The following is a 144179-nucleotide window of genomic DNA, read 5'->3' on the forward strand; positions in this document are numbered from 1 at the left end:
GGGTATTCAGTTAGGAAAAGAAGAAGTCAAATTGTCCCTGTTTGCAGATGACATGATTGTATATTTAGAAAACCCCATCATCTCAGCCCAAAATCTCCTGAAGCTGATAAGCAACTTCAGCAGTCTCAGGATACAAAATCAACATGCAAAAATCACAAGCATTCTTATACACCAGTAACAGACAAACAGAGAGCCAAATCATGAATGAACTCCCATTCACAATAGCTTCAAAGAGAATAAAATACCTAGGAATCCAACTTACAAGGGATGTGAAGGACCTCTTCAAGGACAACTACAAACCACTGCTCAGTGAAATAAAAGAGGACACAAACAAATGGAAGAACATACCATGCTCATGGATAGGAAGAATCAATATCGTGAAAATGGCCATACTGCCCAAGGTAATATATAGATTCAATGCCATCCCCATCAAGCTACCAATGAGTTTCTTCACAGAATTGGAAAAAACTACTTTAAAGTTCATATGGAACCGAAAAAGAGCCCACATTGCCAAGACAATCCTAAGTCAAAAGAACAAAGCTGGAGGCATCACGCTACCTGACTTCAAACTATACTACAAGGCTACAGTAACCAAAACAGCATGGTACTGGTACCAAAACAGAGATATAGACCAATGGAACAGAACAGAGTCCTCAGAAATAATACCACACATCTACAGCCATCTGATCTTTGACAAACCTGAGAAAAACAAGAAATGGGGAACAGAACTGAGATTAAATCAATCGCAAGCCAGCTACCATAGCCATAATAAAATTAAAATACACAACACATCTGATTTCTTAACCAACTCACAGTCAATTACTTTGGCATTTATTTTGAAAGACATACCTGGTTGAGGCAGATTGTCTCTTCAGAAAGCCTGGTCCAATTTTTCTGCAACAAGATACAAATAATTAGTAACCTCAGTTTTCTTTGATAGGAAGCACTGTAACACCATTGTCTTAACTTTGGTCCCTTTAGAAATAGATCCTGAGACAAGAATTTGAGTGAAATTAGCTCATAGAAAGCATCAATAGGAAAGTGGAGAAATGAGAGAGAAGGGGCTGCACACCAGGGACTTCATCAGGTTTCAACCAATGGGAGACCATGGGACACACCTCAGAGTTGGCCCACCTGGGCAGTGAGAAGGCTGAAGTATTTACAGGCCATCTCCTATCCATTATTGTTGGAAGGCTGCCCTGGGCCCTTAGCTACCCAGTACTTCCGGCCAGCCCCTTGTGTAGGCTGAGCACACAGATATACCTAGAAAAGGCCCACAGGCAAAAAGTGACAGCTATTTGTAGCCAGAAGCCATCTGTGAATAGGGAAATGATGCTTGCTGAGGGCATACAGATGGGCGGCAACAACACTGGTTTGCACATATAACTCAACTAGTGGAGCATTCATGCAAGAGCATCAATTCTTAGGCACAAGTGTCAGGCATGTGGTGAAAGCACTGGTTAATGGATTAAGTAGAAATCAGCTAAGAAAAGAATAGTAACTTGCTTTAAAAATGGAAAAACACCATAGGAATAAAGTGATTCTTTTGTTCTCTTTTTACTTAGACTATGTACAACCTGTGGCCTAAGTTGAATGATCAAAGGAATTACTTTTCTGAGTAAGAAAGTCACTCTAGGTCTTCACATGCAGCAGGAGTCCTCCTGGTCAGCTTCAGTGGAAGAATAAGCTAACAGTGGGACACATATGGTGTCAAGGGATTATTCCAGGGGAAAAGGACACAGTAAAAATATATAGATAAAAGGCCAGCTGTGGTGGCTCATGCCTGTAATCTCAGTACTTTGGAAGGCCAAGATGGGGGGATCGCTTGAGGTCAGGAGGTCGGGATCAGCCTGGCCAACATGGTAAACCCCGTCTCTACAAATATACAAAAATCAGCCGCATATGGTGGTGCGTGCCTGTAATCCCAGCTATTCAGGAGGCTGAGGCAGGAGCATTGCTTGAACCCGGGATGGGGAGGTTGCAGTGAGCTGAGATCAAGCCACTGCACTCCAGCCTGGGCAACACTGTCTCAAAAAAATAAAAATAAAAAAAGGATACCAGTAGAATACTTAATTTCTTTTTAATTTAATGAAAGAAAAAAATACTAAGTGGAAACTAAAGAAAATGCTAAACTTTAAATAACTCTGTGTCATATTAGTTTCTAAAATATTCCTCAAAGGTTAAAAAGAGGAATTATAAAATCTAATAAGGGATTGGCATCCTCGGAGTTCATTAACTAAAGCATTCAACTTGAGATCATATAAATTATCTTTCCTCTCTGACAGATAAAGTCATTGGGTTGATGTCATTTTCCCTGCCTACCTCCTGATTTTTTTGGTCATATTTCATGCTAGCAAGATATAACAATTTACATGCTTCTTTTCGGCCACAATTTTCACAATTATGTATTCTTCACTTTATATTTAGGTGAAGATACTGCTCTTCACTAATCCTTTTGTTGCAGCCTCTCCCTTTCTGAAGTCTTTATTTTTATTCATTTTTTAGTTGGCTGAAATTCATGGTCAAGCAGATTTTTCACAAAGAAATCTTGAGTACTAGTAATGCTTAAGTTTTGTTTTGTTTTAATTTTTACCTTTATTCTTAATCGACACCTTGGCTGGGAATAATATCCTTCCCTCATACTTTCCTTACTTCAGTGCTCCTTTATAGCCATTTCTCCCTTGTATTAGAGTATTCAATGTTGCTATGAAGTAATCTGATGCCAGCATGAAAATTTACCATCCTAAATGACTTGCTCGCAGCCCAGAACTTAAAAACTTTTCTTTTATTCTGCTAGTATTGCTGCTGAGCATTTTATATCTATTTTCCTAGAATATGCTGTGGGGATTTATCTTCTTTCCTCCCTTCCTTCCTTCCCCTATTTTCTTCCTTTTTCTTAATTTCTGTAAGGGAAAGTTTTCCACTTTTTTGTTTTTGTTTTTGTTTTTGAGATGGAGTTTTGCTCTTATTGCCCAGGCTGGAGTGCAGTGGTGTGATCTCGGCTCACTGCAACCTCTACCTCACAGGTTCAAGGGATTCTCCTGCCTCATCCTCCTGAGTAGCTGAGATTACAGGCATGTGCCACCATGCCTGGCTGATTTTGTATTTTTAGTAGAGACGGGGTTTCTCTATGTTGGTCAGGCTGGTCTTGAACTCCCGGCCTCAGGTAATCCACCCGCCTCCACCTCCCAAAATGCTGGCATTACAGGCATGAGCCACTGCACCTAGCCAAAGTTACCACTTTCATCTGAGAGGAGTCCTGTCTCCTATCTCACCTATTTCTTCCCAACAGCCATTTCCACTACACTGTAACCAGAAGACAAAGGACAAAGTCCCTCACTTTGTTTTTCTCACACCTGGGTAAGGATTTTGTGCACTTACTAATATGGTTTCTGAGGAATGGAGGAAAGATTAGTAGTCTTCTCATACCATACTGTGGTCTTCTATTTCTTTCCCTCTGAAGTCTCTTGTTTCCTTCCTTAGCTACCACGTTTTAATTGAATGGCATTGAGTTTTTTCTATTGAATATTTTCACTGACTCTTTACTATTTTTGTTAAATTTCTTATGCAGAAATGTTTTATCTAAAGCAGTTGCATTCTTACATCTTAACACTGATATATCTAGAATTCATATTCTTAAAATCCCTACAATTTATACTCTTAAATTTTGTTTTCCGATGCTCACAGAGTTTGAGATTACTGATTTCATGTATTTTTGTGCTCACTTTCTCCATCTAGGTTATATTTATCTTCCCTGAGCCTCAATGTGACTTTATCTGCAAAAGGAGAGTAAGACCTGTATTAGTTCATTCTTGCACTGCTGTAAAGAACTGTCAGAGCCTGGGTAATTTATAAAGGAAAGAGGTTTAATTGACTCACGGTTCCACATTGCTGGGGAGGGCTCAGGAAACTTACAATCATGGCCGAAGGCAAAGGAGAAGCAGTCACCTTTGCCACAGGGCAGCAAGACGGAGCGAGTGCAACCAGGGGAAATGCCAGACGCTTATAAAACCTTCAGATCTCGTGAGACTCATTCACTTTGATGAGAACAGCATGGAGAAACCGCCCCCACGATCCGATTACCTCCACCTGGTCTCACCCTTGACATGTGGGGATAGTTGGGATTACAATTCAAGGTGAAATTTTGGGTGGAGACACAGCCAAACCATATTAAGATTTTCTCAGGTTACACCTTATTTTGAGGTTGTGGCAATGAAATAAATGAGGGAATGTGTACTAATATCTTTTGAAAACTTTCACACACTCAAGAAAGATATTATTACTGTAATTTCCACTTTCCTGTCTCTACATCTGTTTTGGTATTATAGGGGCTAAATTAGTTTCAGATTTTTCATATATATATATTTTTTACTGTATTTTACTACAGTGAGCTATTACAGTGGATAAATTAAAGGTTCCTCTCTTTTGTATTGTTTTATCATAGAAACCTCAAAACAGCCTTGAAAACAGCCAGTTACTCATCTCTGAATGGCATAAATTCAATGATTATTTTTAAATGATAGATTCATTTCTTTGTAACCTGAAATTCCACCATAAAGGAAACCTAAACAGCTAAAAAATAAATAAGAAATGAAGGGAACCAGTTAGTCATTTTGTATCAATTTACAATACTGTTTGCACTAAACAGATGATTACAGCAGAGCAAAGTAACATGAAAGGATTTATTTCTTTAGTTCCACCCTAGGGGCAGGCAACGGAAAAGACGAACAGCTGAACACACAGAGATGGGAAGCCTGTGTATGTAGTAAATCAGAAAGATAAAGGACACTAAGTAAATGTTCCTACTCATTTCTGAAACTAAAAGCTGTGATCTGGTTTACAATAATAATCAAGTGGAAATCCACCTTAATCCTATGTCAAATGAAGTTCTATAGGCCCCTTGTAAAATCTAGTAACTTTGTCTTCAGACTGAAAGATCTGTAAGAGTTTATAGGTCTTTAACTCATTTATTTTTATGACTGAGCTTTCTTAGAATTTTGCCAGTATGGCACCTACCTATTGAGCACAGGGGTTGCCAAACTTCCTTTTGTCCTCCCTACAACTTAGTCATATCTCTGTTCCTTGCTGTTGATTTTCCATCTCCAAGATTATGGCAGACACTCTACCTTCCAGACCCACTTACCTTGAATTCTTGAGATCAAAAGCCCACTTCTTAGCATACATCCTTTTCTCTTCAAGCCTCAGGACCCACCACCCCATGGCTGTCCTCACGCAGTCACAGTGAAGGGCCCATTAAAGAAGCACTTCCCCTGGTCATGATATCTAGGGGTTTGAAAATAGCCTTGGAAGCCTCGTGGTGCCAAATAATGGTAAGATCCACGTACAAAATGAGCCAAACAGCAGAGTCTAGAAAACTTTGCCTAAAGTATTTCAAAGCTGTATATGTTTTATTTATAAATAACATTTAGATACAGAGGTCAATAAGATGTTCCAAAAATTCCCAATTTTTTAGTACAGACACATCAGAGAGGAAAAATAGTATATTTATATGTTTCTGTCACTTGACAGCAAAAACAAAGGCTGGTCATATCCAAATATCTGAGTAGACATAGTACCGATCACTTACAAACTACAAGCATTAGATTTATTTATTTATTTTATTTGTGGCACTCCTGAATAATTTCCCTGAATACTTTCATTCTCATTATGTATGCTATGCAATTATATCACATCAGTTATATGAACTTTGGTCAACTTAAACTCACTCTTCACTTAGCATGAATTCTGCTAAAAGAAACACCTGTGAGTAAACAATCTTTAAATTGTAAGCCCTTCTGCTTCCTTCTCCATCCATGTTTCCTGTGAATTTATTCCACCTGTGCACTGTGGGGGACAGCATAACAAAACTGATAAGATATTTTTTCATTCATTGTCTATTATCCAAAGATTTATTCTAGAAACTGTAGCATATTGGAATTTTAGAAGTATATCTTAGTATCAGTCACACTTTATACCATAATACTTTGCTTTAAAAAAAATCAAACGTAGATATTGATACTCTGAAACCAGAAGGTTTTTAACCAAGGTCAAATTATTCCTCTGTCCCCAATAGCACCAATTCAATAACCTTTGTGAAGCCCAGGAAATGGGACTCTAGATACTCCAGAAACACGTGCATTATTCTCACAGAAGTGGAGCAGGGATCAATCCTGTTGCTGCACAGACACCTTTATTACACATGTACACACACATATCTCTGTCACTGCATTCAAAACACTGTCACTTTACTGTCCCTATCGTATTCTCATGTATTCCTGAGCTGTGTGATTTTCATAATCTCAAAAAAATAATTTTAATGTGTGGATGGGAAAAGTTAGTAAGGTCCTAATGCAAATGCATAGCCTGGTGGCAAAACAGCATTTGTAAGGACCCCAGAATCCCTTCCAAGGATGTTACACCCCATAGTCAGCCCCAAGTGTAAGTCTCTTAATGATAGGCAGCTGTTGAAGAAATCTACAATTCTAGCCATTCTCCACGAGGCTGCTAAGGAATTGAGTCATTGGCAACTCACATGTGTAGAATCACTTGTCTTATTTATTTAATCTTGAGATCAGACAAGAAATCCATAATATTCCCAAAATATTTCTACACAGAGTATAAACACCAATTATGAAATATTCAGAGAATTGAGACTAAAAGACTGAGTTCTTGAGAAGCTTAAACTCCTCCCTTTCTTAAAATAACATAAATATTAATAAATGCCTTGGTATGATCCCGAGGGACTCAGCCTTAGAATTTCCCTTTGCTTAATTTGATCTTAGACCTGAACCCACCTTATAAAAGCCTCAATTTCACATTTGAAGGTAACTAAAACTCCATTCCCTCACCTTTCTAGCATGTCTTTTTAATATATTAGAAAGCACTCAGTACTGTACTCAGTATTTCAGCAAAAAGACTGCTTGTTAAATTCACAGAAGGAATGCATAAAAGGCAGAAGTAAATAAACGAGACATAGAATTCTTGTTTTCAAATAAAAGAACTTTAAAAATAAATTGGCCTGCAAAATGACTTTGCAATTACAGTGTCATATATGGCCCCACTGTGTCTCAGAGGCACTGCATAAATAGGAACAGAATGGCCTAATGCACTTTTTCACAACAGTGCTTCTCAGCCAGGGGCCTGTGCGAATTCATTCCACAGCTAGGTGCCGGTGACACTTCGGTTGGCTTTATTGGCAACATTTTGGTGATGCGTCCTATGCTAAGAGGAAGGCTAGAAACCAAGCACATGTCAAGAGCAAAATCCACCATGTTACTTCTTTTCGTGCTTCTTGGTTAACTCCCCAACGCCCAGTTGGATGTGGCCCTGGTTGTCACTGATTCTCTCTTCCCTGCGCTGGCTCTCCTGGGAGACTTGCTGCACAGCTCGCAGGATTGCGTTCTGCACAATCTGTTTGCTGGCATTCTGCAGCTTCACCTCTTCAGGCTCATTTCCAGGTTTCTCACCTAGCCAAAAACATGAAAAGGAGGGAAGAAGGAGAGAAATTAATTTCAGGAATGTGAGAGGGAAGGGTAGGGGAGAAAGAGGAGGGAAGAGTGAGACTATAAGAACACACTGGAGTGGACCAGTTAACTATGAGAAGTTATGACTGGGGGACTGGTCTCAGGATATGCTGTGGATACCAAAGTCCTTGATATAAAATGACCTAGTGTTTGCATATAATCTACACACATCCTCCCATACACTTTAAGTCATCTGTAGTTACTTATAATACCTAATATAATGTAAATGTAATGTAAATAGTTGTTATACTATATTTTAAAAATTATATCATTTTTCACTGCTGTACTGTTATTTCCTTTACTGGGTTTTTTCCCAATATTTTTCTTCCACGGTTGTTTGAATCCTAGGATCCTCAGCTGCTAGAGAGACAGTTTTGGCCAATGGGGGCCTCTGGGAAAGTTTCTAGAAAAGAACAGACCCTTGCCCTTTTGCACCTTCCCCACTTCCTTCAGGAAATGCAGACAGAAGCCTTCAGGTGTTGCAATCATCTTCCAGTAAGCGTGAAGATGAAAGTCAGCATTCTGGGCATGGCTGGGGAGAAAGCAGCAGCCTAATTTTGAAGGCAGCACTGAGCATCTGTACCAGCCCTGGGCCACGTCCTTCTGGGCATTCATGTATGTGATGAAAATAATTCCTTTCTGTTTAATCGAATATTATTCAGGTTTCATGTTACTTGCACCCAAACGCATGCATAGCGTATATAACCTCACTGGGGCTGGAGAATAGATGATGACTGAATCCATATCAAGATCAACTTTGCTCCTATAATAGGATCACAACCAGTGAAACTATCAGAAGCTGCCCGCTGCGATCTAGAGCAGGCATTGGCAAACTTTTTCATCAGAACCTGCCCCCTGCTCCCGCCCCCTGGGATCTAGAGCAGGGATTGGCAAACTTTTCCTTTAAAGAACCAGTTAGGAGATAGTCTAAGTTCATGGGTCATACAATTTCTGGAACAACTACTCAACTCTGCTCTTGTAGCATGAAATCAGCTATCGATGAGTGCATAGGGCTTTCATTCAATAAAACTTCATTTACAAAAAAACAGGCCACAGGCCAGAAGTGGCCTGTGGACCAGTTTGTCAACCCCTAATCTGGAATGGTGGGAACCTCCTAATTAGAAGGCTAGGCAGTCTACCCAGCGCTGATTCTCTACTTTCTTTCTTAGGTAAAAACACAATTTTAATTTTATTTGAGTAGTTATGTAACTAGGTATAGCTAAATTCTTGGTGGAAGTAGAAGTTCATTTAATAAAAATCCTGGAAAAGGGATGTAGAAGAGTAAAGTCAGATAAAGGCCTTTTATCCTCTACCCATCCTATTGCCTGCAACTCTGGCCTGATAGTTATTACAAGGGGCGAGCCATTAGAACCATTAGAATAGAAACTGTTTTCAGGGATTTCAGAAGAAAAAGAAGGAGCTTGGGATACAATGACCAAGAAGCCACTATACCAGTTCTCAGATCCCCACCTCCAGGACTCTTTTTATGTTAGAATAAAATAATATACTTTGTTTAAGGCAACTGCTATTCTGTATTTGTTTCTATTGTGCAGCAGACATAATACTAATTCATACATGGTAGACTGATCATAAATCTACCATTTGGTTGAAGTGCAATCTGGAAAACGCTAAATCCCACCTATTTATATTTATAGTGGTAAACAGAATGGACATAATTTCTTATTTAAAATCATCTTTTTGGATATTTCCTCTACACAAATATGCTCACTACCAAGAAGATGTATTTAAAATTGGAGGGATGACGTTCACTGGGGTTGATTAATTAACAACAGAATTTATACACCTATGAGGAAACATCACAAAAGATAATATTGAGTAATTCTGGAAGACCAGACAGTTCTTATTCATTTAGTCATATAATCGTCATTTATGGAGCATTTTTATCCATCCATTGAGGGATTTACAATCTAGTGAACAAAGCGAGATAAATCTATTTAGAGCAAAGAACAATATTTTTAAAAACAGGATAAAACCATCAATGTACACCAAACTGAGCAGACGAGTCTAGACACACGAATTGCAATAGACTGAAGCTGCGAAGTGGCCAAGAAGAATAGAAATTTTTCTATATGAAGAGTCATGAGGGTATAGCTATCAAGAATATGTGTTTTGAATCACTTCAGAGATCTCAGGTCCTTTCTGCCACTTGCATTCATGCAATCTTGGCCAAGATACTTCACCTCTGTAAGCCTGTTTGCACATCTGTAAAATGGGCAAGTGGCATTAATTTAGGGTGGTTGTTGGAGAGTTAACCAACACAAAGCGTATTCAGCACTCAGTGTGGTCCCTAACACATAGTAAGCATCTGTAAGTGTCCACCATTGTGTGTTCATCAGGGAACAGACTAAGCTGTTGTAACCGAGAAACTCAAAAAGAGGACACCTCAAACAAGAGATATTCATTGCTCTCTCGTGTAACAGCTCAGAAGTACTCCAGTGTGTCAGTAGCTCTGCTGCATGGGTTATCTAAGGACTCTAACTTCCTTACATCTTACTGCTTTAACCTTTCTAACAATATTGCCCTCATTTACCTGAGTGAAGCTGGTTAACCAATATCCCATGTGGGACCAAAAGAAAGCAAAAACGAAAAAAAATGGAGGGCAAGCAATTTGCTTTTAAAGAATTGTCATAAAGGTTGCAAACATCACTCTACTGACATTCTACCCAGGGAAACTTAATTACATGGCCACACCTAGCTATGTGGGAGGCTAGGAAATATATTCATAGGCCAGGCAATCATATGTCTTTCTGAAATTCAAGGAGGGGCCAGGCGCAGTGACTCACAGCTGTAATCCCAGCACTTTGGGAGGCCGACGTGGGTGAATCATTTGAGCTCAGAAGTTTGAGACCAGCCTGGCCAACATGGCAAAACCCTGTCTCTACTAAAATACAAAAAAATTAGTCTGGCATGGTGGTGAGCACCTGTAGTCCCAGTTGCTTGAACCTGGGAGGCAGAGGTTGCAGTGAGCTGAGATCATGACACTGCACTCCAGCCTGGTGACAGAGTAAGACTCTGTCTAAAAAAAAAAAAAAAAGTAAAATAAAATAAAAGAAATACAAATAAAACTCAAGAAGGTTCTAATGCTAAAACAAAGAAGCCATTAAGGATTTAAAAAAATTACTTCCAAGCAAAGCCAAGGCTACATTGAAAAGGGAGAATACAGTATATACTGGCAGCAGGACAAATGTGAAACCCAGGTTGCTCTGTCTACTACCACTATACAGTGCATAAGTGTGAGGACAAACAAAAACAATTTCAAAAGATTTAGGCTTGCTCCTAGAAAGAGTATCTTAGTCAAACTAGATGCCCTCATTACCACTTCATTTCGGGTCATACATATCTACCTGCAGTGGAGGTTGTGGGACAAAGACAGCAGCGAAGGCTGGAGCAGAGAAAGAAGGATTAAGGTGGGGAGAAAAGCCACCCAGAGCACTTAACAGACAATACATGCAAAATAAAAAAGGTGCAGAAAGCACATATACTACTTGTGGGTTAGACTCTTTGGTATGCGAGGAATAATATTCTCTTCCATTACCTTAAGCTATGGTAGAGGGGAGAGGACCATGAAAATAGAGATACAAATGTCATAACCAAGTGTCCAGGAACTGTTTAGCTGAGCTTCACATTACAACTCGGAAACTGGAAAAATCCAATATAGCTCCAGTTATTGCACCACGTAGGTTATCCTCTGCCATGAGTCAGCCTCACCTCTCCATCTGCTGCGACCAGCCAAGCACCTCTTCGCTTCTTCTGGAGTCTCTCTGACTTTATGCATTCACTCACTCTTATTTCTGCACATTCACAACGTGCAGTGCTTCATGGCTGTACATGTCTCCTTCCCTCTGAGGGCATTCCAGCTAAGGTCCTGGCTCATGTTCTTGCAACTGACTGACCTTTGCCATATCTTCAGTTGAAATTCCTGTGAGAGAGAGCCCAACAGACTCTCCATATCACCATTATCCTTATAAAGCAGCACTTTTATACCAGGTAGTGGGTTTTTTTTTGGTTTTTTTTTTGTTGTTGTTGTTGTTTTCTTTTCTGATGGGGTCTCACTATGTTGACCAGCCTGGTCTCAAACTTCTGGGCTCAAGCAATCCTTCAGCCTCAGACCCAGACCTGGGACTACAGGCACACTCCACCACATCAGGCTCCAGGCCACTTCTTAAGCCAGCCATAGGTTGAATAACAAGGTTTATTCTGGCCCAATCTGCTGTGCCCAAAAATTCGGATCAAGAGGTGAGAACACAGCTACTTAGAAGGAAGGAACCACTTAACCCCATTGTCTTGGCAAAGCATCCTGGAGAGCAGGTGTTCACAGGTTAGTCTTGGTGCAGCATCACACTCATACTTCCTGGCATTCCTATGGCATTCACTTCTAAGGGCAAGGTATTTGGGAAACTCCTGATGGAGACTCTTATAATAATACAAGTACCATGTGAGGAAGTACATTACAACCAACAGAAGGCAGGGCCAGCCACCCAAACCCTCCGAGTCTCGCCAATGACTTACATGCGCTGAATTCACTTCAATGTAATGAATCACTTAGCGTCGTAGGCAGACTGTTGTCTAGTTTTAAATGATGCAAACATCTTCTAGCCTAATTAGCATTTACAACAACATTTTTGTGTTCCACAAAACAATTGAGGAGTTGATTTAATTGGCTATAAACTCTTAAATGCCCAATATAAATAAACCAAAATCAAGAATGTGGTGTAACTGAATTTGTCTTCAGTGTCTTTCCACCTCTTATTGTTACTCGCCTTTCCCCAACCCCAGGCATCCACATGGTCCTGCTTATCTGTGATCACTGAGTGCTCCCCCATGGGGGATCCAGCCTTCCACAGACCACTGCGAGCTCTACAGCTCCCCACCACACCCCTCAGAACTTTCTGCCCCATATCCCATTCATGCCTCCCCAGTGGAAGGTGTCTAAGGAACTCAACTCAATTGCAATCTCTTTAATAATTGATCTTAATTTCTTATGTATTGTCATTAAAATTGTGCTTCTAACAACCATTGGATGACCCTCCTGATAAAAACTTACATCAATTTTCCCCCTGGAACCTAAGTGTCATTTACTTCTATTACATTAGCCCTGTTATATTCCAGTGAGGCGGGTTTTGGAAAAGGTCAGTGTTCCATTTTGAGACAGAATCTGGTTAGTGATTTTTTGCACAGATAGGGCACCAGAGGTTGTATCACAAATGGCATCTCTATCTCTCATCTCTCCCCACTGACTCACTAAATATGCAAATTACAGAAGTCCTTACCAGAGCAAGACAGGACTCCAGCACCACTCCCTGCACACACTCTAAAACACAGGGCTGCTGCTGGTAACCAGGGATCAGATATTTTATCTCCCCTTCTGATTGCTTGAGACTGCAAAGACAGTATGGTCATTTATCAATGACAAGCATATGGAACACAGAGAACAAGAGCTAATTCTGGGCCCTTTAATAATAGAATGATAGTTTTTTTCCTCCCATCTCTGGAACTACAGGAATTTTCCATGAAGGACCAGATGTTAAATCTCACTCATCTACACCAACTGCAAATAAAGCAAACCCAGGAGCCCTGCTTTGCTACCAAACAAGCTAAAGTTACATGAGTTCCCAGCAATGAAAAGCCACAGCCTCTGGGTTTCCAACTTGCTGCTAGCCCAACTGAGCATGCTATTCTCCTATGCACCATAACCAAATCAGAAGCATTTTAGGTAGATTTGAGATGCAGAAAGCAAGACAGCTATCAGCAGCCATAGGACATTTCTAAGTCATATTTGAGTGATACTGCCTATTACCACCACCACCCTTATCAAATCAGATGCAGGGAATTAAGAATTACCCCTGACTCTACCTACAATGGCCAGTCACGTTATTTCAGATTGTAGCCAGCTACTCTTATATAACTTACATATTTATGGAGTTATATAAGAGTATATAAGAGTATATAACTCCATAAATAATATGGAGTTCTTTATTAAAATGTCCTAGACAACAAGATACATGAATCAGAAGGATATTTATGGAGGACCTACATGCATGGTACTATGGAGAATAACATAGGCCACTAGGCCAAAATGTTTCATTCATACATACATTCATTCATACATACATTCATTCATAAAAGAATTACAAAGCCCTTACTACATGACAAACAGTAGACTAGGTATTGGAGACTAAAATGTTGAGCAGAACAGTCATAGCCCCTGCCCTGTGTGAGCTTACAATCTAGAAGAGTCAGATGTTCACCAGCTAATCAAATAGGTTTATAATTGGGAGCTATGACATGTGCTTGAAGGGAGCATGGGGAGCATACTGAAACCATCCCCACAGGGTTGACAGGAATTGAATGCCACACTCTGAACAGAAATATAGTTATAATTAAGCATCAGCCAGGCTGCGCTCTGGCCCGCTTACTTGTTGCTGAAAGTCACTCAACACTAGATACTGCCAGTGCATCCCATTGTTCCTATAGACAGGATAGCTGACATTACAATCATGAGGTTTTTGTTTAAGGATCACTTAAGAAGTTTTTCAGAACCCAAATTCTAGCAAAACAGCGGATGCCAAACCCCACAGAAGAACAGGATCAGTATGAGAATGCAACATCTTCATCCTGCTGTCCCAGGACTTCACCCTGCACTCTTCGACCAATCAACTATCTCCACACACTTCAGCCCACTCCAAACCCTTAAAATCCATAGCCCCAATCTCCTTGGGTAGATGGATTTGAGGTTTCCTCCCATCTCCTCATCAGCTACTGCACGATTAAACCTGTTTCTCTGTTGCAACGCAGTGTCTCCACGTATTGACTTGCTGTGTGCATCAGACAATGAACCTGTTATGATTGCAATACCACAAAGGGAACTCATCTAGTTTAGGGGTCAGGGAAAGATGTCCAGAGAGGGGACTTAAGGATTAATGAACATTAACTGGTAAAAGGAAGGTGCTGGGAGCAGGAAGGGAAGAACACTCCAGGCAAAAAGATCCACCCCTGAGTGGCAAGTCCCTGATGTGTGTAACAAGAGCAAGGCCGGAGAGGAACTGAAGGCAGCCTGAGCGGCTGGTGCCCACCAGGGAGGGAGGGAGACGATGACGTTGAAGAAAGGAGGCCAGCCTGGGCCTGGGGTCCTGGGGAGGTATCAGGGCCTTTTGTTGAGAGTAAAGCAGCCATGTATCCTCATATCTGTGCCACCCAGTGTAGCTTCAGAAGTCTGAGGAGAGTTCCATAATTAAGGCAAAAATATGCAAGATTTGGAGAAGGCCTTGAAACATAGATGGACTTTGGAAAGGCCAAGGGGAAAAGGAAGCAAATTCTTTCCCTGGCCTTAAAGGGCAGGGCAGACAAGTGGCTGGCTAACAGGGTCATGGAAAGCTTTTACGTGCAGAGCTGCTGAATTATTTTAGAACATAATTTAAATGATACAATATTACTGGATTGTAATTCCTTAGGGAAGCCATAAAAATGGTGCCAATAAAACTTGAAAAGGAAAAGACAATTTTACTCTAGGAATCAAGATGCTTATTGAGTTATTTTGGCCAAGAAAAAGCAAAGTTAATTTTGAAGGAAAGAAAAACAACAAAACAAGGAATAAGAAGGACGTAATTTACCAGCTGTTAATACCAGTTACAAAGCTAAGTCAATTAAGAAAGTGTGATAATAGTACAGGGATACAAAAATTGACCAGTACATTAAAGAGTCCAGAAACAACCGCACAGATATATGGAACATCGGATTTATGGAAAACACGACACTGTTGTATGGTAGGAAAAGGACAGTATTTTCAATCTTTAGGGCTGGGCCAAGTAGTTACTCATATAGAAAAATAATGAAAGTGACTACTTCATACTATACACAAAAAAATTCCAAATGGATTTCATATCTAAATCTGAAAAGTAAAATAATTGGAGCACAGAGGATTTTTAGGACAGTGAAACGACTCTGTGTGATAGACACTATAACGACGGACACGTCATTGCACATTTGTCCAAACCCATAGAATGTACAACACCAAGAGTAAACCCTAATATGAACTGTGGAGTTTGGGTAATTATGATACGTCAGTGTAGGTTTAACTGTAACAAATGCACCACTCTGTGGGGGATGCAGAAAGGAGGAGGCTGTGCGTGTGTAGGGGAAGGGGACGTAAAAGAAATCTCTGTACCTTCTGCTTAGTTTTGCTATAAACTTAAAACTGCTTCACACCTGCAAGCCTAGCACTTTGGGAGGCTGGGACGGGAGGATCACTTGAGTCTGGGAGTTTGAGACCAGCCTAAGTAACATTGTGAGACCCCCATCTCTATGGAAAATTAAAAAAATAAATTTATAAAAAGTAAACAATCAAGCTTTTAGAAGAATATCTTTGCGACCTGGAAGTGGACAACGATTTTTTAAACAGGACACAAAAAGTAACAACCATAAAGAAAAACTTGGACAAATTGGGCTACATTAAAATAAGTGGTTTCGACCAGGGAAATACACACTTGGAAAAAAGACTTTTCACTGGAGGTAGAGGCACAGAGAAGGCTTATGAAAATACCGTCTTGGAAATCCTTTAAATATTTCCTTTTTCTGAGCACTTAGATAACAACCAAGACTGTGTTATGAGTTCAGAGAGACTTAAAAGGCTGTTCTGACCACCACATAAATGTCTGCAAAATTCAGCAGAAATGTAGGTTTTCCTCCTTTCACCCCCAAGAGACTCAGAAATCAAACTCCTCCCAAGGGTGTCTCCTTTCTTGGAGTCACTAGGAATTCTAGAAAATCTATGAAATGAGAAATAAGAATGAAATCCTAAGCGCCCCACCCAACTGAACAGACCCCTTCTTGGCCAAGGGGACCCCAGAGTAACCTGGGAAACAGTTCTGAGCCCTGACGGGATGGGAGGTGGGACACGCCTTGTTCTCTCTCCTCCCTCGCCAACCCTAAGGGTGAAACAGAAACTAGCCTTCTCAAGAGACTCCACGCTGATGTCAATCAATCACCTGAGGCTGTCCCTCCCTTTTACTTTTCAACAAAACAACCAACCAGCATTCCTCCTGTCATCCAAGCTGGAGTTCAGTGGCGCTAGCTCTACTCACTGCAGCCTCAACCTCCTGGGCTCAAGCGATTCTCCTGCCTCAGCCTCCCAACTAGCTGGGACTACAGGTGCCCACCGCCTCTCCCAGCTAATTTTTTGTATTTTTTGTAGAGATGGTGTCTTATCACACCACAGGGCTGGTTTCTGTTTAACCCTTAGGGAAGAAAGCCTAACGGGGTTGGCGAAGGAGGAGGTATAACAAGGTCTCTCCCACCTCCCATCCCATCATTGCTCCGGCTAGTCTCGAACTCCTGGGCTCAAGCGATCCGCCCACCTCAGCCTCCCAAAGTATTGAGATTACAGGAGCGAGCCACTGCACAGGCCAGCAGCCTTCCTTTGGGATAAGAGACCATCGACCATGGAGTGGCTCCCGTGAGTCTATGCAGGCTGTGCAGTGAGGGTTTTGCATCCTCTGCTTCATCTTTTGATGTCAGGGGCCTGAAAACTCCATCCTGGGCAGTATTTTGAACTCGGGACCCAGGGGGAGGTATGAACCTCAATTGCTCATGCGTAGGTTTCTCTTTTCATAACTATTCATGACTCCTCCTGTAGCTTATTGAATATGGATATCTGTTCTGCTCTGCCAGAATTCTTGTTCCCTGTGGCCCTCCGCAGAAGTGTCTGTGTTTGACCTGTGATCCGCGGCTGCACTGCCCAGCCGGTCAGAATGGCCGCCCTGCAGGCTGCAGCCCTCTATGAGAAACAAGCTCTCCTTTCCAAATGTATGAACCGCGTCATTCTTCAGCTGACAAACAGAAAGTTCAGGAAAAGCAATCCAGAACCACCAAACCACCAAGCTGGCCCGAACTCAGGACTTCCAGATGTAGGAGCCTGCTATTTATAGGGGCAGCAAAAGTAGACACTGTGATCTCATGTGCTAAAGGAAGCCACAGCACCAAGGTCCTAATAGAACAGGAGGTAAATTTTGGAAGCCAGAGGCTCGCATACTTTCTTCCCCACTGCAGGACCTTCCATAGCCTCTGCCTTGTCCTAGTGGTGGCCTCCTGGGGGACCAGGACATTGGAGGTAAGAAGATAGGGAAAATCCTTGACTCATGAGACAAGGGCTGGTTTTATTTTATCAAACATACTTAGAGTAACTAGTACATCCACAGCACTTTCGGACAACAAAAACTCTTACTGGGCCATTTATAGATTCCTCCTCCCGAGAGTTCTGAAGCAGCTGGAAATGGAGTCCAGAGGTTTCTTGTCCCCATTCAGATAAGAATTACTGGACCATATTACCAGATCTCTTAAATATTTTAAAAAAGATTCTCAGTTCCCAGGCATGGTGAGGACATGCTCTCCTTTCCTGGGAAGGAAGGAGGGAGGGAAGCAATATGAGCACTATGAGTGATTTTAAAGGAATCTTCAAAAACAAAAGTCACCCCCACCCTATGCCACTGTCCTCCCTGAAATAAACAACGCAATCTTCACAATCGCCATTTCTCTGCCAAAGAAGGAATCAAATTCCCAGATGTGACAAGTCATCAGAAAGTGCAAGTCTAGAAGTTAACTAAATAATCTCTCAAAAGTAATATTTAGTCCCTGGAGGAAGTGAGTATAGAGCAAGAATCTCAGGGGGCTAACCAGAGGAAGATTATCCTCTGCCGTAAAGTAAAATCCTTTCTACTCTCCTTGAAAGAACAGCTCCCAACCTTTTGAAGATGATTGCTTTGTAATGTCAAAATATTTCCCATATCCCTTCATGACACAATGACAAGAGGAGGCTATGAATTCAGTCATGCTTTTAGATGATTAATAGTATTAATTACAACAGCCTCCATATTCAGTACATTTGAAAAATGGCAGGAGTTCTGTGAGACAGTGTATTCCGACTGCAGAAACTCTGAGAGGCAAATAAGGCATAGCTGTGCTTTAAAGCAGCTCCATGGCCTCGGTGTCTTTCTTGCTCTCACACCAGGCTGGAGGCGTTAGAAGAAGCAATAAAAAGCAGGCAGATGTTGTAAACTAATTCCTAATGATGAATTTTCAAGGCTGTAATGGGGGTAGGGGACAGGGGATGGTGTGAAACTAGAAGCCTTCCTCCAGGTCTCCTCAATGTCTGGCCTCTCCTAAATAGTCACTCACAAACATTAATTAAATGTCCAACATCACTAGGTTTCCATAAGGCAGGCTGAGTTTTCGCCTTCAGGAACAATGTGATAACTAAGATTTTTTACAATTTTTAAGTATCATGAAATATTTTAAGATGTGAAATGATTAACCAAAATGAAGTATCACTTCTATTGTTTAAGTGGAAAACCGGAGGCTCAGGATATTCTTTGGAGTCACACACGGGATTAGATCTGTGTGCTGCACACCCTGGGCCAGAGTCCCTTCCATGACACCTTCCTGCTGCAGCTTCCGTCTGCAGGATAAGGAAGGAAAGCAAGGAGCCGGTGTCCAGACACAGAGCCCAAAGATTATTTCCTTCTCTGCATAAAATGGAAAATACATAAATGTATCCCCTCACTTCTCTGTGTGCTTCCATTTGCTCCACTGTCTCAAACAGCAGCTGGAGTAACTTTTAAAAAATGCAAATCCAATCTGTCATGCACCTGCACAGACTCTTCCTTGGCCTTCCATTGCATTTGGAAAGAAAGCTCAGCCTCTCGCCATGGGCCTCAGGGCCCTGCGTGACCAGTCCCTGTCTCTTGTGCAGCCTCATGCCCTCACCCCTCCTCTCACTTAGCGGACACAGACTTTCCTATGACTCTGTGCTCAGTTCATCAAAGATAAAATCTAGTCGTGCATGTATGCATGTCTCATTACCACTTACTTTATTTTCTTAAAAACGTTTTGACATAGAAACTTTTTTAATTATTAAAATTTTTTCAAAGATGGTGCCTCACTCTGTCATGCAGGCTGGAGTGCAGTAGCATGATAACGGCTCACTGCAGCCTTGAACTGCCACCTCAGACTCCTGAGTAGCTGGGACTACAGGTGCATGCTACTACCACCAGCTAATTTTTTTAAGTTTTAATCTTTTTGCAAAGGTGGGGTCTCATATGTTGCCCAGGCTGGTCTCAAACTCCTGGCCTCAAGTGATCCTCCTCCTTCCACTTCCCAAAGCACTGGGATTAAAGGTATGAGACACCATGCCTCGCTGTTACAACTTACTGTGGGACCTTCAACAAGTCAGCTTCCTCACCTCTAAAATGGGCACAATAATGGCACACCCTCACAAGGTTGTTGCAGCCTGCATCCCCTGGAGCATCTGCTCTCAAAGGGATGACCCCCTTTGTTCTCACTCAACATTGTCCCCGTGTGCCCAGTGCACAATCAGTAAGTATGGTTCAATGAGTGGCTGTGAAAGTCACGGTTTTCCAGTCTGTTCTTTCTTCCCCCACTTTCTCTGCTCCCATTAATGTTCTGCTCTTGGCCTGGTTTGCTATGTTTTGCTGATTCGCTGCAGTGAGAGTTAAGGCACAGGAGGAAGCAGCTGAGGAGACACTCCTTTGGTGCCAGCTCAGTCCCTCTGCATGAGAGACGCTGCAGAAAACACACTAGAGCGTGAATATTAGAAACGCTGCTCCAATTTCCAGGCCACATATGGCTAGGCCAATGAGCAGTTTCGAAACCTTATACCCAGCTCACCTCTGCCATCTCTTAGCTTCTTGTTTTCTCCCTCCTCTTCCCTTTGCATGCCTATAAACTTCTAAGGGGGTCAGTTCTCCACTCCCTCCATTTGGTTTCAAACACTACAGAACAAGGAATAAGCTCTTTTCAGTTGGGTCCAGTGATGTTCCCAGATGATTTTGTTCCTGTTGGTCAACCATTTGCCATGACAACATTCTCCTCAAGCTTATAAACTTCCTGACCCCTGCACACATTGGTATGTATGTGCAGCAGATACTTCTATGGCCCTCTTTGTGGCTTAAAAAAAGGAACCTCTGTGTTTCTCTTAATGAACAGAAGTTTATTTTAATGTAATCAATTCTATTTTTTTAAATTCGTCTCTGGTTAACAGTTTGTTGTGGTCTTGAACTCTCTATCCTGAGCTCTTGAAGTTGTTCTCTTCTATTGTCTTTTGAAAACTTTGCAATTTTGATTTTACATTTGGGACTTTAATCCAGTTGGAATTGATTTTTGTGCATGGTGTGAAGTAAGAACCTGATTTCCTGTATTTTCATATGGATAGTGAATTGCCACAGAATAATGTTTTGAGACGTTTGGCCTTTCCCTACTGACCTGCCATGGCTCCTTCATTATAAACCAAGTATCCATATATGTTGGGGGCTGTTTTTAAATTATTTACTCTTTTCCATTGAACTACTTGACTTGCACCCATTTCTCTGTCTTAAATACTACTACTATATAAGCCTTAATATCTGGAACAAAAAGTCTCCATCTTATTATTTTTATTGAATAATATCTTAGCTAATCTTGGCCCTTCAAATTCCTATGTAAATTTGGCAATCAAAATTTATTAGGTTCAAAAACTTTAAAAGTCTGTTGGGATTGTTGCTGGGACTCCATAGTTGCATGGAGTTTCACTGGCTTCACTTGGGAAAATTAGATCTTTCCATATTTTGTATTTCTGCTCCATGTCCATAGTGTACCTCTCTATTTATTTAGGTCTCCTTTAATTTAAAAAAATCATGTTTACAAAGGTATTGTACATCTTTTGTTAAATTTATTCCAAGGTACTTCACATCATAGTAAATTATATATTTTTTTAAATTGTATTTTCTAAGTGTTTATTGTTAATGTATAGAAATGAAATAAATCTTTTAGGTTAATTATTGATTTTAAATTCAGAAAACTCACCAACTTCTCTTAATTCATATATATATATATACTTTTTTTTTTTTTGAGACTGAGCCTGGTTCTGTCGCCCAGGCGGGAGTGCAGCGGCGCCATCTCGGCTCACGGCAAGCTCCGCCTCCCGGGTTCAGCCATTCTCCTGCCTCAGTCTCCCGAGTAGGTGGGACCACAGGCGCCCACCACCATGCCTGACTAATTTTTCGTAGTTTTAGTAGAGTCGGGGTTTCACCGTGTTAGCCAGGATGGTCTCGATCTCCTGACCTCGGGATCCGCCCGCCTCCGCCTCCCAAACTGCTGGGATTACAGACATGAGCCACCGAGTCCGGCCAACTTCTCTTAATTCTAATAATCTGTTGAAACTTCCATATACAATGATGGCATCTCCCAATGATGACAACTTGCTGTCTTCCTTTTAATTTCTCTAAGCTCTATTTATGTATTTATTTACTTATTCACCTTTCTATGCTGGTTGGAGCCTCTAGTAAAAGAATGAAAAAACGTGGTAATTCCTATATTGTTCTTAATCTCAAAGGAAAAGATTTTGCTATCCCAATATTACGTGTGATATTTTCTGGAGCTTTTGGTAGGTTCCATCAGTGTAAGAATTTCCCTTTTATTTCTTGCTGCCTAAGAATTATTTTTTAATTAGAAATGCCTATCAAATTTTGTCAAGTATTTCCTCACATCCACTGAGATAAATGTGTTATTTAATCTCACTGAATTTATTAATATTGCAAAGCACACCGGCAAATTTTCTAATGCTAACAAATCTTTAATTCTTTGGATCAATTCACTCAGGTGTGATGTATTACTCTTTTCATAGATTGCTGGATTTGTTTGCTAATAGCCACGTGAAAATGAAGGAAACAGTAATAAAAGATGGAGCTCTTCAAGGTTTTTGGGAAATCTGAGAGGGGAATGTACCACAGACCAAAAACAACTGATACTGTAATGGATACTGATAAAAGAAGGATTTATGTATAAAAGGGCTAACTTGAGTCTGTGTACTGTTAAAGAGATTATAAGGACTTAGGTCAAAATCAGTGAAAATAACAAATGATACAGTTGCATGGCCACATTTTCTCACCTGGCCTATTTACTAGAATCTTCTTTTAGAAAGAAAACTCCAGAAATCAGGAAGCCAGAGTTGGGAAAGGTGGATCTCACTCTTCTGGTCCCCTAGGAAAGGATTCTGAGCAAGCTAGGCATCCTGCTGCTCTGACTGCTTTCTTGGCCCATGTCCTGGAGGGTTGGATCTGCCAGAGGCGGTAAATAATACATGGAGTCATTTCAACTTCTATTCACCTTCTACTACAGGCCAGGCAAAGTGGCCTGTACTTTATCATGAAGCATTAGGGATATTGAGAAAATCCACATTTCCTTGTCCTCAAAATGTTCACCAAAGGCACAGAATATCTGGGAACTATGAGCAAATCTCAATTCCCCAGCCTAGTTTAACTCATCTTTCAATCACAATAGAAATGCCTAGGATGAATATAAGGATTAAAATATGTAGTACATATTCAAACTCTATGAAGAGTTCAATGTGATGTGTGTGTGTGTAGCTGCTGGGCTGATTTCAAATCTACCGTGAGTTACAAATGCTCATTTTGCATATTTCTCTTTATAAAAAATAAATAAATAAATAAGCAATGCCAGAAGTGTGAAGAGGAAAGGGCTCACCCAGCCCCGGGATAGGCATTGGAAAGCAGAGAACAAAGAGAAAAGTGATAAAGAGGGTGACCAGTTACAGGAAAGGTCAGGTCTAAGTGACAGCCTCAGGCAGGTCATGGAGCTTCTTGTTGGTTTGTGACTCTCAAAATCTAGTTTCCACAAGAAGCACCTAGGACTGATAGTTACAATGAAGATTCTCAGCCTCCACCCACAGAGATTCCAATTCAGTAGGTTTGGGATTCGGCTCAGGAATGTGCGTATTTAGCCATGACTGCAGGTAATTCTGGGGCAGGTTTCAGGCAGCCGCCCTGTTCTTCAATGCTAACTTCAGCCTATGCCCTCAGACTGTGAGGAAATTTGGTAGCTAAGTGACTATTTTACGGTCTATTTAATTATGGGCACAACCCAGCAGATGATTCAAGTCCCAAAGTGCAAGTTCTGCCTTTTCCATGTACTTAACCAGCTAATTGCCAAATCTGCACTGCATTTGGAGAAACGAGAGTCAAGCACTAGTCTTCAAAAAGCTTTTAAACATTAGTTTGAAAATTCTGGGTATTACATATCTATCCCCTCTCCAGGCCTCAAACCAGGATTATGAAGTTTAGTATCGTTTCCAGGGGTTTCCTCTTTAATTATATTAAATGTAACGAAGCACCCAGATTCGTGTGCAATATAAGAAATACCTTTTTGTTAAAGGGAAATGGAACTGCTATTCTGATAATTTTTGGCTTGTTGAGAGAGAGAAATAAACCAAGTGGAAAATGTTCAAATTCTACTTTATCATGAAGCCAAAAAATTTCTGGTCAGAAACACTGTCAAATTACAAACACTTATCTATGGAAACATTTCCTCCCATATATGCTTTAAATTCTTTGTATGTTAAAGTCATGTTGTCCTCTTGGCAGCCTTCAAGCAATATATTTCAATACTTAATTGGAGTTAATAGGACTGAATTGAAATGACTTCCAAGAAGTAAGAAAATCAGAAGATAAACTTCCAAGCCTTATGAAGCATTAACAGGTGAATCAATGTAGAACATTTGCAAATGACAAAAAGGAAATGCTGGCAAATAATATTATCAATATGTGTGTTCAGAAGTCTGAACAATATGACTCAATATCTTTTGAATCCATCTGGTATACTTATGTGAATCACATCATGTACTGGGCAGTTTATTTTAAAAATTGAATAATACAACTATTATGTCTTTGTAGAAAACTGGGGAAAGGGTGTAATTCTAACTATCAGATGAATAGAAATGACCATTACTCTTTTGAATATATATCATAGGTAGATATTACACCTGTATGTGGAAAATATTCTCTAACCATGTGCAAAAAATCTAGAGCAAGATGAAAAAAGTACGGTGAAAAAACCCACGTGATATTTGAATTTAAAATGCATGTAGAAATGATTTTGTATAAAATTATGTTACCCCAGGGGAATAGATAAATTGATACAAAGATGGAAAAGGAGGAAAAATAAACAGATTAGTCCCTTCACTTATTACAGAGTTCTTTTGCCTTAACAGGCCAGAATTCAGCAAAGTAGAAGAGTAAGCAATTCATTTATTGTGACTTGTGGTAAGGTTAACACAACTTAGCACCACAGGTGGATTGAAGATATATCACAATTTTGTATTTATTTTACCAATAGAATGTTTCATTCACTGAAAACTAAATTTACCTCTAGAAAAGCAAGTAAAAAATGTGTTGTAATTTCTACTCTATTATCTCTAACCAATGAATTCATCTGTTTTTTATAGGGCTAAGAATGTCAAGGTCATTTCTACAATCTAGAATGAGCCAGAAATCTGAGTCCCTCCCAGGAAGACAGATAACATCTCTGTCACACAAGCTGTCCTCAGTGTATCCCCCTATGGTCATGGGAGAAGCGGTGGTTGAAGTTGATTGAGTAGCTTAACAAAATTTTATCATGACATTTGAAAATATTTACAGTACTTGCCTTACAGGTAATGCATACTACACTAGTGTCATTCTCTATGCAAAGGCAGCTCATAACATTTATATCACCCCCACTTAATGTAAAAATAAATTGGTGCAGACAATGCATTTCTGGTGATGATGGGTAAGGAAAATTGTCACATCACTGGTCTTTTAAAATCAATATTAAAGAGTTGGGAGTACAAGCCACTAATGTGTATTCAATTATGTCTAAAGGTAACTGAATGTATAAATAACATTTTCCTCTATGATTTGAATTTACTGCTACCTTCCTAGGCCATTAAATAAATAATTTTCCATTCTATTTTATTCCCTGCTGTGTACAATTGGTGTCTCTCTTATTGTTTATGCCAATCTGCCAGGCAAGTAGGTAGTAGAACATAAAAACCAATTGAGGAAATATGGGTTGGTACAAGGGCCCATTAAAAGAGACAGATGAACCCAGACAAACATTCTATTGGAATGTTTCAACCTGTATCTTCTACTTATCAAAGGGAGATATCACTTAAGACTTTAATTAGTAGCTAATAAAAGCAGATAAAATGGTCCCTCAGCTACTGACTCTATCCCATGCTTAACTTGTAATTGGAGAGTGGCAAGGTCTGCCTGTCAAAACTCCAAAGAGGGTAGGAGGCAATGAGTAAGGTGTAAGAAAGAACAGCAACAGCAACATCTCCTCGCCACACTCATATCCTCCTTGTAATTATAATATGAACTCAAACCCATAAACTCAGTAAGAAAATGACACTCTTGTACCACACTCAGTTTTCAGAGTACAGATGGGAGCTTGCAAAGCAAATGCTCAGGATTCTAATATGATCACTTGTTCAACCTTCATGTCTGGTCCTAAAATCAGATTTAATAGAGAGCTTGACTCAAATGTCAAATATGGCCTAAAAGAATCCTTAACAGACAAGCTAAGAATAGGTACAAACTGGTGTCTCAAAATAAAAGGAACGCATGATATCAGGATAGCAGGTGTTGGCCTCATGTATCACCACTCCTCTTTCTAAGGCAAGCACTATTAATCCATCCTGTTGCTTGTTAAAAGTGAACTTGGCTCAGGATCCTTCACACAGTTCTCTAAACGGCCTTTGCCCACTGATCATAGTGAAAAGCATTTTACAGTTCCTAGTATGGTGGAACCCACACTGGGCTGAGAATAAAGTTATAGACTTGCAGCCAGCCTCAACAATAACCTACTAAGTGACTTCAGCAATTCACTTGTCATGTCTGGGTTCAAGCTTTTCTGGGAAGCAAAAATTCCTCTAATATTCAAAGTTCTAAAATGTGCTATGCATGATTGTGAAAAGCTATTATTTTCATGGCTTTCTTCCTTTTTTTTATTATACTTTAATTTCTAGGGTACGTGTGCACAACGTGCAGGTTTGTTACACATGTATACATGTGCCATGTTGGTGTGCTGCACCCATTAACTCATCATTTACCTTAGGTATATCTACCTGATGTCTGCCAAATTAATTACAATGTATCCAGAAATAATATAAGTATCTATTAGTGTGAAAGTCCTCCAAATTACATATAGAATTACCTAAAATATCATATTATCATCTATGTATAAGTATTCTTCTAATTCATTATTATATTACTAATTATTGGCAGGAATTAAGAGGTTCAAGTCACAGAGCAATGCATTTTTTTTCTGTTTTGTCACAACAAAGTGTTTGGATTTTTATTTTCTGAATTAATAAATTTGACTCTTCAGGCACTAGTGAGTTACCAACTTTTCCCCTCTCACTTTGCCTTAGGAGGCATAGAAAATGTGTTTGCTGTGCTCTCTCTCCCTTTTTAGGCACATGGACCACCATCCAGTGCTCTTTCAAAGAACAAGGCCCCATTTTGTGTCCAAAAGAAGAAAATCCAATTCTCAGAGCCACCATACTTCTATATACTTCATGAAATAAGAACCATCTCTAAAGAACATCTCATGATAAATATGCAGAAGAAAACAAAGTTTGTTGATAAAAATCCATTTCAGATATGACAGTCTGCTCAACATGCAGGAAAAGAAGGTCAGAACCTGATTTAGTTCTTGTTATTCCACCATTACTCAATAAGGCATTTGAAACTGTTTCCTTAGAAGTTGGCAGAGCATGATTTAAGGTTGCAAGAATGTTAATCACAGTAAGCATCTTGAGTAAACTCCAAACGAGAGTTCACAAAAACATGTGAGCATCTGTTTCCTTTTGAATCAGTTGTACACACTTTTTAAAACATGTTTCTGCTCCTAAAATCACATCTTCCGTAACATTTTTCACCATCTGCAAAATATTGCATATAGTTGACTTAGGTGACAGTGACTAGCAATCCACTAGCCTAACACACATTATTAAAGAATGATCTCCCTTCTCTTAGAGTAGTAAATCATACATGAAGGACATTACTCGTGATTTTTCACTCCTCATACTAAAACGTGTTAAAAATGACATGATAATTAAAGCAGTGTGATGATAGTACCAAAACAGACACAGATGGATAAATGGAACAGGTTTAAAAGCCTGATACTTGATATATGGTAAATATGGCAGTTCAAGTGAGCAGAGAAATGTAAAAGAGTCAGATAGATTTTTTAAAAAATGTTAAATCTCTAACTGCAGATAGGGAGCAGGGAATGGTGAAATGTGAAATGACCCCAATACATACACATCCCAGCCGGCAGGCCTCCTTTCATATCTCTTCCATCATACGGCCACCCTTGAACCAATCACTGGCAATGGAAATGTAACCATCATTATAACCTAGACTGTGAGCATCTGCCTGAGTCACATAGGCAAAAGGTAGATATGAAACAAAATCAGGACTCTTCTACATGAATGAAGGAGGAGTGGCTGTTGTTAAAGCAAGCATTAGTGTATGCCACATCAGTGCAGGTAACTTTGCAGAAATGCTGGGTAACATCATCCCCTCAAGAGCTTAAAACAATTGAGTTTATAACAGAGGTGATGTTTAATAGGGCAGATTCTCATGAGCCATTACCAAACAATGGTAATAATAGCTATGTAACAGTGCTTTGAGTGTTATGATATTATCCTGGCCCTATCTTAAATAGTTTATTTTTCACTAGTCTAGTCTAGTTGGTGCCAGTATAGACACCATGTTTACTTTTTCCTCTAGCCTTTTTTCATACTTTCACCCCACCTCCAGTGCTCTATGCCAATCTTTGCAGTAAAATTAGTGCTGCCCTTGCTGCTGCCGTAAGAGCTAATGTTTCTAAGCAACCTTTGTTGAACACTTCCTATGTTCCTGACACATATTAACACTCTTTCATGAATTATCTCATCTATGTCTCTAAATTGCCTTATGAAATCATGCTGTTTCCCCTACATGCAGGTGGTAGAATGAGACACGTGCATGGGCTGGCTATGGAAGAAACCAGCATTTCCTTTCCCTGCACCCAAACCCATCTGAACACTTTATTTATCACAAATCTTGATGTGAATGAATAGTCTCCAAGCAGCATTGGGTGAAGTAAAGAGAGGAGGTTAACTTGAAGGAAACCTAGTTATAGCACAGCAGAGGGAAGCAATAAAGAAGAACAGAACTACTTCATTATTTTGCCGTGGCTTGAATGGAAGCTTTCTTAATAACAAGGACAGCCAAAGTCATTACCATTGCTTGAGCACCTACACTGTCTACTACCTGTAAAGAAGTTGGATGTTATTTCCACTGTTTTGTAGAAGGGGAAAGTTGGAGCTCAGAAAAGCTAAACACCTTTCCAAAGGTCACATATCCAGTTAATTTGCATATTACAGTTCAGATCCAAAACTCATGCCCCTTCCTCCTCAGCACCACAATGTCTTTATATTTCCATACCTTATACTGTTTTAAAGTGTTGCTTTACCTTCAAACCTACTACAAATTTTTTGTAACTTTGTCTTAGTGTGAACCCTTCTTTATGGATCCTGCCACCAAATCTTGACTCACAAATGTTAACTTTGCAGATACACCAGGTAATATCATCCCTTCAAGAGCTTAAAACATTTAAGTTTATAACAGAGGTGATGTTTTACAGGGCAGACTCCCATAAACCATTACCCAACAGTGGTCATAATATAATAATAAACGGGGGCATTTGGATGACATGCATAATAAACAGGTGCTTGTCTCCTCATATAAGGCATTTCCTTAAAAAAAAAACTAACAAGCAAACAAACAAAAACAACAACAAAAAGGGATGGGGGAGCTACATAAGGGACCTAAAGGAGGTGTTTTAGTCAGGATTCACCAGGAAAGCAGAATCAATGCATAAAGAGATAAATATTTGTTTTATGGAAGTGGTTCATGTGTTTGTGAAGGATGGCAAGTCTAAAACATGCAGGGCCAGCTGGCCATCTGGATACCCAGGGAACAGTTAATGTTGCAGTCTTGAGTCTGAATTCCTCGGGGAAGCATGCTGGGAAATCAGGCAGAGAGTCTATGTTGCAGCCTTAAAAGAATCTTCTTTATTGGGAAACTTCGGTCTTTGCTCTTAAAGCCTACAACTGGCTGGATAAGACCACCCACATTATGGAGAGTCATATGCTTTACTCAAGATCTAATAATTTTAATGTTAATTATATCTTTAAAAATATCCTACTGCGGCCGGGCGCGGTGGCTCAAGCCTGTAATCCCAGCACTTTGGGAGGCCGAGACGGGCGGATCGCGAGGTCAGGAGATCGAGACCATCCTGGCTAACACGGTGAAACCCCGTCTCTACTAAAAAATACAAAATACTAGCCGGGCGAGGTGGCGGGCGCCTGTAGTCCCATCTGCTCCAGAGGCTGAGGCAGGAGAATGGCGTGAACCCGGGAGGCGGAGCTTGCAGTGAGCTGAGATCCGGCCACTGCACTCCAGCCCGGGCGACAGAGCGAGACTCCCTCTCAAAAAAAAAAAAAAAAAAAAAAAAAAAAAAAAAAAAAAATCCTACTGCAACATCTAGACAGGTGTTTGGCCAATCAACTGGATACCAGAGCCTAGTCAAGTTGACACTAAATTCACAATCACAGGAAAGTTAGGTGAAATTCACATCAAGGACAGCAAATACACCACGTGCACATGTATCCATCCTCTCTGCCTGAGACCATAACAGACATCATTCATCAGCTAAGACCCACTTCTCCAGTGAGTTCTACACAGCTCAGCTCCAAAAATCCAAGCACAACTGGAAGAGGAGTTGAAATCTACCAGTTGTCCATAGTCTGGACCACGTAGTCCAGTACCATTACCACGTATCATGTTTCACGAGGCCAGCAACTAATGTCTCCTCTGAAGTCTCTCTTAGTTTATTTGGATTTTAAAAAATACTACTGTTTTCTGGTTTACATGGATTTTAGAAAATCTAGATATACTAAAAGCAAGAAAAGCATTTTGTCCCAATTAACGTATTTCTGTGCAAAAAGATAAAACTTCATAATAATCTACATACATAATTGTCTAGGAACAAAATGATGCTTATCTCATTAAAACCTGTTTATATAAAACACCTAACATTATAGCTAATGCCTGGTATGTTGCAGTTACTCTTCACCTGCAGCCTTTCAGGCCTGTGATGGCCTAAAGTTTTAATAAATATAACCATTTGAAATTTTACCCTGGGTACAATAATACTTATCAGTAAGACTGGCGTGCCTTCTGTATTACTAATTCACACATTTGGCATATTCAAAAATATTCTGATTTTTAACAAAAATACTGCCTATCATCTGTGATGTGGCAAAATATGTGGCACTAGAAATTTTGGCAGAAATTCATTAGATCCTATCAATCACAAAATAAAGGCAAAAAGCCAACTTTGCAACAGAATACAAATATACTCCAAGTAAGAGGAAAGACTCATCCTTTTATACTCACATCTATCTTTGAATCAGGTTCCAAGGATCTCCATAGACAGGGCCTTCATTCCATGTCTTAATTCACTATTTAGGGGTCTATTTATGTGATCACTAACTCTATGCCTCCATATTCCATAATGTGACCTGTAATAAGCATTCGCAACTTTGATATCATGGCCCCAGTTCTTTCATTGGATAACTGAGCAAGGTAAACACTGGATTCCAATTTCCTTATGTTTAAATAAAGGGGCAACCCTAGAATTTTGAGTCTCTGCTAAGCAAAGACATTGTACAGTCCCCTACCACATTGTACATCTGCATTGATAACAATAGGACGCTTATATTTTATGTGTGTGTTGACTCATTTAATTCTCATGAAAACAATAGTATGCAGATTGTTTTTCAAAATGACCAAAGAAATATGTCTGTTTCTCCATCTTCTTCAGAATCTTGCCATTCTTCATCAAGAAACAAAATGTCTTTCACCTCGCCTTGAACTGTGTGGGCACTTGTGACTGCCTCAATCAATAGAATATGGTAGAAGAAAAATGACAAGGATCCGTCATAAAAAGAAATACCTGGCTTTTTCTCCCTTGGGAGGCTTACCTTAGAAGCCAGACAACAGATGCAAGGAGACCTAGACCACACGGGGATGCCACATGCAAGTGTGCCCATCAACAGAACCCAGCTAAGATCCTGGTTCATGAACAGCATCAACCACCAGTCACAGGAGTGAACAAGCCTCCAGATGACTCCAGACCACAGCATTCATGTCATCCCAGCTGATGCCAAGTGAAGCAGAACCAAGCTATCTCTGTCCAGCCCTGCCCTCCAAATTGAAGATTCATGACCCCAAAAGAATGAGGTCATGTTGTTAAGCCACAACGTTTTGTGGTGGGTTGCTATACAGTAACAGAACAAGACTGGTAGTATTTTCTCTTCATTTTACACATGAGAAAACTGAGACAAAGAAAGTCCACAGGCTGAACTCTTAAACAATATGCTATACTTCCATTTAATACGTAATTATCAAAAGAGTGATTAGACATTCTGGGCAAGGATTTCTTGAGTAATACCCAACAATCACAGACAACCAAAACAAAAATGGACAAATGGAATTACATCAAGTTAAAAAGTTTCTGCACAGCAAAGGAAACAATCAACAAAGTGAAGAGACAACCCACAGAATGGAAGAAAATGTTTGCAATCTGACAATGGATTAATACCTAATATATAAGGAGCTCAAATAACACTACTGGAAAAAAAATCTAATAATCCAATAAAAAATGGGCAACAGATCTGAATAGACAATTCTCAAAAGAAGACATACAAATTGCAAACAGGCATACGAAAAGGTACTCAATATCACTGATCATCAGAGAAATGCAAATCAAAACTACAATGAAATATCATCTCATCCAAGCTAAAATGGTTTATATCCAAAAGACAGGCAATAACAAATGCTAGGAGGATGTGGAGAGAGGGAACCTTTGTTCTCATATTTGGTGGGAATGTAAGTTAGTACAACCACTATGGAGAATAGTTTGGAGGTTCCTCAAAAAACTAAAAACACAGGTATCACATGATTTAGCAATGCCACTGCTGGTTATATACCCAAAAGAAAGAAAATCAGTATATCGAAGAGATATCTGCACTCCCATGGTTATTACAGCATGATTCACAAAAGCCAAGATTTGGAAGCAACCTAAGTGTCCATCAACAGAAGAATGGATAAACAAAATGTGGTACACATACATAATGGAGTACTTATTCAGCCACAAAAAAGAATGAGATCCTGTCATTTACAACAACATGGATGGAACTGGAGGACATTGTGTTAAGTGAAATAAGCCAGATGCAGAAAGACAAACTTCATGTATTTTCACTTATTTGGGAGAGCTAAAAATTAAAACAGTTGAACTCTTGGAGACAGAGAGTAGAATGATCATTACCAGAGGCTGGGAAGAGAGTGGGGAGTGGGGAGAAAGTGGGGATGGTTAATGGGTACAAAATTAAAACAGGATGACTGTAGTCAGCAATAATTTGTCTGTACATTTTAAAATAAGAGTATACTTAGAATTTTTTAACACAAAGGATAAATGCTTAAGGGATGGATACCCCATTTCCCATGATGTGATTATCACCCATTGTGTGCTGGTATCAAAATATCTCATGTACCCCATAAATATATGCACCTGCTATGTACTCACAAAAATTAAAAATTTTTAAAAAAATTTTAAAGAATGATTCATCTTTGATAATTAGTCATATTGATTTCTTATGACATTGCAATGTGCATCTTATCTAGTCAAATGACTTAAAATATATTTTTACATAATTTTTATGTAACTGTGTGTTTGTCTCTAAGAAATTATGTTACCAAAGGCTAAATGATTGCTAACAACATATTTTAGGGAAGAATAAAGTTCTATATCAGAAAATAACTTGTTTCTTGATCTCTGCTATTTATATTTATTAAAAATATTTTAAAAATTGAAATTTTACTGCTAGGGGAAGCAATTTCTAAGGAGCCTAACTCAATTAATTTATACCATATTTATAAAACCCCCTCTAAGGAACATTTTAAGACTTAATATTACCATTCTGCCAATGAAGAAAAGAATTATTGTGGAAGAAAATAGGTGTGGAATCCAAATCACACACTTTTTGTTTTAAAGTTTGCAGCATAATTAGATACTTTGAAGCAAGATAAATGATTTGGTTAAAAGTTCTATTTAAACATTGTTTCAGTTACAATACATGGGAAATATTTCATTTCACAGTTGGTTAAAAATTATTGAATCGTTGCAGTCCCACAAGCTGATATTGTAATGTGCAAAATAAAGAACTTAATGAATGGTACTAATTACTAATGGCCATGAAAATGCTCAGATCCTTTCTCAGGAGATAACTTGCTTTTACTGACCATCACACAGCTACATAATATATGCAGATTTCCTTGCGACTAACTGAACACAATTGCTGAAAGCTTTTTGTAGAATTAAACGAAACTTTAAAAATATCAAATCATGGGCCACTATTGGTGTTTTTGTGTGTGTGTTACATCTTATAACCTTCCAAATTCCTGTAATTTTTTTCCAAATCATTGATTCAAGAAACTGACACTTTCCCCATGTCCAAAAAGAAGAACAGCCATCAGTGACTTCAAAGCCCAACAAAGACAGCTGGCAGCTCTATCGGGAGCCAAAACAGAAATCAGGGGTTCAGTTTTGTTATATTCTAGTTGGAATAAAATAATGTGCTTTCCTTTGGAGGAAAAAACACAGTCAAGACAACTGGTGGGGTGTTGTTTTTCTTGGGTCTGTGCCTGAATCCATTCAGCACCTCAGAGGGCAGGGGTCCTCTCTGTTTAGCACTAGCCTAGGTGTGGCACATAATGGTTACCTAATGAATAATTAATATGAACCAAGCTGTTTCAGTGCTGAGAATTTGGAGATGACGTTCAAAGCATCATCTTGACCTCTAGGAGTGCAGAAGCGCAGTGGGGCTGGTGATCTCTAAACACTATTGCATTGATAGCACCCGTAGCATTAAGTGCTATGGAAGTGCTTGTCTCTGAGCCATCTTTGGCATGATCCCCCCTCGGCCATCTGCTGTGCGCGATTAGAGACCGAGAAATGGAATTTGAAGCCCCAAAAAGTGGGTGGAAGATTAACTCTGGGCTGGCTGGGCTCTTTGCTCACCCACTCCAGCACTCTTTCTAGCTTGTAACAACAAAAATCTAAGGAAGATGCTCTGAGCCCTTGCCCCAGAGCTCTCCCCTTAGATTCATTCCATACCTGCTCTTTGCTCCCTGCCCTGGGTTTCCTATGCCAGCTTTTCTCCTATGCCAGCTTTTCTTCCATGAACGTTCTTTTTTAAGACTTTCAAACTTGCAGGGAAGTTGCAGTCATGCTATGGACTTCATGTTGGAGATGACCCAGGCTGGTGATAACGATCCGGAGGACCATTGCCTAGGGAGGTCCAAGCTCTTGAGGGCTGCGTCTCCCTAAGTCCTGTGCTGTGGAAGAGCAGTGCTCACAGAATTCCCTTTCAAGGGAAACGTGCCTAAAGGACTGTGAGGACCACTTACCTCAGCTAGGAGCAGTCAAGGGCCACCTTAGAAAGCTAGGCTACCTTGTCTGGTCTTATCAGCAAATTGATGGCAAAAAGTGATAAGCAAAATTGCCCACTTGTATAAAGCACCGAATGGGCCTGACTTTGCAGAGTAAACAGCCTCTCAAAGAGCAGAAAGCCCTGTAATCCAAGAACTTTGGGAGGCTGCGGTGGGCGGATCACTTGAGGCCAGGAGTTCCAGACCAACCTGGCCAACATGGCAAAACTCTATCTGTACTAAAAATACAAAAATTAGCCGAGCATGGTGGTGTGCTCCTATTGTCCCAGCTACCTGGGAGGCTGAGGCGCGAGAATCACTTAAAGCCTGGAGGTGAAGTTTGCGGTAAACTGAGACTACGCTACTCCACTCCAGCCTGAGCAACAGAGGGAGATTGTCAAAAAAAAAAAAAAAAAAAAAAAGACAGAAAGCAATTGTCTCAGATGGAGTGACCGTGACATTTGTAGAACAGAGCAGACTCCACCACGGAAACAACTCTACTGATGAGGAGGAAACTGGCCTCATGTGCAGGCCTCAGATGCCCTCCAGAGACAGAATACTAACCTTTCCAGGGTTGTAATTGATTTGAGGGACCGTCCTGTGCGCTGTAAGAGGTTTAGCAGCATCCCTAGTCTCCTTTGACTAGATACCAATAGCCAGGGCCAGCTTCATGGGTAAGTAGCCAGTGTAGCCACATAGGGCCTCACACTCAGAGGCACTCTGTGCTTGGTTTAATGCTCTGCCATTGCTGTCTTAAAATTCTTAATGATCTTATCTTCATAAGGCCTGCATTTGGTAAGTGAAATTCAGTGGAACAATGGAACCCCACCTGTAGAGAGATGCGTACAATTTGTCATTCCTTGCTTCCCCGTTTGTATACCCATAATGCCTTAGCAATGCCCCACAAGCACAGAATTACGGTGGCTCAGGACGCACGTGAGTTCAGTGAGACTTAAAGCCTCAAAGTTAGTAGAAGGTAAGCACAGGACATCGACAACTGAGTTGTGGGTAAGTGGAAGGCCATGCTTTCTATTAGAACTATATCTTGCTTAGAACACATAAAGAGATCATGGCATCCTAGGAAACATAAACAACCAAGGGACCCTATCATGTTCTTTCTTGCTCTTGTTACTTCCCTGTATTGGCCAACAATTTACACTGAAAACAGTGACATAGAAGGCAAGGGAAAGACAGAGAAGCGCTTAGTTCCTTTTCCTTTCAGCCCTTCCTAACTCATCAGTAAGCCAAAGGTAGAGCATGTTGGTAGAACATGTGCATATCAGAAGTAAAATAAAAACAGCTCAGTACGTTTATGCAGCATTTCCACTGTTCTGGTAAGAAATACATAATCATGTACAAACTATAAAACTCAACTTGTACAATTTTATTGACTCAGCATATGAGTTTAATTTATATTTGAAACTAGCATTGCATAGTATTAAAATGAATGATAAAATTCATGCTCATAACTTTAAATTATAGAGTTTTTTTTAACTTAGTTAAACATGAAACAGCAAATTCAAAACACCATAAGAGGATACAGAGAGATTAACAGAGGTAAGAAAACCTTTACATTTTAGTGCATTTAATGACATTTTGTCCTGCTGTTTGAACAAAGGCCCCACATTTCCATTTTGCAATGGGCCCTGTAAATTATGTAGTTGGCCCTGCCAGTAGTACTCCTTAGTCATGGCATTGCCAAATGTCCCCTGGGGAAGCGAGAGAGGAACAAAATCACCTCTGGTTGAGAACCACTGCCCTAGACAGTCTTTACCAAACCGACAAATAAAGACTGGTAAATAGGTTGGGCACGGTGGCTCACGCATGTAATCCCAGAACTTCGGGAGGTCGAGGCAGGTGGACCATTTGAGGTCAGGAGTTCAAGACCAACCTGGCCAACATGGTGAAACCCCATCTCTACTAAAAATGCAAAAACTAGCCAGGTGGTAGTGGTACATGCCTGTAATTCCAGCTAATCAGAAGGCTGAGGCAGGAGAATTGCTTGAGCCTAGGAGGTGGAGATTGCAGTGAGCTGAGATCGTGACACTGCACTCCAGTCTGGGTGACAGAGTGGGACCCTGTCTCAAAAAAAAAAAAAAAAGAAAAGAAAAAAGAAAAGACTGGTAAATAAAGACCGACAGAACTTCAAATGAAAAAGTGTTATAGAAGCCAAGTATTTAAAATCCTGTAGACACTGTAGGATTCAAGTTCTATGATAAAATGCCAAAATTTAAGATTATTTCCTGAATGTTTGGTGCCTCCCAGTGTTTGGTGTTTTTCTGTTAGGACAATGTAAGATTAGAAAAGGATGATCTTTTTCTTTCACAAAAAGAGAAAAGAGCAATTATGAAAAGTAATGGCTAGATAGTAAAAACTGTATGTGTTTCTCAAGCAACTTTAAGAAAAAACATGATAATAACTAATTCTAATTCTAAGAAATTCTAATTCTAAGAAAAACTAATTCCCTTAAAATTCTACCTGCACCTATATACGGCTTGGAAAGTCTTCGTGTACTTCCAAGGGTACATATAGTTTAACTCAGACACCCACTGTGGCTTCAGCGTATGTAGGTCTCGGGATGCAATGAAATACAGCAGTTCCCAAAGGCCAGTAACCAGTGGAATCACAACCTCAGCTAGCTCAGTGGTAGCAGTGGGCTCAGTAAGAGTGCTCATTAAAACGCCTAAGGATATCATGGAATTCTCTTTCTTACAGATTTATGCAAGGTGAGCCTTCAATTAAAGTTAAAAATCTTAAATGCAAATTTTAACTCAAATTTATATGTGCTGTATCGTCTACTAAGCAGATTTTATAATGTTTCTCTTTAAATCATTATTGTAACCCTATATGATAAGAAAGAAATTATTATTACTATTCTATAATTAAGTAAACTGAGATTCAGAAAGACTAAGTAACTGTCCTTAAATCAAATAGCAGGTAAGTAGAAAAACCTTGTATTAAAATCAAGTTTCTGATTTTAAGTCAAGCAATGTTTTCCTATGCCATGATTCCTGTATACTGACCTTATTTTTTAAGAGATGAAGACATTTTACCTATGTATTTTCTATTTTCCATATATATATATACACACACATATATATACCTATATCTATAATTACCTTTTATAGAAGTTTGACAAACATTTAGGCAATTCAATCCCAGAACCCTCTAAACAAAGTAAGATACTTAACACATTAAATAACATTAAATATTTATTTTCAGACTCATGCACTATATAAATACTCTATAAATAATAAAAATGCTGTTTTTATTTTCCATATATAAATTGCTTCTAAGTTAAGTCATGTAACAAAAATAGAAGCCTTGAACCTAATTTGATAATATACTTACCTCAATAATTTCCTCTGTTTGAAATTTGCAGTGGCATGCCTTTCTGAAATGTGGCACTAAGAACACTGCCCCTATTTCTCCATTTGACCTGGATGATTGTCTGAAGGAACATCAAAAGCTGCTTAGAATGTCATTGGAGAAGACATAGTGTCAACACTGCCTGAGGTATTCCTGAGCACAAATGTTGTGGGCCCTGTCTTATTCTTTCCTGAACTGTGACTCTTTATCCATCTAAGAGTCACGTCTGCAAGCAAACAGCCAGGCAAGAAAGACTGTTCCTAAAGTCCTCAGTGCACATCCAGGTTGGTGTTGCTCTGGGTGGTTGCATGCTCCTGCTTTCTGTCCTGTGTTTTGGAGAACTGTACATCATCCCCTAGCCTAACCATGGTAGGGCTTATCTGCCTAAGGACAGACAGACCCTCCTGCTTATTGATATGCATGCTATGGTAATTGAATTATTAAGATTTCACCATGAAGAAGTGGGTCAACCCGGGTATGGATGGTGGCTGGAGCCTGTAATATTCTGGAGGCTGAAGCAGGAGGATTCCTTGAGCCCAGGAGTTCAATACCAGCTTGGGCAACATAGCAAGACCCCACCTCAAAAAAAAAAAAAAAAAAAAGGAAGTGGGACAAGATCAAGATCACTCTCAGTATCTAAAGAGTGACAATCCTGCAGAGCTGCCAATGACCGGAAATGTGTATTCTTCAAACCAGGGCTAGGCTTGAGGGGAAAGACCCCTGTGTGAGCAGCAGAGTTAGAATCATCTCTTGGTTTATACTTAATGGGAACACTATGAGATAAAAAGAAAGATGATCATTTGCTCATTCATTTATACCACATGTACAGAGCACTTGTATGTGCCAAGAGGAGATGCACAAGGAGATGGAGAATAAAGAATCAGGCAAGTCACCTGCCTGTTGTGCCTGTCCTTAAGAAGTTAGATCTGAACTTCTCAACCCAACCACACAATCAACTGCCTGGAGAGCTTTTAAAAATCCTTATGCTTAGAACACTCTCCTACAGATTTTTATTTGACCAGCCTGGGTGCTTCCCAGAGCTTCCCAGGTGCACCCAGCACTGATAATCCCTGAGCCAAAGCACAGATGGCAATGGGGTGAGCTGGAACAGGAACTAAGAAGTAAAATATATTTGCAATCAGATAAAAATCCTAACCCTTTAAAGGTATTGGTATGCCAATTTTCTTTGGGTTTTCGCTTCGTGTTTAATAAAAGTCAACCTCAGCTATGCTTAGAGACGCTAAGGAAAAAAATATGTCCAACCATGCTCAAAGCACCATCTTTTTAATAGACTAAGGGGATAAGAGTGCAATTTTGTTACATGAATATATTGATTAGTGGTGACGTTTGGGTTTGAGTGTAGCCATCACCTGAATAGTACATTGTACCCATTAAGTAATTTCTTATCCTGCACCCATTTCCTGCCTTCCCACCCTTGTGAGTCTCCAATATCTATTACGTCACTCCTTGTGTCCATGCATACACATTATTTAGCTCTGATTTGTAAGTGAGAACATGGGGTATTTGACTTTCTGTTTCTGAGTTGTTTAACTTGATAATGGCCTCTAGTTCCATTCACGTTGTCGCAAAAGACATGATTTCATTCATTTTTATGGTTGAGTATACATATGTGTATATATATGTATACCATATTTTCTTTATGCAATCATCTGTTGATGGATACTTGGGTTGATTCCATATATTTGCTATTGTGAATAGTGCTGCAATAAACATATGAATGCAGGTATCTTTTTGTTATAATGATTTATTTTCCTTTAGGTAGATACCCAGTAGTGGTATTGCTAGAACTAATGGTAGTTCTAGTTTTCGTTCTTTGAGAAACCAGGAGCCTGGCACACCTTCATCCTGTTCTGGTGGTGGCAGTGGTTATTGAAAGAAGATAATGTCAAGTAGAAGATAAACTTCATGGACTCAAGTTAGGACCCAGATCAAATACATCTGCTCCCCTTAGAAAGTCTCTTTTCAGTTCTTTAATAGGCTCTCTCCTCTCGAGGACATCTTTATTGTTTAAAGGCACTAAAGACCATTTCTTTATAAGGTACATGACAAAAGGACTCTCTTTCACCCTCAGTAGCTTCTCTATCCCCATCCCACACTCCAGCACTCACAAATGGAGCCCCATGCTTGGCCCAGTGGTGCTAAGGGACTATCGGTTGAAGAGGGTTTCTTTACTGGAGCACAGCTTTAGCCACCCTGAGTGCAGGTTTCCTAGGAGGACTCAGACCCAGAGCAAGACAATCACTTTCTTCCCAAAAGAATTGACCCATCTTCCTCTCCAACCTGCTTTGCTCTCTGCCCTTCAATCACAGCACTCTGACACTTTAGTGTCCTTATTTATATTAAAGTCCTGCCCACTACCTAGCAGAGCACATAGTTCACAGAAGATAGGCAGCGAATGCTTGTGAAATAAATGAATCAAATTATAACAAGTGTTTATCCTCCATACTGCCCACCTATTTATGGCCTTAACTGATACCTTTAGCTCCATTCCCACCAAGGCTGCTGTTTTCTCTTTTCCCAGGCCAGGTGCATGTGACTGAGAGATTCATGGGGAGAGACCTGCCCCTGTCTAAGGCAGGTACATGGAGGGGTGGTCATACTGGTTCTTTCTACTGATGGCCAACAGCTCCACTCAACTAGCACTGTCCTATAGGCACAACAAAGAATGGCAAGATAAGAGAAGCTTTACATGTTGTCCTTCTTGACGTAAGTTATTTTTAGAGTAAAATAACTATTAATTATTAACTCGTATAGCATGACCTGATCAAGTAGGTGGTGAAATAATCTACTCTGAAGCATGAGTCAGATTGCAATTAAGGCTGTAGGGAACTTTATTCTAAATTCCCTGGTTGGAGAGTGATTAAAATCTTATCTACGGTATGGCAATAAACACATAATTTCAGTTTTTATTCCCCCCAAAATGCAAAAATAAAATGGGAAGGCAGGAATAAGTGCACAAGAATGTTAGAAATAAATTCCATGGAGATAAAAATTAACAACTTCTTTCAGGCAACACAAGATGTGGTTTCCATAGAGCCCTCCTGTCTAAATGCCAAACAAACTCATCATACTTGTCCATAATAGAGATACTACATTCATAATTTCATTGTATTTCTTGAGTGCCACAGCAACACTTCTCTAAGTTTGAAAAAAAAAAAAAATACAGCCAGGTACGGTGTCTCATGCCTATAATAGCAACAATTTGGGAAGGTGAAGTGGGAGGATCCCTTAAGCCCAGGACTTCAAGACCAGTCTGGTCACTGAGTGAAACCCCATCTCTTAAAAAAAAAAAAAAAAGTAAAATTTAGCAGGCATGGTGGCACTTGGCTGTAGTCCCTGCTACTCAGGAGACTGAAGTAAGAGGACTGATTGAGACTAGGAGGTTGAGGCTGCAGTAAACTGTGATTGCACCACTGCACTCCAGCCTGGGTGACAAAGTAAGACCTCATCTCAAAAAGAAAATAAAAGAAATAAAATTTTTAAAGGAATTGAGAGAAGTCATTTTACTTTTGTCTGCTCATTGCAGCAAATCCATCAGCTGTGACTATTTGGAATATGGAACAGCATTTTAGTCACAGGTTAAAGAAAGACAGTTCTAGTTTGGCATTTACTTGTATAAAGATGTTCCTTGCTGATAAGTGCATGTGATACATGTGGCACAGAGTAGGTCTTCTACAAATGTTAGCTCCCTTGCCTTTTCTTACATTCATCTCATCTGCCCAGTAAAGGTCATTAGTGAGAGTAAGATGCTGAACCTCCAAGGATGCTAAGGATGATGATGTGGGACAAGATTTTAAAAGAGGCACAGCAGTTATATTAACTTACTCAAAGTCACATAGCAAGTCAGTGCTTTTGAAGAAAACTCCAACCCTCTCCTAATGCCTAGCTAGTGACTGCATGGTTGTTTCGTCAACAAGGTTTGTGGCTTCTTCCTAAGAACATTCAAGACCAAAGATAATGGTCAAAGAATAGTATCCAGGAATATATGTGTCTGGCTCTGACATAAGACCACAAGATGGTAATGTAGGTCTTAATACCTCACAATACAAATTGACCCTACCTAAGTAGTTAAGTATTTAAAAAAATAATGCACTATACCCTCACCAGAAAATCATCATTCAGGGCCACCAAGTGTACTTACATGTTCGTCCTCATACCTAAACGTATTCAGCTTTTAAATATAGACGAGATCAAAATTATTCAGATCAGCAAGATGGCCATCTGCTTTCAAGCATGCAGCTGCTAGCCTTTAAACAGCAACTTTCCATGATTCATAACTTATTCATCTCAGGATGCACTCAGACATCTGCTTTATCATCAGCCTGGCTTACTGTAGCATTTTGCTTTAAAGTTTTAATGTCTGCACAGGTAACATTGTGATTCAGTAAATCAGTCTTTTTCCACAGAAAGAATCAACTGTTTAGCTCCCAACCGATGGCCCAATGTTGAGATCGTCCACATGCAAATGTATGTAAAATGTACATTATTAGTCATTCCTCTTTAAAACAACAATAACATCAGTAATAGCTTCCATTTAGCCTACTGTGGGCTAGGCATTTCATCTTTATTTTCACTACTGCTCTGTAAAACATATATTATCATCTTTGTTTTTCAAATAGGCATATCAGCAAGCTTGGATAATTTACCCAATGCCACTAAATGTGAAAGTGACAGAAATTAGTTGTTTGAACCTTGACCTATCTGTCCCCAAACCCAAGCTTCTGCAACAACCAACTTTGCTTCATATTTGAATTGCTATGGAATAACTGAAATATTCTGATCAGTTTTATAGAGAAAGAGAGACTATAATTAGCCAAATTCCACTGATTTTCACCTCAAGAAAGCTCATGCATGTGGCACTTAGTTAATATAAATGCTTTCAAAACTGCAAGGCATGGTGTGAATTTATTAGGTCTTCTTAATCTTCCAGACAAGTTTTGGCAGTCCTGGCTGTCTATTCTTTTACTCTCCATCCCTGACAGCAGCACCCAGGAGTACGTGAAGAACCTAGGAACTGTGCAAGGACAGAGTCCATTTCTCTGCAGGAGAGAAAAGCATCTTATATCCTCTAACATTGAAGAAAAGGTGCTGGACATACAGAAGACTCTTTCTAAAGAGACCAGTTTTATCTAGTGCACATATTTTTTTGTCCCTAACTCTATTATGCAAATTGTTTGTTGCCTCCTATTTAATAACTGCGTTGTACACAGAATAAAAAAAGTGGCCCAACTTTCAAATCCTGGTTCTGCAACCTAAAATAGGTCAGGCATTTAGAGCTTCACTTTGATCATCTGAAAGGAAAAATATAAATAATGGCACCTTTTGCTCTATGTCTTTTTAAAAAATGATATATAAAAGACAACTGAGTGACATGAAAAAATGATAAGAGTACATTGGGTAAATAGTCACATCAAAAAATAATATGCATGTCAGGATAAAATTTTTGTTACAAAAAGAGAAAGACAAAGGATAGGAAATTATATTCAACATATCAATAATGATTAGTTGAATGATACTATGAGTGATTTTTGTCTTTTAATTTGGTTAGTTATGCTTTCTAAAATTTCTGAAACTGTAAAAACAAAAATTTTCAAATGATGAAATATAATTCAATTTTAAATGGTAATGGGAAATCAGAAAATATAGTAATTAGAGAAGAAAGACGTGTAGGCAGTCAGTAGCCAACTTAAACCACCTTTAAAACTCTATGCAGTTGATTTAAAAAGCAAGATTAAAAAAAAAAAAACCCAACGTTGAATATAATGCAAAAGGTAGTTTAAAAGTAAAAACAAAGGAAAATGCTACAATGTTTATTCCTGTTATTCACAGTAGTTATTTCCTATAAAGTTACTGCAAACACTTAATTAGATCATATGAAACCATTGCTCTTAGGAAAAATACAGGGTTAGTTTCCTGTGAGCCTCTATCACAACATGTTTTACAATTAAGCAGTAAATACACAACCTTGTTTAATGTGTGTTTCTGTTTAAAGATACCTTACTTAACATATGCTGTTGATTCATTAACATTGATTTCACAACCAATAGTACTATAACTCACGGCTGAATCAAGCTGACCTAACACATGTATTTTCTCCATAAGACACATCACAACCTTCTTGTGCTTGGAAACACTATAGAGCACTTCAGCACTACATTCAAGAGTCATTTTAAACAGTGAAATCGCTAACAAAAAGCACAAAAATATGAAACACATGGCACTAATAGAACACATAAGAACATTTGTTCATAGTATCAGAGCTGGAACGAAGAGAGAGTATTCAGCCTTAGCTGGGAATCTGTTAGGTGGCTCAATTTTTTTGCCACTCTGCACATGTCCCACAATAACAGCAAAAGTGCTGCACTGATTTGGGGGTTACAAATAAATTTTAGGGGGTAGGCAAATTTGCAAATATGATATTCACAAATAATGAGGATCCACAATATCATTCAAACACTAATCAAAAGAAAGCTGCTCCTAGTCAACATAGTACTAGAAGTCCCAGCCAGAACAGTCAGGCAAGAGAAAGAAATAAAAGACATCAAATAGGAGGAAAGTAAGTCAGACTCTCTCTGTTTGCAGACAATATGATTCTATCCCTATAAAATCCCATAGTCTCTGCCCAAATGCTTCTAGTTCTGATAAACAACTTCAGCAAAGTTCAGGATACAAAATCCATGTATGAAAACCAGCAGTATCTCTATACAGTAATAACCTCGAAGTCGAGAGCCAAATTGAGAATGCAATCCCATTCACAATAGACACAAAAAAAGAATAAAATACCTTGGAATACAGCTAGCCAGGGAGATAAAACATCTCTACAATAAGAATCATAAACACTGCTCAAAGAAATCAAAGGTGATACAACCAAATGGAAAAACATTCCATGCTCAAGAATAGGAAGAACCAATATTGTTAAAATAGCCATATTGCCCAAACCAATTTACAGATTCAATGCTACTCCTATCAAACTACCAATGACATTCTTCACAGAATTAGAAAAAACTATTTTAAAACTCATATGGAACCAAAAAATGGTCCTGAATAGCCAAGGTAATCCTCAGCAAAAAGAACAAAGCAGGAGGTATAGTTACTCAACTTCAAACTATACAAGGCTGCAGTAGTCAAAGCAGCATGATACTGGTACCAAAACAGACACATAGACCAATGGAATAGAATAGAGAGCCCGGAAATATCACTGCACACCCAGCACCACCACCTGATCTTCAACAAAGTTGACAAGAACAAGCAGTGAGAAAGTACTTCCTGTTCAATAAATGGTGCTGTGATAGTTGGCTGGCTAGTCATATGTGGAAGACTGAAACCAGACCCTTTCCTTGTGTTATATAAAAAATCAACCCAAAATGGATTAAAGACTTAAATGTAAGACTTAAAACTATAAAAACCCTGGAAAATAACCTAGGAAATACCATTCAGGACATAGGCCCTGGCAAAGATTTCATGAAAAAGATGCCAAAAGCAATTGCAAAAAAACCAAAAACTGACAAATAGGACCTAATTAAACTAAAGAGCTTCTACACAGCAAAAGAATCTATCAACATAGTAAACAGACAACCTACAAAATGGGAGAAAAATACTTACGAACTATGAAAAGGTCGAATATCCAGAATCTACAAGGAACTGAAATAAATTCACAAGCAAAAAATAAACAACCCCATTAAAAAGTGGGCAAAGGACATGAACAGACAATTTTCAGAAGACATACATGTAGCCAATAAGCATATTAAAAAATGCTCAACATCACTAATCACTAGAGAAATGAAAATTAAAACACCAATGAGATACCATGTCACAACAATCAGAGTGACTATTCTTAAAAAGACAAAAATAACAGTTGTTGGTGAGGTTTCAGAGAAAAGGGAATGCTCATACACTCCTGGTAGGTGTGTAAATTAGTTCAGCCATTGTGGAAAGTAGTTTGGTGATTTCTTAAACAACTTAAAACAGAATTACCATTCGACCCAGCAATCCTATTGATGGGTATATACCCAAAGAAATATAAATCATTCTACCATAAAGACACATGCAGGTGTATGTTTATTACAGCACTATTCACAGTAGCTAAGACATGGAATCAACCTAAATGCCCATCAACAGTAGACTGGATAAACAAAATATGGTATATATACACCATGGAATACTACACAGCCATAAAAAAGAATGTCATCATATCCTGTGCAGCAACATGGATACAGCTGGAGCTGTAGGAGCTGGAACTCTGTAGATGCATGGATGGAGCTGGAGACCATTATCATAAGCAAACTAACACAGAAACAGAAAACCAAATACTGCATGTTCTCAATTATAAGTGGGAGTTAAACATTGAGTACACATGGACACAAAGAAGGGAACCACAGACACCAGGGCCTACTTGAGGGTAGAGAGGGGGAGGAGGGAGAGTATAAAAAACTGTTTATCAAGTACTATGATTATTACCTGGATGGCAAAATAATCTGTACACCAAAGCCTCGTGAAATGCAGTTGACCTATGTAACAAACCTGAACATGTACTCCTGAACCTAAAATAAAAGTTGAAAAAAAGCACTGGATTTATTATCAGTCTAAATAACCTTCAGAATAAGGTTACTAGGAATAAAGAGGGACACTCTGTAACAATAAAATGGCCAATTCACCAAGAAGACATAACAATCTCAAGTGTACATACATCTAACGAGAGAGCTTCAAAATATATAAAGCTAAAAGTGGTAAACAAAAATGAGGAATGGAAAAATCCCAAATTTTTTCTATAAGCATTAGTACTCCTCTCCTAGTAATTAATAGGCCAAGTAGGCTGAATATCAGTAAGGATATAAAAGAAGTAAACAACACCTTCAACTAACTGTATGAAAATGGCATTTATAGAGCATTCCACCTGAAAGAGTAAAATATACATTGTTTTAAAGGGCATGTAAAACATTCACCAAGACAGACCACATTCTGGCTTATAAACATACCTTACCAAATTTAAAACAACTGAAAGAATTGCAAGTCTATTATCCGATCATAATAGAATGAAACTAGAAATCAATAACAAAAATATACCCAGAGAATTCCCAAATTATTGTAGGCTAAACAACACACTTCTAAATAATCCACAGGACAATAATGAGGTTTCAAAGGAAATTAGAAAATATTTTGGAATGAATGAAAATGAAAATACAACATCAAAATATTTAGAATACTCTAAAGCAATGCTTAGCTGGAAATTTATAGCATTAAATGTTTATTTTAGAAAACAGAATGATCTAATATAAACAATATAAGTTTTATCTTAAGTCAAGAAAAACAACAGCAAAACAAAGTCAAAGCAAGAAGAAAAAAGGAAATAATAAAGAGCAGGAAAAAACAAAATTGAAAACAGGAAAAACAATAAAGAAATCAATGAAACCAGAAGATGTATCTTTGAAATGATTTTAAAAACTAATAAAACTGTAGCCAAGCAGACAAGCAAAACCAAATAAAAGACACAAATTACTAATATCCAGAATGAAAGGGAAATGTCTTTGTCCATTTTCTGCTGCTATAATATAATATCTACAGACTTGGTAATTTACAAAGAACATAAGATTGTTTGGTTTATGGTTCTGGATGCTGGGAAGCCCAAAAGCATGGTACTGGCATTTGGTGAGGATCATCCCATGGTGGGAAGGCGAAAGGCAGAAGCAAGCATAAGAGACAGAGAGAGATGGAGCCAAACTTATTCTTTTGTCAGGAGCCCACTCCTGCAATGACTAACCCACTCCTACAATAATGGCATTAACCTATTGATGAGGACAGAAACCTCACAACTTAATTACCTGTTAAAGGTCCTGCCTCTTAATGTGGTTGTTACAATGGCAATTAAATTTAAACATGAGTTTTGGAGGGACATCCAAACTACCAGATCCCACCCCTAGCCCCTCAAAACTCATGTTCTTCTCACAATGCAAAGTATATTCATTTTATCCCAATAGTCCCAAAAGTTTTAACTTATTCCAGCATCAATTCAAAAGTTCAAAGTCCAGCGTCTCATCTAAATCAAAGACAGCTGAGATTCAAGGTGTGATTTACCCTGAGTCAAATTCCCTTTAGCTGTGAAACTGTGAAATCAAAACAAGTTACCTACTTCTAAAATACAATGGTGGGACATGCATAGGATAGGCATTCCCGTTCCAAAAGGGAGAAATAGGCCAGAAAAAAAGGGGTAACTGACCCCCATGTAAGTCCAAAACCCAACAGAAAACAACATTGAATGTCAAAGCTGAAGAATAATATTCTTTGACTCAATGTCCTGAATCCTAGTTACCCTGGGACAAGAGCTGGACCTCAAGGCTTTGGACAACCTTTCCTTCATGGCTTTGGTGGGCTCAGTTCATGCTTCAGCTCTCTTGGGTTGAAGTATTTTGCTTGCATCTTTCCCAGGCTGGCATTTTATGCTGGTAATTCTGCAGTTCTGTGGTCTCAGGGGTGGCCTCACTTCTATGGATCCACTTGGCATTGCCCTACTGAGGAATTCTATGGTAGCTCCACCCATAGGCAAGTTTCTTCGTGGGCACCAAGGCTGATTATTGTTAGGGACGAATCGCCCCAACAAAGCTTCTTGGTACTGCTGACACTTCCCCCAGACCTCTCCGTGCTGCCCACCCCTCCCCATTATGCTCTGCACCTCTTCTCTGTGCCACCTACTCTCCCCACTGAGCCCCTTTACATTTCTAAGCTCTGATGTAGGTGCCACAGTGAAGCCAGCAGACTTTACCTATCAGGGCTTGCTGCGATAAGCAAACCCTAATTACAAGCCATCAGCACTGCACAGGGGGATGTCATGGGAAGCATAAACAAACTTTACCTACAGCCTCCTGTAAATTCTACCATAAATGTTGCAAGTTGATGCATGGCAAAATTAACCAGCAAACAACCCCGGGATGTGGCCATACCCAAAAACTCCCCTAAACTCCCCTCCCCAATATAAACCCCTCATTTTATAAGCTCAGAACTGCTCCTCTACTAAGAGGGCAGCCAGCAGTTTAATAAAGGCTTGCCTGAACTTGGGTCTCCTCTCCCTCTTGTCCTTTCTCTTTCGGCTGACCTTACAATTATGACTTTCTTTGAAATCTAGGTGGAAAAAGGCATGCCTTCACAGCTTTTGTATTCTGGCACTCGCAGAATAAGCATCGTGTAGATGCCGCCAAGGCTTACAACTTGTACCTTTTAGAGCAGCAGGTAGAGCTACACCTGAGCCCATTTGAGCCATGGCTGGAGCAGCCAAGGAGAGCTATGCTGAAATGCGGGGAGCAGAGACCCAGGACAACTCTGGGTAGCAAGCCTTTGGAGGGCACCTCATCACCATCCCCCAAAACCATTCTGCCGTCTTAAAGCTGTGAGCCAGGGATAAGAGGGGCAACTTGGAAGATCTTTGAAATGCCTTCATAATCTTTCTCCCATTGTCTTTATGAACAGCACCTGGCTTCCTTCTATCCATTGTAATCTCCTTGGCAAATGATGACTTGGCCACAGCATTCTGCCCTCAGCATTCTCTAACAAACACATTTTTTCACTCTTTATATAGCCAGGCTCTTAATTTTTCAAAATTTTTCTGCTCTGCTTCCCTTTTAATTATAAATTCTATCTTTAAGTCATTCCTTTCCTCTTACGTCTAACTGCATGCCGTTAAAAGTAACCATGCCAGATACCCTAATTCATCACTCTTAAACTCTGTATTCTGTAAAGCCCTCAGGCACGGACACAATTCAGTCAATGTCCTTGCTACTTTGTAACAAGGATAGCCTTTACTCCAATTTTCAACCCCTTGTTCTTCATTTTCATCTGAAGCCTTATCCTGTCTCATCCATATTTCTACCAACATTCTGGTCACAACCACTTAAATAATTTCTCAGAAATTTCAGACTTTTCCTACAGCTCTCTTTTTTTTTTCTGAGCCCCCACAAGAATCACCTTTAATGCTCTGTTCACAGCAATAGAGACTTTTCTAGTTTGTTCCTCCAAATTCTCCAAGCTCCTACTCATTACTCAGTTTCAAGGTTGCTTCCAAATTTTCAGGTATTTGTTATAGCAACAGTCCGACTTCTCAGTATCAATTTTCTGTCTTAGTTCATTTTGTGTTGCCATAACAAAATCCAACAGACTTAGTGATTTATACAGAAAAGAAGTTTATTTGGCTCCCAATTCTGGATGCCAGGGAGTCCCATGAGTATGGTGCTTACATTTGGCAAGGGTCACCCCATGGTGGAAGGCAAAAGTAAGTATGTGAGACAGAGGGAGTAATGGGGCTGCAGTCATCCCTTTGTCATCAGCTCAATTCTGCAATAACGAATTACTCCACTCGCGGGGAGAATTCTCATGACCTAATCACTTCTTAAAGGTCCACTTCTTAATATTGTTATAATGGCAACTAAATTTCAACATGAGTTTTGGAGGAGACATTCAAATCATAGCAGGGGCTATTACTATAGAACCCATGTACATTAAATAGAAAATAAGAAAACATTACAACCAACTGTATTCATGAAAATTCAACAAATTAAATGAAACAGGCCAATTTACTAAAAAGCTACTGAAGTTCACTCAAGATAAACAAAATAGTCCCATGTCTATTAAAGAAATTGAATTCGTGGTTAATGACCTCCCTATGAACAAAACTCTATAACCAGATCGTTTTACTGGTGAAGGAAACATTTAAAGAAGAAATTATACAATCTGTCTTATACGAGCAGAAAAAATTGAAAAATTCACATCATTTTCGAATAGTAGCCCAATCTGTGCTACTATAACAAAAATACCATAGACTGGATAGCTTAAACTTTAGACATTTATTTTACATAGTTCTAGAAACTAGGAAGTCCAAGATCAAGGTGCCAGCCAATTCAGTTCCCGGTGTGTGGCTGTCTTCCTAACTTGCATATGAATGCCTTCTTCCTGTATTCCCACATGGTGGAGAAAGAGATAGTATCTCTCATGTTTCTTCCTATAAAGTTACTAGTCCCATTTATGAGAGTTCCACCCCCATGACCTCATTTACCCCTAATTATCTTCCAAAGGCCCTATTGCAATTACCATCACATTGGAGGTTAGGATTTCAATATGTAAACTGCTGATGAGGGAACATTTGAAAATATTCAACATCTATTGATGATAAAATCTCTCAGCAAACTAGGAATAGAAGGAAACTTCTCTAACCTAATAAAAAGTGTCTACAACAAACAAAACTATAGCTAATATAATGCTTAATGGTAAAAGACAAATATAGTCAATTTGCTTTCCCCTAAGATTGTAAACAAGGCAAGAATGTCTTCTTATTACTCCTATTTAATATTGTAGTAGAAGCACTAGTCTGTACAAAAAGGCATAAAATTAGAAAAGAAGAAATAAAACTTTTTTCAAAGTACCTGCCTACATTTAAAAATCCTAAGGAATCTACAACTTATCTCTTACAACTAATAAGACAGTGAAGCAAGAACATAGAAAAGGTCAACATGAGAAACTGAACCATACCTTTATACTAGCAAAGAATGTGCAGAAATCAAATTGTTTTTTTAATTACATGTACAATAGCACCCCCCAAAAGATACATTTAGGTATAATATAGCAAAATATGCAAGATCTATATGCTGAAAGCTACAAAATTCTGATGAAATAAAGAAGAGCTAAATAAATTAAGAGACATATCTGTTTATGAATTGGGGCTCAACGTAATCAAGAAGTTCATTCTCCATACACTGATCCATAGATTTCGGAAATTCCATCTAAATTTAGGCAGGATTTTATGTAGATATAGGCAACTTGCCTCCAAAATTTAGATGAAAAGGTAAAGGAACTCCAGTAGCCAAAACAATGTTGAAAAAAAAGAAAAGCTGGAGGATTTACACTATTTGGTTTTAAGACTTACTGCAGGTTGAGCATCCCTTATCCAAAATGCTCAGAGCAAGAAGTGTTTTAGATTTTGGATTTTTTTCAGATTTTGGAATCTTTCCACATACATAATGAGCTATCTTGTGAATGGGACTCATGTCTAAATACAAAATTCATTCACATTTCATATATATCTATCTTATGCCCATAGCCTATACACATATATTTCTTATACGCATATATTTCATATACATCTTAGACACATACAAGGTAACTTTAAATGATATTTTAAATAATTTTGTACATGAAACAAAATCTATGTTAAGTATGTGTAGAGTTTTCTATCTGTGGCATTATGTCAGTGCTCAAAAAGTTTCAGATTTTGGAGTATTTGGGATTTCAGATTTTTGGATTAGGCATGCTCCAAATGTGTAAAACTATAGTGACAAAGACAGCGTGGTCTTAATGAAAGGATACACATGTGGATGAGTTCAACAGACTAAAGGGTTTTTAAATGGATGCTCATAAATATAGTCAATTAGGTTTTGTTTTTGTTTGTTTTTAGAAACAGGATCTTGTTCTATCTTCCAGTCTGGAGTGCAGTGGCTCCATCGTAGCTCAAAAAGGATCCTCCCACTTCATTCTCCCTAGTAGCTGGAACTACAGGCATGTACAACCACATACAGCCAATTTTTCTTCTCTTTCTTTCTTTCTTTTTTTTTTTTTTGGTAGAGACAAGGTCTCACTATGTTCTAAATTTTCTAGGCTGGTCTCAACCCCTGGCCTCAAACAATTCTCCTGCCTTGGCCTCCCAAAGTACTGGGGTTACAGAAGGCGCTGTCTGTGAGAAAGTGGGCCTTCTCCACACACCGAATCTGCCAGAATCTTGGACTTGGACTTCCAGCCTCCGGAAGTGTGAGAAATAAATTTCTGCCATTTATAAGCCATTCTGTCTATGGTATTTTGTTGAAGCAGTCCCAGTGGTCTAAAACTTGGTATGATTTCATTTATACAACAGTCTGAGAAGGCAAATCCATGGGGAGAGAAAAGAGATCAGTGGTCACCAGAGGTAGGTGGGGTGAGGGGGAAGGGGGAATGATTTGACTACAAAGGGGTAGCACAAGAAAAAACTAGGTGCAATGAAACTGTTATGTGGTCATTACATAAATCTATACATATGTTGAAACTCATATAACTCTATGCCAAAAAAGCCAGTTTTACTGTATGTAAATTTTTAAAATAATACATAAATGGAAGTTGAAAGACTATGCTAACAGAAAAGAATTTATTGTGTTGGCAGATTGTAAGCCTCACAGTTAAGACAGTCAGAGATATAATTTATTTATTTATCAATGTGTCGGGAATTTGTTAAGAGGTTTATATAAATTAATAAAAGTTAAATATCTTGCAATAAATATTTCCTTATATGTCTTTGGAAGTTCTTTCTAGAAATATTGGTGCCAAATATTTTTCAGATGGAGCTTAGATGGCAAGAGACTGGCTGTCTTTTTGCTTACAATTACACCATTTTTACTCCTCCATGAAATCCTTGTTATCAAACCTTGCCTACTTTTTATGCAATAAAAGAAATATTTTTATGTTGGCAATTCACCTGACTTGAAGGCAATCAAAGCAAATCAAGTACATATATATTAGGCTTATTCACAAGAAAGGTAGACTAATCCCTGAATTATATACTAATCATGAAAGAAAGTGGGGAATGGCCCGGGGATAAGGTAACTTCTGCCCTCACTTTCTACCTCACCCTCTGTTTCTTATTAGCTGTTCCTCAAGGAGGAAGCAATTTAGGAAAAGAAATCTGATTTTTCAGAGTCTGGAAATCTTTGGGTGAAACCATGGCACTGAAAAGGCATTTGAATTTGTGAACATACCCTCTTTCTCTTCCTGGAATTAGGCCAAGAAAAATCCTAACATTCCCTTGTGTACTTTGTCACATTTAATACCAATGGTCAGTGGTCTTTGTTTCTTGTTCCTCTTTGACTTTGTCTACAAATTAGTAATAATTCCTTGATATTTCCCCACAAAACGAAGAGCACTGTATTAGAAGTACAGAACTCCTCCCATAAATGTTTTTCCTCCCGAATGTAAAATATTGCTATAGCCACAGCCTAAATAACCTGGATCAGTTTAGTATTATGGGACAAATATATTTCTCCATATTGGTTGTGTCATCCCCTTTCCTTTGGCCTTGGTAGTATGCTTCTTAGCTTTCTCATATTGCTCTTGAAACTTTCTACCTTCAGTTTATGGGGATGAGAGAGGGAGCAATAAAGCAATTTAGGAAAAGGAAGCAAGAGGCCTCATTTTGGTCTTTAGCCTGTCATGTAGCCTAGCTCAACTTCTATTTAGGTATATATGGTACTTACAGAGAAATTTATATGTATACTTTATACCTCATTTAACTGCTAATAATTTTGTATATTTCCTTTAGAGGGAAGCATAAATAAGTGATGGGCTTCAAGTAATTAAATCCTTAAAAAATTAGTAGTCATGCCCCTTACCTTTAAGGGGTTTGAAAACTGACATGCACAAAATTAAAACCCTCCTAAATGATAGTCTATTAATAATAAGAGAGAGAGGATAAAATAGAATTGAACTGTCTGCCCCACACAAAGTGAAAAACAACCCAAATACCCTGTTCAACTTAAGCTATACTCTTTATAATCTATAGACTAACTGAAACAAGAAAATATAACAATATTTTATGGCATATAAAACTGAACCCTAAATAGGGTTAATAAAGTCTCATTCTAGTTCTCCCTCATTCCATTGTACTTCTGGACTAGAACTTGTTCTACAAATATCTGTCACTTTTCACCTTTGCCTTTAAGGTAAAGAGCCAGGGGAATCATTCAAAGGCAGACCAGTCAGCTGAGGCAAGTTCAGAACTATACCTCAGGGCTTTTGCCCTCCTGTGCTAAAATCCAAAAAAGCTACAATGTGCTTTGAAGGGCACAGTACCCACTGGCCCAATTTTATGAATAGCTCCTTGTTAATTTATTGTTATATTCATCTTGGCTTACATAACATGCTTTTAATAATTTTGGAGTGATCTTAGCATATGACCCTGTTTCTTCCCTTTCTGAGGGTTAGGTTAGCTTGGAAAAAAGGGATGGGAGTGTATTTTCTTTAACTAGTACAAGACATCTGGATTCCCAGATTATTATAGAGATTTAGAAAAGCAATAGGCAAGAAATGAGGTTGCAGTGCTGAAAATCTGGTGGAGTTCAAAAGCAATTCATTGTTCTGCTTTTCTTTCAGAATAATACACATCACTATATGAATTAGAAAACAAATGATCCATAAATGAGAAGGTAAGTTGACATTTTTAGCACCCTGTTCTCATTGTCCCAAATGCTTATGATTTTTCAAGAGAACCCCAAAATTGAAGAAGTGATACAAAACAAACAAACAATATTTCCCCAGAGGTTTTTGTATCTCTCCTATCCAGGTCAATTTATGCCATCTCGGACAGTTATGAATAACTTCTACTTTCCACACAGAACAAAACACTAATACAAAACTTGAAAGCAAAATGGCAAAATAAAGTTCTGTCCAAATTGTGGGCTCTTTAAACCAAGCCAGTCCACTCCAGAAATTCCCCACTGTTCATTACACTAGCCATCACTCACGATCTTGCTTTTAGAAAAATGCCTAGTTAACATCATCCAACAACCCTAACTCTTGGACAACACCATGTCCTTCCCCTCCTTGGAAAGGATATGCTGAGTCTCTGGCTACAGCTGACCTTGGACCAAAAATCATCTACCCCTGGAGCCAGCGAGACATTTTGTCGGGAAGAAAGATTGTGGGAGAAAAAGACAGATTGTGAGGTCAGAAAACTCCATTTGAGACTAGCAAGATTATCTGGAACCAGCCTCCCTGGGGATGGTAGAGTAGGTAGAGTAGTATTCCTTAACTCTCAGGGTAATTAGGAGATCAAATGAGATAGCAGCATGAAACTGTTTTGTAAAGTGTTAAGTGCTGTATAAATGCAGCAAAGAGCTGTTTTCCAACTTCCTTGCTCCAGTGTTGATTGAATGTCCTTCACTATGTGGAACAATTTCCTCCCTTGAGTTATTTAGGATGGGCATGGGAAGAGCTCCTGGGCATTGCTTTAAGGCGTTCCTCTAAGAACCACTGCCTGTGGTAAAGCCAGAACCTACAGAAACTCATCCCTCCCTTCCCAGCTAGCATTCTGAGGGGGAAGGGGAGGGACTGACTTCCTCTTCTCAAGTTTTGCTAATTGAATTTTCTGAAGAAAAGACTCAATTCTTCCCTTAAAAAAATGCATTATGCCTTTTTCCCCCAGCCATCTGAAGCCATGACCACAGCAAATGCATACCAGTCTTTCAAGTTAAAGACCCTCGGAACAAAGCTAGAGTTCTAGGCCCCTCCAGTCTTCCCCACTCCCTGTTTTCTACGGCCGTCTCTAAAGAAATCAGACCCTAAAATGTGTGAGAGAGAAATACTTTGGATCTACCCCTAGAGACAGCGTCGGACGTTCACAATGACCACGCTTTTCCCCGCTTCCTCGCTTAGCCCGGCCTCACTTGCTCCAGTGGGGCGGACTCAAATGCACACGCACGCACACGCCGGCAAGCCGGTCAACCGCAGACAAATCTGACTCTTCGCCGACTATTAGCCACGGACAGCAGCAAAGGGACCAAGGTCCTTCACCGCCTGCTCCAAAAAGACACTGCAACCTCCAGCAGCGCCGCAGTAGCTGCCTCTGTGCTGCAGCCTCGGGTCGGAGTTTCAGGTCTAATTCCTTAAGGAGTATCGCTCCTCTGCCCTTCGTCCTACTCCCCTTGGCTTCGCCCACTTTGCCTCTTTCTCCTCGGGAGGCCAGGACGACCCGGGTCGCTTTGCCAATTCTGCGGAGGGGGAAGTAGCAGTGAAGGAGATTCCCACGCAAGTAGCCCGAAGCCCACTACTCTCCGCCACACCTCTCCACTCTCTCGCCCGTGTAGGTGCCGGTGCTGCTGGCGAAAGTCCCAGTTCTTAAGGCGCCTGAGCTCGGATGGGTGCGGAGGAGCTAGGTGGGAAGAGGAGCGGCGGGACTGGGGCGAGGAAAGGCTGGAGATTGTTAGAGGACAGATGGGGCGGGACTGGCGAGAGGAGCGAAGGCGACGCGCCGAGGCACTCCCCTGGCCCCTGAGCGCAGACAGTTAACTCCAACAGGCGCAGATGGGCCGCAAGGTAAAGAGGCCTTTTCTCCCTCTCCTCTCCGTCCTCTACCCCGCTTCCCTACTAGATACCTGGTGAAAAAGCAAGGTGCGGTGTACCTGGAGCGAACACCATGATTTCCTCCAGCCGCTACGCCCCTAGGTTAAGAGAGAAAGACAGGCAGACGGAGGATGGGAAGAAGGCCGGACTTGGCGGGGTCCGGCGCAGGAGAGCGCCCTGGGCGGACGGCGGGCGGGACGGTCAGCACCACGGACAGCTCCCGCCGTTAGCTCCTGGGGCCGAAGCTCCAACCGCCGCGGCGCGCTCTCCCTCCACAATGCACCGCTGCGCCCGCGGCCACCGCGGCGGCGGGAGGAGGAGAGTGAATCCCCGCTCAGTCCATCCCTCATTCCTGTGCCAGCTCGGCGGCGCACACCGCTGCTCAGAGAGCAAAGCACTTCCACCGCTTTCACGCGACGAGGAAGGACGGAAGAGGAAGAGAGGGAAAGGTAAACTTCCCGGCAGGGGGACAGCTAATTGCTTTTAATTACCTGCTGTGGCTCGCCCCCGTGGATATTGGACTGACATTTAAGACAGGTTTGTCAAAAGAAAAAAAAGAAAAAAAAAACACTTCTAAGAGCTTTCTTTACTCTTGAGGATGACGCTGAGTTCTCTGAGTTGGGCTTGAACAGAGGGGCGGCTCTGTCAAGTTAATAGGTCCTAGAGGTCCGTGAGTCCTCTCTTGCGAGTCCCAGTCCTCTGCTAACGTCAGAAGAGAGCAGGAGGGAAGGACAGAGTGACTATGGAGCGCTCGAGGAGGGCGCCACTGTCAGGTTCCGCTCCCAGGTGGCAAATCCGGCTCTGAAAATTCCTAAGCTTGAAGGTCCTCAAGGTCATCACTTTAGAAAAAGCAAGGCCTGCCAGGGCACTGGAAAGAGAACTCATACACCCTTTACAAGGATGAGCCAACAGAGCCCCCTGCAAGTGTGAGAACAGCCCTGAGATCAATCAAGAAACATCAGTTCTTCTCCTATCCTCACCCAGCTGAAAATTGTGTCTGCATCCCCCCGTCCATACACCCAGTTCTACCTTAAAGGTACTGGGACTGCCTTATGCTCACTTCATGCTCCTAATCATTGCTCATTTTAGGTACCTATTCCCCAATAATGTTTGTGCAGTGTGAACAGCCCACACTAGATATCACCCAGCTTGAAACAGATCCATGTGGGTTACAAACCCAAAGCTAAAGCCACCCAGAATCCTCCAGCCTCTCCCCCATTTTTCCAGCTAAATAAGGTTTTCCAAGAACAAAGGTAATCAAGGTCATCCCCAGTGTTTTATGTGGTTTCTTCACTTGCAACTATCCCTGGAAAATGTAACTATTCTGAAAATTAAGTATCTCTTAATAATTGGTTGATGGCTATAAGTTCTAGAGTCTTTTGGCAAATGTAAAGCATCCAAATAACCTTATTGGCACTGGTTTTGTTCAAAGCCATCTGATAGATTAAAAATGCAAATAGTTTTACAGCTTTTGAACTACAGTTTGCATGGAGGCATATGGGCAGCCTCATCATAATACAATCAGTATTGCTCTTAGCACCTGGCTCAACACAGGCTTGAACATATGGGTCCTACTCCAGCAGCAACAAGATGCAAGTCAGCTGATGGGCAGGATGAAGTGTGTGCACGACAGGATGGAGTTCTCCCATTTTGCCAAGTTTCTCCAGTGATACTTCACTCTGTCTTCTTCATCCCATGGTAAGTGTAAAACAGTATTTAAATAATTTTTGGATGAAAGGTGTTTTTCTTTTAACACATTCAAAAGTGCTCTCTTTTAGCCCTTATGTTTAAATGGGCTTTCATCTCCCAATACATAAACAGTTACCCATGATCAAGTTCAAGGAAAAGCAATATAGTATAGGAAAAACAACAACAAAAGACTTGAGAATCAGTCAGACTGAGACCCAGGTACCACATCTTCACCATTTACTAGATGCGTGACGTTAAATAAGTTACTTAACCTGTCCTATCTCATCTGCAATATAAGGATTAAGGTATCTTGAAGATTTGTTGTAAGGATTAGCTGTAAGATGGGTTAATGGATTAATTAAGAGAGAGCACAATCTCAATTAAACTCATTCCAGGAAATCACTGGCACCCTGGGAGTAGAGTACACCCCATGGGAAAGCAAACAAAATATGTTAGATCAGTGTTTCTCAAACATTAATGTGCATAAGAATCCTATGGAGATCTTTTTAAAATAAAAGATTATGATTCAGCAGTGATATGGTTTGGCTGTGTCCTCATGAAATCTCAACTTGAATTGTATCTCCCAGAATTCCCATGTGTTGTGGGAGGAATCCAGGACGAAGTAATTCAATCATGGGGGCTGATCTTTCCTGTGCTAATCTCATGATAGTAAATAAGTCTCATGAGATACGATGGTTTATCAGTATCAGGGGTTTCCGCATTTGCTTCTCTCTCATTTTCCCTTGCCGCTGCCATGTAAGAAGAACCTTTCGCCTCCAGCCATGATTCTGAGGCCTCCTCAGCCATATGGAACTGTAAGTCCAATTAAACTTTATTTTGTTTCCAGTTTCAGGTATGTCTTTATCAGCAGAGTGAAAACAAACTAATACAAACAGTTAGGTCCTGAGATTCTGAATTTCCAACAAGTTCCGTGGTAATGTCCATGCTGCTGGTCTATGGAGTAAACTTGGATAGCAAGGTATCAGAGGCATCAGTCTTTTAAAAGGAAGGAAATTACTTGTATCTTTCCAACCTCAGAGCTTATCTTTTTGAGTTTTAAACAAAGAAGGAACTCAGATGGATTCCCATAGACTACCAAGATAAACAGTAGCCAAGATGGTAGTAGAAAGAAAGAATGCCTGAAAATGGTCCTGGGGCTCCTTGGGCTATGTGATTAGTCTTCAGCAGCAATAGGAGGTAGTAAGAATTCAGCTCAAGAGGTCAAGAACAGAGAAAAAAAAAACAACTCTTCTCAGCCCCATGCTCAGCTCTTTTCTGCCCTTCTTCTTCCCATCATCCCTTCATTTTTTTCTACCCAACACCACTAGCCAGAGGACGATATATTCCCAATCCAGTTTTTGTGTGCATATATTTTAGTCAGAGCCTTTGTTTTATTTCCAATAAAACCAAGGCACTTCAATGATTTTTCTATTTTGCACTGTCATTTATTTCACCAGTAAATTTTACAGTCAACAATACTATCTCCGATGTTTACTACTACTTGGCTCATTATTCTGTTAGCTTTATTGAAACACCCCAATAATGCTAGTAGACCTTTTTTGAAACAAGCTCTTATTCTATTGCCCAAGCTGGAGTGCAGTGGTGCCATCTCAGCTCACTGCAACCTCCACCTCCCAGGCTCAAGAGATCCTCCCACCTCAGCCTCCCAAGTAGCTGAGACTACAAGTGCACACCACCATGCCCAGCTAATTTTTGCATTTTTTAGAGATGGGCTTTTGCCATGTTGCCCAGGATGGTCTTGAACTTCTGAGCTCAAGCCATCCACCTGCCTCAGCCTCCCAAAGTGCTGGGATTACAAGTGTGAGCCACTGCCCCAGGCCTTAGATTTTTTCTTATGTCTTTACATCTTAATGTAAATGATCAATTTAACAATAGAATGCCTGATAGGAAAATGAAAGCCTCCTTTTATTCTACTAGTATAAGAACCAGATTCTCTTTGATGGACCATTTATCCAGTTTTACCCCACAATGAGGTTCTCAATAATATTTTGCTCTCTGTTTAAACACCTCTACTCAGAATGACTCACTCTCTACTCAAACAGTTGATTGCATTTGAAGGCAGCCATTTGTCAGAGAGTCAGCTACCATCACCATGTACCCCATTCTGACTTTTAGCACTGTCATATCTGGTCAATTATGGGAATAGTGATAGGAAGCAAGATAGTAAACAAAAAGTTGGGGCATCCACTAGATGCTTAACAGGGCACTGAATGAATGAGAAGGCACAGGAGGAAAAAGTTTCCTGTAGAACCAATGATTTTACTTGGAAATTTGGGAAAATTTTTAATTAAAAAGTGAGCATGCATACATTATAAAATAGAATAAAAATTCATATGATATATAAACATTAAATTGGAGACCCTAAAGGAATCACCGTCGGCAGATTAGAGCTGTAACTCTCAGATTTCCCCAAGTCTGTATCCATTCACTCTAACATTCATTTATTATACTCTCTCTTTAGAGCTTAAGCAAATAAAAAATGTTGAAAACACATCCCGAAACATTCCAATTGCCCCAGTTATTTTTAGATACTTGACTCCAATCATTCCCTGATACTTTCCACTTTATGCTTATTTTAAATAGATCATTCAATCTACTAAATTTAAAAATAATTTTAGCATCCCTAAGGAAGTTGAAATAGGTTTAAAAGAGGCATTTTCATTATAAAGCATTAAACTATAATTGTTTCCAAAATGTCTTGGCTTATAGGTTTCAATGATTACAGAAATAAAATGATCGAAAATAACTATTTTCTTTTTCCAAAAGCTGCTGAAAGTTGTTGAACTGGGCCTAAGGAGAACACAGAAGTGAAGTAAAACAGAAATATAAAAAAACAAATGAGAGAATGTGGTATACAGAGAGATGGAAATAGAAAAACTGAATAAGGAAGAAGACATTGAAAAACTAATCTTTGTGCTACTCAATCTATAAAGACTTAAAGAAAGTAAGGTAAAAAATATATAGAGAGAGGGAAATGGCATGAACAGAAAATAAAAACAGAGATAGAAGGTAGGATATAGAGGAATGGGGAATAAAAATAATAACTTACCACATTAAAAATAGAAAATATTAAAGGATGTTGCAGGCTTGAAGAGTATAGGACAATGTCTCTGTAGGTTTGCATTTTATGAAGCAGTTTATGAGTCCTGCTGGATGCTTTAAAAGAGAATATAAAACAGCTATATTTTCTGAAAGTAAAACATCAGCAAAACTTTCTTATTGAAAAAAATTTCATTAGAGTAGTTAATATTTTGCATTATGTTTACACAAAATGAATATTTTCTTGAAAAAAAAATGCCTTTGAAGACCTTTTCCACTACCAAAGAGCTATGTATCCATGTTCATTTCTGTAGAAAAGTTTTTCCCAAATCACCAAATGATATTATTTATTCTATTAGACGACAGGAGATGGAAGATTAGTTGAAGACAACATTCAAAATAAAACCTATTTGGTTAGTTTATAAGGAGAAGCATAAAGCATTTAACTAACTTAGCTTTCAACTCACATTCAAAATTGTGAATATACATTATAAAACTTTATCCAATAAATTCTGAATGTATAAATCTGTTTATTTATAGCCGCCATACTAAGACAATTTAAGAAGAAACAATGGGAAAACTGAAAGAGAAAAATGGAAAGAAAAGAAGTGAAGAGAGAAATTAAAAGATGGAAAAGGAATAAGGAAAGGAGAATGAAAAGAGGCAGGAAACGGAAAAATAAGGAAGAGCATACATAAGAGAGAAATATACAAAAGACAGAAAAGATGCATATTGAGACACTCAGAAGAGATTTTTTAAAAATAGGAGAAAGAGAAAAAAGATAATTTTTTAAAATATCACAAAGAGGAGAGCCTAAATACAGTCCAAATTGAGAAACTGAACGCTCTTCTTATATCCTGCTCACTTAGGCTGTATGTTTGAGAGTAAATTTAATCACTGCCTTTGGAAACACTTATTAATTTTAAAGCAATTGTTGAAAGCTCTTCATCTTTATTCAAGGGCTCCATTCAGAATTGGTGAGAGTTATGGTACTCTACACAGGGATTTCAGTGTCGGAGAAGAATTGTTCTTTAGAATATGATAGCTAAGATAATTGCAATAGTGACTAACTGGTTACTTTTAAGCTTCTATTAAAAATCAACTGATAACATTGAAAGTCTTTGCAACCTTGGGGTAGGCAAAGATTTCCTAAATAAGACACAAATAGCATGGGTCATAAAAGAAAATAATAGATAAACTGAACCTCATCAAAATTAAAAATTTCTGCTATTTGAAAAATGCTGCTAAGAAAGTGAAAAGGCAAGCTACAGACTAGGAGGAAATATTCACAATACATATATCTGACATACATATTTATAACTCTTGCAACTCAATAAGATGACAAGCCAAATTAAAACTTGCCAAAATATTTGAACAAACACTTCACAAGAGGAATACAATATGAATGGCCTATAAGCACATGAAGACTTCTCAACATCATAAACCATCAGAGAAATATAAATTAAAGCCACAGTAAAGTATTAATTACCTTTTTTGACATCAATGATGTCAAAAGTTAAGCTTGACGAAAACAAAGAAGTAAGGCTGTAGAAGTAAGGCTGTAACCCAGTAGAATGGCAAGAGTTAAAAAGACCAACAATGTCACGTTGATGAGATATGGAGCAACTAGAAGTCTATTACGTTGCTAGTAGGAATGTAAAATGTTTACATGCACTTTGGAAAACAGTTTTATAGTTTCTTGTAACATTATATATACACTTCCCATAAGACTCATTAGTTCCAATTCTAGGTGGTTACCCAAGAGAAATGAAAACCTATGTCCACACAAAGACTTACACATGAATGGGTAACAGTAGCTCTACTCATCAGAGCCAAAAAGTGAAAACAACTTGGAAGTCCATCAATCTGTGTATGGATACTCATATTGTGGCATATACGTGCAACAACACAGATAAATATTGAAAGCATGCTGAGCAAAAGAAGCCAGACACAACAGTCCATGTTCTACAATTCAATTTATGTGAAATTCTACAAAAGGAAAAACTAACTTGTTGTTGACAGAAAGCAAATCATTGATTATTTGGGGCTTGGAAATTTGGAAAGGTATATTGGAACCGATTAAAAAGAGACATAAAGGAGCATTTTGAGATAATGGCAATGTACTATATCTTGACTGTACTAGTGGTTATATGGGAGTATAAATATATCAAAATTCATAGAACTGTACACTTATAATGGAAGCATTTTACTTTATATAATACACTGCTATAGAATTTGATCTAAACATAAGTTTATAACAGTATAATATTTTGGAAATAAAAATATGGGTGAAAATATCCAAAACATGTAATATTTTGAGAGCTAACCTTAATTCTAAAGGTATGCTAACTCGATTTTTCCTAAATAAAAAAATTTTTTTTAATCTAAAATAATTTCGCATTTTCTCTTCAACATTTTGAATTATTGTATTTAGCCAATATGAATGATTGAAAAATGAGTAAACAGATATAATATGTTGCAACTTAATGATTACCATTTTCTTCATTAATTTATTCAGTAAGCACTTATTGATCCCTACTGTATACTACAAAGAATATTAGATACTGAAGATTTGGAGGAATAAGACACAGATGTACTTTCAAGTAGCTTCAAGCCCAGTGGAAAAAACAGACAGGGGAAAAAGTGTAGGAGAGAAGAGCAGAGAGGGAAGAACACTGAGACCCAGCTGAGGCCAGCAAATATTTATCTACGGAGGTGGCAGGTGGCATGGTCACATGAAATCAGGGTACAGATGAGAATGCCACTAAACCCATGAGATCCTGATATAGTTTGGATCTGTGTCCCTTCCAAAGCTCATGTTGAGTTGTCATCCCCAGTGTTGGAGATGGGGGCTGCAGGGAGGTGTTTGGTTCAACGGGGCGGATGGATCCCTCATGGCATGATGTTGTCCTCAAGGTGGTGAGTGAGTTTTCAGGAAGTCTGGTTATTTAAACGTGTGCGGCACCTCCCCAACTCTCTTGCTCCTGCTTTTGCCATGTGAGGTGCTTCTGTTTCACCTTCTGCCATGAGTAACATCTCTCTGAGGCCTCCCCAGAAGCTCAGCAGATGCTGGCACCATGCTTGTACAGTCTGCAGAACTGTGAGCCAATTAAACCTTTTTTCTTTACAAACTACCCAGTCTCAGGTATTTCTTTATAACAATGCAAGAAAAGTGTAATAGAGATCCAGACTGGGGAGAGAAGGAAATTCAGCCAAGAGGAACGCTCTAAAAAAGGAAGAAAATAAAAGGTCATTCTGGACTAGAGGTTGTGATGTCAAAAGTTAAGCTTGATGAAAACAAAGAAGTAAGGCTGGCAGGACTTCATGCAGGATTTCTGAGTTTAAAGTTTCCAATGCATAGCACTTCTGGATGACAATAAGGTCTTGAGAGTGGCCTTGGAAGTAAAAGATCCATGAGAGTGAAGTGTTGGAGCTGTCGAGTCACCTCGAATAATGGGTGGGCACAGAGGTGGAGGAGAGAATGGTGAAACACACAGCATCCTCTTCTATGAATGGAGGTGGGGGAGGATAGTTATAAATATTAAGTTTCTGCCAGATAAATTTAAGGATAAAAATAGTTAAAAGGGTTTTGAATAAGCTAACAATGTTTATGTAGCACAATAAAGTTTGGAAATTGAAATTGATGGTTTTCATCGTCAGTAGCTCCTTTTCATACCAGTTTTCATAGCAATAGTAGACAAGTAGACTTCTAGGTTGAAATGCACTGTTTCAGGAAGAGACTGAGCTTGATTTAGAAAATAAACACTCAAATTTTTGGCTTCTGAATTTTAAAATAGGAGCTTGAAGTCGGGAGCAGAGACTAAAATCTTGAACAGCAAGCTTTTCATAATAGTCAGGGTGAGGGGTGGTGTGACCATAGGAGGAGTGGGTAAGTTTTTTTAATTCCTAACCTCAAGAGCTCAAAATATAAAGTGTCAAAGAGAAGCAGAGGTGAAGGGATAAAAGTCACAAAAGCATTGCCAGTTTTTCTACCATAGAGGAAGGAAATGTTTTGTTGCTGTTTTATTTTGCTGGAAAACTCATTCTGTACTTCAGGGCAAGAGTTATTTTTTTTCTTTTTCTTTTTTCACTTTATGCCTTTCCCCAGAGGTTATATTTAAACTCAAGGGGGTGAAGCAACCAATTTGGAGACACTTTTCTCCTCTGGCATTCACTGCAGTATGACTGTGACTTTGTCTGTTCTTTGCTTGTGGAACTTGGTTCCTTTTCTATCATTTAGATGTCCACATCTCACCCTGGTCCCTGATCCCTCAGAGCCCTTCCTACTGTGATCTCAAGACCCCTACTGGCCACAAGTCCAGGCCCTGCCAGGTTTATGAGCATTCTCTTCTTGCTCTGTTCTGGAGTTAAGAAGGACCGAGAAGGTGGCCTCCAGTTCATCTGCCCAGACATCCTACTCTGTTACTGACATTTTATCTCTCTAGCATCAACTTGACATTTTTCAAAAAGTTAGAGGCCTTTCTGAGCTGTATATATCCTTGGAAGTGAGATGAAGGTCTTGGGATTTCTCCAAATTCATCTGGGTCTCTGGTCATTTTCCCCTTAGGGTCCCACCTCTCTTGCAACTGACCAAGTTTGGGATGTAGCCACAGTCTCCTTTTCTGGAAGCCCAAACCACCTGCTAAATTTATAGTGTCATATCCATCCTTGTCTATGAGAGATCCAGACTCATAAACATGCCCTACAGATTTGATCTGGCCTCTGCCTCGTGTCTAACTTTATATCTCACCACTCCCTGCTTGCATGTCATATTCCTCTAACACTGACTGTTTCCACAGCACCTGATGTTCCTGGTCTGGTATCTTTAACCATGATCTTCCTCCTGCCTGGAATTCCCTACTCACATTTCCTCTTCACTTGGCTAATTCCTACTTATTCCTCCAGGCAAGATCCAGGCCTCCTTCTGGAAGCTTTCCATGGTCCATGCAGGGTTAACTGTCCCTCCCCTGTCTTGCAAGAATCCCTGTGTTCGTGTCTATGTGAATACTGCACTGGACTATAATGAACTGCTGCCTTCCTGATTAAACTATGAGTTCCTCAAGGAAAGGTTTGTTATGTCTTGTCTTTTCAATCCAATGCCCAGGACTTTTTATAGCACATATAAAAATTATAAATGTTTTAAAAATAAATGTTTATTGAATACATGACTGTTCTAATGAATCCATTTAAATATGGTTATTTTTAAGATAGTTTATATAAAAGAAACAGGACTTGGTGAATACATAGCATTGTCTCTGTGAAACACATGTTTTATTATCTATATATATAATGTGTGCATGCATGTGTGATATTTCAATGTATTATAGAAATTGTATATTGGAAACAATTTTATTATGGAAATTTTCAAATGTAAGCAAAAGTAAAAAATACATTATAATGAACTCCCTCCCCATTTACTACTCATACAATGGTGATATTTACTACTTTATGGCAAATCTTGTTTCATCCATACCCATACCCACACCCAATCTTGCCAACCCCCCAGATATTTTGAAGTGCACCTCTGATATTACACCACTTCACTTGAAACTATTTCAGTACATATCTCTAAAAATTAAGGATTTAAATATTTAAATATAATCACACTACTATCATGCCTCTAAAAATTATTCTTAACTGTATCTAAAGGTAATCAACATTAGCGTCTTTATTCTTCTCAACAACATGTCCTCAAAATGCTTTAACTCTGATCACACGCTTCTCAACATTTATATATTAGTATCCAATATTTTAGTTCTAGCCATTCTCCCCCAAAATTAGATGTTATTATTCTAGTTTTTATAGAATATTTGCTTATTAACCTATATACAAATAGCTAGCTCACGTTTACAATTCCTTCAGTATGATCTTTCATAATAAATCCTTAGATTGTGTTTATCTAAAGTGTCTTTATTCCATCACTGTTCTTGAAAAAAACTTTCACTGAGCAGGTTTCTAGATTGAGTTGTTATTTTTTCTTAATACATCAACCATTTCTCTGTTTCTTAGTTTTTGACATGGATGGATTACACTGGGAAAAAAACCCTGCAGATAACCTCGACAGAACGCTTCCTATCCGTGCCATCTCTAGCAGCAGAGGTAGAACGAATTCTTCTCTCCACTCCGAATGGGCTCAGGCTAAGCCCAATAGGCAGATAAAATCTTAGCTTTCTCAACAATCACTGGGATCTCATTTCTTACCTAATTTAGACATACCTGGTTAAATTAAACACTTCGAGTACCCAGGCTTTTGAAACAGAAGTGTATGTCCAGGGATACAGTGGTCAAAGAGAAAATTGTACATGCTCTCCCCTTTTTGTCCTGCATCCTAAGGAGAGTTTTCTCTCCAGAAAAGCTCAAAGCTCTGGCTGGTCCCTTGATGCAGGGAACAATGTGTATGGTGCAAGGAGCTGGCAGACCAGTCATAGGATTCTGGCCCTTTGAAGACAAGGATGGGCCTCAAGAGCTGTCTCTGGGACTCTTGGGGAGCCAGCTTGTGCAACCCTCTAATGCTTGCTTCTTTATCTCTAAAATAACCAAAAATGTCAGATTGGTCAGCAATTCACACATGTAATGTGCAGAAATAGGGGATGGTTTGAGAGTGGTCAGTTCCTAAACCTTCTGACGCTTTTACATTTGGAATGTCTTTGTTTCTCAGATTTGTATAGGAAATCCTGACTATGCACATTTCCCTGACACAAAGCATCTGGCACCTTTGCTGTGACTATTCAGCATGAAACTGTTCACTGCTTAATGCAATGCTCTAACATAGGACAAACGAAGACAGAAGTGCACAAAGAGATTGAAGTGTATGCTTAAAGCTAAGACAGTGTATGATTTCACCTGTAACTTGCCTTTAATTTCAGAAGTTTGGTTGGCATATTTATTACTGAGGACAAGTTTTCTGTGAGCTGACTGATTATTACACACATATGATTCAGAAGTATGTGAAAAACAGTTAATTCAGGTTCAAGTTTCCTATTAGCAACCATACAGTGTCTACCTTGAATAGTGTGAAGAGAATGGATTATCCATGCTATTACCCTTTTACCACCTGCTTTTGAAAGTCTTCATCTCCAACTTAGGGGTTACTCCTGTCCTGAACATTGTATCCTCGTCTCTCAATAGGACCTGCCACTTCTTGGCCCTACCTTAGTCATCAGCCACTTAGTTTCATCTGCTTTTCCCTGGTGTGTTGCTTAAGGGGCCTCGGTTCACAGTGAGGACAAGAAAGGGATGAAGGAAAAGTGCCTTGGTCCTGAATGAAGCCTCAGGACAAAGCATCTTCACTACTAGGGCTTTTTACACAACCAAGAGTGACTTCTTAGCTTAAGGCCCATGTACCAAAGGAGCCTTTGTCTCTTTTTCTTCTTGGTCTGAAAACCCCAGAGTGAGTAGTTATTAATAAAAACATGCCAATTTGAGATAAAAACAATACAAAGGTGAAAGATATCTGGAGGGTAAGCAGTACTTTTACTTTCTATTCTACAAACATTTTTCAGTGCCTATTGTGTAATATGCACTGATCTAGTATTCATCAGTGAAAGTAAAGATATCTGACTTTGTGGAACTTGCATTCTATCAAGGGAGCTTACATCTTGATATATCAATGTAAATCATGATTAAGTGGTAGGAGGAAAATACACTGGATTTGATAAGAGCTTATTACAAGACACCTGGCCTAGTTCTAGGGTAAAGAAAGATGGGACTGAAAAGTCTTACCTGAAGAATTGACATTTGTCTGAAATCTGAAGTATAAGTAAGAATTAACTACCTAGAATATTTATTCTTTTATCCCTGACTCTCCAAATGATGAGGTGCTAAAATATATAAACATATATATAATAAACACAATAAATGTTTAACAAGAGGAATTGGAATAGTAGTCATGGTAGCCAGTGGACTACAATCCTACCTGTTCTTCAGATTCCTTTTGCAGACACTCCAGACCACATTGCTGCCTGCCAACAGGGACCAGAATGTAATTGCCCTGTGAACATTGGCTCATTGGGGCACTTGATTAACTACTCCCCATGTATTAGGGTTCTCCAGAGAAAAAGAAAAATTATAACACACACACACACACACACACACACACACACATATATGTAAAGAGGTTTATTATGGGAATTTTCTCACATGCTTATGGAGGTTGAGAAGTCCTGCAATGTATTATCTGCGAGCTGGAGGCCCAGGAGAGCTGGTGGTATAATTCAGTCCAGCCCCGAAGACCTGAGAACCAGGGCAGCCAATGGTGAAGCCTTGGTCCAAGTTCCAGGGCCTGAGAACCAGAAATGCCAATGTCCAAAAGCAACAGTGGATGAATGTCCCAGCTCAAATACAGAGCACCAGTGTTCCCTTCCTCTGCCTTTTTGTTTTATTGGGAATTCAGTGGACTGGATGATGCCCATCCACACTGGTGAGGGTGGATCTGCTTTACTCAGTCCACTGATTCAAATGCTCATCTCTTTCAGAAACACCCTCACAGACACACCCAGAAACAATGTTTCATCAGCTATCCAGGCATCCCTTAACCCAGTCAAGCTGACACATGAAACTAACCATCACACCACCATTCCTTGTCTCATGCTTCCTTGTCTCATGCTTTTGGGTCTGAATCCCATCTCCTTGGCAAGATCATAAATTCCTAGAAAGTATCTGACGAACCTTCTTTCATGTTCCTCAGATGCCATGGTTCCAAGACCATTCTAGGCAATGAGGAAATACTTGTTTACTTTTGAATTAATATAATGTATAACAAAGATCAGGTTTTAATCTAAGCATTTAAATGCCAAACCAAAGTTTTTGTGTACCTTCCTAAAATATGTTTCAACTAAATTTTAATATAACATATATATTTTTATATTAATAAGTACAGTTTTTGTGCTTAAGAAAAGCAATACTTATGGTCTGAACTTTATCCTATCTTTAGGATACTATCCTTATTTCCATTTTGAATGAGCATTTGTTGATTATTTATCACATCATGAAGTCACACATTGAAAATATAATTTTAGTTTTATGACAAACTAGAAAAGGCCAATGTAGTATAGAAGAATGAGAACTTTGGAGTAAGACAGGGTTAAATATCTAGCTATGAGAATGAATGCATATTCCTGAGCCCCCATTTTCTACATGCTAAAGTTGGGAAATTAATAGCCAACACATAGAGTTTGTAAGAAAATTAAAAGATGCAATAAATGACAAAATACAGTGTTTACTCAATGAACAGCACTTAGGGGCAGCAGTACTAGTAGCATAGCAGAGATAGTAGTGGTTTTTGTTATTTAATATCAAGTTTTATGACCAGGCTTAAGTCCAAAAATCTATGCAATGTTTTTTTTCTGCTTCTTACAAAAATAAGTTGAACCTAAATGAATATGTAATCACTTTAAAATTGTATGGATAAATGATGTCTAGGATTATTCATTAAATACTCACTTGATACATCTTTACTGAATATTTATTATATACAAGGCAGAAGATTAATTGCTGTATGAGATACAAAAATAACACAGGATCACAGGATCCCTGACCTCAAGGCTACTAAAATCTAATAAAGGAGAGAGAAATACATATAAATCACTACGTTGCAGGGCAGAATAGAATTAAACGCCATATAACCATGTAAAGAAAGACCATAGAATTCAAACAATGAGGCCGGGCGCGGTGGCTCAAGCCTGTAATCCCAGCACTTTGGGAGGCCGAGACGGGCGGATCACGAGGTCAGGAGATCGAGACCTCCTGGCTAACACGGTGAAACCCCGTCTCTACTAAAAAATACAAAAAAACTAGCCGGGCGAAGTGGCGGGCGCCTGTGGTCCCAGCTACTCGGGAGGCTGAGGCAGGAGAATGGCGTAAACCCGGGAGGCGGAGCTTACAGTGCAGTGAGCTGAGATCCGGCCACTGTACTCCAGCCTGGGCGACAGAGCCAGACTCAGTCTCAAAAAAAAAAAAAAAAAAAAAGAATTCAAACAATGGACAGGTTACTTTCAATTTTATGCAAATGAGTTTTACATAAGTTAAGTTAGAGAATCACAGGCAAAAAAAAAAGTGTAGAGGTTTACTTTAATAGACAAATATCCATAGATACATGTGCCTTTGTCCATGGAAAATTTTTGATTTGACTCTGGTCCTGATATTCAAGATTTTGAATGAACAGCGGCCCAACATAGAGGAAAAGCTGAACACCACCAACTTTTTCATGTATTTGTTTTGAACAACATAATTTTATTGTCTACTGAGTCTATATTGTAACTCACAGGTCTACACATACTTATATGAGTATATGTTATATTTTTAAGACTGTCTTGCGATGCCAGGCAGAGAACAGCAATTGCTTGGAGTTCACATTTACACCACCACAACCTTCATCTTTAGCCCATCTTGGAAAGGATAGTGTCCATTCCCATAATCTTGCTGTGATGACACTGTGTTTTGATAACAGAACTTTTAAATGTCTTCTACCTCTCTGGATCCCTGGAGTTAGACTTATGTACATCATTGATTATCCACTCCCCGGCCCCCAACTGGAACTCTTGAGATAATAAATTCTCGTTACAAGCAATGTCTTATTGTAGCTACAACATATCCTAGCCCCCAATCAAGGAGATTCTCTATTTACCAAAACTACTACTGGTTGATGATCCCTAATCCAAAAATTCAAAATCCAAAATGCTCTAAAATGGAAACTTTCGGAGCACTAACATGAGGTGTTAGTCCATTTTCATGCTGCTGATAAAGACATACTTGAGACTGAGAAGAAAAAGATGTTAAATGGGACTTACAGTTCCATATGGCTGGGGAGGCCTCAGAATCATGGTGCGGGGGGCGGGGGGTGAAAGGGTCTTCTTACATGGTGGCAGCAAGAGAAAATGAGGAATACACAAAAGCAGAAACCCCTGATAAACCCATAAGATCTCATGAGACTTATTCACGATCAAGAAAATAGCACAGGAAAGACCGGCCCCCATGATTCAAGTACCTCCCCCGGCTCCCTCCCACAACATGTGGGAATTCTGTTGAGATTTGGTTGAGATATTCTTGAGATATTTGGTTGAGAATTCTGTTGAGATACAATTCAAGTTGAGATTTGGTGGGGACACAGCCAAACCATATCACATGATATCACAAGTAGAAAATTCCACATAAGTAGAATTAGCACAAACTTTGATTCATGCATGAAATTATTCAAAACATTGCATAAAAATTACCTTAATGGTGTATATATATAAGATATATATGAAATACAAATGAATTTGGTGTTTACATTGGGGTCTTATATCACCAATGATATCTCATTATGTACATGAAAATATCTCAAGATATCTCATTATGTACATGAAAATATCTCATTATGTACATGAAAAGATATTGCATTATTTTTCATGAAAATATTCCAAAATCTGAAACAGTTATGGTTCCAAGCATTCTGAACAAGGGATAATCAATCTGTATTGAGGTAAAAGAATAAGGAACAATATTAATAATAATTCTTTTCAAAGACCAACGAGATTCTGTCTTTAAAATAGGACTTCGCATCTCATCTCTTCTGCAGGCCCTCTGTCTGTGTAAACAGTCCCATGCTTCAATTTAACTAAGTCTTAAACTGCAAGCCAAGCTGTTAGGGAAATCAAAGGTCTACTGTGTTCTTGGGAATTTCCACATAGAGGCTTTGAGCCTAAGATTGAGCTATTCCTGCCCTTTACCTTCCTTTTCTCCCTCCAGCATACAATCCCCAAAATTCATTCATTTAAATATTTGTGAATATCTCTGTGCGAAATCCTGGAAATAATAATGCAAATAAGGCAGTCTCTGCACTCAAGAAGTTCACCCCATGGTGGAGGAGAGCGACTTTAAGGGAATAATGATGTCAGCATAATAAGCACAATAAAGTGGTGAAATAATTTACTATGCCCAAAGGCAGAGGCATCACAATGAGAAGGGAGGACTTACTTGTTGAGTCGTAAATTTAGGCGAGGACCTGAGCATGGATAGTTCCACTCTTTCTTTTTCTTTTTTTTTTTTTTTCCCTTCAAGAAAAAAAGGAGGAAAAAGGAAAACTCTCCAAAATGTCTTAGCTGGTGGTCTTTGAGCATAGTGTCTAGAGGCACCTCTGTGTTTTGTTTCCTTGTACCTGGATCCAGCCTGAGCGGAAGTCTCCTTCCATTACCTGATTTTCAACTTCAGTCTCACCCCTGAACACTTGGTGCTCAGCTGTCTTCCCCCTGGGACAAGTCTCTCCCCCAGCCCAATGCCCAATTCAAACCGGACCCCAGTCACTTCCTTGCAGCCTAGGCTCCTGTGGGTATGATGTTGGGAGGGAGGATGCATCTTCCCTAATCTTAATGTTTCCTTCATAGTTGGAGAAGCACCATAGCTTTCATTTACTAATTTTGTCAACCAAACAATATTAATTGAATGACTACCATATGCCAGGCACATTCTACACCCTGTCTTCATGAAACTTTCATTATACAGACATTGTCTATGGAGGATAAATAAGTAGTAGGCATATATTATGGCAGGGGGTGAAGAGTACTATGGAGGAAAATAGAGTAAAGAGATACACTGTGCTGGGTAGAGGGTTCCAGATATTTTATATAAGATAGTTAGGGAAAGCTGAGAAAAGGACATTTGAGCAAAGAACTAAAAGAATATGAAGTTCTGGAGTTCAAAGAAGTATTTCAGTCTGGAGATATAACTTTGAGGATCATCACAGACAAGGCCATGAGACTGTAGGAGAGCAAATGGGAAGAGAATAAGACAAATAAGAGTTTTAAGGATTGAATCTGAAATATTCCAGTGTTTGAAAATTAGGAAGATGAGGAGAAACCAATAAAGGAGACAGGAGAAGCAGTCAATGAAGTAGCTTAATACTACTGTCTCTTTTTTATTTCTCTGTCTCTCTGCTTCTTTCTTATTTCTGCCCTGAGAAGGAGTAACTTAATTCACTGATAAGTTTTGAGGAAAACCTGATCATGGATTGCCCCACTCCTTCTTCTCTCCTTGCCTTTAGGGAGATGGCTGCCTACAGAAAGCCTGTGTTCTGCTCTGCTTCCCTATGTGAAAGTTACCAGAGATAGCGCAACAAATCCTCTGATTTTCTGTGCTGCCTGTGACTCTGCTGGGTAAGTCTACCTCATTCTGGAATTCAGTATTATAAAGCCCATTTGTCTGCAGCTCTAAGACAAATTTGCCAATATCAGATTTACCAGTAGTAAAGACAGTGTTTTCACCTGTCTGCCTGACTCCTTTGCCTTATCTCCTGATTGGCTCAAAACTCTGGCCAGCAAGGACAACAGTTCATCAAGCTGCCTCAAAACCCAGTATATTAGAGCATGAATTCAGACACCTGTGGTCTGCAAGAATACTTTCAACTTTAAAAAGAAGTCCATGATTTACATTCCTGCCTGTCACTCAGAAGCCAAAAAAGAGACGGAATGCCATTGACTCAGAGACGTTAAAAGTGGAAGAAGAATAAGACCATCTGTTCACAGCTTTGTGAAGAGGAAACTAAGACCCAGAGAAAGAAACCTAACAAGTGGCAGAACCAGAACTATGACTGAGATCTCTTGGTTCCCATGCAGTCCAAGAAGGACTTTATCTATGAGAAGAAGGTATTCAGTCTCATCCATTCCTGAAAAAGAAACAAAACAAAGCATTAAGCTGTCTTCCAGAGTGTTTGTCTCCAAACTATCCCCTCTGTTTTCTTCACATGCATCTGTTGACCCATTATATAGCAAAAAAAAAAAAAAAAAAGAAAAAACAAAAACAAAAAGAAAAGAAAAGAAAAAGAAAAAAGAAAAAAAGAAAAAGAGAGAACTGGATATTTAGCCACTTGAGTAATGCCACTCTTAAATACCTTTTGCTCAGTGATTTTTACTTGATCAAAGAAAAAGCCTATTACTTCCTGAAATTACCTGGGTAACTGAAGAAATGTCTACTGATGATTCATAATAGCTAACCTCAAAAGAACCCTCACCATTGTTTCTTTAGTCAGCGACTTTCACGTTCTTCTAACTGCTTTGAGTTCTAGAAGCCTTCCTCACTCTCAAATGGTCTTGCCTTCTTCTCAGATAAATTGAAGACTTCAGAAAGAAATGTCCCTTCCCGGCCTGGACTAGTCCTTTTACCTTTTTTTTTTTTTTTTGAGACAGAGTCTTGCTCTGTCACCCAGGTTGGAGTGCAGTGGCGCAATCTCCGCTCACTGCAAGCACTGCCTCCCGGGTTCACACCATTCTCCTGCCTCAGTCTCCCAAGAAGCTGGGACTACAGGTGCCCACCACCACGCCCAGCTAATTTTTTTGTATTTTTAGTAGAGACAGGGTTTCACCATGTTTGCCAGGATGGTCTTGATCTCCTGACCTTGTGATCCACCCGCCTCAGCCTCCCAAAGTGCTGGGATTATAGGCGTAAGCCACCGCGCCCAGCCCCCTTTTACCATTATATAATGTCCCTCTTTGTCTATTTTAACTGTTGTAGCTTTAAAGTTTGTTTTGTCTGATAGAAGAATAACTACTCATGCTTACTGCTTTTGGTGTGCATTTGCATGGGATATGTTTTTCCAGCCCTTTATCTTAAGTTTACGTGAGTCCTTATGTGTTAGGGAAGTCTCCTGAAGACAGCAGAAACTTGGTTTGTTAATTCTTGTCTGTTCTGTCATTCTGTATCTTTTAAGTGGAGCATTTAGTCCATTTACACTCAATGTTAATATTGAGAGGTGAAGTACTATTCTATTCATCATGCTACTTGTTGCCCAAATACCTTGGGGTTTTTCCATCATGTTATTTTTATATAGGTCCTATGAGATTTCTACTTTAAGGAGTTTATATTTTGGTGTATTCCGAAGATTTGTTTCAAGATTTAGATCTCCTTTTAGCAGTTCTTGTAGTGCTGGCTCAGTGTGGTAAATTCTCTCGTCATTTCTTTGTTTGGAAAATACTGTATCTTCCCTTCATTTATGAAGCTTAGTTTCACTGGATAGAAAATTCTTCACTAATTTGTTTAAGGAGTCTAAAAATATGTACCCAATCCCCTCTAGCTTGTAGGTTTTCTGCTGAGGAATCTGCTCTTAATCTGATAGGTTTTCCTTTATAGGTTACTTGATGTTTTTGCCTCACAGCTCTTAAGATTCTTTCTTTTGTCTTGACTTTAGATAACGTGATGACTATTTGCTTAGGCAATGATCTTTTTGTGATGAATTTCCCAGGTGTTCTTTGAGCTTTTTGTATTTGGATGTGTAGATCTTCAACAAAGCTGGAGAAGTTTTCCTCAATTATTCCCTCAAATATGTTTTCCAAACTTTGAGATTTCTCTTCTTCCTTGGGAACACCAATTATTCTTAGGTTTGGATGTTTAACATAGTCTCAAACTTCTTGGAGGCTTTGTTCCTTTTTATAAATTCTTTCCTCTTTGTCTTGGATTGGGTTAATTCAAAAGGCTTGTTTTCGAGTTCTGAAGTTTTCTTCTGCTTGTTCAATTTGATTGCTGAGACTTTCCATTGCATTTTGCATTTCCCTAAGTGTGTCCTTGATTTCCAGAAGTTGTGATTGTTTTTAATGTTTCACTGTTTCACTGAGAATTATGTTTCACTGTTTCACTAAAGAATTTTCCTTTCGTATCCTGTATCATGTTTTTGATTACCCTAAGTTGGACTTCACCCTTTGGTGCCTCCTTAATTAGCTTAATAATCGACCCTCTGAATTCTTTTTCTGGCAATTAAGAGGTTTAGTCTTGGTTTGGATCCACGCTGGTGAGTTGGTATGATGTTTTGGGGGTGGTAAAAAAACAAACAACAACAACAAAAACCCTTGTTTTGTCACATTACCATAATTGTTTTTCTGGTTCCTTCTCATTTGGGCAGACTATGTTAGAGGGAAGATCTGGGCTTCAGGGCTGATTCAGATTCTTTTGTCCCATGAAGAGCTCCCTTGATGTGGTATTCTCCTGCTTCCCCTAGAAATGGACTTCCTGAGAGTCGAACTGCAGTGACTGTTTTTTTTCTCTTCTGGGTCTAGCCACCCAGCAGAGCTACCAGGCTCCAGGCTGGTACTGGGGAATGGCTGCAGAGGCCTGTGATGTGATCCAATTTCAGGTCCTGCAGCTGTGGATGCCAGCACCTGCTCTGGTAGAGGTAAGAGGGGAGTGAGGTGGACTCCATGAGGGTCTTTGGTTGTGATTTCGTTGAGTGCACTGGTTTTGTGTTGGTTGGCCTCCAGCCGGGAGGTAGTGCTTTCAGGAGTACATCAGCGTGGCCCTATAAGGAGGTTGCAAACTTGCCCTTGGGACACCTGGGTAAGTATTCTTTTTTTTTTCTAATTCTTCAGCTAACGCAGCAGAAGAGGTGATTTATTGTATGGTTGTTACACTCGGCCACAAGTGAATACAGAAGTAGTACCGAATGTCACAGTTGAGGGCAAAGGACCAAGACGGACAGTTTTGATTATGAGCAAGGTGGGTCTCAGAGGTGGTCTCAGCAATCAGATTGCAATGAAAGTTCTAGATCCATTGAGACAAGCTCTAGACAATAGCATGCAGTCCAACAACTTGTGCCAGCATCCCCAGCCTCTGGCATTCCATGTTTCTGCTGCTGTGGCCTCCATGGGTAAACAAGCTAGCAGTTTACTTGGACCTCTGCCTCACCTTTCTTCTTTTGTGTTTCAGCCTGTGCATTCACTTTTTTCTCCACTTGGCTCTCATGGTGCAGAGGTTTTCAAGGAGATGGTGCTAAGGCCAAGAGAGTAAAAATTGTTTTTGAAGTCAGATGGACCTGAATTTAATTCTGAGCTCTACCACTTAATAACTGTGACATGGACCAGGCAACTGAGGATGGCTGATCATTATAACTTGTGTATACCATATTAGTGAAAGACTTAGTAGACAATTGTTCATATATATAAACTCGTGATACACACAAAGAAACATGCCATTATGAGAGCCATCAGAAACAATAGATTTTGATTCTCAAGGATTCAGAATGATCAGATGCAGAATATAAAATAACTATCTGTGAAAAGTTTAATAAAATGAAAAAAATAAATGAGCAAGAGACATAGGATTAACAAAACAGATACTTACTTTAAAAATAAATACATAAGCTTCTAGAAATAAAAGACATAACTATTGAAATTAAGAATGCAATGTATAGGTCAAACAGCAAATTTAAAGCTACTGTAGATAATATCACCGAAATGAAAGATAGCTCAAATAATTTACCCAAAAGCAGCAGAGAGATAAGGATCTAGTAACTGTGGGAGATTAACAGAAAGACAGACTGGAATAATAAGATCTAATGTACTGCTAATATGAGCTTCAGCCAGAGAAAATAGAAAGAATGAAAGAGAAGCTACGTTTGAAGATATAACGGCTGGGATATTTTCAGAAGCAAAGTCATAAACCCACAGATACAGGAAACGCAAATGTACTAAACAAGCTAAATACAAATAAATCCTCTTCTAGACACTTTGTAGTGAAACTTAGCCCAAAGGCAAGGAAAATATATTTTTAAAGGCAAGAGGATAAAACAATTAGACTAATAGTTCAACAAGTTGATTCTAAAATGTATATGGAAGAACAAAGACCTGAGAATAGCCAAGACACTCCTGAAGAGACAAATAAGACAGAAGACTGTTCTGCTTAATTTATCATAAAGCTCTATAAATTAACACAACCTGGTACTTATAGAAATACAAGCAAATAAATAGAACAGAATAGAAACCTCAGACTCACACACACATAGAAACTTGATACATGAGAAAGATGGCATAGCAATCAATGAGTAAAGAAGAGACTATTTAGTAAGTATTCTTGGAACAAATGTTCAGTCATAAGGAAAAAATAATTGGGTGGGGCATGGTGGTTTATGCTTGTAATCCCAACACTTTGGAAGACAAAGGTGGGAGGATTACTTGAACCCAGGAATTCAAGACCAGCCGTGGCAACATAGTGAGACCCCTGTCTCCACAAATGAAAAAATTATCTGGATGTGGTGGCATGTGCTTGTAGTCCCAGCTACTTGGGAGGCTGAGGTGGCAGGATCATTTGAGCTTGAGAGGTCAAGGCTGCATTAAGCCATGGTCACACCATTGCCCTCCAGCCTAGGTGACAGAGTGAGACCCTGTCTCCAAAAATAAACAAGAAGAAAAAAAAAATTGGATCTGATCTCACAAAATGTTAATTCCAAGACTTAAAAAGGCAATATCTCAAAACTTTTAAAAAATGCAGAATTTTTTTTTTTTTTACTTTGAGGTTGGAAGAGTTTAAAGGCATTTTAAAAATGGTAAACACAAGAGAAGATAGATAAATACAACTAAATCAAAGTAATTTCTACTCATCAAAAGATATGAAAGGAAAGCCACAACCCTGGAGAACATATATTTAATCCATAAAACTGACAAAAGTTTCATGTCCAAGATATGTCCAAGAACTCTTGAAAATGGATTAGGGGCAAAAAACCTCCATGAAACAGATAAAATGCATGAACAAGCATGGCACAAAAAAGAAGTACATGAAGACATATGAAAAGCTGCTCAGCCACACTAATAATCAAGAAAGTACAAATTAAAACAACTCATTAGATATAGCTTTATTCCCACTAGATTGGCAAATTTAAGAGTTCTGAAAATACCAAGTGTTGGTAAAAGTATAAACTCCTACAACTATTTTAGACAACACTGTAGCATCGCCACATGCCCTCTAACTCAGCAATTCCACTCCTAAATATATGCCCTACAGAAATTCTTAACACGTGCACCAGGAGACATATAAAGAATAATCATATCATTGTAATAGCAAAAGGTTAAAGACAGTACAAACACCAGGAAAATAGGCACATAAACTATGGTATATTCATAGTAGTATTATATCAGTGAGAAGAAATGAACTAATTCTACATGGCATAACTTGGAGGAATGATAGAAACAATCTTGAATTAGTGAAGCAAGCTGCGGAAATCTTAAAGTCATAGTTTTATAAAGCTCAGAAATAAGCAACATTAAGCACACATATGTGTATGTGCTATATTTATATGTAAACCATACTTTTAAAAGTATGTATCTTGATCAACAGATATAAAACTATACTTAATAAAACAGACATGATAATGATTAACCCAAATCTCAGGTTAGTGGTTAACTCTGTAAAGATGGGATAAGGGAATAACAGTAAGTTCAACAATCTAGGTCTTCATATAGGTCATAGATTCAGGAGTGTTTGATTATGTTTCATTACTTAAAAACAGACATTTCATATCTATTGAAGATCTGTCATATATCTGGCAACATGTTGTTTTAAAATTTTATTTTCTAATATATACCTACAAAATAATATATGTAGCTATCATTAGTCAATGGCAGGCACATCCTGAGTGTTTTGAGCACGACTGCCTAGTCTTGTATTTGGGTTCATAAAATTCATATAAATTATAAAGGACAAAGTAAGAGTTTATTTTGGCTTTGAAACTTTAAATGGCATTTTGATACTACCTTTAGCTCGAGATAAATTCCATAAATTATACTGACTCGGTAGATGGCTTTCCTTTTTTAGAAGAGTTGAATGTAATGACATGTTCCTTTTTCCTCAGCAAAGAAAATAACATCTAGCTATAAAGGAACAAGCATATACTACATGTTCTTCAGATTGAGCCTCGGATCTGAAGCGCAGTCTTATTTAACCTCTGCATGTATCCTTTCTTCCATTTAAACATTTGTTAAAAAATTGAAAGCATTTCTATTTTCTTAAGTTTTTCTTTCATTTAATGTCTTTTTTAATTTAAAGAGTTTATTTGAGCATCTAGTGATTCATGAATCAGTCAGCACTACACCACAAGCAGTTCAGTGCTCCACTGTGGAGGCAAAAAGGGACAACTTTTCTAAGGTGTTTGCAGACACAAAACAAATAAAATATTTGGTTAAATTGGAAAGTCCCTAGTGAGAAGCTGGTTGACAGTTTCTAGTTGGTTAAGCTTAAGTTTTGTTTTCTGGATTTAATGTCTTGTTTCTATAATTATAAAATGAATACAGTCACTTCAAAAACCTAGAAATGTGTAAAGGTAAAATTTTCCACAATCCCCCATCCAAAGATAACTACTTTTTTGCGTATGACTTTGTTCTTTTTCAAAATACACGTTTTAAATAATTGATACCAAAATGCATCTTGTTTATTGGGCTTTTGAAACTGTTATAACACAATTTATAACATTGGAAATACATTATTAATATAAAGTTGTTTCCATAGTAAAATAACAAATTAATTAAGTCAGAATGAAACGTACCATATACACGTAAACGACAAATGAAAACTTCTGTCAAAGTATCCTTATCTCTAAAAAGCCACAAATTACATTCTTTGAAGTAAATGTTGGGTTTTATTTCCTAAACTGTACACATCAATGTCACCTCCTTAAGCTTCTTACCCAGTTTCATCATGGGTATTTCTGACATGCAATGATCCATGCTGTCAACCTCTGAATGCCTCGTTTGGATACAGGGAGACAAAGACTTGGAGACCCAGAAGCCTGAAAGTGGTTCTTGACAGACTTTGTCCACTCAAATTAAGGTATCATGCAGTTGGTCATCACTCACATTGCTGGTTGCACGCAGGCACACACACACCAATGCTCACAGCCAGCACCTGTAAGAGTGGCTGAGCTGGACCAAATGGTATGCGTGCCTTTCATCAATATAAACATGGACTGCATTCATCTGGACACGGGACTTTCCCACCTACCGAGCCTGCCCACCACCCGAAGTTTAAGCTCATCTTGGAAGACCTGACACTCAGCAAGCTGTCTCCCATTGTTCCACCGGCTTGCTGGCCCCAGTGTCTGTATAAGCTGCTGATTTGCCTTCGGAAAACAAACCAGCATCGATTTCAGACAAATTACTGGAAAATCTGCGCCGTGAGGCGCCTAGCTCGCAAGGGGGCACTCCGCAAATGACAGCCGCTCCCGTGCACTGGTCCAGCCATTCGGTTGGCATCCTGTCCGGGTGGAAGGCGGCCAAAATAATCCATTTGGAAGGCACGGAGGGCTTCGTTAGAAATTGCCTTCTTGTAGCTATGAGACCTTGGGCAAAACAGATAAGAACTGGGGCTATGGAAACATACGACTAGGAGGTATTTTGGGGAAGAGAGCGGGGCCTAGCGGGGAGAAAGCCAACTTCATGCACAGCGCAGGGGAACGCTTTGCCTTTAACCACCTGCGGGCCCGCCCCGCGGAGGGAGCCCTCCGGAAGTGAGCGTACGCAACCGCAAAGGCAGATTCCTACGCCGAGCGCGGCCCTCTCTCTTCCGGCTTTGCCTTCGCTCCCCAGCTTTTCTCCTTTCACTCCCGCTCGCCGACTCCAGCCCGCTGGGCTCTCGCTCTCCTGGCCACTAATCCAATCCCGGCACACCCGCCCGACGGCGCTCGAAGCTAGGCCTGGCCTTGTCCGCAGAGTCGGTCCCTCGCCGCCACCGGGATCCGCCCCCGCGCTGACAGGCACTTCCGGCAACACCGCGGCGGGGGAGCGAGGCCTGCGGTGCGGTGCGGGGCGGGATGGACGCGTTGGCTGTCATGATGCGGGACCTGCTGACCCAGAACCGTGCCCAGCGCAGGGAGAACAACGAGCTCGCGGACCGGGTCCGGCGGCTGCTGTGCGAGAAAGCCTACCTGCTGTGCCGGGGACGTTCGCCGGCCCACCTGGGGGCTTTCCCGAGACGTTTAACGGCGACTCTGCCCTGCCTCCCAACTTTTTGATGCAGGCGTTCTCTTACATGACTTTCTTCGAGGCTAGACATCCTGAAGGCGGCTTTGTTAATTGGCTGCCTCACCGGCTGGCGGAGCAGTGGGTAGTCCCGTACATCGAGAGGGAGAGCCCCCTCCTGGCTCAGTACGAGGGCTTCGGGGACGCGCTGTAGCGGGCCCTGGCCGTTATAGGTAGGAAAGAGTCGGGCTGGATCCCCAGGGTCCGGGGAGCGGCCACGGCCCGGGCCCGCGCGAGCCTCTTCACTCCCACAAGTCCAGCTCACCAGTTCCAAGCTGCTGGACTCTGACCCTCGCTGGGAAGCTTGATCGCCGCCTGTTCTCGCCAGTCTCTATGCCTTTGCACTGCCCAGCAACCCGGCCACTGCCCAGGACCTGTTAAAAATGGAATGGACCTCCCAGAATCACGCTCCTGCCACCGCCGTTTCTAGAGACGGCTTTTGACCACCTTTGAGAATCAGGGTCAAACTTGGAAGGGCTTGCATTTGGCACAGCTGGGACACTGATTTGGATAGTTTAGGCCCAGAGACAGCTTCTGGGTTAGTGTTCCAGAGAACACTGATGAAAAATTGTGACATTTTCCTTCCCCAAAACTACTACGTTTTATACATTTCACATCTCTCCTGAAATCACAGCAGTGTCAGTTTGCGCCTTTTGGTCTGAGGAACCCAGGCCCTAGCCACTACCAGGAAAAAGTACTTTTAAAACTTGAATCTGTATCTTTACCATATGCCCAATACAGTAGTCCTTGGAAGAAACAGATTAAGAGAAATATGTATGTCTTCAAGAACACTTACGTTCTGAGAAAGAATTCTGAATACAGATTCTAATGTAAAATGCTTTAGAGTGTAAAGAATGCATGTATGATTCTTACGGCATTTTAAACTTTCCACCCCACAGTTTTAAAGTATTAATATATGTTAATATATGCAATTTAGAAAGGAGACAGAAAGCCCAGCTTGAGCAGTTTTGATGTTCGCTGCCAAAGTTGGTATATTTAAAATTAAACATAACTAATGGCAAAAAATAATGGGAATGGTGCAGTCTTTGAGCTATGTCTAGTTGGCATTATTCTCTTGTACTAAAAGGAATACTATTAACTTCCTCGCTTTGGGTAAGCCACTTTACATTTTTGGGCTGCAGTTTTCTCGTAATTAGAGACATTATATTACTAAAGTTTGGTTCACAATTCTTTGAGTCTCTCATGGGAACAAAGAAGGTAAGAAGAGGATATGTGCCCTCCTCTCAAGGAGTTTCTTGAAACCCTCGAAAGAGAAAAATCTGAAACCTCCTTTCCTAAAATGTTCATGGGTTTGTCATTCTGATGATCGATATCGTCCCACTGAAATATCTTCTTGAATTCCTAGTTAGAAATCTTTATGTTAAGATAAACTGATCACTCTTCCCTTCGTGGACAGTTTATCTACCTAAAGACGATGGGGAAAAACACTTTTTCAAAGACGAAATAAAGACATGTTGTAGCAGTTATGGTACTGCCAGTTAGTATTACAAAAGTTCCTGAGGAACTCCCCATTAACTTGACCTTATATGGACAACACTTGAGTCCTGTTTTTAAATTAAGTCTTGATCCTATTTGCTGACAGTTTCAAAGCAGCGTTTTTTTTTTTCCCATAGTAAAAAACCTACAGGATACCACCACCAAAAAAAAAAAAGAAAAAAATTTCAATAAACCTCACAAGAGCATACATTTGGTAGAATACAAGGATTTTCTAATGAAAGATCTTCACCATTTTATAAGTAAGAACATGAAAGTCAGTATCTCATAGAGATGTCTTTTGTTTGTTTTGAGAAGGTACACAAGGCTTGCTTATAGATACGGAGTTACATGGAGGGACAGAAGGTCACTGGTCAGTGATTTTAGGTTTTTATACTTCTGAAAACAGGTAATTACAGATTTTGATCAGTTTATCATTTCCTTTAGTCTTTTATTTTCTGCTGAATGCTCTCAAGGGAACGGATCCATACCTGTTTATATTTTAATGTGTGGGCTTTTAATGCTTGGTATCTCTGGTCTTCCTTTTTAATTCTTAATATGTAATGCTCAGCATAATAATTTTAGCCATTATTCATTTTTGCAGTAGCCTTCACTAGCTTCCTGCTTCTCAAATCCCTTGAAAAGATGAGATTTTTTTTTTCATGGAGTTCATGTCTAGTAAGTTGATCGTGATTTTTTTTTTTTCAAAACCTTCTGGATTTCAGCTTTGGCAAGCTTCCTCTGTTTCTGAGCCACCTCCATCACCTGGGGTACAGTCCCATTCATGATTTTCCCCATCTCCAGGCATTTTTCATGGAAAGCTCCCCATGCTTTTTAATTCCAGATTATCCATTTGTGTGACTTTAACCTCCACATCCAGGTCTTTCTGGCCAAACTGCAGCATATCCACAATGGGGCCAATGGACACATGAGGGAGGTCCTATCACAGGAACACCCGGAGTTGCTTGAAATCAGATTCCACCAGCTTTGCTTCAAGCCAACTTCCTAAGGAAGGCGTGGTAGCATCACAAATGCTGTTTGTCTCAGTTGCCTGAGAAATCAATTTCTTAGAGCTGTCATTCAAGAGTGGGTCACATTTGAGATATAAAAACCTTTCTCAAGGTAGACCCTTTGGCCCCTATGTCTAGTATGTCAGCTGGGCCTCTGAAGCTCTCCTCTTTGAGGTCCTGGCAGGCTCTGGCCCCTATTGAGAAGGGGAAGCAGTCATGTGAACTCATGCGCTGGAAGAATCCACTGTACCCCTTCCCTGGCTGCTCTCAGCTTCTCTGCTGCAATTTTTGTCTTTAAACATATCTTCAGGTGATTCCAGTTTGCATACATAATTGAGAAATACAAGATTTGGTCCCCAGTAGAGAGCCAGATGAACTTAAGGAGTCCATCTAAGAAAATTGCACAATTATCTAGTTTCACTTGGGTTTGGCTTTTATGGCTTTACTTGATTTAGTAATCAAATGATTTTCTAATGATTTTGATCAGGTGACTCTTTGTAAATTAGGGAATGAACTCTAGAGCCAAATTAGCACAGTTTAAAAATAATCATTTTGTTTTAGTTCTCTATTGTGTAAATGATTGAGGTTTGACTGTCTTGGCTAAACTAAGGCTCATCTAATATCTTTATTTTTGATATCCTAATTTCTTGCCAATTAATTGAAGGTAACATACTAGCAGACCAGATAACTACTTATGCAAACCTCAGATAACTACAAATTAAAAAACAAATTTGAAAAACTACCAAAAAAAAAAGCAAAATTAACTCCTTTGCCTTCCCCAGATGCTTTGCACATGGCCTACTATCAAAAATCCTCTACAGTGATTCTCAGCATCACCTAGGGAGCTTATATAAAAACTCAAATTTCTGAGCCCTGTCCCCAGAGTTTCTTATCGAGTAAGTCTACATTGTGATCTGAGGATTTGCATCTCTAACAAAAGTTCCTAGGTGATGCTGACACTGTTGGTGTAACGGGGAGTAAAAATTAGAAACAAAACTATTTAATTCTGCCTGGAGCAAAGAAGAGAGAAAGAGACTTCTACCCTCCACATCCTTTTCTTTGGTCATTTACTTTAGGAAACTTAATTGTAAGCTTTTTCTGTGCCTCTTTGAAATGTCTGTAATCTTCCCAAAAACTAAATTAGGCTTTTGCCAATTTTACAACCTAAGAATGTGAATTCCTCAAGGACCTGGGAGCTATCTCACTGAAATTTAATCATTGAGAAAAATAGTACCCCTATCTTTCAGCTTCCTGGAAACATAAAAGCCTAACTTTAGTAGGCACCTTGCTCCATTACAAAGCTACCTTCTGTCATCAAGATACAAGAAATTTATTTTTCTCTTGGACAAAGCAACTAACTAGCAGAGGGTCACCAAAATTACCAGGTGAATTTAGGGTGAACTCTGTGTGACAAATGGTGCTGCCAATTTCTCTTGAGAACTACAGCAAGTCCATGACATGATTTTTTTACTTCATGATGGTACAAAACCATTGCTTTTCACTTTCAGTATAATATTCAGGAAATTACATAGTGAATATAAGATATTCAATATCTTATTCTTTATTATAGACTTTGTGTTATATAATTTTGCCCAACTAACTGTAGGCTAATGTAAGTGTTCTGAACAGGTTGAAGTTGGTTAGACTAAGCTCTAATGTTCAGTAGGGTAGGTGTATTAAGTGCATTTTCAACTTATGAAATTTAAGATGATATCCAAAGGATGAGTAAGAATGAGGTAAAGGAGGAGGAAAACATGCTTCAGGCAAAGGAACAGTATGTACAAAAGCCCTGGGGTTTAAGAATATGATGTTTTTAGAGAACTGCAAATAATTCAGTATGGTTGGAGCAGAGGGATGTGGAATGATTATTGATGCTGTTGAAGAGTAGACAGAGGCTGGATTGCTATGCTTGGATACAATTTCAACCACCTACAAATCCATCTAATTAATCATCATGTGGTCATGTTTCTCCATTTTATCATTGGTTATACCTTAAAGACTTGCTCACATTACTTAAAATTGAGATACATTAGGCATCTATCCAATCTCCCATGCCACTAATTCTACAGAAACAGATTAGGTTAGCTAGATAAGCATATTTACAATTAAATTTATGCTGTATCCTTCTAATCACCACTTTCTCATCAAAATGCTCACAAATCATCTGCATCAGTATCTTTTAAAAATGTATAAACCCATCTCTACTAAAAATACAAAATTAGCTGGGCATGGTGGAGCACACCTGTAATCCCAGCTATTCAGGAGGCTGAGGCAGGAGAATTGCTTGAACCCCAGAGGCAGAGGGTGCAGTCAGCCGAGATTGTGCCATTGCACTCTAGCCTGGGCAACAAGAGCAAACTCCATCTCAAAAAAAATAAATAAGTAAAAATAAAAATAAAAAGTATAAATTTGTATCAAGCATGGTGGCTTGAGGATTTAAGGAATTTCTTTTTTATTTCTGACATACTCCTGTGGAGTCTGTTTTGCTTTCATTTTTGTTGTATTGTTTGTAATTTATATTACACTATTAACAGTTTCTATTAGCACTGTGGAATTCATTCCTCTTGTGCTGAAGATAGAAATACATTATTTCTAGGAAGAAATTCTCCTTATCGTCTTCACTAATATTGGACTTAGATTCCTCCTATAAGACATGTTCTGTTTTTCATTTTGAACAGTTTCCTTGATGAAGAACTATCAAAGCAGTCAAAGCTATCAAAATAAAAAAGAATTCTGACTGAGCACAGTGGCTCACACCTGACATCCCAGTACTTTGGGAGGCCAAGGTGGGCAGATCACACGAGGCCAGGAGTTCAAGACCAGCCTGGCCAACATGGCAAAAACCCCATCTCTACTAAAAATACCAAAATTAGCCAGGCATGGTGGTACGCACCTGCAATCCCAGCTACTCGGGAGACTGAGGCAAGAGAATTGCCTGAACCCGGGAGGCAGAAGTTGCAGTGAAACAAGGAGGTGCCACTGCATTCCAGCCTGGACAATGAAGCGAGACTCTGTCTCAAAAAAAAAAAAAAAAAAAAGAATTCTGCCTCATAGCATCTGTTAGGTTATACACTGGACCTATCCTTTCCTCACTGACAGACATTTTTCAAATTTTTTGGTAAGGCCTACTTCATATAAAATGCAATCCAAGCCAAAAGTTAACAAGAATAAGGGGAGGAAAGGGGACTCCAATAGCAGAGAAAGGTATTTACCTGGGATATACACTGCAAGAAAATCAAAGCTATAAGAAATATCCATGAATAGTAGACATAAGGTATCAGAGTAATAAAATTCCTGTCCCTAGGAGGGAATATTGGAGTTTGCCAGAGAAACAGAATGAGAGAGACAGAGAGATTTATTGTAGGAATTGGCTCATATGATTATGGAGGCTGAGAAGTTCCACGATCTGCCATCTGCAAGCTGGAGAATCAGGAAAGCTGGAGGTGTAATTCAGTCAAGTCCAATGGCCAGAGAACCGAGTGTACTAATATCCAAGAGCAGGAGAAAATAGATGTCCCAGAATAAGCACAGAGACTGATTTTGTCCTTCCTCTGCCTTTGTGTTTCATATGGGGCACTGAATGGACTGATGCCCATCCACATTGGTGAGGGTAGATCTTCTTTACTCAGTCTACCAATAGAAATGTCAATCACTTCCAGAAACACCCTCACCAACACATGTGGAAATAACGTTTTACCAGGTATCTGTGCATCCCTTAGTTCACTCAAGTTGACACAACCATCACAGAAGGACACTGGCCTTACTCTGAAATTAGGAAACTAAAGAAGTGACCAGAATGGAGACTAGGCAGAGACAACTAGTTCTCTACCAAATATCTGAGGGGGATTGGTTCCAAGAACTCTCAGGGATACCAAAATCTGCAGGTGTTCAGGTCATTTATATAAACTGTTACGGTATTTGCATATAACCTTTGCACATCTTCCCATATACTTCAAATCATCTCTAGATTACTTATAATAATGAGTGTAGTGTAAATGCTATGAAAATAGTTGTTACACTATATTGTTTATTTGTATTTGTATTGAATTGTTTTGGGGTGGGGGCAGTTGTATTCTCTCTTTCTTAGTAATAGAACCCCTGGTTTTTAGCTGAGCACATGACTGCCCTCAATAAAGATTAAAGTACCCCAATTTTCCTTGAGATTGTGGCCATATGACTGAACTTTCAAGAGTGAGATACAAGCAGGTATCTTCTGTGGCAGTGTTAGGAAGCTATTCTATTAAAGATAGTAAGAACATTGCCTTTTGCCTTCTTTTTCCTCTTTCTCCATTTTTCTGCCTGGAATGCAAATGTGATGGCTAACACCCTAGCAGCCATTTTAGTTTATGAAGATGAGAGCCACTCCTCAGGGATGGTGGACCTGAAAGCGGGATTCTAGATGTGGAACGACAATACCAGCCCTGGACTACCTACCTGTGTGTGTGTGTGTGTGTGTGTGTGTGTGTGTGTGTGTGTGAGAGAGAGAGAGAGAGAGAGAGAGAGAGAGAGATACTACAAGTAACACAAAGCATGGTACTTGGACTGGGAAGGTAAACGTTTAAACATTTTAAATGTGGCATTGCTTTGTTGAAGACAGTCAAGCAGTAGGTGCTGCAGGCTTTGTTGAGGCTAGAAAGCTGTTGGTCTTTATTAGGTGATGGCAAAACAATGGATCACATTTTCATGTGCTGTGTCTTGGGAGGCAAATGATGAGAATGTAGGATTGGGGAAATAGTAAGGAAAATCCGAAATGTTCATGTTTTGTAACCCCTTCTTGCCAATCTTAAAAGAAGGACAAACTGAGGCTAGATTAAGCAAGTCTACAGGTACACTTGGAAGGAAACACAGCCGTACTAAGGAAGTACTCTGTCTGTGGCCTGCAGTCAAGTTTGACTAGGTCCTGTATTTGAGCTTTGAAAGAGTAAAGAATACAAGTGCTCATATACCCCTGAAGTAGTTACCAGCAGTGACTGCAAGGAGGTAATCTTATGGGATGAAACTATATTAACCATCATATATAGCATATATGTGTGTATGTATGTGTATATATATGTGTATATATTTATATATGTGTGTATATACACACATGTACACACACCCTACAACCCAGTGATTTCAAAAAATAAACATTTGTTTAGCTCATGAATCTGCGGGTTAGGTGAGTATTTCTACTGGTCTTGGCTGGGCCACCTGTACCCAGTCAGCTGCAGGGTCTAGCTCTTCTTATCCTGGCTGGGATCTCGCACATGTCTAGGATCAGCTGCTCTACTAATCTAGGATGGTCTTGATTGAGACAGGTGGACTACTCAGCTCTCCACTGTCTCATCCTTCAGCTGGCCAGCCCAGAAATGTTCCCATGTTTACAGCGTAAGAGCAAGCCAGAAAGAATAATATGCAACCACTTTTCCAAGCCTAAGGTGAAGGGGTGGGCAGAACCTGTGGTGTTAGGAAGCAACTCATACCAGCCCACGGGTCTACTCTTTAATTTTCAGGAATTTGGCAAGCTGATTGCTAACACAGCCATTGTTTAATATTAAATTATGTACTTGCAATCAAATAATGTACATTAAAACAAAGATAATAGGTACTCAAAACTCATGACTTTCTAGTTATTTTATTACATTTTACTATCGTCTGTCCTCTTAAGGTGTTTGTTTCTAGTGTCTCTGGTAGAAACACTACCGCATGCTTCAGTTGTGTCAAACCAGCAGCTTGAAATCAGTCACTGTTGGAGTGTTTGTACCATAGAAATTGATAGAAGCTACAAATGAAGTGTTGCTTGTTGATTTGTTAATTGTCTGGCTTAAGAAAGTGGTAGAGAAAACATTAATGCAGATTAAACTTAAAAGCATGTTGTATCTGCGGCCATTACATTGCAAATACAAAAAAAAATGAGGAAATGTTTTTTGAAAACTATGATCTAATTCTGCAAAGATGTCACCTCATTTACAAACAACTGAAGTTTCAACTACCTCTTTATTGTTTCACTTTCCTCTTACTATGAGAATATCAATGAACATTCATGTCAGAACTACACTTGCTCATGAACTACAACTGTAGATTGGCTATAGATAAGAAAATTTAGTGACAGTCAAATAAAACATTCGATAAGAATCAATTGGCTATATAGAACTTACAGTAAAGAGTATTGCATATTTTCTTACTTGTCAATGTGTGCTACACATATTTTCAATAAAATTTATAACATAATATACAAAGTAGTTTTTTAAGAAACATTTACCAGTATGCTATTGGGCAGAATGCTCCCTCAAGAGTAGGAGGAGTACACTGCAATATGTTAGGGCAAAGAGTATACTTAGAGAGAGGGGCAAAAATTTGGGTCACTAATCCAATTAAAGTGCCCTAGGCCCCTAGTCTTTCTGAAATACTTTCCATTAAGCAACTGTCAGTCAATAGAACTTAGTCCACTGACAAAGATCAGATTGTGATTTTTGTCTATTATTTTTAAATGTCTCAAGATAGCCAACACTTTTTGGAGGGATAGGGTGTTTGAGCTTGGTATAGGAAAGAATAGGCAGAACCTAGATGCCAATACTGTTGGGGTGATTGGACCCAACACCAGGTCGTAGGGGTGACGAAGTCCAGCAGAGTCAAAGGAATGAGAAAAGACAGTTTGAGAGAGAAAGTGGGTCCAGGGGGCCAACGCTAAGTATGGAGGCTGCAAAGCCTTCAAGCTCTGGAAGCCCAGACTATTGATTGGTGATCAAACAAAGAAACAGGTGGTGAGGATGTGGGGTTGAAAGGGAGCATTGCATTAAGCACATGATTTACAGCTGTGATGGTTTAGCATCTGCTCTACTACTTGAGATAATGGAGAGCAGGTTCTTTCAACTCAAGATACAATCAATCCTGGGAGATCAAGGAGCAAAGAGCCAGCAAGTCTAGACACATTCCAGAAGCCATAAGCCCTGGATTCTATCCAAGCCATGAGGAGTTTTATGCCCTGGGCTTAGATTATGGTGTGTCAGGGTAGCCTTCTACACTTTAGCAGAGCTTGGTGTTCCAAAGGCCACAAAGGGTTTTAGGCCCTGGACCCCAGACATGTTCCAAGACTTTACATTATGTCAGACATGCAAGCCCTGCCTCAGCTTCTCTCCCAACACTCAGCTTTTCTCCCAAGAAGTACATCACACTAAAATGTCTCAGGCTTAAAAATTGTCTAAACATCATGATCTCTGGCTATTAATATATGCAGAACTAACTGAAAGCAAATAGACCAGAAGATTACTAAATTTTAAGGAAATTGTTCTTCAAAAGAAATTTCAATCCTTGCCTGTGACCATCAAGCTCCTAAAACAATTTCTGGGTCCCCATATTCACCCTAGCAGGAAGAGAGCTTCTGCAATGGCAACCACCACAAATGGGCTTCTGCCCCATGGCCCCTTCTCATGCAGCCATGTAATATAATGCACGTCCTAGAAACCAGAGATAAGAACCACAAAGTACAATGGGCAAGAGCTTAACTGAGGACTACCAAATAGCTAAGCAAAGAATGCACTCCTTTACTAGAAGAGGAAGCTTGTACTTTCTGCTCAGAGGTATTTGATCATTGATATGGACCAGTGACCACTACCAGTTTCTCCTTCTCCCCTTTCTCAAATAGGAGTTTTTACTCTGGTGTCCTGTTTCCATATCCATGTATGTTTTTTAATGTATCTGCAGACAGACCACAAGAAGGTACACATGACCCCAAGGAAGGGACTGCATATGATGGAGAGATCCTGAACATGGAGCAGGAATTCAGGAAGATCTTGAAGTTTTTTTCCTTGGAGAAAGAGTAAATGTGTTCTCTGCAAACATGTTCTTGGCTTTTCTTGGATCATCAGCTCTGAGGAAAGCCAACTTCCATATAATGAGAACACACAGCACCCTATATAGGAAAAAGGTGCTGATATGTCCAGGTAGCCAAAAATATATACGTAGCCATGGCCAATATTTATTCTCCACTTCTTCCTTAGCAAGAAACCCCCTGATTTTTAGCTGGGCATATAATCACTTTTTATTAGGGTTCTCTAGAGAGACAGAAATAATAATAGAGATAGACAGATTATAGATAGATGACAGGGGATTTATTAGGGAAATTGGCTCATATGATTATGGTAGCAGAGAAGTCCCACAATAGGCTGTCTGCAAGCTGGAGACTAAGGGATGCCGACTCAGTAAAAGTCCAAAAGCCTCCAAACTAGGGAAGCCAGTGGTATAACTCTCAGTTTGAGGTCAAAGGCCTGAGGACCTGAAGTTTTGATGTCCAAGGGCAGGAGAAGAAGGGTGTCTCAGCTCCAGAAGAGAAAGCATTAATTTGTCTTTCCTCTGTCTATTTGTTCTATCTTGGCCCCCAGCCAATTTGATGGTGCCTACCCACATTGAGGACGAATCTTCCCCAGTCAGTTTATCAACTCATGCACCAATTTGCTCTGGACACATCCTCACTCGGAATTAATGCTTTCCTAGCTATCTAGTACCCATTAATCTAGTCAAATTGATACCTAAAATTAACCATCACATACCTGCAAATGAAGACAACATTCAGCGTGTTAGCTTGTACCTCTTATGCTTCCATATTACCTGTCATACATTTGCATGTAACTAAGTGCTGACTGCTGAGAGGGAGGCAATGTGTTGTACAGTAAGGTTTCTAGGAAACCTTAAACAACTGCTAGCACACACTTTTAACTTTTTTTGTATTTCTCTACTCCGCTTCCTGGGTTTCACCTTTGGCAACTAGAACCCTAGCAGATATCTTGAACCATGAGAATGAAGGTCATAAACTATAACAGTTTCACCAGACCAGCCTTGGACTGCCTACCTACAAATGTTTTCCATGCATGATAGAAATAAACCTCTACTGTGATTTAAGCTACCACTATTTTGTAGTTTGCTGCTGCTACAGCCAAAACTGATTCTGATACCAGAAAGAAATTTTAAAAATCTGTTAAATAAAGTTAATATATGCATATGTTTGGAGATGAGAAAAGGGAAGAGATTTGGAATTGGCAAGAAGGTTGAATTGGGGAATAGAGGCCAGAATTCAAAAAGAGAAGAGACATGGTGGAGATTTTAACTCTCCTGTCTTCAAAAGATGGAGTCTAATTCTCCTCACCTTATGTAGGGGCCAGACTGAATAATTTACTATTAATAAATAGACTGAGTGATGGCGTGTGGGTTCTAAGACTAGGTTATAAAAGACACTATGGCTTTCACTTTGATCTTCCTTGAATTATTAGCTTCAAATAAAGCCAGGTGCTATATAGAGTAGACATTCAAATATCCCTAGCAAGAAGTGTATGTGGTGAGAAACTGAGCCCTTCAACAGGCTGCATATACTTGCCATGTGAGGACATCATTTTGGAAGAAGATCCTCAAGCCCCAGTCAAGCCTTCAGATGACAGTGGCCCCAGGCCAACATCCTGACTAAAACCTTATGAAAGTCCCTTATGTCAGAGGCAGCTAGCTAAGCTGTTCCTGAATTACTGCTATAAAAACTGTAAAATCATACATATTTATTTATTTTTTTAATCCACAAAGCTTTGGGGCAATTATTTATGTAACAGTGGATAACTCTACATACATTATCAAGCTGATATATTATGGGTAGAGGAAAAAGTTATAATGATGTGATAAGATGAGAAGGTGCTTGTCAGTTGCAGGACATGTCATCTGGGCTCCAACTTAATACTAAGTTATTGCATATAACAGGAAAAAAGGGAGCACTTTTCAGAGTCATGTACTCTGAAATTCAGATTCAAACATCTGCTGGACTGGGGTTCAAAGTATGACTCAACTCTTCCTTCCAGGGTTCTGACTGTTGGGGCACACAGACGTGTTAAATTGCCAAATGGAAATAAGGAAGCATTCTCTCTTAAGTCCTAGGCAAATGTTTTACTGGATAGGGCTTCTAATCTACTTGGAGACTACGTAAGCCTTCATACACCCTCTTCTCTGAATTTTAGACAGCTGAGGACTGAATTACAATAATCCAAATGAGAAAGGAAAGGGTTTTGGCCTAAGGTGGAGATGACAGAGGTAGATATGGGGGTAGATTTGTGGTATATTTTGAGGATAGAAATGGCAGGCCTTACAGATAAACAGAATGTGAGAAGTGTTTCTTCTCTCTCCAGTCGGAAATATTGAGGGTACGTTTCCATTTTTCATCGCCTTTCATGGCCTTTCCTAAGGGAAGGGGAAGGGGATAAAGTGCTTGGTCAGGGCTCAACAGTCTTTGAACCCTCTTTTTGTTTTGGATGAGGTAAGGGGACGCACTTCCTGGGTGCAAGTACAGCTGTCCCTCTGGTGTTAGTTATTCACTCTGCATTGGGGTGCTGTGCTGGGTCCTCCTAATCATGTCCATTCTTACTCCCTTCTAGTCCATTGTTCATACTGGTCATGGTTATTTAAAAAAAAAAAAAATCCCCAAATAGTTCATTTGATTTACCTGAAGAGACCTGAAAGTCTAATTTTGGCCTACAGCAATGAGGATATTGGTAAGAAGCATTTCCAGTGAAGTTCTGTCTTCACTTCAATGTAAAAATGGCATCACTATTTTTACAATATATTGTGTATATCTCACACTTCTCTCACTGGACTTTGTTCAAAGTTACCCCTTCATCAGGTGACCATGAATATCTGCATCAAAAAATAAAGCCTCATAGAAGTACCAGTTATTCTAAACATGAGAAAAGGTTGATGGAGATATTATCCATCTTTGAAACACTGAAAATGAAACCAAAAACATCCATTAAAAGTTATGAAAAATGTATTGACTGACCTTTGAAGTTCAAGCAAGCCCAAATAATGCAAGATAATTAAAGATGACAAGTAAAAGGCCGGAGAAAATATATGAAGCTTGTCTAGCGAGCATGTTTAAAATAAATAATGTATCTTCATGAGTTATTGATGATCTTATAATTCTTGAGTACTGAGAAAAACATAGCAAGGAATGATTTGTAAAAGGTCATCAATAGCAAGTAGGAACACAACCAGTTCACTGCCGGTCTTGTAACTGATTAAAGTCCTAAGAAGAAAGGAGGTAAACGGGGGAAAAAAAGAGAAGGAGTAAACAGAAAAAGGTCTATGCTCAGTTGAATAATGTTCCCCTAAAACTCACGTACACAAAAATAAACATGTCTGGGTTTCTTGCTAAGAAACTCATAGTGTGATTTAGTCCATTTTGTGCCACCATTACAGAAAACTTGAGACTAAGTAATTTATAGTGAACTGAAATCTATTGGCTCACAGCTGGAAGCTGGGAAGTCTAAGATCAAGGGTCTGGCATCTGGCAGGGCCTTTTTACTGCATCACTCCATAGCAGAAGGGCAAAGACAGGATGAGATAGAACAAGAAATTAAACTCACAGCCTCAAGCCCTTTTATAATCAGCATTAATCCATTTATGGTGGTGTATCCCTCATTGCCTAATCACCTCTTTTTTATGATTTTTTAAAATTATTATACTTTAAGTTCTAAGGTACATGTGCACAACGTGCAGGTTTGTTATATATGTATACATGTGCCATGTTGGTGTGCTACATTAGGTGTATCTTCTAATGCTATCCCCACCTCCCCCCACCCTACAACAGGCCCCAGTGTCTAATGTTCCCCTTCCTGTGTCCAAGTGTTTTCTTTGTTCAATTCCCACCTATGAGGGAGAACATGCGGTGTTTGGTTTTTTATCCTTGTGATAGTTTGCTGAAAATAATGGTTTCCAGCTTCATCCATGTCCCTACAAAGGACATGAACTCATTCTTTTTTATGGCTGCATAGTATTCCATGGCGTATATGTGCCACATTTTCTTAATCTAGTCTATCATTGATGGACATTTGGGTTGGTTCCAAGTCTTTGCTATTGTGAACAGTGCTGCAATAAACATACGTGTGCATGTGTCTTTATAGTAGCATGATTTATAATCCTTTGGGTATATACCCAGTAATGATATGGCTGGGTCAAATTGTATTTCTAGTTCTAGATCCTTAAGGAATTGCCACACTATCTTCTACAATGGTTGAACTAGTATACAGTCCCACCAACAGTGTAAAAGTGTTCCTATTTCTCCACATCTTCTCCAGCACCTGTTGTTTCCTGACTTTTAATGATCGCCATTCTAACTGGTGTGAGATGGTATCTCATTGTGGTTTTGATTTGCATTTATCTATGGATAGTGATGATGAGCATTTTTTCATGTGTCTGTTGGCTGCATAAATGTCTTCTTTTGAGAAGTGTCTGTTCATATCCTTTGCCCACTTTTTGATGGGGTTGTTTGTTTTTTTCTTGTAAATTTGTTTGAGTTCTTTGTAGGTTCTGGATATTAGTCCTTTGTCAGATGAGTAGATTGCAAAAATGTTTTCCCATTCTGTAGGTTGCCTGTTCACTCTGACGGTAGTTTCTTTTGCTGTGCAGAAGCTCTTTAGTTTAATTAGATCCCATTTGTCTCTTCTCGAGTTGCTTTTCTCGAGGAGTAGCTTTGTGGCATTCTCTGTATTTTCTGAATTTGAATGTTGGCCTGCCTTGCTAGGTTGGGGAAGTTCTGCTGGATAATATGCTGCAGAGTGTTTTCCAACTTGGTTCCATTCTCCCCGTCACTTTCAGGTACACTAATCAGACATTAGATTTGGTCTTTTCACACAGTCCCATATTTCTTGGAGGCTTTGTTCATTTCTTTCTACTCTTTTTTCTCTAAACTTCTCTTCTCACTTCAGTTAATTCATCTGATCTTCAATCACTGATACCCTTTCTTCCAGTTGATCGAATTGGCTACTGAAGCTTGTGCATTTGTCACATAGTTCTTGTGCCATGGTTTTCAGCTCCATCAGGTCACTTAAGGACTTCTCTACACTGGTTATTCTAGTTAGATATTCGTCTAATCTTTTTTCAAGGTTTTTAGCTTCTTTGAGATGGGTTCAAACTTCCTCCTTTAGCTCGGAGAAGTTTGATCGTCTGAAGCCTTCTTCTCTCAACTCGTCAAAGTCATTCTCTGTCCAGCTTTTTTCCATTGCTAGCGAGGAGCTGCATTCCTTTGGAGGGGGAGAAGTGCTCTGATTCTTAAAATTTTCAGCTTTTCTGCTCTGTTTTTTCCCCATCTTTGTGGTTTTATCTACCTTTGGTCTTTGATGATGGTGATGTACAGATGGGGTTTTGGTGTGGATGTCCTTTGTGTTTGTTAGTTTTCCATCTAACAGTCAGGACCCTCAGCTGCAGGTCTGTTGGAGTTTGCTGGAGGTTCAATCCAGATGCTGTTTGCCTGGATATCAGCGGAGGAGGCTGCAGAACAGCGAATATTGCTGATGATCGTTCGTCTGAAAGTTTTGTCCCAGAGGGGTACCTGGCTGTGTGAGGTGTCAGTCTGCCCCTACTGGAGGATGCCTCATAGTTAGGCTACTCAGGTCAAGTCCCTGACCCACTTGAGGAGGCAGTCTGTCCGTTGTCAGATCTCAAACTCCGTGCTGGAAGAACCACTACTCTATTCAAAGCTATCAGACAGGGGCATTTAAGTCTGCAGAGGTTTCTGCTGCTTTTTGTTTGGTACACCCTGTCCCCAGAGGTGGAGTCTACAGAGGCAGGCAGGCCTCCTTGAGCTGCAGTGGGCTCCACCCAGTTCGAGCTTCCCAGGTGGCTTTGTTTACCTATTCAAGCTTCAGCAATGGCAGGTGCCCCCCCCCCAGCCTCGCTGCCACCTTGCAGTTTGATCTCAGACTGCTGTGCTAGCAATGAGTGAGGTTCCATGGGCGTGGGCCTAATCACCTCTTAAAGGTCCTACCATTTAATACTGTTAAAATGGCAATTAAATTTCAAAATAAATTTTGAAGGGGACATTCAAACCATAGCAGGGACTTATATAGAAATAATATCTTTGCAAATGTAGTTAAAGTGAGGTTATAACAGATTAGGGTAGGTCCTAATCCAGTATGACCGATAACCTTTTAAGCAAAGGAAAGGACAGAGAGACACACAGGGAAGAAAGACCTGTGATGGCAGAGGTAAAGATTGAGGGATGTAGCTTCAAGCCAAGGAACCACCAGAAGCTAGGAGACAGGCATGGAACAGATTCTTCCCAGAACCTCACACAGGGAGCATGACCCTACTGACACCTTGTTTTAGTGTCTGATAAAAAAACTCGTTTTCTGGCTTACAGATGATGCCTTCATGCTGTGTCCTCATGTGATAGAAGGGTTGAGGGATTTCTCCAGGGAATTAATCTCATTCTCAAGGGCTTTGCCTTGATGAGTTAATCACCTTCCAAATGTCCCACCTCCTAATACCATTATCTTGGGGGTTAGCCTTTCAATGCATAAATTTTGAGGGGACATAAACAGTCTGTCTATTGCAATATTCAACCTGACACATAATTTGAAACCTATGAGAAAAAGAGATAGTTGCCCAACTATTTATTAGAGTTAGATAATTGTGATAACAAAACAGTACACAAACAATACAAGAAACTGAAAATAGTGACCAATCTCACTCAAAGCAAATACAAAAATCATAAGTAAAATACTAACAAATAAAATTGAGCAACATTTTTAGTTTTTTAGCAACAAAAAACTAAAATACCGCTTCATAATCTGCGTGGACTTCCTTATTCCAGGAATATGAGGATAGTTCAACATTAGAAAAATCTACTGACATAATGCACCACATCAAAAAGCTAAAGAAGAAAATGTGTATAATTCTGTTGGTATTTATAGAAGAATATTTAATAACATTCTGTTCTCAAAGGGCAAGAGAAGCCTTGCTCTAAGATCAGTAGAAAAAGTTCAACAAAATTAACAGATTACGAATGGAGTAAGGTGCAAAAAATGTTACACTGATGATTAACTGGCAAAACATCACCCGATCAGTAAAATGTGACAATTTGGGGCCATGGGAGAAAGTAAGATGGCAGACTGCCTCTGAAGAAAAAAATTCCAAATCTTTTGAAATTGAGTTTAACAGAGATATGATAGCAACTACCCCAGGTTAGGGAGGGTTCTAGGGAAATGATTAAGATCAGGTATCTATCTTATTCCAATCAGAAATAGATGTGTATATTCTGTTGTTGTCAATTGCTTTCTCAGAATCCCTTACTGGGTGTTCACTGCTGTTAGGATATAGACAAAGATCTTTCATCATGGCCTTCAAGGAGAGGTAGCTTGGGGTGGGGAGGAGGGGTGAGAATGAAGAAACTGCTCCTTCTGAGTCATTCCAAGTAAGATCATCCTCCATAATGTCTTAGGTAATACATTGGCCTGATGGTTTTTAAAATTAAAAAAATAAATAAAAGTGTACCTTAGGTGACACCATTTTTGTGCCCACCTCCCTACCAACTAATGGCAAAGGCTCAATCCTGGACCCAGATTCGCCCCAGACTAACTCCCAAGACTGAGTCCCTGGCAGTGCTTTCACCTTCAAGGCCTGCATCCAAATTCCCCTGATTATGCCACTAGTCATCTGAAGTGGGAACCGTGAGACACAGGCAGTGAGAAATTAACAGTGTGTGAGGAAGACAGGATATAATCAGATTCATGTTTTAGGGAAATTATTGTATCAAACATGTCAAAAAGAAAGATAAAACTGGAAACAGTCTAGAGAATGGATTTCACAGGGTATAAACTAAAGACAGATCAGTTGACAAAACAAACTTAATAGTCCAAAGGAAAGAAGATGAAAGACTAGGGCAGGACAAAGAAATATGATACATTTGAGAGGAAATTTTGAAATGAAAATACGGACCTTTTAACAAAAATATTATAGATTCTGAATGATATTTTTTGTTTTAATCAATACCTCTGAATGCCAAACTAAAATGATATTTGAGTTACAAATAATAATAACACTTCCAAAACTATTTTGCATACAACTTAACTTCGAGTGTCTCCTTAACGATTTTGAACCCCTTGTAAACTTGAACATTCAACCTAAAAATTCTCCCAGCACTTTGGGATTTACAGGCCAAGGCAAGTGAATCACTTGAGTTCAGGAGTTTGAGACCAGCCTGGCCAATATGATGAAACCCCATCTCTACGAAAAATACAAAAAAAAAAAAAAAATAGCCAGGTATGGTGGCAGTTACCTATAATTCCAGTCAGTTGGGAGACTGAGGTGGGAGAATCGCTTGAACCCAGGAGGTGGAGGTTGCAGTGAGCTGAGATCATGCCACTGTACTCCAGCCTGGGCGACAGAGTAAGATTCTGTTCAAACAAAACAAAACAAAACAAAACCAAGGAAAGAGCTAAAACCTATTTCTATTATTCACCAATCAGAAGATTTTGTTAGATGATCCTTTATCATTAATTTCCAAACTGACAATAATATTTAGACCAATTTATTTTAATTTTAGTCACTTTTCCCCCAAAATGCTTAGGAATATAGCAATAGCAGACTCCTTCCTAATATTGTAATGGCAAATTACTGCCTTATTCTCTTTCAAGGATATGTATCAATTTCACTTTTCCAGAAATATCTTTTAGGATAAAATGGTATTAGATTAGTTTTGAACATAATTTAATGATTCCAAATGGAATTATTTATATAAAACTCTATCTCAGAGAAATATAATTTTGACAATATGTGGGAAAGAACACTAGAATAAGAGCAAAAAAATACTTAGTTCTAGATGTGTCAGTGACTATGTGAGAAATATAAACTGTCTAGGTTTGTGGTTTCCTCTTTATTGGGTAAGAGTTTAGATTGGTTTATTTCTAAAGGTTTTTCCAAAAATAACAGTATTTAGATGATGTTCAAATATAGTATATGATATTTTGCTTACATTTTGTGCTTAATTGTATAACACAGCACTTAAATATTTCACAGAAAACTTAGTTTTTTATTAAAAAATGAAACATGCTTACTATGAACAATTTTCTTATATTTTATACTTCCTATATAAAATAAAGGAAAATGAAGAGAAAAAAAATATTATCACTCCTCTCCATCTCTTAGGTGCTGAGGAACTTGCCAGTATGATTAAAGTTGTAGTTCTCTCACCTCCCCTTGCAAATTCAATAAACTAATCTGACCATCCTTAAGAACTAATTGCCAAATTCTGTCACACTTTGTTCTTTCATTTGATAAAGATTCTTTGCTTGGCCAAACTTCAGTCATGTTGCTGAACCTTCTTCTAGGTCCATCTGTGTACTTCCGTGTAACAACCCAGTTTTAGCAAGAACATTGCTCAGTCAGTTTAGCAAACATCCCCCATCCTCTTTATTTGATCACCTTCACTATCTGATTGATAAATATAGCTCTGTTACAGCAGCATAAAACAGACTAAGACAATAAATATATAATTGAGTTTCTCATTGTGTTAGTTTGTTTTGAGCTGCTATGAGAGAATACCACAGACTAATTTTTAAATAATAGAGATTTATTTCTTACTGTTCTGGAGTCTGGGAAGTCCAAGACCCAGAGGCATCTGGTGAGGGTCTTCTTGCCATGTTGTCCCATAGCAGAAAGCAGAAGGGCAAAAGAGAACAAGAGGGGGGTAAAACTCATTTTTATAACAAACCCACTCAGACGACAACTAATCTATTCCCACAATAATGATATGAATCTACTCATGAAGGCAGAGCTCTCATGACCAAATCACATCTTAAAATTCCCACCTCCCAACACTGTTGCATTGGGAGTTAAATTTCCAACACATGGGCTTTGAGAGACACATTCGAATCACAGCATTCATCTTTTACCATCTCTGAGGTGATGTTCCGTCATCCTGGCCTGTCTTCAGCAAGAATCCTGCTCGGTTGGTGTAGCCAGAATCTCCCTTGTTTCTGATGTTTCCTCTCAGTAATTTTCTCCTGCTTTCTTTCCACCAACCCTCCCTGCTCCTTGGCTATAAATTCCCACTTGCTCATGGTTTACGTGGTTGTGAGCCCAGTTTTATACTGAGGTCTCTTTCCCCGTATTGCAATAGTCTTGAATAAAAGATATTTTTAACACTTTTACTACTGTCCAGCTTTGCCTTTTCTTTGACATGTTAAGGCTTATCAGACAGAACTATCTGTATTTCTGTCTTCCTAAACTCCTAAGACTGAATACCCTAAAGAGCGCCCCCTACTGGCCTGGTTTGCCTATCTCTGACCCATGCATGAACACAGGAGATTTATATCAAGAGCCTCTTAACAGCCCAGCCACCAAGTTTCTAATTCCTTATCTCTGAGTTGGTCTTTAAGACCAGACTCATTGTTCCATTTATCTGATTACCCTGCTTATTTCCCAAATCAACCTCTCAGACTAAGTCTTCTTTCTGTTGTGAGACAATGAGTTCTGGTTAAATACATGGATAATTGACAGATTCCTTCCTGATGCTGGTGAAGAGAAGTTAGTGTTGTTGACTTTTGTCAGGACTACACTACATACATTATTTCCTTGACTACAGCAAATAAGTACTGTAGGAAAATCTGTTAACATGAACATCAATCACATGAACATCTATCAAAACTATAAAAACCTAAATTTAAAACTCATATCCTTCATTACTAATGGTTTAACTATCAATTTCATATTTAGATTATGATTTAATCTCAGTTCCTCAGGAGAAATATAACTCTCATGCTTAAAGGGACTAAATACACACACACACACACACACACACACACAAACATGCACACTTCCTTTTAACACACTTATGTGGGCCTAAAAGAATATACTTGCAAGCAATATGGTATAATAAAGGCTAATGTTAGCAGTAATAACAGCTGAGAATTGAACAGTTTGTCACTGGGACACCAAAATATGCCACCCTAAAATATGTTTCTTTGGCATATTTCAGTATGGTTATTTAAAGGGGCTGCAGACACAGGAGTAGCTCTGAAAAGCTGTCCTTTTGTGGAGGAGATTTGCATCTGTAGAGGAAATCTATATTAGTGAAGTAAACAGCAGATGCAAACAGGCTTTCTTGAGGGCCTCCTTATCTGCCTTACCCAAATCTAGGAAACATTGACTCACAGGAAAAGGAGACTAAAGTCCTGACACTTTTACAGAATTGACAGAGAAACTAGTACCATAGGCTACCACCTATTCTTTCAAGGGCTGCTACATGCTAGTCTTTATCTGTACAACAAGACAGCCTTTGTTCGACACACCTTTCTTCCCCTACACCTCCCATAGCCTGTCACCATCTCCACCAAGGAGTTCCAAGCCTCTATTCTTTTCTGTATGGTATAAAAACTTCAATCATGTGGCCCCTTTTTGGAGTGTCATATTTCATGTGGCTTCTGTGCATATATGCAGATTACTAAATTAGTCCTCCTAATCTGTCTGTTGCCAGTTTATTTCAGCAGACTTAATGACTCAAACCCTCAGAGAGGGAGGGAGAAATCCCTTGGCCCCTACATCACCATTATAATGGTTTTAATTCATAGAGAGGCAAATTCAGAACAAAGAACCCTTAAGACTACAAATCACAAATTTTACTGTGGCAACTCATTGTGCAAAAACTAAGTAGCAGCAGGATCAGACCATGTTCTGGACTCCCACAGTAATCATGTCTGCTTCTTTCATGGCAGTTATCTTTTTGCCTTGTTAAATAGTAATTTTTGTCTGAATTAGTAGTTATATACTTTTTCTCCCTTTGTATATTACTTATTGAGAGCAAAGAACAACCCAACTTTGTATCCACTGTGCCCCTGCCCTCCCAGCCTAGTTTAGAGTTCAGATTGTTAGCTTGATGGCTGAATGCTCCATTGAGCAATGGAAGGAGAGCCAGGGGATACAAGTGCAGCAGTAAATGTAAATACACGTATCTGTTACGCATGGATATGTGTTATTTTTACATTAGTTCTTACAAGTTTCTTCCTAGTTCATATGAAAGTGTTTCTTATTCAAGTATCTAAGTATTATACAACCCCTTTATAAAACTTTAAAAAAAGTCATCATCTATCCCTGATGCTAATTTCAATACTTTTTATTAGACTGTTACTCAGAACTTGGGGCAAAGCAAGATGGCAGAATAGAAGGCTCCACTGATCATCTCCACTGCAATGATGCCCTTTTAACTAGTTACACCCAAAAAAGCACCTTCATAAGAACCAAACATCAGGTGAGCACTCACAGTACCTGATTTTAACATCATTTTGCTAAAAGAGGCACTGAAGACCTAGGAAAGCCAGTCTTGAATTGCCAAAGCCATCTTCCCCCATCCTCCAGCAGCAGCGGTGTGGTATAGAGAGCATTTCTGTGCACTGGGGAGAGAGAGAGAGAGAGCAGCAGTTGTTACGCATTGAACTCAGAGCTGCCCTATTAGATCTGAAAACAAAACTGAACAAAATTTAGCTGACGCCCACCCACAGAGGGAGCATTTAAACCAGGCCTAGCCAGAGGGGAATTGCTGATCCCAATGGTCTCTAAACTTGAGTTCCTGCAAGCCTCCCCACCACAGGCTAAGGTTCTCTGGGGCCTTAAATATACTTGAAAGGCAATGTAGGCCACAAGAACTGCAACACCTATCCAAATCCTAGTGTTGAACTGAGCCCAGAAACAGTGCACTAGGAGGGCTACTGAGACACCAGGCCGGGTGGCTAAGAGAGTGCTGCTATCACCACTCCTCTAACCCAGGCCACACAGCTCACAGTCACAAAAGAGACCCCTACCCTCCACTTGAGGAGATAAGGAAGGACTTTGTCTTGCATCTTGGATACCAGCTCAGTAGAGCGGAAAAGGGAACTGATCAGAGTTCGGTTCCAGGCTCTAGCTCTGGGTGGCATTTCTAGATATACCCTGGGACAGAAGGGAACTCCTTGCCTTGAAGGGAAGGACCCAGTCCTGTCAGGATTCATCACTTGCTAACTGAAGACGACTCTTGAAGTTCCTAATTCCAGGACTTGGTTCTTGAATGGCATTTCTGGACCTGCCCTGGGTCAGATGGGAGCCCGTTACCCTGAAAGGTGAGTCCCAGGCCAGACAGCATTCACTACAAGCTGGCTGAGGAGCTCTTGGGCCTGAAGGGAACATTGATAGTAGTGTGGCAATACTCCCCATGGGCCTGTGGCAGCAGTGGCCACAGGGTGAGGCTCCTCTGCCTTTGGGAAAAGAACAGTGGGAAGGACTGTGTCTTGTGATTTGAGTGCCAGCTCAGCCACAGTAGAGTAGAACACCAGGTAGATTTCTAAGGTTTTTGACTCTAGTCTCTGGTTTCTGGACAGCACCTCTGGACCTACTCAGGGCCTGGGGACTTCTACTCTGAAGAGAAGAACACAGGCCTGGTTGGCTTTGCCACCTGCTGATTATAGAGCCCAATGGCCTGGAGTGAATATAGGCCATAGCCAGGGAGTTGTCACAGCAGGCCTTGGGTGAGACCCAGTGTGTGCCGGCTTCAAGACTGACCTACCACAGTCCTACTAGTCGTGGCTACAGGAGTGCTTGTGTCACTCCACCTCTAGCCCCAAGTGACTCAGAACAGAGAGACTCCATTTGGGAGAAGGTAAGGGAAGAGAACAAAAGTCTCTGCCTGGTACTCCAGGGAATCCTTCTATATCTTGTCCAAGACCGTCAAGGTGGGATCTCTATGTGTCTGCAGGAACCACAGCATTGCTGGGCTTGGAATGCCTCCTAAAAGAGATACAACTTAGATCACAGCACCCAAGTCCTTCTGAATACCTAGAAAGCCTTCTCAAGAAGGACAGGTACAAAAAAGTCCAGGCTGAGAATACTACAATAAATACCCAACTTTTCAATGCCCAGATACAAATGAACATCTGCAAGTATCAAGACCATTCAGGAAAACATGACCTCCCCAAATGAAGTAAAATAAGACATGAGGGGCAAGTCCTGGAGAAATATAGATATATGATCTTTCAGGCAGAGAATTCAAAATAGCTGTTTTGAGGAAACTCAAAAGAAATTCAGATAATATAGAGAAGCAATTCAGAATTCAATCATACAAACTAAACAGAGAGATTGAAATTACTGAAAAGAATCAAGCAGAAATTCTGAAGCTGAAAAGTGTAACTGCCATACTGAAGAATGCATCAGTCTTTAAATTGCAGAATTAATCAACCAGAAGAAACAATTAGTGAGTTTGAAGATAGACAATTTGAAAATATAGTCAGAGGAGACAAAAGAAACAAGAATAAAGAATTTTAAAAAAAGCATGCCTACAAGATCAAGAAAATAGCCTCAAAGAGGCAAATCTAAGGGTTGTTCACTTTAAAGAGGAGGTAGAGAAAGAGATAGGGGTAGAAAGTTTATTAAAGGGATAATAACAAAGAGCTCCCCAAACCTAGAGGAAGATATCAATATTGAAGTACCAAAAGGTTATAGAACACCAAGCAAATTTAACCCAAGGAAGACTACCTTAAGGCATTTAATAATCAAACTCCAAAAGGTGAAAGATAAAGAAAGGCTCTTAAGAGTAGCAAGAGTAAAGAAATAAATAACATACAATGGAGCTCCAATATGTCTGGCAGAAGATTTTCAGTTGAAACATTATAGGCCAGGTGGGAGTGATATGACTTTAAATATGCCATACTTTAAATATATACTATTCTAGGGTACAAAAAGTTATCCTAAAATAGTATATCTGGTGAAAATATCCTTTAAGCATGAAGGAGAAATAAAGACTTCCCAGAATACAGAGGACAAGATGACTGACTAGACGCAGACTAGTGGAACAACTTCCATGGAGGGGCTGAGACAACTGGCATGCTTTTAACAGATCTTCAGAGGGAAGACACTGAGGGTAGATGGAGGAAAGACAGAGAAGCTGGGTGAAGGGAGAGAAAGCTGGGAACCCACACACTGGGACTCTTTTCTGAACCACAATAGCTCTGGGGAAATTGGTGAGATAAACTGGCAAGGAGCAACCTGCTCTTGCCACATGTCTATGGGATCCTGGCAGGAGGGGACCCCTTCTGCCACCATGGACACTTGAGGTGTCAGAGACAGCTGCTTAGGGAAGTGGTTGGAGCAGCAAGTCGGCTGATGTGGAATCCAGAGAGTTTGGTATGGGAGTATATGTAGTGGAGCATGGCCAGGGATGGCCATCCTCTTAGGTTTGATTTGTTTCCACAAGAGACTTTAGCCCTAGGTGAACTGTCAGACCTAATCTCTGCATGGTGGTCTTGCACATCAGATGGGGCTTGCCCAACCTGAGCACTCAGTGGTCTGCTGGATTCTCCTGGGTCCCCAGCCTGGCCACACCTGCTTACAGGACAGTTTTGGGTCCCTGGGGGCCCACACCATAGCTTCTGCACCAGAGGACCATGCCTGACCAGTGCAGAGGTCCATCTAGGCAGCTACTACAGCCCTGCAACAGCCCACATGCTCCCCCCTCATACTGCAGCTTCCTTTAGACTCACAGCAACTCCCCACATCACTTTTCTGGTGCATGTCTGTACAGGCAGGTTTTGCTTTACTTGCCCTGCCAGCATATGGGAATTCAGTCTGCCTCCCTCTCCCTGCCAACGACCACTGCAGATGGATCCTTGCAGGCACAGGGCCAGTAAGCCCCACTACCACCAGCACCCTGCCTTTGCACTAACACAACACAAAGAACAGTGAATCTTCCCACACCCTAAGTGATCATTCCTGCTTACAGGGCACAGAGAAGACACCCAGACCTGTGCTGGCCAGCCCCCGACCCCTAAACCAACACTACCTCCAGTACAACTGTGCACACTGTCTCCAGCAGGACCCCCCACCAGCTGCATTGCCTCCACCACTGTGGTGAATGCCCATAGTGAGGAAGGAACCCCTGCATCCACTAGCACTCTGCTGAAGCTGCCACACCTTGGCTCTCCCAGCACAGTGGACTCCAAACCTCGAGGAGCCAGAATACAAAGTCAAGGCCTAATACAAGTCCCCCAGAGTTAGAGCATGCAGTCTGAGAGTTGGGAACTCCCAGAAATGAAACCAGTCAGCTGAATCCACTTTATACCACAAACATTCAAGGTCATCACAGAGGATAAAATAAAAAAAGACATCCAAAAGTCAGCAACCTCAAAGATTGAAGGTAGAGAAGCCCACAAAATGAGAAAGAATCAGCACAAGAACACTGAAAATTCAAAAAGCCACCGTGCCTTCTTTTCTCCAAATGACCATATCACCTCTTCAGCAAGAGTTTGGAACTAGGCTGAGATGGCCAAAATGACAGCAATAGAATGCAGAATATGGATGGGAATGAATATCATTGAGCTACAGGAGTACATTGAAACCCAATACAAGGAAGCTAACAATTAGGATAAAACAATGCAGGAGCTGACAGACAAAATAGCCAGTATAGAAAATAACTGAACTGATAGACCTAAAAAAAAAAAAAAAAAACACTAAAAGAATTTTATAATGCAAGCACAAGTATTAATAACAGAATAGACCAAGTAGGGGAAAGAATCTCAGAGCTTAAAGACTATCTTCCTGAGATAAGACAAGCAGGCAAAAATAGAGAGAAAAGAATGAAAAAGAATGAATAAACCTCCAAGAAATATGGGATTATATATAGAGACCAAATCTACAATTGATTGATTTCCCTGAAAGAGATGGGAAAAATAGAACCAAGCGGAAAACATATTTCAGGATATCATCCAGGAGAACTTCCCCAGCCTAGCTAGAAAGGCTAACATTCAAATTCAGGAAATGTAGAGAACCCCAGTGAGATACTTCACAAGAAGATCATCCCCAAGACACATAACCGTCAGATTCTCCAAGGTCAAAATGAAAGGAAAACTCTTAAAGGCAGCTCTAGAGAGAAAGGTCAGATCACCTACAAAGAGAATCCTATTACACTAACAATGGAATTCTCAGCTGAAACCCTTTTAAGCCAGAAGAGACTGGGAGCCAGTATTCAAAATTCTTTTTAAAGAAAGAAATTCCAAACCAAAATTTTATATACAGCCAAACTAAGATTCATAAGTGAAAGAAAAAGAAGATCCTTTCCACACAAGCAAATGCTGAGGGAATTTGTTAGTATCAGATGTGCCTTACAAGAGCTCCTGAAAGAAGCACTAAATATGGAAAGACCATTACCAGCCACTACAAAAACACTAAAGTACACAGACCAGTGACATTATAAAGCAACCACATAAACAAGCCTTCAGAATAACCAGCTAACATCATTATGACGGGATCAAATCCGCACATATCAGTATTAACCTTAAATGTAAATGGGTTAAATGCCCCAATTAAAAGACATAGAGTGGCCAATTGGATAAAGAACCCAGACCCATTAGTATGCTGTCTTCAAGAGACCCATCTCACATGCAATGACACGTAGGCTCAAAATAAAGGGATGAAGAAAAATTTACCAAGCAAATGGAAAATGGAAGAGCAAGGGTTGCAGTCCTGGTTCTTAACAAAACAGACTTTAAACCAACAACGATCAAAAAAGACAAAGAAAGACAGTACATAATGGTAAAGCATTCAATTCAAAAAGAAAATCGAACTAGCCTAAATATACATCCACCCCAACACAGGAGCACCCAAATTCATAAAGCAAGTTCTTAGAGACCTTGAAAGAGACTTAGATTTACACACAATAATAGTGGGAGATTTAAACACCCCACTGACACTATTAGACAGATCATCGAGACAGAAAATTAACAAAGATATTCAGGCCCTGAACACAGAACTGGATCAAAGGGACCTGATAGATATCTACAGAACTCTCTACCCAAAAACAACAGAACATACCTTCTTCTCATCATCATATAGCACATAGTCTAAAATAACTCACAATCAGTGGTAGAACACCCTGAGCAAATGAAAAGGATCTGAAATCATGAAAAGCTCTCAGACCACAGCACAATCAAGTTAGAACTCAATATTAAGAAATTCACTCAAAATCACACAACTACATGGAAATTGAAAAACCTGCTCCTGAATGACTTCTGGGTAAATAACGATATTAAGGCAGAAATTGAGTAGTTCTTTGAAACTAATGAGAACAAGATACAATATACCAGAATCTCTGGAACACAGCTAAGGCAGTGTTAAGAGGGACATTTATAGCACTAAATGGCCACATCAAAAAGTTAGAAATATGTCATATTAACCTAACATTACAACTAAAAGAACTAGAGAACCAAGAGTTAAAAAAAAAAACCCAAAGCCAGCAGAAGACAAGAAATGACCAAAATCAGAGCTGCATGAAAGAAGAAGACACATACAAAAAATCAAAAGATCAGTGAATCCAGAGGCTGGTTTTTTGAAAAAAATAATAAAATAGATCACTAGCTAGACTAATAAAGAAGAAAAGAGAAAATTCAAATAAACACAATCAGAAACAATAGCGGGATATGACCACTGACCCACAGAAATACAAACAACAATCAGAGAATATTATGAATATCTCTATGCACATAAACTAGAAAATCTAGACAAAATGGATACATTCCTGGACACATACACTTCTCAAGACCAAACCAGGAAGAAATTAAATCCCTGAACAGATCATAACAAGCTCTGAAATTGAGGCAGTAATAAAAGAGCCTACAAACCAAAACAAAACCCAGGATTTACAACTGAATTCTAACAGATGTACGGAGGCAATCTGGTATCATTCTTATTGGAACTAGTCTAAAAAATTAAGAAGGAGGGACTCCTCTCTAATTTATTCTATGAGATCAGCATTATCCTGATACTAAAACCTGGCAGAGATACAACAACAACAAAAAAAGAAAATTTCAGAGCAATATCATTGATGAACATTCTTGAAAAAAAAAAAACTCAACAAAATACTGGCAAACCACATGCAACAGCACATCAAAAAGCTCATCCACTTCAATCAAGTAGGCTTTATCCCTGGGATGCAGGGTTGGTTCAACATACACAAATCAATAAAGGTAATTCAACATATAAACAGAACTAAAGACAAAAAAAACACATGATTATCTCAATAGATGCAGAAAAAGCTTTTGATAAAATTCAACATTTTTCATGTTAAAAACTCTCAATAAACTGCATATTGAAGGCACATACCTCATATTAATAAGAGCCATATATGACCAATCCATAGCCAACATCATTGTGAATGGGCAACAGCTGGCAAAAGTTTTCAAGCATTCCCTTTGAAAACTGGCACAAGACAAGGATGCTCTCTCTCACCACTCCTATTCAACATAGAATTGGAATCCTGGCCAGGGAAATGAGGCACAATAAAGAAATAAAGGACATCAAAATAGGAAGAGAGAAAGTAAAAGTAACCATGTTTGCAGATGACATGATCCTATATATAGAAAACCCCCTAATCTCAGCCCAAAAGCTTATTAAGCTACTAAACTACTTCAGCAAAGTCTCGGGAAACAAAATCAGTGTGCAAAACTCACTAGCATTCCTATAAACCAACAACAGTCAAGCTGAGATCCAAATCAGGAACATAATCGCATTCACAATGACCACCAAAAGAATAAAATACCTACAAATACAGCTAAGTAGGGAGGTGAAAGATCTCTACAAGGAGAACTACAAAACACTGCTCAAATAAATCAGAGATGACACAAACAATTGGAAAAACATTACATGCTCATGGTTAGGAAGAAGCAATATCACTGAAATGGTCATACTGCCCAAAGTAATTTACAAATTCAATGCTATTCCTATTTAACTACCACTAAGATTCTTCACAGAACTAGAAAAAAAAACTATTTTAAAACTCGTATAGAACCATAAAAGAGCCCAAATATCCAAGAGCCCTAATAAAAAGAAAAAAAAAAAAAAAAGATGGAGGCATCATGCTACACAACTTCAAACCATATTATAGGGCTACAATAACCAAAACAACATGGTACTGGTACAAAAACAGACACATAGACCAATAGAACAGAATAGAGAACCCAGAAATAAGGCCATACACCTACAACTATCTGATCTTTGATGCAGCTGAAAAAAACAAGCAATGGGGAAGGGATTCCTTATTCAATAAATGGTGCTGGGATAACTGGCTAGCCATATGTAGAACATTGAAACTGTACCTCTTTCTTACACCATATATAAAAATTAAGTCAAGATAGAGTAAAGACTTAAAAGTAAAACCCAAACCTACAAAAAGCCTGGAAAACAACCTAGACAATACCATTCAGGACATAGACATCAGCAAACATTTCCTGATGAAGCAATTGCAACAAAAGCAAAAATTGACAAATGGGATATAATTAAAGAGTTTCTGCATAGCAAAAGAAACTAGCAACAAAGCAAACAGACAAACCTACAGAATGGAAGAAAACTTTTGCTGACTATGCATCTGACAAAGGTCTAATATCCAGCATCTACAAGGAACTTAAATTTACAAGAAAAAAAGAAACAACCCCATTTAAAAGTGGGCAAAGGACATGGAGAACTTTTCAAAAGAAGCATACTTGCAGCCAACAAACATATTTTTAAAAGCTCAGCATCACTGATCACTAGAGAAATGCACATCAAAACCACAATGAGATACCACCTCACACCAGTCAGAATGGCTATTATTAAAAAAAAAAAAAAAAAAAAAAAATGCTTACAAGGTTGTGGAGAAAAGGGAATGGTAATACACTGTTGATGGGAGTATAAGTTATGGCAAGTCGGTAAAGATGTAAAGACAGAAATATCACTCAACCCAGCAATCCCATTACTGAGAATATACCAAAAGAACTTTAAATTATTCTATTATAAAGGCACATGCATGTGTATGTTGATCACAGTGCTACTCACAATAGCAAAGACAAGGAATAAACCTAAATGCACATCAATGATAGAATGATAGACTGGATAAAGAAAATGTGGAACATATACACGATGGAATACTACGCAGTCATAAAAAAGAATGAGAGCATGTTCCTCACAATGATCTGGATGGAGCTAGAGGCCATTATCCTTAGCAAACTAACACAGAAACAGAAAATCAAATACTGCATATTCTCACTTATAAGTGGGAGCTAAATGATGAGAACATATGGACACCTAGAGGGGAACAACACACATTGGGGTCTCTCCGAAGGTAAAGGCTGGGAGAAGGGAGATAATCAGGAAAAATAACTAATGGATACTAGGCTTAATACCTGAGTGATGAAATAATCGGTATAACAAACCAAATAAGTTTACCTATGTAAGAAACATGCACATGTATCCCTGAACTTAAAGGCCTGCCAGGTGAGGAGGGGGAGAGTATTAGGGAAAAGAGCTGATGCATGCTAAGCTTAATACCTAGGTGATGGGTCGATAGGTACAGCAAACCACCATGACACACGTTTTCCTATGTAACAAACCTGCACATCCTGCACATGTACCCCAGAACTTAATAAAAAGACCTTTTCAAGAAAAAGAAAAAGTCGAGGGATTTTATCAACACCAGACCTGTCCTTCAAGAAATGTTAAAAGGAGTATTTCAACCAGAAAGAAAGAAATTAATGAACAATAAATAATCACCTGAAAGTACAAAATGTATTGGTACTAGCAAGTACACAGGAAATCATGGAGTATTATAGCATTGTAACTATGATGTGTAAAGTACTCTTATCCTAAGTAGAAAGGCTAAACAATGAACCAATCAAAAATAATAACTACAACAACTTTTCAAGATACAGTCAGTACAATAAGATATAAATAGAAACAAAAAAGATGTTTAAAAGCAGGGGGACAAAGTTATGGTATAGAGTTTTTACTAGTTTTCTTTTTGCTTGTTTGTTTATACAAATAGTGTTAAGTTGTTATCAGGTTAAGAGAATGAGTTATAAGATAGAATTTGCAAGCCTCGTTGTAACCTCAAACCAAAAAACATACAACAGGTACACAAAAAATAAAAAGCAAGAAACTAAATCATATCACCAGAGAAAATCACCTACACTAAAAGCAAGACAGAAAGGAAAAAAAGAAGGGAGAGAAACCCACAAAACAGCCAGAAAACAAATAACAAAATCGCAGGAGTAAGTTCTTTCTTATCAATAATAACATTGAATGTAAATGGACTAAACTCTCCAATCAAAAGATATAGAGTGGCGGAATGAATAAAAAACAAGACCCATTGATCTTCTGCCTACACAAAAAGACATTTCGCCTATAAGGAAACATATAGGCTGAAAACAAAGAGATGGAAAAAGATATTTCATGCTAATGGAAAGCAAAAAAGAGCAGGAATACCTATACTTACATCAGATAAAATAAATTTCAAGACAAACTATAAGAAGAGACAAAGAAAGTCACTATATAATGAAAAGGGGGTCAATACAGCAAGAGGATATAATGATAGTAAACATTTATGGACAAAACACTGGAGCACCCAGATATATAAAGCAAGTATTATTAGAGCTAAACAGAGAGAGAGACCCCCAATACAATAATAGCTAGAGATTTCAACACTTAAATTTCAGCATTGGACAGATCTTCCAGATGGAAAAGTCAACAAAGCAACACTGGACTTAATCTGCACTGTAGAAAAAAGGGACCTAATAGAGATTTACAGAACATTTCATCCAAAGGCTGAAGAATACATATTATTTTCCTCAGCACATTGATCATTCTCAAGGATAGACCATGTGTTAGGTCACAAAACAAGACTGAATACATTTTTTTAAAATTGAAGTACTGTCAAGGATCTTCTCTGAACACAATGGAATAAAGCAAGACACTAATAACAAGGGGAATTTTTAAAACTACAAATACATGAAAATTAAACAATATGTGTCTGAATGACCAGTAGGTCAAGGAAGAAATTAAGAGGAAAATTGAATATTTTTGTAAACAAATGATAATGGAAACAAAACATACCAAAACCTATGGGATACAGCAAAACAGTACTAAGAAGGATATAAGTGCCTGCATTAATAAATAAGAAAAACTTCAAATAAACAACCTAAAGATGCATCTTAAAGGACTCGAAAAACAAGAGGAAACCAAACCAAAATTAATAGAAGAAATAATAAAAGTTGAGCAGAAATAAGTAAAATGAAGAAAATAAAAAAGATCAACGAAACAAAAAGTTGATTTTTGAAAAGTTAAACAAAATTAATAAATTTTTAGCCAGACTAAAAAAAAGAAAGAAGATTCAAATAAACAAAATAAGAGGTGAAAAGGACTAAAACTGATACCACAGAAATTCAAAGAATCACTGATGGGTACATGAGCAACCATATGTCAATAAGTTGGAAAATGTAGAAGAAATGGAAGAATTCCTAGACATATACAACCTACCAACATTGAACCAGGAAGAAATCCAAAACCTGAACAGACCAATTACAAGTAAAAAGATTGAAGCCGTAAACAAAATCTCCCAGTGGAAAAAAGCTCAGGACCCAATGGCTTCACTGCTGAATTCTATGAAACATTTAAAGAACTAATACCAATCCTCTTGAAATTACTCTGACAAATAGAGGAGGAGGAAATACCTCCAAACATTGTATGAGCGAGGCCAGTATTACCATGATACCAAAACCAAACAAAACACAACAAAAAAAAAAGAAGAAGAAGAAGAAGAAGAAATAAAATTATAGGCCAATATATCTGATGAATATTGATAAAAAAAAAAATCCTCAACAAAATACCAGCAAACTAGATTCAACAATATGTGGAAAAAAAAAAAAAAATCATTCATCACGACCAAGTGCAATTTATCTTTAGAATGTGTATTAGTCTGTTTTCATGCTGCTGATAAAGACACACCCGAGACTGGGCAATTTATAAAAGAAAGAGTTTTATTGGACTTACAGTTCCACATGGATGGGGAGGCCTCACAATCTTGGCAAAAGGCGAGGAGGAGCAAGTCACATCTTACATAGATAGCAGCAAGCAAAAAGAGAGCTTGTGCATGGAAACTCCCATTTTTAAAACCATCAGATCTCATGAGACCCATTCACTATCATGAGAACAGCATGGGAAAGACCCACCCCCGTGATTCAATCATTTTCCACCAGGACCCTCCCACAAAACATGGGAACTATGGGAGCTACAAGATGAGATTTGGGTGGTGACACTGAGCCAAACCATATCATGCCACTCCTGACCCCTCTCAAATTTCATATCTTCACATTTCAAAACAAGTTATGCCTTCCCAACAGTCTCCAGAGTCTCACCTCATTTCAGCATTAACTCAAATTCTACAGTCCAAAGTCTCATCGAAGACAAGGCAAGTCCCTTCTGCCTATGAACCTGTAAATTCAAAAGCAAGTTAGTTACTTCTTAGATACAATGCGGGCACAGACATTGGGTAAATATAGCTGTTCCAAATGGGAGAAATTGGCTAAAACAAAAGGACTACAGACCCCATGCAAGTCTGAAATCCAGCAGGGCAGTCAAATCTTAAAGCTCCAAAATGATCCCCTTTGACTCCATGTCTCACATCCAGGTTACACTGATGCAAGAGGTGGGTTCCCATGGTTTTAGGCTGCTCCATCCCTGTGGCTTTGCAGGGTATAGCTCCCCTCTTGGCTGCTTTCATGGGCTGGCATTAAGTGTCTGCAGCTTTTCCAGGCACACAGTGCAAGCTGTAGGTGGATCTACCATTCTGGGGTCTGGAGGACGGTGGCCCTCTTCTCACAGCTCTATTAGGTGGCACCCCCATAGGGACTCCGTGTGGGGGCTCTGACTCCACATTTCCCTTCCACGCTGCCCTAGTAGAGGTTCACCATGAGGGCCCCACCCCTGCAGCAAACTTCTGCCCAGGCATCCAGGTGTTTCCATACATTCCAAATCTAGGCAGAAGTTCCCAAACTTCAATTATTGACTTCTGTGCACCTGTAGCCTCAACACCACATGGAAGCTGCCAAGGCTTGGGGCTTCCACCCTCTGAAGCAATAGCCCAAGCTGTATCTTGGCCCCTTTTAGTCATGGCTGGAACAGCTGGGACAGAGGGCACCAAGTCCCTAGACTGCACACAGCAGAGGGACCTTGGGCCCGGCCCAAAAAAACATTATTTTTCCTAGGTGTCTGGGTTTGTGGTGGGAGGGACTGCCGCAAATGTCTCTGACATGCCCTGGAGACATTTTCCCCATTGTCCTGGTGATTAACATTTGGCTTCTCATTACTTAGGCAAATTTATGCAGCCAGTTTGAATTTCTCCTCAGAAAATGGGATTTTCTTTTCTATCGCATTGTCAGGCTGCAAATTCTCTAAACTTTTATGCTCTGTTTCCCTTATAAAACTGAATGCCTTTAACAGCACTCAACTGACTTCTTGAATGCTTTGCTGCTTAGAAATTTCTTCCACCAGATACCCTAAATCATCTCTCTCAAGTTCGAAGTTCCACAAATCTCTAGGACAGGGGCAAAATGCTGTCAGTCTCTTTGCTAAAACATAACAAGAGTCACCTTTGCTCCAGTTCCCAATAAGTTCCTCATCTCCATCTGAGACCACCTCAGCCTGGACCTTATTGTTTGTATCACTATCAGCATTTTAGGCAAAGCCACTCAACAAGTCTATAGGAAGTTTCGAACTTTCCCACATTTTCCTATCTTCTTCTGAGCCCTCCAAACTGTTTCAACCTCTGCCTGTTACCCAGTTCCAAAGTCTCTTTCACATTTTTGGGTATCTCTTCAGCATTGCCCCACTCTACTGGTACTGATTTACTGTATTAGACCATTTTCACACTGCTGATAAAGACATACCTGAGACTGGGCAATTTATAAAAGAAAGAGGTTTACTGGACTTACCAACTTACAGTTCCACATGGCTGGGGAGGCCTCACAATCATGGCAGAAGGCAAGGAAGAGCAAGTCACATCTTACGTGGATGGCAGCAAGCAAAAAGAGAGCTTATGCAGGGAAACTCTCCTTTTTAAAACCATCAGATCTCATGAGACCCATTCACTATCATGTGAACGCATGAGAAAGACCCACTGCCATGATTCAATCATTTTCCACCAGGTCCCTCCCACAACACATGGGAATTATGGGAGCTACAAGATGAGATTTGGGTGGGGACAGAGAGCCAAACCATATTGGGATACAAGGATGGTTCAACATTCACAAATAAATCAATATGATAAAACAGAGTGAAGACAAAAAACATGATCACTTCAACAGATGCTGAAAAAGTATTTGATAAAATTCAACATCTCTTCATGATAAAAACCGTCAAAAACTGGGTATAGAAGGAACATACCTCAACATAATAAGAGCCATAAATGACAGATCTACAGCTAGTATCATGCTGAATGGGGAAAAACTGAAAGACTTTCCTATAAGATCTGAAACATGACAAGAATGTTCACTTTCACCACTGTTATTCAACATAGTACTGGAAGGCCTAACGAGAGCAATCAGACAAGAGAAAGATATAAAGGGTATCCAAATTGGAGGAAGAAGTCAAATTATCCTTGTTTGCAGATGATATGATTTTCTTTTTGTAAAATCCTGAATAATCCACCAAAAAGCTATTAGAACTGATAAACTAATTCAGTAAAGTTGCAGGATGCAAAATCAACACATAAAAATAAGTAGCATTTCTATATGCCAACAGTGAACAATCTGAAAAAGAAATTTAAAAAGTAATCCCATTTACAATAACCAGAAATTAAAATTGAGTACCTAGGAATTAACCAAAGCAGTGAAAGGTCTCTATAATGAAAACTATAAAACACTGATGCAAGAAACTGAAGAAGACACACAAAAAATAAAAATATATCCCATATTCATGGATTGGAAGAATCAATATTTTTTAAATGTCCATATTACACAAAGCAATCCATAGATTCAATGTAATCTCTATCAAAATACCAACGACATTCTTCACAGAAATAGAAAAAAAAATCCTAGCAATTATATAGAACCACAAAAGTTCCAGAATAACAAAAGCTATCCTAAGCAAAAAGAACAAAACTGGAGGAATCACATTACCTGACTTCAAATTATATTACAGAGCTGTAGTAAGCAAATCAGCATAGTACTGGCATAGAAACAGACACACAGACATATGGAACAGAATTAAAAAACCCAGAAACAAATTCACATATCTACAATGAACTCATTTTCAACAAAGGTATCAAGAACGTACACTGGGGAAAAGACAGTCTCTTCAATAAATGGTGCCAGGAAAACTGAATATCCACATGCAGAAGAATGAAACTAAACCCCTATCTCACGCTATATACAAAAATCAAATCAAAATGAATTAAAGACTTAAATCTAAGACTTCAAACTATGAAAGCACCACAAGGAAACTTTGGTGAAACTCTTCAGGACATTGAGATGGACAAAAATTTCTTAATACCCTGCAAGCATGGGCAACCAAAGCAAAAATGAACAAATGGGATCACATCAAGTTAAAAACTTCTGCATAGCAAAGGAAGCAATCAAAAAAGTGAACAGATAACTCACAAAATGGAAGAAAATATTTGCAAACTACCCACCTGACAGGGGATTAAAAAACAGAATATATAAGGAGTTCAAACAACTCTATAGGAAAAAAAATCTAATCACAAGATCAAAAAATAGGCAAAAGATCTGAACAAAGATTTCTCAAAAGAAGTCATAACAAGTGGCAAACAGGCATATGAAAAGGTGTTTTACATCACTGATCATCAGAGAAGTGCAAATCAAAACTACAATGAGGTATCATCTCACCCCAGTTAAAATGGCTTATATTCAAAAGACAGGCAATAACAAATGCTGTCAAGGATGTGGAGAAAAGGGGACCCTTGTACACTGTTGGTGAGAATGTAAATTAGTACAACTACTACGGAGAGAAGTTTGGCGATTCCTCAAAAAACTAAACATAGAGCTACCATATAACACAGCAATCCCACTGCTGGGTATACACCCACAAAAAAAGAAAATTAGTATATCAAAGAGATATCTGCACTGCCATGTTTGTTGCAGCACTGTTCACAATTACCAAAATTTGGAAGCAACCTAAGTGTCCATCAACATATGAATGGATACAAAAATGTGTTACCTATACATAATGAAGTATTAATACTATCCAGCCATAAAAAAGAATGAGATCCTGTCATTTGCAACAACATAGATGGAACTGGTAGTCATGCTAAGTGAAATTACCCATGCACAGAAAGACAAACGTCGTATGTTCTTATGTATTTGTGAGATCTAAAAATCAAAACAATTGAACTCATGGATATAAAGAATAGAAGCATGGTTACCAGAGGCTGGGAAGGGTAGTGGGGGTCATGAGTAGAGGCGGGGATGGTTAATGGGTACAAAAATAGTTAGAAAGAATGACTAAGACCTGGCATTTGACAGCACAACAGGGCGACTATAGTCAATAATAATTTAATTGTACATTTAAAAATAACTAAAAGAGTATAATGGGATTGTTTTTAACACAAAGGATAAATGCTTGAGGGCACAGATACCCCATTCTCCATGATGTGCTTATTATGCCTTGCACACCTGTATCAAAACATCTCATGTCTCCCATAAATATATTCACCTGAGTACCCACAAAAATTAAAATAAAAAATTTAAAAGATAAAATACCTGTTTGTCAACCACCCAGAAAAGAACATTACTTAAACATATTCAACTTAAACCAACTATAAATCCTTATGCTTGTAACACGCAAGTACTAAAATTTCCAATTAAAAACAAACCAAATTTTGAAACCAACAAAATTCAAATGAACATGAATTAAAGCTGAATTATGATGTGTTTTGCTGAAAATAGATTACTTCTTCACAATATGACATGATTCTGATATAAATGACACTATATATTCCCTTGTCTGACACCTATAGCCCACAATAAGCTCATGGCTAGTGGGCTACTGTCTAGAACATTCACATATGTCTGCCTCTATAAATTGAATTGCATGCCTGCCAAGAGTTTGTTGTCTTCCTCTATTTCCACCCCAGACATGTTATGCCAGTTGTACTTGTTAATTTAAATATGAAATTTAATTAAATATTTCCCAAACTGATAAATAATTATGAGAAGAAAGAGAAGGGTTGCTTCCATTTTAAAAATCTGTTGGATGCACTGGAAAAAAACTGAATGGTTAAATTGTTATATTATGTATAGATGAGACAAATATAAAATATTGACCCCCCAAAATTCAAAAATCTGAGATGTAATAATTGTTTCACAATGGATTTAAGTTCTCTCTCCATTTGAAAAAAGCAGTAGTATTATGAGTATGAATTTAAAAATCTATTTAAAAAATAGATTATGGAATCTAGATACTGGGCTCACATAAAAGACCTTGACCCTGTATCAAAATGCAGGTAAATAAAGGTACATTTAAATGCCCTACATTTAAATGCTTAAGATAGATGCTACTTTGTCAATGTTTTTCATTAACACAACCAAACTTTCATTTGTTCAGTGCCATTTGCAAGAATGCAACTCTACATATGGAATCTACCTCCATCATGTTTTCTTATTATTCCATGACAATATAGATAGTACCTTTCTTTGTTGTATATGTGCTATGGTTTGAATATGTATGTCTCCTCCAAAATTCATGTTAAAGCTTAATCTCCTAAATTCAGGTGTTGCCTTTGTGATGGCATTAGGACATGGGGCCTTTAAGAGAGGATTCGGTCATGAAGGCTCACTCCTCATTAATGGGATTAAGACCCTCATAAAAGAGGCTTCACATGTCATTTAGCTTGCTTGCCCTCCTGCCTTTTGCTATGACAGGATGCAGCAAGAGAGCCCTCACAAGACCAAATGCCTATGCCTTGATCTTGCACTTCCCAGCCACCAAAACAGAAGTAACTTTCTCCTCTTTTTAAATTACGCAGTGTGTGGTATTCTGTTACAGCAGTACAAAAGGACTAAGACATTATAGAATCCTAAGCACAAAAAATGTGGGATTTGCAAGTGATTGGCAGTTATTTCTTGTTTATAAGATGGTCTTCCCGAACATATTTGGTATTACTTTTCATTATTATTATAAAAATAGAATTTAAAATTTCTTGTAGAAAATATATACACCCCAATGAATGTGTCTGTATGAGAAAGTATATTAGGATATACATATACTGGATATATCTCCAGGAAACAACTGAAAGAGCTATTCCACCATGTTTAACTAACTTTCACAAAGTTTTAGTCAGTTAGGGACAGATAAAGTGATAGGGTGGAGATGGAAGATTTCTATCTTTAAAGAAAAGGATTAAATTATTCCTAGATTCTTCCATTTTATCATTAACAACTGATGTTTTTAATACCTCCTATAATGTAAAATGTTAAAAGCACAATACATGTAAATGTATTGTGGGGGAAGAGCAATTTTTCTTCGACCTCCATAGGTTCTTACTTGGAAAAGACCCCTGTACACAAAGAAAGATTAACAAGAGAAAAACATAAGTTTGTTAACATACGTATTTCACATAGACGTGGGAGACACCCAGAAAATGAGTAGTTTTCAAAGAGGTGGCTGTGAATTCCAACTTATGTAGCATCTTCAACAAAGACCTATACATTTTTAGCGAAGTAACAGGTCAAAAGGAAAGAACTTTGCATCTTTAGAGGTAGCAGCGTGGGCGAAGGCAAATAACTGGCAGATAAAGTCTGGTTAGTAAAGCTTGTTAATGTAGATTCCTCTGGTGCCATCACCAGGCTAAGAGGCTAAAGTTGTCGGTAGTTAACTTTGCTCTCCCTGGCAGAACAGCAGGAAAGGGCAGCAGGATACCTTTTGTCTTTGTAAATCTATGCTCTGCTTTTAAACAAATAGAGGGAGGGCAGGGAGCTTTCCTTATCTGCCTCTTCTTGATTTCTGCTCAACAAATTTCTGTATGTTAACAAGGCATATTCTGGTCTCCCATAGTATTCACAGATGTTAGTATGAATACACATTAGTGTAAATGTTTAAAAAAAGTATGACACAGCTGAAAGAAGTACAAATAATAACCTTTTAAAGGCAACTTGGCTGTGGATAACAAAGCCTTATAATTTTTAATCTATATTGACCTACTAAGTCTACTTCTTAAGATCTATCTCGAGGATATATACTGTTCACAGAGATATGCACAAATAGTTAATAATAGTAGTATGCTTTATACACACAAAGCATTCAGCATATAAAAATAGTTAAAACAAAGGCATAAATAAATTATGGCAAGTTCCAAATAATGGTATATTATGCAGAAATAAAAATCATACTATGCAAGGATATTGTTATTGAAAGGTGTTTTGTTTTATGCCATTTAACGAAAGAAGCATGATAAAAATAAATATATATATACATAGAAATCTGGAGAGCATACACAAAAATGTTAAGATAAATTAAGAGAAAGGCACATTGCATCTGTGGTCTTCTTGCCAAAAAATGCATAATTTCAATGTAATATGAGAAAGTATCAGACAAACTAAATTGAGACAGTCTAAAATGTAACTTACCAGTACTGTCCAAAAAGTATCCAGACTATGAAAGACATGGGGAGAATAAGGAACTTTCAGATTGGAGAAAATTAAGGAAACGTAAGAAATAATTGCAATGTGAAATTATGGACTGGATCTAATAACAGACAAAGGACATTAGTGAAAAAAAAGGTGAAATCCAAAATTAAGACTGTAGTTTAATTAACAGAATTGCATCAATTTTATTTCATGGTTTTCATCACTGTACTATAGTTATGTAAGATGCTAACACTAGAAGAAGTTCACTGGGAAATTCTCTACTTATTTTCTGATCAATATTTCTTAAATCTAAAATTATTTCAAAATAATTTTTTTAAAAATATAAATGTTAGAAACATAAAGTTAAGAAAATTTCTCAAAAATTAGATGAGGACAAAAAGCTGAAAAATAAACAATAAGAAGAAATTTAGAGAGCTCGTCTAGGAAAAGTGAAGAAAATTTTAAAAAAAAAAATGAGGAAATCGCAAATAATTCAAGAAAACTTTCCAGAATAACTGAAGGACATATTTTCCAGATTGAAAGGACCTACCAGTTTCCAGTACATCCACACTAGGAAACATCACCATATTTTAGAATATAGGGGGTGACAGGAAGATTCTTCAAACTTTAAAGAGAGAAAAATACATAGGTTGCACATAAAGGATCAAAACTGTGAATGGCATCAGACTTTTCAAGATATTTTCAAAATTTTAAAAGTTTATTATAAGGTTTTAATATCTGTACTCAAATTTCTATCCTGAAAGTAAATGTGAGATTTTGGGAGCAGAAATCAAAGTTGCTATTATAGCAATCACTGCAAGAGTTCCCCATGCCCAATATCAACACGAAACATGATGAAAGCCACGTCACCCTGCATATATGAGAATCTGTCTGAAATTATCTGGGGGGCTTATACAGGCCACCAGCTTCCCTATCATTATTTGAGAGGAGCAGAGAAACCTTTGCTCCCTAGTCATTACCCATCCTTTGGAACATGAATAACTGGCTCTTGGGGTCATCCCCCTTTGAAATTTAAATGCATTTGGAGGTAAGTCTCTAAATCTTTCTGCAGGTCTCTGGCTACTCAATTTTACCCTTCCCAGGCTAGTTTTTCAACCTAGGTGTTATTAAAAGTGCTCAGAAAGCCCTAACTATGCAGAAACATGAAATTATTCACTTCCCTACAAATTATTGTCTACCCCCAGCCAAACCATCAATAAAGCATGAAGGTAAAATGGACCTTACAATGTTCACCTCTCATTCACTCTTCCAATTGAGGATGTGTTTGAATTATTGCATTCTCACACTGCTCTAAAGACATCCCTGAGACTGGGTAACTTTTAAAGAGGTTTAATCGGCTCACAATTCTGCAGACTGTACAGGCTTCTCCTTCTCTGGAGGCCTGAGGAAACTTACAATCATGGCAGAAGGCGAAGGGGGAGCAAGCACATCTTCACATGGCCAGTAGGAGGGAGGTGGTGCTACACACACTTTTAAACAAGTAGATCTCAGGAGAATGCTGTCACAAGACAGCACTATGGGCATGGTGCTAAACAATCATGGGGGAGATCTAGAATTGGTAATCCAATTCAAGAATGGAGTTCTAGGATAATGGTGAAGGGAGGCCCAGAACATCAGGGCCCAGCACTCTCTGAGATGAAGTTCTTCAAACAGATGCAAATGATAGAATACTTTACAACTGACACAAGGACAGGAGACTTAGGCAACTAGCACAGAGTTTAGGGTGGAATTACTGGTATACACATAAAAACCTAAGGAAACAAAAGTTCTTAACTGCAGGGAAACAACTTGCAAGCAAGGAAAATACATCATAGTATGCTAGGTGGCTCAGCTGCAACAGCACTTACATAATCGCAATCCTGTAAACAACTTACATAATTGCAATTCTGTAAACAATGAATTTTGACTTAACAAAATGATGATGAAACTATATTAGCAGTACAGGAGGAACACAAATGTGTATATGTACAAGATGTAAGGAAGGAAAAGATCTTCACAGGAAGTCAACAGATTTAAGTCTAAATTTGAGAAATAAAAAAGCAACATAAGAAATAGAGAAAAATACCAAATTTAGCAGCTAAAAATAGTTGAAATTGAACAAGCATCAATCTCTCCTACTTGAGGTAGTTTCTAATTCCTAGGAACTATAATTATTTTCTTCCAGGTAAATACTATAAATCTATTCCATTTAGTTCTTTTAACAAAGGGTTTTTCTACATTTCTGCAATATAGGAGGGCAGATTATCCTATTTAAAAGCCAGAATAAAGCTGAACTTTAGAGGTGACCTATTTTGACATAATGGGATTTGACCGGTGATAATAATGTAAAACAGAATGCAGTAACTTTTCTTTTCTTTTTTGGGGGAGAGTAGGGGGAGAGTGGTGCATAGTAAGACTAGAACACTAATAATGTGACAGCTATGAAAATAAATCTGTGTAACTGTAATACCGCCTCCCTCCTACTTGCTCTGCAAGCAGTCAGGCCTTCATTAATTCCAAGAAGGGATAGAGAGCAAATGTCAGATTCCGACAACAGATACAACTGTTTTATGTGCAAAAGGATGGTAGAGGAAAAGGTTGAAGGAATAGTGGAAATACTTGGGAAAATATTTGTGTAGATGTGGTGTTACAGAGAGATATAGATATAGGTTTTTGTCCACAGTTCTTGGCTCACAACTCCCACAGGCCTTGTTATAGTCTTTTGTTATAATGTTGGGTGTGTCGGGCCTCAGGAAAAAATAGAATCTCTCTGATTTTCTGTCCTTCTTTCCCTTGTCCCAAGGCAGGACTCTAATCTTCCCCCACCTTTCCAGTTGCAGGTCATGACGTCATAATTCCAGAGAGGGCCTTACCCCATACCCTGGAGGCCAATCACATTTCCACATGGTAGTCCACAAAAACCCAAGACTGGGTTAGGGAGCCTCTGGAGAGCTAAAAGGGGGTTCCTGGAGGATGGCACCCAGAGAGTGCATGGAAGCTGCATGCTCCTTTCCCCATACCTCACCCTACACATCTCTTCATCTGCATCTTTGGAAATATCCTTTATAATAAACCAATAAACATGTTTCCCTGAGTTCTGTGAGCTGCTCCAGCAAATGAATCTTACCTCCAAATCTAAAGTGGGGTTCATGGAAAGCCCAACTTGAAGTTGCTTGGCCAGATGTTCCGGAGGCCTGGACTTGCAACGGGCGTCTGGTGGAGGGCAGTCTTGAGGACTGAACCCTCATTCTGTGGAATCTGATGCTATCCCCAGGTAGTGTCAGAATTAAATTGGAGAACACTGAGCTGCAGAAGTGGTTATTCACTTAGTGGGGGGGATTTCTGCTCCCTCCCACCCCACTATTGGTTATGAGAGTCTTTTGTGTTTATGATTGTTGTGGTGTGAGAGGAGAGGAAATATGGTCAGTGTTTTTCCCAAATCATGAGAGAGTGAGATGATTTTTTAGATTTGGCTGAGATAGAAAGGAAGAGATGAGAAGAACTTGCTAAAAGACATGGGAGAAATATAAAAAGAAATGTAAGAAGTGCTGCTGTGTCATCTACTTGTTGACACTAATTCAGAAAAACTTCAGTAAATAACTACATTCTTTTTCAATACTATTGAGAGTAAGATTTCTACTTCTTCTGGATGTATCTCCAAAAGTTGAGAAGGCCCTTAAAATAGGAGCAGGAAATCCCAGTTTTCTGTGGATTACAACAAATGTGATTTGAATTATTTTGCTAGGAGTTGTGACAATTTGCATGGAATCATCCACATTCCTTTCAGTTTAAACTCTGGCAAAGCTTCAGAGATAATGACCAGTCTCTGAACATCCCTCACCTGTGACCTCTCAAGGCACTGAGGAACCCATGTCTTGTGATCACCTTTAGTGCTCATTTGGAGTTAGATGGTAGAAAAACTTCAAGTAATTACATTAAAAGCACTTTTGGTGTGTTACTCCAACTAACTAATTACAGAATAATAGACTTGAATCCTGAAATTACCTTAAAGACCACCAAATGCAATCCCTTCCTTTAAAACAAGAAAATGATTTATGAAGGTGAAATCAGTTACTCAAAGTTCTTACAAGCAAGTTAAAGGGTGAGTAGTGACTGAAATCAAAGTATATTACCTTTGACTTGATTGGTAGAAAATAACACAATTATCTGTCATATGTAAGAACTATAGAAAGTTCTCATGTAGTTCTTGCAACATTATTATCACATTTTACAGATGAGAAAATGAAACTCAGAAAGGCTCAATAACTTGCCCAAGACCAGCCAGGTAGTGGTAGAACTAGAACTCACACCCTCGCAGTCTGAATTCAGAGCCCATACTCTAAATCACTACGCTGGCTTTTTGACCAATACAAATATTTTCAAACTTTCGCAGTAGGAAAAAAAAAAACCAAACAAACTAATCTGAGATTTTAGAGTCAGAAGTACAATGCCGAGTTAAAAATGCAGCTGCTCTAGAACAAGGGTACAGTGGATACTGAAAGACAACTAATAATAGTAATATATAGTAAAAAACAAAAAACAAATTTAGGAACTCAGGAGTTTTAAATGCAATCTTTCAAATCTTAATCTTTTATATTATAATTTTAGAAAGAGCCGAAAGCTTTATATAAATGAAATAAATAGATCCTATATGTACTTTAGGATTCTATTTCAGGCTGCTTGTAATTCAGTCACCAGAATCACAGAATCTAGGTTTGAGCTCTTGTTTTTTTTAAGTCTTCAAAATGAGAATAGTAATACCTATTCATAATATTGTAAGCTACCTTAATGTATACTGTAAAGCACTCTGCAGATGTCAGAGATTTATTAGTATACAGTTCAATTCTACTGTATCACCAAAGTTAAAATTGTTTTCTGTATATAATGTATTATTTTTTTAAAGTCCTATGACTTTGTAACTTCCAGAAGTTTGGGAAAATAATGATTATACACCATCTAAAATTAATTTATCCCTACTATTTTTCATTTCTCTTTTCTCAACCCCACATTTTATTACAGGGTATCAAGACTATTAAATGTAACCTCGTTTACACTAATGCCAATTGATCCAGTAGCCTTCCAATCTGGTTAATATTTCCTGTTTTGTATTGGCTGGAAGATTACAGAAACAGAATAGCCAAAACATTACACATACTTTAAATTAAATTAAATGTAAACAGCCTAAGAATGAAACGTAATACAATTTCCCAAATGTCAAACTTCTAGACATCTCTGTCATCCTATTTGAAGTCAGTAATATTTTAAATCAATTATATCTGATTTTAAGGCTGAATTTCTTATCTATCCCAGAAAGTGAATTTCTCTTCTGGAATAACAAACAAGAATGGTGTACACGGGGCAGTGAATCATTTGCGTTTTGGCAGAAATTATGAACGATTATGCAACCCGCCTAAGGTGGTGACACGGCCTGAAAACAATGGAGGCAGAATCTGAATCCAAGTTTTCTAACACCTTTCAGAGAGAGAAAGGGGGTGAGGAGAGTATAGCTAGAGAGATCTCGTAACACAGAAGACCATTTCTACATAGGCCTTTACGTAAGACCATTCTTACCTTGGCCCCTGACTAGATGGCCTTTGGTCTTGTGGGCTTTGCTTGGCTCACCGCATAATGGAACATGTGAAGAAGGCTAACTGGTAGCTTTGTATTATATTGCAATTATCCATGACATTCTACCAGCAGTTTTTCATATTATGTGGGGCAGCCTGTACACCTGAAGCAAGGTAAAACAATATTGGTTTAGCATTAGCGCCCTGCATGGGGGAGACATCTCGGAGAAATAAAAATGTCAGGACCAATTTAGTACAGAGACATAGACAGCTGTCTGCATAAATGCCTCTCTTCCCCAGTGCCATCTGCCAAACAGCGGTCTGAACTCAGTAAGGACGTGTGCGGGGCCACAGCTGCACATTTTGTGGCTTGAGGCCAACACCACGGTCACTAAGGGCACAGGCTCTGGAGGCAGATGGACCTGCTTTCCCGTCCCAGCTCTGATGAGAACGATATTGGGCAGGATTTTTAACTTCTTTGAATCTTGGTGTCTTCACTAGCGGTAATGAGTACCTACCTCAGACTTGTCACAAAACATAGTGATTGTGTATATAGTGCCAAACCTGGCAAATATTCAACGTATACTAGGTTTTATTATTAAAATTCTAACCCCTCGACTATCTCTCCTGTGACTGAAGTTCAAAGTCAGTAGGAAAAAAAAAAAGTAATGACCATAGGAAGCTCCTGCCTTCCAGCTGAACACAGAAAATGAGTCCATTCAAAGTGAATTTAATAGCATAGAATGCTTTCTCAAAACTCTTATCAACATGACAAGCAGTAGCTGATCTAAAACTATCAGAAGACATATTTTGTCTTTTCAGATTTCCATTAGCTTGCTTGTTATCCTATCAAGACTGTCAACTTTAACTGGTCAGTGGGCACTAAGGGAACATCTGCGGACTCAGCCACTACTGGGCATAGCTCTATTTGCTCATGGTGCTTCCTCCCTTAAAACCATATTAACATCCTTGCCCAAAGTCACTGGGAGCCCAGGTTATCATCCTTTACTCCTCTCATTTTATTGGCATCAGTATCCTTCTTGAGGCAAGCATCTATTATTTTAAAGAAATATATCTTAGCCTCATATTACCATTCCTCTTGTTGAAATCCAGTATCAGTTAGGGAAAAGGAGAATCATTCTATGGAAATGGCAATAATTAATAGATATTTTCCCAGTATACATTCCCAAAAGTCATTTAAGAATGTTTATATTGGCACCACTAACCCATGACAATTCATTAAAAATTCTTCCTTTCTAAAGTATGTTCCATGAACTGGATTAAAATACGTAACATGGTGGATTTTTTTTTTTTTTAAATAGCAGTTTGTCTATTTGTGATCATTACGTTATTTGTAAATCCTTGTAAAACATTGTAAAACTTGAAAAGATAAGCATCCCACACTGGATAACTCCAGGAGGGCAGGAATGGTGCTGGTGTTGCTCACTGTTGCATTCCCAGCACATAGTCCAATGCCAGACACATACAAGGCATTCAATGATTTGTTGACGGATATACTTTAATCTTAGGCTATAAAAAGTACTTCTGTGTAAGTTTAGTAGAAATATCCCCCAAAGAAGAGCAGAGTGACTCAGCAAACTGTTATTCCAGAACTAAAAGGAAAAAAGGATGGAATTAATGGATGTAGTCTAGGCCCCTTTGGGGAGAAAGCAACAGATCACCTTGGAATTAACTAGAAAGGGAACAGTTGGGTGCAGCCTGAAATGCACCCCATTTTAGAAAAGCATCCTATAAAAATATATTAATGTATGATTTCACGTATGAGATTCAAAAGCCAGCTTTCAAAATTGCAATTCTGGTTCTGCCATTCTGGTTCTGCCATCACAGATGTTCCCAAAGAAGAGCAGGGAGCCATCCAAAGAGGCCAGTGTTTACACCAACTACATTCCAATGATTAACTTTAGAATGCACAAATTATGGGAAATTACAAAACCAAAGACAACATTTAGACAAATATACAAGTTTGTTAAGACTTGTATATACATTTTGTAAGAGCCACAAATGGATCGAAGCTTACAGAAATACTAAGATAAACACAGTGTCTGTAGACATTTTCAGTTAACAACACTTAATAAGGTCTAGGTCTACAGCTCAGGGCCAATGATGGTAGGACTGAGAGACGCCAAGGGTAAGAGAGAACTTCAATTTTGCTTCTGTCTGCTCCATTGGGAATGCTCTTTAGGAAACAGGGAACGTTTAGTGAACCTAAAAAGTGTGGATGCTGGGGTTAATGTTTTTTCCTGGCCATCACATTAATCCTCAGTGGGCTGTGAGACAGAAATACTTACTATTATTTTAGAGATGGTGAAACTGAGGCTGAAGGCAGTTAAGAACTTGTCTGAATTTACAGTTACTGAGAGGCAGAACCAGGATCCAAATCTAAGTTTGTCTTGTAAAGTCTTTCCACAAAACCTCACCTCCTCATTATACTGAAAAGATTTAAACGAATATTGGTAAGTGGGAACATCTTTTGAAGAGATCATAAAAACACCCAACTGCTAAAATCTGTCACAATCCAGATAAATTATACCCAGGGCCTCTGAGATGAGATCAGGGTGGCGACCTCTAAGGAATCATGGATAACAGGTGATGGAAAAACATTTTCAAAAAGAACATGTAAGACCAGACTGGGAAGGGGCACACTCACTCTGATAGTTGGGGACCAAACTGCTTCTGCCTTTGCATCTCCAGAATCCAGCCCAGTGCCTCGCATATGATGCTCAACACAAGTTAAGTAGGCAACATGCTATCTTTACATACCTGAAGGAGATGCAGGATTAACCCTATTATAAATAGTTTCCAGGGGGAGAGAGCTCCAGTTACAAGAGGGTACGCAAAAACAGAGGCAGACTTCAAAGGAAAGTGAGAGCTTTCCATTCTCTTTCCTGGAACAGCTTTCTGCCTCCGCCTAGGACTCAATCCTACACCACAATCCTTACTATGTGCCAGCTCTACTACAATTGCACCGTAAGGCTTGCTACTCTTGAGAACAAACCACTAATAGCATTAATACGTGACAACGAATCCCACCTTCCAAATGACTTACAGATAACTACACAAAATAACCCTTTAAGCTGGAAACTACACAAATTTGCATCATTTTCCCTCATCTCAATCTTTTTTTCCTAATAAAATATGGTGAATTTGTTAGTATCAACCTCACTTGATGGCGACCTCTGCACTTTCTAACCATTCTAAATTAGTGATCAAGTTAATGGCCGGCAAATTACTTTACATTTACTTCCTAAATTTCTCTTCCTCAATCAGTGCCAATACAATGCAAATTAAGCACAAAAGCTAACATCAAGTTTGCGGCATTCTCTGTAAAAACAGAAAAAAGTCAATGATTTATGAGTAATGTAAAGGTAGTAATGCTGACATTTAGACTTGACCTTCCTCTTACATTACAGATTCAGAATAGCCACATTTCAGAATTAACTCCCTACGGTGTTGGAGGTAACCTTGAAGACTCTTAACACGATGGCTTCACTAGGCAGGGGACTACCAAATCAAGCCAGGTGTAGAGAGGCAGTGTTACTGACCAGGACCCAGCAGACAGGAGAGCTGCCGTGTTAGGATTCTGCTGCCACCAAAAATATACAAAGGAAACAGGTGCCCTAACATACATACAAACCCAGTACCGGTGGTAGAAATAACACAAATACATTTCTCATGCAAAATAGGCCAAATAATAAATATTTGCATCATATAGACTGCTGAAAACTAACCTTTCTTTTTGGGGGTTACCACCATGACTATGTGGTTTCAATGGAGGTTAATATCACATGTTTAACTTCAACTCTGTAAAGCCAGGATGAAACTAGCATAGAAAATACATTTTGGTAGAAATCTGGGTATGTGGAAGGTTGCTAGGAAAAAATGAAAAGAGGAATGATAGTATATTTTCTTTTATATACAAAAAATGAAGACCCAAGATACGGTTTGTTGACGTAGCTATCAACAAGATGTTAAAATTATTTTTCCTTCGCTTTGGTTAAAACAGCCTAGGAACGGCAATCAGTTCCCCTTCTATAAATAGCATAAAAACATAGTGACAGGACTACTTTTAGAACAGAATAAACAACTTTCAAGAAAAGAAATTAATTTTAAGTAAAATTAAACATTGTACCAATAACTAAAAATTTTAAAAAGGTAGCATCATCATCCTAACATCTTGGGCATCACATATACACCAATTAAAAAAAATAAAATTTCTTTCACGATAGAATTACAGGTGTTAATGCAACAAGCTATGAAGTGAAATTACTTTAATATCTTTTTAAAAAATCCTAGCAATGAAAAATGAATTGAAAAATTGACATTTTCTACAATTCTACATATTATAAAATAATTGACTAATACTTTACAGAACACAATTCAAACTATTGTTGGCATTTCAGTATATTCCTAAAGATGGTTAAAAGAACATTTAGTATACCAAAACTGGAACAGAGTTTATAATTCTCATTTATGGTTATGAAAAGGCAATCAACTTCTATTTAAAACTGTAACCAGTGATGAAATATACTTCGAAAACATAAACATTTGGTCTGACAATCTTTAATATTTGTTAAAAACAGTCTGATGTTTGCTGCTGATGGAAGTTATTTTAATCCAATGTGCAAAAAAAGTGCAGCTGTCTACTTTTTACTTGAAATACATAAGACCAACACTACTATTTACACACTTAAAAGATTTTAAATTTATTAATTTAAGTAAGCATACTGCATCTCCTTTATGGATAAATCATGTGCCCCAGAGAGCCCCAAAGCTTGATGACATTCTGTAAAGTTACACAAATGTATCTGAAGAAGTTATCTGTTCTTGTCCTAATTTTGATTCTAAATAAAAATCCAATTTCAAAATCAATTAAGATTTTAATCTAGGAAATGGGATTGTTACACATGTAAAAACCTTATCTCTGAGAGCCTTTTCTATTCTTCTTACCACGGGTCCACTCACAAATCCCAGCTGGTGTGGAGTGGCATTGCCCCAAATAAGAGAAACCTAACAGCTTGGCCCCAAGATCCCCCACCATCCTGGTGGGTTTGCTTGGCCTTTAGGACATGTGACTATAGCTTCTGGGGTAGGTACAGGGCAATCAAGATTGAGGAAGAAACACTTCAGCAAAGCAACCATTATTTGTCCACAAAAACAGTGAAAAACAGTGATATAAAATGAACAAATCAAATATAAATCTAATGCCATTCTGCATTTCCAGAACTTTTTTTTTGTATTTGCGCAGTGTTCTTGGTCAACCACTCACCAATTTTCTGCGTCTATCTGAAGTACTTTTATTAAGTTATTAAAACTGCTCGTTTGACCCTAAGTCACACAGAATTGTGATGATTAGGAAATCAATTTACTTATTACTCTGTGCAGGGCACCTGCCAGGCTGGTGAGTGTAAAGGAATTAAAAATGGAAGTCTCTCACTTCTAAACTGGACACAGGAGTTCTCAAATTAAAATAAAAAGAAAAAAAACAGGGAGAGGGGTGCTTACTGGCAACATTAATACTAGACACCAGACAAGACAGTGAAACAGTTTGGTCAGAACTGAGGAACACCATTTCCTTGAAAGTCTTAAAAATACCTAACCAAGCACTGCCTGAAGTCCAGTGAGTACAATGTTCCATACGTTTCCACAAAAATATAGTAACTGGCATTCACTCATTATGATCCACGTCATCTCAGTCTCCACTTCCCAGCAAAGTGTCCCTGTCCCAGTGCCTCTAGCTACAGGCTATCGTTTCCAGCTGCTGCTCTGCTTCTGCAGCCATCGCTGCCGCCTGCAACTGTTCTGTCTCGCTCTGGATGGCACTGGGGGTAACCTGCTTCCTTTCACTGTGCATATTGTTCTCATGCCTTTTCAGATCAGACGCCTTGGCAAATGCCTTGGTGCAGGAGCCACACACAAAAGGCTTTTCCCCTCTGTGTCTTCTTTCATGATCCTTGAGGTGAGACTTGTGTTTGAAGGCTTTGTCACACATGTGGCACGCAAACGGTCTTTCATTACTGTGAACTCTCTCATGCTTCTTTAAGTCTGGGGCACGGATAAATGATTTTCCACACACCTCACAGCTATAGGGCTTATATCCCGTGTGGATTTTTAGGTGTTCTTTCAGGTGGGCCTGTGTGGTGAAACCTTTTGTGCACATTTCACAAACAAATGGCCTGTCCGCTGTGTGCAGTTTCTCATGCTTCCTCAATCTGCCTTCATCAGAAAACGTCTTCCCACACGCCTGGCAGGCAATCTGCTCCCGATGGTGACCATAAAGCAAATACTCAAACTTCATGTCACTGGCGGCTGTTGTCCAGCCCGGTGTCTGTTCATCTTTCACTTCACTCATCCCATCATTAAATGTTAAGGCTTGAGGGGTCTGGGACCCCAAGTCTTTTGATTCTGGGGTCTCCATGGATTCTACTTCCTGGCCGTAGCAATTGACCTTCCGCACTTCCTCACTCCCCAGCTCTTTCAGGATCGCTTCCTGAACCCTGAGCGTTGTGGTGGGTGACTTGCCGTCCTCCTGACTGGGGGGCGTGCCTTCTACTGTATCATCAGAAGGACTGTCATCCTGATCCCCGATTTCCTCTACATCATCATCCTGGGTGTCAGCAGCATCTCCAATGGGGCGATTTATTTTGAGGCAATACTTACTTTTGGACTGACCATTGTTTTCATCGGGACTGGACACATCACGCTTCTGAGAACACAGTTTATCCAAAAATCGGATACCAAGAATCTGACCCGATGACATCATTAAGTTAACATCTTCTTTTTTCACGGAAATCTTTGCTGTGTACATGTAGTTCAGGACCTCTTCAAATATATCAGAACGAAGAAAATCTATTTCTATGACTGAAGAACTATCAACCTCAAGCTTCTTGAAAAGCTTTTTAAAGTAGGTGCTGCAGGCAGCAAGAACACATCTGTGAGCTCTGAATTTCACATCCTCAACCACAATAGCAATATCACAAAATTCTCCTTCCAGGCGCTGTTCATTTAGTGTTTTCAGAAACAGAGTTTTATGATCATCGTCATTATATTTAATGGTTTCAGACATACTGATGAAAAACTCCTTCAAAAAAAGAGAGAGTTTCGTAATTACAAATAGTACTTGTCCATACAGAGAACACAGTCACATTTTCATTTCCTGGTCAATCTATGGAACCTAAGAATTTCAGAAAGTCAGTGTTAACAGTGGTCTTTGAATATGGGTACAAAAGACTGATCCCAACTCAAGGATCTCCATATTGTTACTCCTATTCATCTTCAATTCACTATTTGCCTAGTTATATCCCAGGCATTGTTCTATGTGCTTTCCATGTTTTAATTAATTTAATATTCGGGTAACCTCATGAGGCACATATCACTATCCTCATTTTATAGACAAAATTAGAAATCTGCCCAATATTCTATAGCTATTTAGTAAAGAGCTGGGACTTAAACGCAGACAATCTGGCTACAAAACCAGTGCTTCCTGACAACTAGAGGTAATCAAATAACTCAAACTCAAGGTTTAAGAAACAGGTTCAGGCTGGGCGCAGTGGCTTAAGCCTGTAATCCCAGCACCCTGGGAGGCTGAGGTGGGCAGATCACGAAGTCAGAAGTTCAAGACCAGCCTGGCCAACATAGTGAAACCCCATCTCTACTAAAAATACAAAAAACTAGCCGGGTGTGGTGGTGTGTGCCTGTAACCCCAGCTACTCGGGAGGCTGAGGCAGAAGAATCATGTGAACCCAGGAGGCGGAGCTTGCAGTGAGCTGAGATCGCGCCACTGCACTCCAGCCTAGGTGACAGTGTGAGACACTGTCTTTAAAAAAAAAGAAACAGGTTCAAGGGAATGATCCTCTAGTCCTGTATGTTGCACCTACTCTTATTCCATCTACTCTATGGAGGATTCAGCAAAATAATGAATTGTGTTATACCTCCTTGACAGAAGGAAAAAATCACTATTGCAGAACTAGAGAGGAACACTACTGCCAAGATATCCCATTGAGTGTTGTGTTCTAGTTTTTCCACAGCACTTTTGGGCCACTTCTAAATGAAGGTCAAAGTTTAATCTGACCTTAAGAGAATCAGATGACATTTGGGAAGTGGTTTTGTTGTCTCCAGATGCCAATCTACCGGCATCCAGATAAAAGTGCCATCAAACACCAGATGTACATACTTGATAAGTGCTGAGAGTATTTTATAACCAAAAATTTGGAACTGGCATGAAAGATCTCTGTCATCACGTTAAAAAACTGATCATCTTAAAGCATTCTCTATGTTTCCTTTTTAAAAACATTGTTTTACTTTTATTCGGCAAAGTATTTTCCCCCAAAGAGAAGTGTTCATGCACAATCAGAATTGGTAGATATATTTTAAAGCAAATGCCAGACATTTTCATCAAGATTTAATATCCAAAGTTATAGTTACCATGAACAACTCAGGCTAGTATCTTAATGCCTTAAACGCCAAAATCTTCAGATCAGAGTAACTCTGATCAGGAGCACGCCAGACCTACAGACGAAAGGACAAACAAGAATGAGGTAGGATCTTCCGGTATCCCAAATCCTAAACCAAGAATTGATTTTTTTAAAATAAACTTTCTTGTTCCCTCTCTTGTGCATTTTCAGGTTGGGCAGGTAGGTGGCTGGCACATCAAGTGCAGTTCTGAACAGATATGGACTAGAACAGGTAAGGGCTGTAGCACTCGGGCATAAAGGGGCTGCGCCCTAGGTACTGGAAGGAGGGGTTGGAGAACCATTAAGAGATTTCTCCTCACACACTAACCCCATGTCCATATTTGTACAGTTGTTGATGGCTACACAGATACAGAAAAAAACAAGTGCACCGTGCCCCCGACACTCATCCCATTTCCCGCTGGGTATGTTAGCCCTCTACATTTTTCTCTAGGCTCATATAAACCTGTAGAAGTATATACCTTTATAAATAAAGCTACAGAAGTACATAAACCCAACAGGTAACATGGGAGGAGAGGGAACAATGACTGCTTTTTTCTTTCTGCACCTGTGTGATGTATGAACAGTACACACATTTGTCTTTAAGACTGTATTTGAGAAATCCAGGTGTTTTTACCTCTATCCCTACAAGGGTGAAAGAATTTTAGCTTTTTTGTGAGTTTTAACTCTTACCGGAAGAACTCCATCCTGCAGACCCATATCCTGAAAAACAAAAAGTTTCCTCTACTGAACAGTGACCACACAGATAAGTGTTTGGTGTGGTAGGAGCAAAGGACTGGGCTGTAACAGTCTTAACACAAAATCCGTGGAACAAGGCTCCAACCCGGAGACCAACACCTTGAAACCCATAAGCTCCTTCTAAAGAAAAGTGAACGCACCGAGCTGCCCAGCGTAGAAGCGGGATGTCTCATCTGAAGTTTGAGGTTAGGCAACATTTCCAAAAGATGATTTTGAGTTGATCATTCTACGTGCTTCTGCCTCACTATTCCCTAGAAGCACCCAGGCCTGTAGTCATCCAGAGACTAGGCACCCCATGCAAAAACCTTACTATTGTAACACTTACTACTGTAGTCACTAACTCGTCCTAGGGCTTGGGGGATAAAAGTGCATGGGACCAGGGAGAGGAGTGGCCTTAGAGTAGCTATGACAACGTATCAATGTGTGTTTTTTTTTGTTTTTGGCTAGTGTGTACTTGGCCACCCATCCCTCTCCCCGCTCTCTCTCAAGATGTATGACACCTGGAAAGGAGACCATGTGTGTCCATCACGGCCTCCTCCCCGCCCCGCCCCCCTTGCCATTGAGAGGTTCCAATCGCTAAGTTCAGGTGAGTCAAAACTGGAAGACAGCTGTTGCCAGCATCTGTGTACGCACATGTAGGAAAAGACGTAGCCCCAATACCACCTTCACAATAAGGCTGCCCCTTCCTAATTGCTCTCCAAACTGCGGGCGCGCTGAGCCGCGTTACAGTGCAGGGAGCCGGGCTTCCCGCAAAGCCAAAAACTTACATAAGCAGCTGCAGCCGCCTCCCCTGCCCCGGACAGCCCGACAATGGCGGCTGCACGACTTCCTTGTTGCAAGCTTGCAACTTCGGAGTGGGGAGGAAGCAGGGAGCTAAGAGCAGACCCAAGGAGCCCTCAAGGCGTATCGAGTCCTCGCTCTCAATTTCTTTGAGGCTGGGAGGTGGGGAGTGGATGAGGCCGTGCGCACTCCTTCCCAGACAAAAGCTCCCAGCCTGGGAGCCAGGTGGTGAAAGGGCCACTTTCCCTTTCATAATCAGACATCGAGCGCAGACTGGGGACCGCGGCTCGGAGCGCGCAAGGAGGGACTGCGGCCCGCGGCGGCCCCGGCGGCGCGACGAGCGGGAGCGGGCGTGCGGCCGGCTCCGCAGCCTCGCGCCGCGCCGCGCCGCGCCCCGCTCCGCCCGCGAGCCCGGAGCTCGCGCCCCGCGCACTCCCCGGCCAGCTCGCGCCGGGCCCTCCCCCGCCCTCCCGCGGCCGGGGGCGGGGGCGGCGCGCGGCCGGCTAACCTAGGCTCCGCGGGCGCACCCGGGAGTGCGTGCGCTGGGGTCCCGGCCCCCTCCTCCGCCGGCGGCTGGGGGCGGCGCGGTGGGGCCCGCGGCTCCGAGGGGCGGCGCCCGGCGGGCCGCGCTCCGCGCCAGGTTCGGGCCGTCCCCACCCCCACCGCGGTGCACTGCGGCGGTGCGAGCGGGGGCGGCCATGAACTCGGCCGCCGAGGCTCTGCGAGCGCGCGCGCGGGGCCGCCGCCGCCTAGCCGCTCCCCGAGCCCGCTCGCCGGCCCGCGCGGCCCCCAGGGCGCCCCGGCCCCACGCCCAGCCCCGGCCCACGCCCGTCCCCGCTCGCACCGCGCCGCGCCGCTGGCGGCCGCCGCACATCCTGGAGCTGGCTGGTGCCCCAGAGCTCGGCGAGAACGCGCGTCTTCCGGGCCGCCCCGCCAGCCGCCGGCCGCCCCCGCGCCCGCCTCGCGGACGGCCCCAGCCCCTTCCGCACCCTGGCCCGCGCTTACCTGCAGCCTGGCACAGCCACAGACACTGCCGTGGGTTCCCCGCGCTCGCTAGCAAACGCAGGCCGGGACGGGATGGGCTCGGGGCGCGGGGGCACGGTGGGTGGCAGTGTGTTTTGGATTTTTTTTGGAGTTTGGGGAGGGGGCGGGGTGGGGGAAATCGTGCACGTCCCTGATGGTAGCAGCCCTCCTCCTGCACGAGCACAGAATGTCTAGCCGGCCGTGAACACCCCCACCGCCCCCCCCCCTTCCCGTGCATGCGCGGTGCGGGCTGGGGGGAAGGCGCGCCGCCGGCTTGCGCAGGCACGGAACCCGACCGGGTCTCTAAGTGGGCGAGCAGAGAAAGGGTTAATCCGGGCCCTTGCCGACGCTTTCGTTGTAGACTACGGGGCCGCCCCCGGAGGGCCCTGGCCTGCGCACGCGCGCGCACGCGCGCGGTTTAGGGCGCGCGGAGCCCGCGCGCGGGAGAAGGAATGGGCGGGGCAAGGGCGGGGCTTAAGGAGCCGGGGAACTTAAGCACGAGCGCCGCTCGCGGGCACCCGCCCCTCCTCGAGCTCCCTCCAGCACTGACTCTTGGGCTCCCGCCCGCGCCCGGCGCCGGGGACGCGGGAGCCAGCGCTCCCGTGCGTGTGCATGTGCGTGGGCCAGAGCTGCCCCAGGGTGCGCGCAGGCTGGGCGCTGAGGCTGCGGGTCTCTGCTGCGGCTCGGAGCCGGCGCCCCGGCCACCTTCGCCCACCGCTCACACCGGCCGACACCAGGAGGCGCGCCCGCGGGCCTGCGGTCTTGCCTCTTGCCGCCGGCACATTGAGTTTGTAAGGGAGTGGACGGTGCACCATAAACATTTGCAGAACAAATGGAAAAAGTGACGTCTTCAATTTGTAGTGTAAAGCGCAACCCCAGTTGCCCAGCAGAAAGGGATCACCCATAGGGCTCTGGAGCTAGTAGGTCCGCGCCCAGACACTCCCAAGGAAAAGTCCGGGGGGCTGGAAGAGGCGACCCGTCTGTGGCAGTCGAGACCCTGGACTCCATTCAGAGAGCTCTGGTAACTCGGCTCTGCCCTTACATCCCTGCGCAGCGCTAGTAATGGCTCTGTTGCTGTTGAACCACGTCGCCTTCCCTCTGACGCGGCGGCTGTGCCTGTGCCTGGCGTCGGGAGCTGGGAAGTCCCTCCCGCTCCCGCGTTTTCTACTCACCGAGATACAGGAGGCCGGACAGCAATGCCGCGCCGCCTTAGCGTCGCTCCTGTTGCTTTACCTCACACGCGAACAGCGTTTCCCTGAAACGCGAAATTTAATATCTAAAAATTAGAGCAGAAGCTTCCTCCTAGGCTTATGTGAAGATGACATAAGATAATGCTTGCAGCAGGCACCTAAGTAAACATTTGGGAAATAATATGATGATTGGCTGTATTAATTTTCTAAAGGAAGTTCTACATGGCCTCAGTTGATTTTGTAATATTAATCGACTTAGGTTTAACGTTCCCCAAGGTGAGTTTATACACATCTTTTCTGATGTTCACAAAGGCACCCAAGTTATGGCTTATATGGACGAAATAGGATGGAAGAGACCGGTTGTAGAGTCAGACATATCCAGTTCAAATATTGGGTAAATGGTTTACCTTCTCTAAACCTCAGCTGAAGCAGAGCTATGGAAAGCACCTAATAAGGCAGTTGTAAGGATTAAGTGAAATAATGCCCAGCTGAGTGCTTAGCTCAGGTGTTAGCTCCATGATGGAAAATGACCTGCACCCACAGATAGTGGGTTCCAGTGGCCTGGAGAGGACGAGAACGAAGTCTTCTGCCGCCAAAGTTCACACTCATCAGACATGATACTGTGTACTCGCTTGCTTTATTCTTGTTTGCATAGCTCATGAAGTTGCATTTCAATCCTGTGTATGTTGTGTGTTTATGGGGGATAATAATAGTACTCTGCCATAGGGTT

At 39.7% G+C, this 144179-nt stretch overlaps 2 protein-coding genes and 2 long non-coding RNA genes across 14 annotated transcripts; 1 reads left to right on the top strand and 3 right to left on the bottom strand.

The window, feature by feature from the left end:
• Nucleotides 1-5389: 5389 nt before the first annotated feature.
• AKAIN1 (A-kinase anchor inhibitor 1) lies at nucleotides 5390-58219 on the bottom strand. Of its 2 annotated transcripts, none has more exons than XM_005587111.5 (2): nucleotides 57973-58219; nucleotides 5390-7466 (listed from the first exon to the last, which is right to left on the bottom strand). In XM_005587111.5, the coding sequence occupies exons 1-2, from the start codon at nucleotides 58007-58009 to the stop codon at nucleotides 7273-7275; spliced, it is 231 nt and encodes a 76-aa protein (XP_005587168.1). In that variant the 5' UTR covers nucleotides 58010-58219; the 3' UTR covers nucleotides 5390-7272. The 2 variants fall into 2 exon arrangements, with proteins under 2 accessions (XP_005587168.1, XP_005587169.1); XM_005587112.5 differs by lacking the exon at nucleotides 57973-58219 and adding an exon at nucleotides 57541-57865.
• On the top strand, nucleotides 57252-81949 carry LOC135968279 (uncharacterized). Its single transcript, XR_010582932.2, has 3 exons — nucleotides 57252-59179; nucleotides 75249-75360; nucleotides 81813-81949. It is a non-coding gene; the product is annotated as an uncharacterized lncRNA (long non-coding RNA).
• A 20570-nt stretch (nucleotides 81950-102519) lies between these two features.
• On the bottom strand, nucleotides 102520-119514 carry LOC123569966 (uncharacterized). The gene is made up of 4 exons (XR_010582933.2): nucleotides 118439-119514; nucleotides 106527-106651; nucleotides 103845-103892; nucleotides 102520-102658 (listed from the first exon to the last, which is right to left on the bottom strand). It is a non-coding gene; the product is annotated as an uncharacterized lncRNA (long non-coding RNA).
• A 16280-nt stretch (nucleotides 119515-135794) lies between these two features.
• ZBTB14 (zinc finger and BTB domain containing 14) lies at nucleotides 135795-142452 on the bottom strand. 10 transcript variants are annotated; one of them, XM_065534145.2, is made up of 5 exons: nucleotides 141224-141431; nucleotides 140597-140707; nucleotides 140391-140420; nucleotides 139672-139755; nucleotides 135795-138328 (listed from the first exon to the last, which is right to left on the bottom strand). In XM_065534145.2, the coding sequence occupies exons 4-5, from the start codon at nucleotides 139672-139674 to the stop codon at nucleotides 136982-136984; spliced, it is 1350 nt and encodes a 449-aa protein (XP_065390217.1). In that variant the 5' UTR covers nucleotides 139675-139755; nucleotides 140391-140420; nucleotides 140597-140707; nucleotides 141224-141431; the 3' UTR covers nucleotides 135795-136981. The 10 variants fall into 10 exon arrangements, with proteins under 10 accessions (XP_065390217.1, XP_045234286.1, XP_045234287.1 ...); XM_045378351.2 differs by lacking the exons at nucleotides 140597-140707; nucleotides 141224-141431 and adding an exon at nucleotides 142242-142452; XM_045378352.3 differs by lacking the exons at nucleotides 140597-140707; nucleotides 141224-141431 and adding an exon at nucleotides 141745-141880.
• Between the last annotated feature and the right edge of the window lie 1727 nt (nucleotides 142453-144179).

Source organism: Macaca fascicularis, chromosome 18 (assembly GCF_037993035.2).
Source record: "Macaca fascicularis isolate 582-1 chromosome 18, T2T-MFA8v1.1".
Classification (NCBI taxonomy): domain Eukaryota; kingdom Metazoa; phylum Chordata; class Mammalia; order Primates; family Cercopithecidae; genus Macaca; species Macaca fascicularis.

Excerpts from the sequence above, each read along its gene's own strand:
- AKAIN1 (XM_005587111.5), bottom strand. The coding sequence starts at position 58,009 with ATGTCAGTCCAATATCCACGGGGGCGAGCCACAGCAG. Across the intron at positions 7,467-57,972 it reads ACGGGGGCGAGCCACAGCAG|GTGAGAAACCTGGAAATGAG; the intron begins GTAATTAAAAGC and ends GTTTTTGGCTAG.